General features: G+C 38.2%; 9 protein-coding genes and 1 non-coding gene across 12 annotated transcripts; 5 read left to right on the top strand and 5 right to left on the bottom strand.

Moving 5' to 3' along the window:
- Positions 1–9,074: 9,074 nt before the first annotated feature.
- On the bottom strand, positions 9,075–11,534 carry LOC145788280 (thyroxine 5'-deiodinase-like; the record flags this gene model as incomplete). The annotated part of the gene is made up of 2 exons (XM_082600062.1): positions 9,075–10,393; positions 11,413–11,534. Coding segments are annotated over 2 exons (390 nt in total), but the record flags the coding sequence as incomplete, so codon positions are not given.
- LOC145788279 (thyroxine 5'-deiodinase-like) lies at positions 11,442–20,285 on the bottom strand. Its single transcript, XM_082600061.1, has 4 exons — positions 20,156–20,285; positions 18,828–18,906; positions 13,587–13,712; positions 11,442–11,601 (listed from the first exon to the last, which is right to left on the bottom strand). Exons 1-4 carry the CDS (start codon positions 20,283–20,285, stop codon positions 11,541–11,543), a joined length of 396 nt encoding a protein of 131 aa, XP_082456187.1. The 3' UTR covers positions 11,442–11,540.
- A 27,393-nt stretch (positions 20,286–47,678) lies between these two features.
- LOC145788278 (uncharacterized) lies at positions 47,679–48,333 on the top strand. Its single transcript, XM_082600060.1, has 2 exons — positions 47,679–47,885; positions 48,025–48,333. The coding sequence occupies exons 1-2, from the start codon at positions 47,679–47,681 to the stop codon at positions 48,331–48,333; spliced, it is 516 nt and encodes a 171-aa protein (XP_082456186.1).
- Positions 48,334–52,777: 4,444 nt separating this feature from the next.
- On the top strand, positions 52,778–56,346 carry LOC145765511 (uncharacterized). Of its 3 annotated transcripts, none has more exons than XM_082577345.1 (5): positions 52,778–53,646; positions 53,882–54,099; positions 54,283–54,463; positions 54,876–54,976; positions 55,804–56,346. In XM_082577345.1, the coding sequence occupies exons 1-3, from the start codon at positions 53,477–53,479 to the stop codon at positions 54,312–54,314; spliced, it is 420 nt and encodes a 139-aa protein (XP_082433471.1). In that variant the 5' UTR covers positions 52,778–53,476; the 3' UTR covers positions 54,315–54,463; positions 54,876–54,976; positions 55,804–56,346. The 3 variants fall into 3 exon arrangements, with proteins under 3 accessions (XP_082433471.1, XP_082433470.1, XP_082433469.1); XM_082577344.1 differs by having other exon boundaries at positions 54,873–54,976; XM_082577343.1 differs by having other exon boundaries at positions 54,824–54,976.
- A 9,099-nt stretch (positions 56,347–65,445) lies between these two features.
- On the top strand, positions 65,446–76,676 carry LOC145764982 (uncharacterized). Its single transcript, XM_082576700.1, has 9 exons — positions 65,446–65,618; positions 65,886–65,987; positions 67,742–67,825; positions 71,426–71,505; positions 71,778–71,956; positions 72,603–72,695; positions 73,424–73,549; positions 73,677–74,115; positions 74,745–76,676. Exons 1-9 carry the CDS (start codon positions 65,481–65,483, stop codon positions 75,175–75,177), a joined length of 1,674 nt encoding a protein of 557 aa, XP_082432826.1. The 5' UTR covers positions 65,446–65,480; the 3' UTR covers positions 75,178–76,676.
- An 11,766-nt stretch (positions 76,677–88,442) lies between these two features.
- On the top strand, positions 88,443–98,780 carry LOC145764959 (uncharacterized). The gene is made up of 10 exons (XM_082576676.1): positions 88,443–88,665; positions 89,292–89,430; positions 89,589–89,776; positions 90,910–90,983; positions 91,984–92,080; positions 92,172–92,307; positions 92,960–93,074; positions 93,412–93,511; positions 96,037–96,248; positions 96,521–98,780. The coding sequence occupies exons 1-10, from the start codon at positions 88,443–88,445 to the stop codon at positions 97,379–97,381; spliced, it is 2,145 nt and encodes a 714-aa protein (XP_082432802.1). The 3' UTR covers positions 97,382–98,780.
- Positions 98,781–99,615: 835 nt separating this feature from the next.
- On the bottom strand, positions 99,616–102,682 carry LOC145764606 (neo-calmodulin-like). The gene is made up of 3 exons (XM_082576236.1): positions 102,422–102,682; positions 101,436–101,548; positions 99,616–100,332 (listed from the first exon to the last, which is right to left on the bottom strand). The coding sequence occupies exons 1-3, from the start codon at positions 102,584–102,586 to the stop codon at positions 100,155–100,157; spliced, it is 456 nt and encodes a 151-aa protein (XP_082432362.1). The 5' UTR covers positions 102,587–102,682; the 3' UTR covers positions 99,616–100,154.
- An 8,872-nt stretch (positions 102,683–111,554) lies between these two features.
- LOC145764532 (NEDD8-conjugating enzyme Ubc12-like) lies at positions 111,555–115,546 on the top strand. The gene is made up of 4 exons (XM_082576149.1): positions 111,555–111,869; positions 112,669–112,802; positions 113,655–113,822; positions 114,087–115,546. Exons 1-4 carry the CDS (start codon positions 111,761–111,763, stop codon positions 114,225–114,227), a joined length of 552 nt encoding a protein of 183 aa, XP_082432275.1. The 5' UTR covers positions 111,555–111,760; the 3' UTR covers positions 114,228–115,546.
- A 1,602-nt stretch (positions 115,547–117,148) lies between these two features.
- LOC145765299 (lysosomal proton-coupled steroid conjugate and bile acid symporter SLC46A3-like) lies at positions 117,149–129,153 on the bottom strand. The gene is made up of 11 exons (XM_082577101.1): positions 128,976–129,153; positions 128,268–128,368; positions 127,764–127,925; positions 127,390–127,515; positions 126,406–126,770; positions 125,113–125,247; positions 124,422–124,594; positions 123,668–123,830; positions 123,060–123,143; positions 122,417–122,573; positions 117,149–117,373 (listed from the first exon to the last, which is right to left on the bottom strand). Exons 1-11 carry the CDS (start codon positions 129,081–129,083, stop codon positions 117,304–117,306), a joined length of 1,644 nt encoding a protein of 547 aa, XP_082433227.1. The 5' UTR covers positions 129,084–129,153; the 3' UTR covers positions 117,149–117,303.
- A 9,299-nt stretch (positions 129,154–138,452) lies between these two features.
- Positions 138,453–138,524, bottom strand: Trnad-guc (transfer RNA aspartic acid (anticodon GUC)). The gene has a single exon. It is a non-coding gene; the product is annotated as a tRNA-Asp (tRNA).
- Between the last annotated feature and the right edge of the window lie 5,655 nt (positions 138,525–144,179).

Here is a 144,179-nt window from a genome sequence, read left to right as displayed (position 1 = left end):
ACATGCACAGCCTGATCACGATCCTCAAACACGTTAAAATCAGGAGACACGATACGCCTCTCACAACCACCTAAATTACGTGTAGCTGGGCGATCAGCAACTAGCGGCGCAGAAAACTTTGAAGGGGGCAAAGCATTACTGCTAATGGCGGCCCCGTGACCTGTACGCTCTGGGGGAGGAGTTCGGTTGTAATTGGCAGACCTTGGCTCTACAGCCTTCGGAAGACCCTTAGCCGCGGCCCCAAGACCTCCTGAAACAGCTGGAAAACATGTGGATTGTACAGGTCCACTTACAGATTGAACAGGCGTCTGGAAAAGGTTAGGTAAATTAAACTGCGATTGATGTTCACTTCTGGAATGCCTAGAAGAGCCCTTCCTAGAGCTACGCCGGGAGCCCAACTCAGAACGATATTCAGCTAAAGCTACCTCCTTACGTTGTTCAGCCCTCAACTGTGCGTCTTTGAGTGCGAACTCAGCAGCTCTCGCTTCGGCTTTCGCGGCAGCCTCAGCTCGTACGGCCTCAGCTCTCGCGGCGGCCTCAGCAGCTCTCGCTTCGGCCTCAACTCGTATGGTCTCAGCTCTCGCGGCGGCCTCAGCAGCTCTCGCTTCGGCCTCAGCAGCTCTTGCTTCGGCCTCGGCTTGGATCTGGAGCTCCTCTCGTCTTAGCTGTAGGTTAATTTGTGCAACTATCCGTGACGAGCTCTCAGACATCCTAGTGCTTACATTTGAGGCGCTATCCTCAGGATGTATGTCAGCATCTAACCTATCTGAGAAATCACTTTCTTTTTGTTCGAAGTTATTTTTTAACGAGTTAAATTCGGGATCTACCCTATCACGAAGTTCTGCCAAGATTGCAGAGTTAACAATTTTACTCAAAAGAGCATGGAAATGCCTTAATTCCTCTTCTAAAGTAGATAAGTTAGATCTAAAAATTAACAGTTCCTGTTTATCACTCAAAGAACCTAGGGCCACAGAAAGTTTCCCAATTTGAGTCAAAATATCCCGTCTAAGATGCCGGGCCTCTCGAACTGACTTAGCCTCATCGTTAATGGGTCCCTCCCCAGAATGGCCTGCCCGACCGCAAAGAACATCATCAGGCTTAAACTCAGTCGAGTCGACGGCGGTCGAGTCCCTGTCACCACCGAGTGTAGACATATTAAATGTTAGGGCTAAATTAAACAATTAAAAAAATTAAGTTACACAAACGCACAAAATTATTAGGCTACAGTAGTTATAAAAAACTTAACTGCCAAGACCGTAAAAAATACAAAAAAGAATTTAAATGCACGATACCGTAGCTGTACGAGTATGTGAAGTCCAAACGTCCACAAAACTTGCTTGGATTCTTCCACTTGAATCTTCAAGCACAGATGGATTGCCTTTAATCTTCTTTCTTGCCAATGAATGCCAAAGTTATTTTTCTTCTGTACCAAACTGAGAAGAAATGTCTTTACTTTTTAGCTTAAAGTTCTTCAGTTGCCTACCGAGAAGAAATGTCTTTAATTTTCTTTGCTTCTTTAGACTACCCACCAATAAGATCTTCTTTTATTATTTCTTTGCTTCTAAGTGCTTCTTAGCCTACCAACTACAAACTTCGTCTTTTATTTTTTTTATGCCTTCAAGTGCTTCTTGGCCTACCAGCTAACAAAATCGTCTTTTATTTTTTATGGTCACAGCGGTAAACCATAATCTCTTCTTGGGAAAATTTTAACATAAAGTTCCCTAATCCGTTCGTCTGTATATAATGACCGAAGAAACACACACTTGAACTTCTTTTCAAACAGTGTATTCCTGTAAAATTAGCCCGAGGCTACCGAAAACGAGGGGGTGCAACGCCTACACCACTTAAACTGTCACTACACAACAGATTACTTGGATAAAAGACGGAACCTTTGTCCAGCTAGCAAGCACTAAGCCAACAGTTAAATGTGCGGCCAACTTTCAAACAACCATTTTACGAATGACCAGAATAGATATCAATATCTCAAATTCACGTAGAAAGTAACTGTGACGCAATAAATGAAAGACAATTATGAAGTCATTCCAACAGGTGTTCAAGCTGATGTAATATTTCCTGTTTAAACAGGCCCAAACAAGTCCAAACAGGTCTTATGAACGATGGTGCAATTTTGGCACATGCTTTAGGAATTTCCATGACGTAATATTCAGTAGACTTGAACGGTTTTATATGACGTTTGATTTGTACAGAGATTGGCCGTAACAGGTACCGGTAGTATTCTTTTGTTTTTTTCACTGTGTTTGCTATTTTATTTACAACAAATAGTGAAAAAGCACTGCTTTGCTTGCAACACCATTATTATTATGGATGTCAAATCCATGGCCCAAAATTAGAATACCCATTACAGAAATACAGACTACGGAGGATTTTGGAGGATGGCTCTATACAGTGTTGCCAGACAACCGCAAAAACATTCCGAAAAGCCGCAACATAAATTTTAAAATCCAATTTCATTTCGTTATTGTTTTCTCACTGTGAGACCAATTTAAACTTGTTTTTGCCATGTTCAAGATGATTACTATAAATTTAAAAATAAACAATTTGCCCTGAGGAACTCTATTTTACAAGGCTTTCAGTTTGTAGGTTTAGTTCAGGCCTTCTTTTTTCAGAAGCCATAAAGTTAAAATTGTTTTTCCAATCTTTGAAATTTATCAAATTGAAGAGAAAATTCTTATTTTGGCAGCACCAGGGCCATGTGTATCAGAGGTTCCACTGTATTTTTAAAAATTATCAATTCAATTTAATTTATTTTTCAAGCCAGTAAAAGAAAAAACTGAAATTGAGAACTTGATTAAAGTTGTCTTGAGTAAGATCACAGGTTAATTAGAAAACTTAGTGAAAACTGTAATGACTTTCAGTTAAAAATTTAAAATAGAGGAAACGAACATGGTCACGCGCCCAACTTATAACTGAAAATAAAACAGTTTTTGTATGAAATATCATCATTCTTCAAGCCTAAAGTGAGATTAAATTAAACCTGTTTAATGAAAATATAAGTAGCCTAACACGGCTCATGTTTATCACAACATATTTTTATGTTAACATAAGTGCGTTGACTCTTTTAATTATCACGCAATTGGACAAAACGAAAATTACCAAAAAAAAAACATTAAAGTTGTTCCTTTTGTCATTCAGGAAAGGTTTCAAAAACTTTCAAAGCTGCACAGTGCACAGATCATGTTAGGGTTGTAGCTTCTTGGATTATTTTGCATTGTATCACGTCGCTTTCTTTCCTTGTGGACTGCTATGTTACTCTTGTTAAAATGATCGAAATGCAAACCTAAGGATGGTAGAACTAGGTAGGCTATTCCATTGTCCATATGCAAACCGAGCAATCAGTCACATTCTGCTTGTTGAAGGGCTGTTTTTTTATTCTATCCACCACGTAGCGCAAAATCAAGATGAGCACAATACACTACAGAGCAGTGAATCTGATATGAATCAAGTACAGAGTCTGTGCTCAAGCGCGCACACCAAGAGCCAAATTGGCACAGATTAAAGTTAAGTCAGCCTTCAGTCAGTAATTCAGTTCAGTTGTTTTTTATTTCTGACCATCATATCAAAAACAATACACGTCAACACAGCAAAGGTCGAGAAAAAGGTAGCAGCGACAAAACGCGAACGTTAAAACGTGCTTGTGACCGAAGTATGTTATTGAGTTGAGAAATATGGCACGGTCGCAACACCTTCAGAAAATTTTAGGATAAAGGGAAAATAAAAAAAAGAAACTGTTAAAAAAATTAAAAAAAACAACATAGGCTATATTTAGGCTATAGTTTGATTAGCCCAAATAGCTTTAGCTGATATATTTAAGATTTATATGGACAGTTGCTATGAAGAAGATCGGCCATGGTGCGTTATCAAGAATGCTGATGGTCGTGAGGGGAACACGTCTTGATGAGTTTAACTCATAGTCCTAAAGAAGAGCAAGGCAGGCAAAGAAAACCCCACTAAGAAATCCTACTATGGGTAAAGCCATTTCAAGCGCAACGCACCAGGCCTTGCACGACTCACAAAATAGATACAACTTGGCGATACGAATCAATGACGAAAACAAATAAAACAAACTAGCAAAAACAACATCATCATCTTGCTGAAATTCAATTATACCCAGGGAAGTTATGTCTTGAAGATATCAAGCGTGCTTTGATATAAAGTTGCGTTGATAAAGCGATAATTTTATACCCCAGTCAGCTAAACTCGTCACCTCCACACCGATCTAACGTTGGCAAACGTTGAATTAATGCAAAAATGACAAGCATCGCTAGCTGGGATGTAGTAGTGGCATGTCACAGTAACATGAGAAATTTGGGTTACCATAATTATATTTTACACGTTAAACCATAATAGAAGGAAAAAAAAAATTCGACATATTACGTTAGAAAAAATAGATAAACAAACAGACAGTAGCATGACGATCCAGTCCAACATATTTGATATAAAACAACTGGTTGGAGCAAGCCCGTAACTAGCTTGGAGCACCAGGGGGGGGGGGGGCAAAAAGTATTCCAGAGGGGGCCCAACTTTTACCTTACGTAGGGGAAGGTGGGGCAAGATGATCATCGTAAGGTTAAAATCTCCATAAAATTCAAAGTTTAACAGATATTTACAAATTCTCAGCATTACAAAAGTATGTAGCCTATTCATCAGCGCATCTAATGGTAGCATGCTTTTCATTATAAGCCAACAGCATGAGAATCTATAGCCATTTGAAAAAATGTGGACGAAATGATCATCTTGCCCCAGTACCGGGGCAAGATTATCACACATATGGAGCAAGGTGATCATACATTTTTTGCATTCTGTGAGGTGGGGTTTATTATCAAACAAAGAATCAACTTGGTGTAGCCTCAAATTGAAGAGGCAAGCGACTGACATTATCAAAAACAGCGATTGGTATGCAATACGTGAACTGCAAAAGAATCTTTCAAACGAACAGCAAAAAAACATTCAAACACACGGCACATTGCTCAACAGCAGGGCCATAGGTACTATAAAAGGGTAAATCATGGGGTACAATTGAACAAAACCCAATTCTTTAGTATAGCATGCATAAATATCAAAACATTACTAATTTAGGAATGTTAATCGTCTGATTTCATGATATTCCCTATACAAAAACGTTGATTTTTATTCTGCACCCCAAACATAAATGTGCTTCCCTTATAGTTGGGCCCTGATTGGAGAATCTTAGACAAAGTTTTTACAAATTAAATGCATACAGGTTGGCATTAAAATATAGTTGGTGTGATTTTCTCTCGCTTCCACTCCTTAAGTGAGGTGACGGCAATTTGTGAACAATATCACTTTTTGTGAATGAAGCACTATCATCTTCATCAATTGCAAAAAGAAGCTTTTCAAAATTTCCTGGTAAGCACTGCATTTTCTTCAAAAATACTCCCTCGAATTCGCCATCTTCAAAAGAGTCGATTCTCGCGATATATGGAACTACTCACGATTTTTCGGTAATCTTTACTATAATGAAGTCTCCTTCTACAATTTCTGTATTACTTAAATCGCAGTCACTGGAGCTATCGGCAAAAGGAATTGGCATTGTATTGAAGTTCCAAAGAAGCTTTCCGATGATGAGTTCTTCGTTTATATACCCGTAGCCTACCATAGCCTAATTCTTAAGAAAAAGTAAATATGTTATGAAGTAGGCTATGGTAGGCCTTTGAAATCAAAAGATCTGCAATAAAATTACAGTAATTCATGAAGATGTCATTTTATGGAATTTCACGAGGTTAGCCAGGAATAGTGCAAGCAATTTTAACTATAAATCCACTCATTTAAATTAGTCTCAAACTAGCAGAATTATATTGTCCAAAATTATTTCAAGTGGGGCAAGGTGATCACCCTGATCAATTTGCCCCACGTGCAAGTGATCATCTTGCCCCATGCCAAACATTTTACTTTCAACTGCACTCTGTTGAAACTTAAAAATACTAACGAGCTATAAGAAGCAAGGCTAAATTATGAATTGACTCCCTACCCGATGCGCATACTTTCGCTTTTCTGACATTCTTAAAAAACAACGTTATCACCTGCTTTTTGTGATTTCGCAACTTTACTTTTAGCTACCAAAATCACGTTTTTCAGCACTAGTCCTAAACGACTAGTCTAAAATGGCTGAAAGTTACGTGTAAAATGGCGCTTTGGTAGAGCTGCCACTACTTGGCAGCATTGCGTTAAAGCTTCATTTTAAAAGAAAATAAATGGGGGTGATCATCTTGCCCCCGTGATCATCTTACCCCAGCTTGCCCTATCATGTACGAAAACGACGTTTGTACACAATGTGGTATATCTACGCAAAAACATTAATCGTATTACAGCGTTTACATTAGCATAGATTATCATAGAAACAGCAGTGTAAACTGGCATTATAGAGTCAATTAGCCTACATACTGTAGCTTAAGCAGTTATAATGACGACAGCATAGAAATTGAGAAACAAAATCATTTTTAAAACATCCGATCCGGATCCGACCACCAACTAGCGATAAAATGGTTAAAAATAGGCATAGAAACTGCAGTGAAATAAAAATTTATGATTTTGTAGTTGACTCTTTTGTTAGTTAATCCTTTCATGAACTTCGAGTTCGTTTTAGTTTTTTGCATTTTCCTCTAATGCGCTGTATAAATCACACAAAATAGGCTATACATAGAAAATAGGCGTTCAACTATGATCAAATGGGGCTGCAGCCGCTGCACCTGTCATTCATCGTTTTGTAAATAATTGTAGGCTACAATGTGTAACCTACATTGCACCTCTTTTTCTCTAGTGCAGAATCAACAATCATCTCTTCAGGATCAATCTTTTAAGGATAATATTGAGAATGTATTTCACACCATCAGTGAAATATATCCTCGCCATAGACAGGTTAGGTTCTACCTTAACAGAAGACGTTGGTGGACTTCACTGGGTCTATTAACAAAAACGTCCAGGTCTATTTTCTCGGTCATTTTCTTTTGAAACCCCAACAGGACCAAGTTCGCCTGTCTCGTCTGGATCATAGACCTGCGTGTAGGCTTGTCGATCTGAAATAAGACCGAGAAGCCACTCTCACAAACCGCACTACTGGACCCGAATGCTGCCATAGTAGCAGCAAGTTTATACTGTAGGCTATACATTCGGGAATGCCAGTTGTTGATTGTAGGCCTACAGTTCTTTCAGTAGGCTAATATATTGGAATTTTGCAACTTCCACACGGCCATGTAGGAACTGTTTTGCGACTTGCAATTCCGCCTTTGATTGATGGAATTTGATGGAATATCTATTTTCAGTTGCGTATTTATTATAGGCCTAATGGAATGAGAAATTCACGGTCCAAGAAGTTTTCATTTTTTCTTGAAAGGGCACAAACAGATGTGTAAAACCATAAATTATCAGCAAATCTGAGTTTCATCTCCAAAACAATGTCGTCTATCACAGCATACATCAGTAACTTTCTCAGATCCCTTTCCTCTTCCATTCCTACAGCAACTAGTAGGCTAGGCTAGGCTAACTCTTCCATCACCAGGAAATCACAAATCAGTAAGGCGTGTATTTGGCAGTCAACTTTCTGCACAGTATTCTGGAGGACTGATCGGCTATCACACTGCTTTGCTCAGTTGGAAACTGGTGCACTTTGGATCTAACCAACATTAAATCTCGAGGCTGTTTAACACAACATTCGACCACCACACCATTAAACACACAATGTTTACAATTAAACAACACAAGAAAATCGGGTATAAAACTGAAAAGTCAGCAAACAGAGCTAATTAACATCATTTTTTTCCAGGGCGTGCCAACATTTTTGTAGGGGGGGCTTCGCCCCCCTCCTAGTTACGGGCCTGGGTTGGAGCACACGGCCACCGCTTTACCGAAAGATGGCGATTGGTCAAAGAGGATGGAAAAACTTCTGCAGACTCTGTAGAACTTCTGTGGACAAAAAACACAAGAACCAGAAAGCCAGTAGGAGTATTTACAACCTTACTATTTTGCTAATAAATCTACACACATTGGTCTATCATTGCTGGGCAAAGAAAATATATATATATTAGTATGTTTGGTGCTCTGTGGTTTGGTGTATGTAATACTTAGATAGGATTATTTCAAGGAAGATTTAGCTTGTTCATTTTTGATTTAAAGCCTTTTACAGTTTTACATTCATTTCTTATAGTAGTTGGAAGCTTGTTCCAAACTGTTGGCCCCATGTACCGTATTGATTGTTTGCAAGTGGTAATTCTGCAATATATAGGAATATAAGGAGAGTTATTTCTTGTTGTTGTTTACCCCAGACACCAAATTAACCGTTTTTCACATTGATTCAAGGGCTGCAGACGTTGAATCAATGTGAAAAACGGTTGATTTACAGTCTGGGACCTTAGCTGAACGTTTTGTTGCCTCTGTAGTCTGTTTTCGTACAATGCCAAGTTGATGACTGTGGAGTTATTAGACCAGGGGTCGGGAACCCATGGCTCGGTCATAGGCTATAGTAGCCTATATGGCTCTTCGTGACGGCGTCATGTTCAGACAACTTTATCTTAACTTTCCATTACAATTTAAAGCTAAAAATACGCTTAAAATGTACCAAGTTAAAGAAATTTCGGTGGGAGCTGGTCTCCCATACCCCCGGTCTTTTTGTCATCTTCAGTAAACACATGGCCCCACTTTTACAACTCATCACTTACCACTAGGCTACATGTCAGTTGTATTGAGTGTTAAAGCATTATAGGCTATGGCATCCACGGAAATACATTTCCAAGCTTTCATGGCTCTCTTACCTAAAAAGGTTTTCGACCCATTCAATTCAATTTAATTTTCAAACAGACCCCTGTAGTAGACTACACACCACCTCAGAAGTTGTAAGCAATGTTGCGTTTTTGAAAGTACAGTATATAGCCTATTTGCAAAGAAAAAATTTGGGAAAATTTTGTTCGCCTCCCTAAAATGTTTTATTCTCCTACGGCTATGTTCATACATTTCAGTTAGGGTATGACCTTTAACTCAATAGGCTAGTCTAGCCTAGGTTTTGAGACCACAGACTGATAAAACGCGAGTAGGCTATCACATAATATACTTCACAACCGCACAAAAGTTTATTCAAAAGTCTTGCATAACAGCATTAGGCCTATAGATTCAATCGTTTCGAATAACAATATCATTGAAATAGCAAAATATTATCAAAATTGTAGTGAGCATTTAACCACAATTCACCATAAATGCTATATCATGCAGGATATGTCATTGGAAAAGTCATTGAGTCTTTTCAAGATATTCAAAATTGTTTAAACCCCCAAAGGCAAAGCCTAAGTAGCCTATTAAGTCACAAAATGTTCCTAGTGTAGCTTATCAAGAACTCTGTTCTGGCTTCTCGATGTTAGGTAAGGTATGAATTGTGGGATATGCAGCCAAACGAATAAAAACAATCAGGATTAGTAACGAGTAAAATGTAACAATAGAGCTTTCGCAGTCGTAAAAGCGGTTCCGTAAGTATTTTTATTCAGATAGAATCATTTTGATTCCTTTTAGAGTGGTGGCAAAGCCGTGTTTGCGTGTGCGTGTTTACAAGTCTCTACAAGCACGCAAAACTGCCAAGAATTATACGTAACCAATCAGAAACTTAGCCAACGTGTAAACGTTTAGACTCCATTTTTATTAAATTCTTATTTTGAGTAGGGCATCAGTAGGCTTAGGCCTAAATAGGTTTCCATTCAGATAAATAAGATGACATATTCAATTCAATTATTATATGTGTCCATATATAATATGTGTCCACTATTCACAGATATCCAGTTCAACTACAATTGACACCTTAAAATTATAAATCTCGATGATCGGGAATAACAGTAGGCCTAGTTCGCAGTTCAAAGTATCCAAAACACCCAATAGTAGCCTAAGTATGAGAGTTGGACATGTCCGTCAGTGAACAAAAATTTATACTATCAATAAACAGTCAAAACTCAACGATAATTGTCAATTTCTTGATAGAACAACTATACAGTAGGCTATGCTGTGCAATACAAATGCGGTGCAATAATAATACATTATTTGATTATAATGATTTAATGTGCCTACGTGATTGTAGGCTACATAACTTACGGTAAGCCTACGTGGCTTAGTTTAATCTTGTTTCGCATTGGTAGACAACGTTTTTATCAGGTAACTTTTCATTTCGTTTACATCAAAGAAATAAGGACCAATTCCAGATACGTAGGTGACCTGTGAGTTTAGAACAATCACCATTCGCTCAGGCAGGCCGCCAAAAGCAAAATTTGCCTCATTGCTCATTTCGTCTACCACCAGTGGGATCTCTACCTTCATCAAGCTGTTCAATGTTGATGCAGCTTCAAAGCGTTCGAGTAGTGTTCGATGTTGTTTGACTGCGTACCTAATCAAGTAAATTAATTAATTTGTAGCAATTAAATGATGCTGTTGCACATAGGCAGCGGCTAAAACGTACACTGATAATTTCAAAAACAATTTAAACTTTTATGTAGCTTATGAGCAGTGATTGACTTGTTAACTGAGCTACCGGGGAAGACAGCAGGCTATATAAGCCTTTACCCAGAGGTTCTTCAAAAATTCTTGATAATGTTTTAAACCTATTTAGACTAAAAACTGAAAGCACTTTCAAAAATAAATGTAACTTCATTCTGAATAAAAAAACAAAACACAAAAACTTTAATTTGAAATTATTCTGGCATTTAGGGAGCACAAAAATTCACAATAGGGCTATGCATGGCCACCTGGAGATGCGGCCTGATTTGTCACATTTTGCAGATTTTGATTACAGCTACTGCTCGTGCTTGACTGACATTTTTTGAGATGTTTTTACTTTTTGCGGTTTCCTAATGACATAAAACTTTTTTGTTGCCTTGGGGAAGCAGTAGCAAATGAGGAAAAGTAAGTTGAAAATCGCAAAATCAGACTGTTATTGAAAATTAACAGTCTGACTAAAATCTTCGAAATCAAATTTTCTTTGTTTTTCAACATGTGAGGATGTTAAAACCTATTGTGTCATCTGGGAAAAAGAATAAAGAAAGCGTAAAAATCTAATTTTTAGAAAAATTTATTTAAACGTTCGCCCAAAGTTAGAAAAACCTGGAAATTTCTGCAAAATGTGACAAATCAGGCCTTATCTTTAGGTGGCCATGGGCTATGCTTATGAAAATGTTCATTCTACGAGTCTCCTACAAGTCAGAGTTTTGAACTGAGCAAGCGACAACTGAGCAAGTGGCAACTGAGCTAGCAACATTTTAGCAAGTGGCTGAAGTTGGTAAAAAATAAAAATGAGAAAGTTTGAAGTTTCTACATTTTCTTCAAAAACATGATGTGCTTTATATGAACATTAACTTAAATTTTCCACCAAAGTATAGACATAACTTCAGAAAAACTACTCGTCCTAACTTGTTCTTTTCAAAGCTCCATTCGTCTGTTGCGTGGATTTCTTCGATGTAAATGAATAAAAAGTCGACTTTTTCATGAAACTCCCTATATGCATCAAATACATCTCCAAGGGAGTTTACAAACGGAGGTCAGGAGCACGAACCGAATATCAACAGCAAAGGGCGTCCATGAGTCGTGTAATGGGAAAGCCTGTAAAAATGATAGGTTACCTTACTTTTGTTATCGTAGCCTAGCTTTAATAACAGGCAGAAACTTGACCAGAGGTATAGCCCCGATAGGTCCGCTCCAATATGTCCGCCCCGATAGCTCAGTTGGTTAGCGCGTGACTTCGTGAACTTCTTCTTCTTCTTCTCTCATTTGACTTGTAGTAGCTTAGATTGGCAATGCCTCATCGTGCAGCCATGATACGGTAGTTGGGTCCAGTTGTCGAATACCGATGATTCCACTTGGGGGCCGTAAGATGGGACATTCGTGGAGTATGTGTTGCATTGTTTGTTCTACCGCTCCGCAGACACATATCGGCGTATTGTGCAACCCCCACCTAAACAGATTAGCTCCAGTGCAGCCAACGTCACATCTGATCCTGTTCAATGTGACCCATGCCTTTCTTGAGAGGTCTGCTCCAGGAGGGATGGAGCGTGCTGATATAACTGAAAACTGGGGAGGGATATGTGGCAGCTCGTTCCATTCCTGGGTCCATGTCTCCATGCAGCTGAAGTTCTTATCCATAAGCTCTGTAGCATATCGATGGAATGGGCGCCTTGATGACAGACGTTGAGGTCTGACTGGTCCATATCTTTGGGAGTGACTGTGGAAAAGGTGTTGAGGATCGAGTCTTGCATGCAAAGCCAGTTTGTGAGAGGCTTCTTCCCTACGGACATGAGCAGGAGCAATGCCAGCCAAAGTTGGTAGATAAGCAGTAGGTGTGGGGCGGAGACAGCCAGTGATGATGCGCAAGGTGTCGTTAATGCATACATCCATCTTTTTTGTGTGTCTGCTACGGTTCCACACAGCTGTGACATATTCGTCTGAGCTGTAGACCAAGGCTAGTGCACTTGTACGCAAGGTTGATGCTCGGGCTCCCCATCCTGTTCCTGCCAGGCTTCTCAAGAGGTTATTTCTCGAGGTAACCTTGGCACGGAGTGACTCGATGTGGGGTCTGTAGGTCAACTGCCGGTCAAGTTTTACTCCAAGGTAAGTTGGGTTTGCAGTATATGGTAAAGGATTTCCTTTTAGCGAGACAGACATTTGACGCTGGGATTCCCGATTATTTAGATGGAAAGCGGAGATTGTTGTTTTCGACGCATTCAGTTTGAGCCTCCACTTGTCCAGATAGTCAGCCACCAGTTTCAGGTCAGTTTCAAGTTTTCTTTCCACCTCATGCCAGTTCCTGTGGGCGTATAGAAGAGCTAGATCATCCGCATAGCCATACTGTTGCGATGTAGTGCATGGTAGGTCACGCATATAGATATTAAATAGAAGTGGCGATAGTGTTGACCCTTGAGGGACGCCATTTTTCAGGCGGCGTGGTCTGCTGGGTTTTCCCTCGTTGGTACGCAGTATGAAGGTGCGGTTCGAGAACTTCGTGAACGAAGAAGCTTCAAGATCAAGCGGCGCTGGTTCGACTCTCGGGGTGTGCGCTTGAGCAACGCATTTTGAGGACTACTCTCCATTCAACGGCACCTAATAGATGGAATAATTCCCCAGCAACAACACTTCAACAATCGGAATCTTCACTCTGTCAATCTCGGTAACCGGCCCTGCGTCAAGAGCCTTCACAAGTACCTATGCGAAACTACCAGGAATAACCTTTGTCAGTCCGAGGATAAAGATTCAAAACCAAACCAGGTAGGTATCTGCAAAAGAGTGTTGTGTATTTGGTGGCATAAAATAATTGCAAAAAGACAGATTAATGGTTTTTCAATCAAAACCGGTATAGTTGCATCACGTCTGTTAAATATTTACAATAAAACGTGTTTACGGGATTTATGCAGATAATAAACCAAACAGTCTTGATTATTGAAATAAAGCTAACGAACAAAGGCTGATGCAAGTTTGTTATAATCACACCCGAAATTGTTTGGTCAGCAGACAGCATGTATTCGTCTTTGTTTTGAAGCTAAATACTTTTAAAACAAATTTTGAGTATTTTAAAGAGAGTGAAAATATCTTGCCTGCGCTTTAGTTTTGTCTTGTACTCTATCACTTCTGGATTAGGAGACGTTTCTCCTATTATTGCATTTCGTTTCATATCCACAACCATCATCTTATGAAAGAAAACTTTGAAGGCTGAAAATGAGCTAAAAGAAAAAAAATCAATCAAAATTAATTAAATAGAACACGGTTGCTTAGTTGTTGCAATCAATATAATGTTTAACAACAGTTGATTTAGTTGCATTTATTGCCGGAGATTTTGTCTTACAAGTCAGGTTCTGTATTGTATAAAATGTAATAAAAGAAAATATAACTGGATGGTTAGTTACTCACCTACTTGGCTAAGAAACACATTTGTTTAATTAGAAATGAAGAGACGTGTAAGTGTAAACGTGTAGGCTACTCATTGGCTTAGAAAGCAACGCGCCAGGATAAAAAAATTAATAAAGACTTTCATCATTTTCGCTTGTTGCTTCTTTCACATGATATGTATCCACGTACTCACACATTCCAATTACGCATCACACGCACCAGAAAATGAATTGATGTTTAGTACATGAATAGGTTTTTAGCTGGTTTGTTTACTTCAATTCGATAAACAATTAGAGATTTAAACAGCCTCGTTCGCTGCTAAGCCCAGGGCCGTTGATAGGATTTCTCGGGCCCGGTACCAATTTATTTTCGGGCCCCCTTCGGCCTTCATCGACTATGTTATGAAAATAAAGGTTGTTTACAAACTTTTATTGATGTCGTTTAAGCATGGTCATTTAACAAATCTTGCGCAATCTTAAAATTTCTTGAACCGCAAAACTTACTATCTCTATCTAGCGGCTGCTTTTTTGAACTTTTATTTGTCACATGGCGCTAGAGTATTCTAGGCTCACCAGAAGAGAATTTACAGCAAAGGTAGTGCAGACAGTCAGAAAGTTTTCAATTTGATTTGGGAAAGGTGTTTGGGCCTCGATCAAACATTTGCTGATTGCTGCAATCTGAAAAGCGGTTTTGTGCAGTTTTTAGTGCAGTGCTATGCAATTTTTAGTGCAGAAACAGGGATAGCAATCTTCTTACCTGTGCCATTTCAGTTTGAGTTTAAGCAAATATTAACCTGTTTATGTTGAAATTCGTGTTTCGGGTAATATTCATGGTTAGGGAAATCACTATACTAGACTAAACTAAATTCTTACTTTACTGTTTGGTGGCTGAAGTGGCTATTTGACCACCAGAAAGCTGAAGTAAAGTGCTGTGTTAAGCCCTTTGTGGGCCCCCGGGGCCAAAATAATTTTGATCCCCTTATTGGCAAGCAGACTTATGATAATGTAGTGTGTATGTTAACTGCACTGATATGGAAAGGTGGTTCACTTCACTAGACTTTCTCACCAGTTGAGAAAACAATACAAATGTAAATAAGAGCAAACACGGGTCTATCAAGTCATAGCTACACCTTTGCTTGCAATGAAAGCCAAAAGTGTTAACGATTTCTAAACATACTGGCAACGGTCATGAAGCGTATGGGTCATTCAACCCAGATCTTATATCACACAGTAGAAGCTGGTATCAAAATTTGACATGCTTATCACATTGAGTTCATACAATTTTTTAAATCGGACAAGACTTGACAAAATTATGAGAATTTTAAATTGGTTACCTACATTTAGAAGCAATTTTTTCCAAAAATTACAATTGGCATTTGAAATTTCACTAACCTATTATTTTTAAATGTATAGCCATAACATAGCAAAACAGTTTAGAAGTGCAAAAAAAAGTGAATTCACAAATGCTTTAACAAACAACATTTTAACACTTTCACCAAGTGGTAATTATGTTTTGCCTTATAGGATCGCCGAGGTGGAGGCTGACTTGGTGACCTCATAAGGTTTTTCGCTTCTTTCCTATCTCACTTTTATGTAATGTACCAGTGCATTTGATGTGATATTTTGTGAAAAAAAATAAACCAGTGATTGATTGATTAAACCACTCACCTATACAATACTTTCAAAAAGCTAACAAGTACCCAATCAAAATGCTAACATGAAAACTCAAGTGTACTCAAATGTGCATAATCAGGAACTTAAGTACGATAAAAACAATAGTTTACCAATCTAGTGATATACTTTCAATTCACAACAGAACAGTGTTAATCCATAACAGCACAGAATGGCGTACATGGTTTATTAACTTGGCCTACTCACACAAGATACATTATTATTAGAAACCTGTTGTTAATCATGCTATATTTCACTAAAACATTTTTTTTATTAATTGCTTTATTTTTGGAACATTGTGGTTGTTGAATTTAAGAAGCACAATTATTATGAGCAGCAGTTGCTGTAATCTAACTGTTGAATTAACTTTTCTACATGTAATTATTTTTTCATATGCAAACACCATTGGTGATGCTAAAAACAGTTGTTATTGAAATGGTGCATAAGTGCTGACTTATGTAGATGAAGTTTAATAACTTCATCACATGTTGCAACTACTTCACAGGAATCACAGCATACATAAGAAAATTACTATGATCTTTAACAAAACGGAGCAATATTTACAGTGTAACACTAGTTAATAGGTTTCTAGGTAAGGTCTAACAGCTTCATCACTCACTGACAACTTTGCAGTACTCAGAAAGCCTTCATAGGTTACTGGTGCTTAATGAAATGTTATAATGCTTACTGCACAATACCGGCTAACTACTACCTAGTTAAACTTTTATAACTTCATAAACAATCATCAACCCAGCAGTGTACAGAACACAGCAGAAATATAACTAATAGTAAACACAGGTCTATCAAGTTATAGCTTCATCTTTGCTTGGAATGAAAGAAATGAAACATAAAGCAGCAACGATTTGAAATCACAAACAAAATACTGGCAACTGTCATAAAATACTTATTATACTGGTATCTAAATGTAATATGCTGGTTACACTTGCTGATAGCTACCTCTGTAAAGTCAGGGATATTTATAATTGCGGGATTGTAAATGCTAAAAATGAAATGCTAATTAATCTATGAGAAATGCTATTTTGTTTACTGTTCACAATTTTTTAGCAATAAACAAAATATGACTGCACAAATGGAATAGGCTACAAATAAGACAAACATTTTTATGGCCTACAGTTATAGGCAGGTTAATTGATTATATACCTATTACACTACTCAATGTTCGCTTATTACTTGCTGACCTTTGACTTTGAGGTCAGTTTTTGAATTGTTTGTCTTACTTTTGGTGGTCGTTCTTAAGCTTGTGGCCTGCTGATCACTTTATCTGGTTCTTACCACAGCAATTAAAGACATGGGTAAAGATGGCATTAAATGCTTCATGGTTTCTGGTACATTCAAGGTTTAACATTTGGCTCAACATAACTTTTGAAAAAAAAAAACTATGCAAAGACCTTGGAGAAAAACATTCCCTTGTTTGGAACATCTGCAAAACTTTTACAGCACGTCTGCACCATTGCTAATCATAGTAAACGAATGTATTCCAATTGCAATAACGGCAAAGCAAAGTTTGCTAGGTTCTGACAAACCTCCATGTTCAGCCATTTCAAAGAATTCCTCTTTGAGAGTTTTGTTTATCTGAAATGTTCAAAGCAAGAATGTCGGTAGTTCAAACAAGACATCTTCTTTATGAAATGCTGAATGAAATCTTGGTACATAGCAAGGTTACACCATTCTAGAACTAGATTACCGGTTGTAAACCAGTAACATTCACTTTGAAGTAAAGCTTAAGAAAACAAAACACCCTGTAAAACCAAAACGTTAGTTAAGCTAAAAGTGCAACAGCCTTAATGAAGCTTCTGACACTTCAAAAAATACTTTTACCTTGCAAGTTATACCGGTAGATGTAGAAAAAATATTTTATTGTTAAATGGGATATCAATAGACCAACCATACTTTAAGCTAGTCCAGTATTACAAAAAGTATTTCATGTGTCTTGTTTACTTATTGGCAGACTTCAAAATCAATCGTACCTGACTCTTAAAGTTTGTGCTAACGAGAAGCTAACCTACAAAACATGAACGCTTTCACCTTATGCTAAAGAAAGGTTTCAATCTATGCTTTTGCAAAATTTGGACAAGGCATTGCAATTAAGTTATGCAAATGTCTTATATAATTTGCCCATTTATGACAATCATTTTAAAATGAGCTGTCTACTTTGTGGTTTAACCTATAACAGTAGTACACAAAGTATGGTGACCCTACCACTACCAGTGTATAAAGCGGTTTCAGTTCAACAGTTGCCAATTCCAAAGTTTTACCACAAAATACGAAAAAATAAACAACCAAAATAATTAAAACACATTTATCTTAAACACACCTTTGTAGGAATTGGGCCTGTCTTGATTTCAAGTATTCAATTGCAACCAACCTGTTTTATTTCAAATGCAGGTAATTTTACTAATGTTGTCACATTTTAACTTAAGATAATGTGGTTTTTAGAGATGTTTTGGTATAAGGGCCCAGCATCTCATTGGTACCGGTACCGGGCCTAAATGATCTTGTCAATGAACAAGTAGGCTACACGCAGTAAACTTTAACAACTAAAAAACAGATTGTTACTGAAACGCAAAAGTCAATTACCTGTGGGCCCCCTGAAATTCTATCACAAAATAACGACCAAGATAATGTGGTGATTTTAGAGATATTTTGATATAAGGGCCCAGGCCCAGCATCTCATTGGTACCGGACCTAAATTATCTTCTCAATGGAAGTACACACAGTAAACTTTAGCAGCTAAAAAACATGTTGTCACTGACACGCAAAAGTCTATTACTAGTAGGCCCCCTGAGATGGTGGGCCCAGTACCCAGAAGGGGGCCCGGTACTTTACCATCTGACGGCTAAAATAGCAGTTTTAACCTCTGATGGCAATTCCTTCAGATCTGATTATATTAAGATCTTGATTATGTTTGAAGTCGCGGGGAATTTTTAAAATCCGGGCCCCTCAAATATTCCGGGCCCGGGTCCAAAAGTACCACCTAGACCCCCCTGTCAACGCCCCTGGCTAAGCCTCTGCTTATCACGCAACAAGTTTGGATTCAAGTCAAGTTTCGCTTCTCAAATGTAAACAGTTACCAAAGATGGTAAAGTGCCGAATTACTAAAACCGGCTTAAAGAAGTGTGTGGTTAAGCACAGAACAACAAGTCTAAGGTATTGATGGATTTCTTTCTCTCATTTTCAAAAAGTTTCACTTTCAAAAGTTTTCACCTTTTTGAAGTTAAACAATTGTACCAAAGAATACAAAATGTAGGCTATTGTTACTTTATAATCCTTTGGCTGCTGAAATCGACATTTGTTTTTCTTTGAATGTTGATTGTTCTGTCCTTCAACGTCTTTTTCACTGCCAGAGAATTATCTTATTAGCATAGGAGATGGATGATAATCTTGAAAGAAATCTCCAGTCAACCATAATTGGAAAGCGTTTAGGCCTATAGCCGATAGTAATAATAGCCTATAATGTTATTTCTTAGCATTATCATATTGTTTCTTATTTATAATGTTATCAAAATTGTTGCTTTTTACATAGATTCAACGTCTGCGGACGATTGATCTTAAAACATTCAGCATAATTCTTGTGAAGTTTCCCAGTTCCCACTACTATCCCTACTAAGCTGCAAGCATGTCTACAGAGTACTCCACCAAGTTAATTAAAAAGGCTGTAGGCTTTCAAAAGTTACAATCGAACAAAATTACTTGCAAATGGTTTCGCCGTTATTTTCTTCTATGAATCAAGACATAGCCTACTTTAAAGTACCAACTCGCAATCTGGTGGTGAGGGCTATTTTGATCGAGTGTTCTCGCAACCTGCAGGCGCGGATTTATGGGGGGGGCCCAAGGGGCCCGGGCCCCCCCCGAAATTTTGTGAGAAATTGTTGAATGGTTTGATATGCTTCTAAACAGCTGATATTAGTCCCACAGCAGACTTACAACCCCCCCTTTGGCACGCGTGTGACGTCACGATATTGAAAATGATGCTTTCAGTCTCTATGTCTCTAAAACAAAGTTTGCCTAATTTTAAGCGAAACTGCATTGAAAGAGCAAGTTTTGCCAATACCAAACATCTCAGCCAGGAATTAGCAACAAGAAAACATAGAGACTTAGCTTTATTACCGAAAAAATGCCGAAGCAAACATGATCTTATCCTTTTGCTATGCCACCGGACAGCACCATTTTACAGGAATATTTATACCCATATTTTTGTTGAAAATGCTCTCAGAATGCACCAAATTCAAAGTAATTTTTCAAAATTTTCTGGGGGAGGCCCCCCAGACCCCCCGCCGCTGGGTGTCGCCTTTGGCGAACACGCCGTCGGGCTTCGCCCGCCGGCCGTCAAAACCCCCCAAATTCCTGGCTACGCCACTGATTGTTCATATCTGTTTTATCTTTATTACTTTTTAATTCATTTTCAAATTTTCTGGCCCCCCCCAAAAAAAACTCCTAGATCCGCGCCTGGCAACCTGGTAATAACCTTTTCGTGACCCGGTACTGGGTCGCCACTCGCTGTTTTCCCCTGATCTAGCCTATTTTAAATCAGGTAATCTATTTAAAACGTAAAATTAGTAGGCCTAAACAACAACAAACAACTGTACCATTAAACTTGTTTTGATACCAGTGTATGGAATCTTCGAAAATTTCTATGACAATAAATTTGCATAAAATCCAAAAATTGTAGTAAAACCGGAAAAACTTTCTGTCTCTCCATCCAGTGGGCTGCACCATTTTAGCTTGATCCGTTACACAACTTATTAAGCCTCGGCTGAAAGTTTGCAAGAAATTTTGCATAAGACAACATTAAAAGCAATTACTGCTTAATAGTGTAAGCTGAATAGTTTTGTAATGCGATAATAGCCGGTAAGCCTATTTGCGTTGGCACAACTGTTGCAGTGTATCCGGTGCAGAAGCATAAACATTTCATGCTTTAATTAGAAAATCTGTCACCAAGCATTTTTGTGTAGCCTATCTGTTGCCGTGCGATGCCACGTCAGTAAATTGTCGTTGTAGTTCACTATTCGTTACACAACACAACTACGCCATACCGCAGCATTGGCAGGGGGAGAAACAGGAGTATTTTTGAACCCGGGCCGAGAATATTTTAGAGGCTCATATAACCATTGCAAGGTTCCCGGAAATTTGACAAAATATCGCGTATTTTTTGGATATAATGCCCTTTTCTAAGAAGTGTCTTGGTTTGGGGCTAGGGAATGTCATTCGTACACGGCCTAAATTGTCCTCTTTCCGGCTCCTAAAGCTATGACGTAGGCCAGGGCCGGATTTAGCTGATGGGGGGCCCGGGGCACTTTTAGATCGGGGGCCCCCGTGCAAAAACTACCTCTACGTCTACAGTAGCATTAATCCAGCACTGCACAGCATTTTGCAGAAACTTCAAAGGCTGAAAAAAAAATAACACAAAATCACATTTTTTCCACGTAGGAAGCCCTTCAAAAGTCCGTAGCCCGGGGCACCCTCTGCCCCCCCCCTAAATCCGGTCCTGACGTAGGCTATGTTTAATAAAAGGTTAAAACTAAATTGAAATGCTGTTGCTATAGGAACTGTTGTTTAGTATGATACTGTAGGCTAGTATAGGCTATACCAGTGATTCTCAACATGGTCCAGGTGGACCACTGGTGGTCCACCAGGAATTTCTGTTGGTCCACAGAGAGTTCTATAAATCCTTTATAAAACATTCTTCAAAATTGTATCATTTACTACTGTAAATTATGTAAGGACTGCATACAGGACAGGTGTAAGAAATTATGTAACATGTATGATTGTATGTCAGCGTGACATGATAATCATGTTTACTTCGTGATTTTTGATCGATTTTTCTGGAAGTGTTAGATTAACATAAGCTCAACAGTTTTTGAACTTATTTTACGAGTAGGCTATGGAACTGTTTAAGGCATAAGTGAAGTGCTGGCAGGCCTAATCAATAAATCATATGTTTCTGTACAGTGGCGCGGGAACTATTTTTCTCTAGGGGGGGCTGAAGCTGTCGTAGTGTTGTGAGCTTCTGGGGGGCTTCGCCCCCCAGACCCCCCTTACATGGGGGGACATTTACAACTGGGCATTCGGTCTCCTCCTGTGCAAAAAAAACGACGCTAAAACTCACATTGCAAATTGTAACAAATGAAGAACGGCAAACAGCAAAGCAGCTGTTCAGGAAATTAAAATGAAAACGAACAAATTAGAAAGTTATATGAAAACGACAGTTTGTAGAAATGAGCTCTCACGCGCTTCCAAAGATTGATTTTCGCTCAGGTGTTTTCTCTATAAACTGTGTCATAAGTCTTTGACATCAACAGTGTCCAAAATGTTTTCGTGGACAAGCATCAACGCAAGATGAGTAGACCTACCGTAAGTCGTTTTTGTGTCATTGAGCTTCTCAACCACGTTTTCAGGCGTCTTAGAGCAGAAAAAGAACGTTGTGATGATGCAACCGAAACCGAGAGGCAAAAGCAGAGCTCCACGAATTTTCGCGTTTCTTTGAAAAGATTTAGTGTTTGGGGGTTTAGTTGCAATAGTATCTCAGCAACCTTTTGAACGGAGTTTGCGGTTTTTCCACTTACAACATCGCTGAGCAAAGTAGGCTAAGTACGTTTTTAGGCTATCTTTTCTAATGGCATTGGGTAAGCTGATCTCAGTATCAGATCTTTTCTCACCGTTTGCATAGATCAAAAGGACCTTCTCTCTGTTGGCTGCTGTAAGCAGATCCGCCTGGTCGAATCTTCGATCAAGCTCAGCTTGAACCAAATCAAGGGCTTCGATGTGTTGCCGTTTCTATGCTCCTTCTCCCGCAGACGACAAAGCATCCGATTCCTCTGTGTTTCGAAATCTTGCTGGAGTTTTTCTCACTCGGGGATCCTTTGGCGTCTTTAGGTTATTGACAGACGCAAATACGTTCGCTGCTTCCATAAGCTTGGAAACGGATTCATCTTTTCTGAGATTTTTGATCCGTTCGCGGAGAGTGGTGATTGATTCCAAAGCTGAAGAAGCAAAGATCTTTGGAGCTGTCTTGCGACGGCTTCTGCTGGCTGAAAAACTTCCCCGCTGCAGGTAATCGCAAAATAAAGCCGCGTCGTACGTGCTTGTTTTATCAAGCCGAATATGTTTGCACGAGCGTTTCCTCTCATTGCACTACGCAACGTTTCTTAATCGGGGGTGCTTGCACCCCTTGGGGGTGCTGGAATAGACTGTAGGGGGTGCTAAATGCATGCAGTATAATATCAAAAAATGACATTTTAATTTTCTGCATTTTTTTGTTATTCTGCCAGTATCAACAGTTGTCATATCAATGATTGCTGTTTCGAAGTAGCCTACATGATTTTCTGTCATTGTAGTCATCTCCCAGTCAAATACTCAAATTGATCCTGAGTAGATTGTGCGAACTTATCTGGTGGGTGTTTTGTTGTAATATTGTTGCTCACCTCTCGCTTCTAGAAACCACCATGGCAAAGTATCCAGAGTGGATACAGCAGCCTTCTTGGCAGACATGAGTGATTATAGGCTAATAGACTAAAGGAGGAGCTATGATTGACATGCAGGTGAATCAGAGTTGTAGGACAAACTTTCGTCCTTCCGCTTGCTGATTTCTGGTGTGACCAGTTGACAGCACATCCTGCATTGGCACGAGCAGCAATGGAATTGATCGTCCCATTTCCGACTAACTACCTGTGAAAAGGCGTTCTCCACCATGCTCCAAATCAAAACAATTGGCCGGAGCCGCCTTCAACATGGGTTGCTCCACGATATGAGAGTGGCTTTGACAAACACGAAGCCTCGAATAGAGAAATTGGTCACACATAAGCAACAACAGAAATCACATTGATACATGTGTAACTAGATACCCAGCTGGGTAACTTAAATATGCTTAAGTTTGTCCATGTTCTTTTACTATTCTCGGGTTTTCCTATTTCTTTTATCACCAATGACGACAGTAGTTTTGAAGAATAAACAAAATGATCAATTTGTACTTCGCTTTCCTTTCAATAGTGCAGGCCAAAGTTTAATGGCGGCGTCGAAATTTTGACATGCTATTTGATCACTGGCGGTATATTTTGTATATTTTTGTCGCCTAACAAACTGTGCTTTTGTTTTCAAGAGAGTTGATTCACTTACATATGGTTATAATTGAATTTCTGTTGGTGAATGAAAGCCAAATACCAAATCCTGAATCAACTTCGTTAAAACAACTGCTCAGTTTGTTAAACAACAAGAGGCTTCATTACAAAATATATCTCCAGCGATCTGAAGACATGTTAAAATTTCGTCCTGTACTAAACTTTTGGTCGGTACTGTAGTAGTCTTATGTCAATGATAGTTAGGGTTAGGGGGTGCTAGACTGGTCAGGCCTGTTTACAGGGGTGCTAAAGTCAGAAAAGGTTAAGAAACGCTGCACTACGGTATCTTCTGTCATGTCGGTCAGACTTGACAAAGCAATATCATGTATTATTGTAATGTTCAGAAGTAGCCTACGCATGAAATGTAAATATTGCAGAATGATGTCCAATAAACGATGTACCGCCGTGTTAGTAGGGAAGGTGGCTAGCACCGCCACTGAGAGGTATAGCTCCCTGTGATTGACGACTCTTTATTGCAGATGATGAGCGCGACACGTAACAGGAACTCGATTCATCGTAGCAATTAGTGTTCGAAAAAATTTCTGAAATTATGTTATGTAGGCCTACCTTAAATTGTCAGAATTTTCTAGGGGGGGCTGAAGTAATTAATAAAAATTCCAGGGGGGGCTGAATTTTCTCTAGGGGGGGCTGCAGCCCCTTGAGCACCCCTACTTCCCGCGCCCTTGTTTCTGTAATTGTTGTGGTGTTGTCGGTGCACGAAGATTGCGCTTTTTCATGGTACAAAGTTTCTATAGGGAGAGTAGAGCTATTCGCTGTTTCACTGAATGTTAATTAAATTATTTTATGAATGTCACATGTTATACGTTTTCAGACGCTAAATTAAGTACTGTATTCTGCAGTGCTTTCAAATTAACAAAATGTCAGAAACTCATTTTGCTATGAAGGCTAAACTGACAACTGAGGTAGCCTACTGTACATTACCAGACATTACCATTTTATTGAAACAATATGTGCAATTGTGCATGACGTTTTGTTAGAACAAAATTTGAAATTATAGTTACGGTACGCTTAAGTGTGCAAATTAAGATTGTTTGCTTAATTAGTTTATTAAATGTTATTTTATTAAGGACTAAGATTGAACACGCCCTTGAGTTTTCTGGCCTATGTGCAATACAGTTTCGACTAGTGGCGTTCATGAGGCGTCAACATAGCAAAGTGGTCCATCGGAAATTTTTTTTTTTAAATATGGTCCATGAGCCAAAAAAGGTATACTAACAAAATGACAAATATTTACACCTTGAGTTTTCAGACCTTGAGAAATTTTTTGAAAAGCCATAAAGATTGTGTTATGAAAAGATATGGACGTTGAGCATTCAGCTTAATCTCTCACATTAAAATTCTTGTGTTTTAATCTCTGTTTGGAATCGCTCATATTGGTCGATTTTGCGTAGATTATAGCGCTTGTTTTAGACGAGTCTTTGTCTGATACTTAAAACAAATATTCAAATTAAAAAGATTTGCAATGCATGCTTTTTTGCTAGTAAATTTAATCAATTTTTGAACAATTATTTTCAACGTTACAAAAAAACTGCTTATAAGCTTTTTTCGGAAACTATCAAAGAATACAAGTGGTCGTAAAAAACAGCATAGCCTAAGCCCTACGCCAATCGATGGGTTCCCTGCTCTAACGTAGTTCAGTTCAAATACGGTGAAACTAAGCATAAAGTTATTTTGATTTTGTTTAGTTCTTACTTTCTTACAGTGTAAGAGATATCATGTGCGGCTTTCAAAGTTCTATTCTTTTAGCGGAATGAGCAGTGGCTGTGAATGGAGATTGAAACGGATTAGGCTACAATTGTTAAGTTGACCAGGGCCGGATTTAGCTGATGGGGGGGGGGGGGGGCGGGGCACTTTTAGATCGGGGGGCCCTCGTGCAAAAATTTTTTTCAAGCCTACGGCGCGAACAACCACCTCTACGTCTACAGTAGCATTAATCCAGCACTGAACAGCATTTTGAAGAAACTTCAAAAGCTGAAAAAAAAACAACACAAAATCACATTTTTTCCACGTAGGAGGCCCTTCAAAAGTCCGTAACCCGGGGCACCCTCTGCCCCCCCCCCCTAAATCCGGGCCTGAAGTTGACTTAGGGTTGAAAATTGAAAATAAAAAATACAATATCAGATCACCACATAGCGACTTTATCAATTTTGAGTTTGATAAACAGCAGCGCTGCGCGTCATTGTAGCCTATCTTGCATCTCAACAAGATTACAAAAAGTGATTTGCGGACAATAATTATTATTATGGATACAAATCGCCAAGAAATGGCACCAGTTGTGTGTGACATGGCTCCAACAAAGGCCTTTGCAAAACACAGTTTATCCATGCTCAACATGCAAAAACATATATTCAATAAAGAAACTGTATAGGCTATTGCAGATTTGTAATTCCTGATGAGGACCCAAGTACGTACTGAAAACGTTAGAGTTTATATTATGTTACTGTATATGTTTTTTTGTGTAATACATTCTGTTAAACCCGTTAAAGCTATTTTGTTTTGTTTGTCTACCGCTCAACAAAGCAAACTCTCTACCAAAGCTTTATGAAAACAGTAGGCTATTCAATCAGAAAACTTTGTGCATCTTCAATACAAAACGGTGCTGGTTAGACTCGTTATGTTTGTTTAAGCAAAGTATATACAGTATTTCAAAGACTGCTCTTCATTCAGCAGCATCTAGTGGAGTGGATGGAATAATTTTCAGACAACAACACTTTGGAAACTTCATTCTGCCAATCTCAGCGACTGAGCCTGTGTCAGTAATTTAAAGCCTTTACAAGTATGCAAACCTTCCAGAATTAAACTCTCAACAAAGCTTTCTCAGTTCGAAGATGATAACTCCCAAAATCAATCACAGACAAACCAGAAGTGAAATATATGACTTCTGAGATAGCCTACAAAGTGCAAAGAAAGAATGCCATTTAAAATACTTCAACATTTTACATTAATGAGATATTTTTCAAAGTTAACCGTGCCTTCACGTTCTGACAGTTCTTATTATTGTTGTTATAAGTTACAGTTCTTTATTATAGGCTCAATAACGTCAAAAATCAACTTCACGTTACAGCCACAACAATTTTCAATACAGTCAAATACCGGGATAAACGGAAAGAACTATGCATGAACGCCTAAGCCTGGAACAGGTATGGTACACAAAGAAGAAGAAGAATTCTAGAAGAAGAAACAAGAAGAATTATAGGATACTGATAATATTGGATTCTTCGCACTAAAATAGTGCTGCAGCCATGGTCAAACTGGTTTTTAAATGCGTATAAAATAAAATTCTTCAGTCGGTCTATTTGCATATAGCCGACATTCAAAGCTTATAGCCAACGTAGGTCTATCTTAGCAGCTTTTAAACCAGTCAACTGTGCAACAACGCGTGACAAATAGCAGTGGTTTAAGTTTGTGCCAATGCCAAAAACGACCTTCTTTGGCTATGGCCAAAGGCAAACGTGGCTATATACGGAGTTCACGCACTAGTGGATCGAGAAAAAAATTGTTGACATCGGAATTTCAGCGACTCAAAAATTACAAGAGAAATGAACAATGTAAATATTGAGATCGTAAACAAAAGTGAAAAGCTGGCAGAGAAGGCACAGAATCTGGGAAGCTTGCCCTTCCAATCCAAAACATTTCGGCAATTTTTACCTTGTTTTGCTTGCTTTTATGCTGCAATATTCTGTTTTTTTCTCGTGTGTACTAGACTAAATTTATTCAGCCCAGCCTATATTTGCAAATCTTTTTCATGGCTCCCACAAAATAAAGCCTTTTCTAAAACTTGTGTATAAAAATGTTTGCGCAAAAAATATAAAAATCTTTTGAGTAAATTGACTCCATCCATTGCGGTTTGAGCATTGAGTTGAACAATTAAACATTTTCCCTTTATACATTGTGACAAGCTGAGCTCTGCAAACGAGCTTCTGTCGGCCTACCATGCCATATTTAAAACTGATTGTCCTCCTTTGGTATTATGCAGTTATGCACGTTATAACGTCCGCGTTTTGTCGCTTTTACCTTATTCTAGAGAAGACCTTTGCTATGGTTGGCACATAGGCCTATATAGTTTTTCGTTGTGATGGTCAGAAATAGTCTAAACAACAAACTGAACTGAACTTCCAGAAACTACAGCGATAGGCAATGTAGAATAATGGGCAATGGTATTAGAGACTGACCAAAATGTACGTGGCTAGACCGCTAGAAAAAAAAATTATACATAAGATTTTAATCTAAAGGTTAAACTTTTGTTGAGAGAAAATTTATTGAAGATTTCTGACCAGTTTTAAAAATATTTTGCTGCATAGCTTTTCTATATTAGGCCTAGCCTACTAATTATACTCAGTTGACTAACTAGGCTACTTTTGGTCTTAGCCTACATATATGCTGCCTGTAGGCCTAAAGCAGTGTTTCTCAACCTTTTTTGGCCCAACGCCCCCTTTATAAACTGGAAAAATTTTACCGCCCCCCAACAAAAACGATTAATTACGAAAAACGAAAAAAATACTATTAATACTACAAAAAGTGCTCAATGCCAAGCAAAAAGCGAAGCAGAGTGAATTACATCAAATATAGGTTAGTTACCAGTCTCTAAAACCCTTACAGCCTGTTTTACCCTAAAAGAGGGATCATCAGAAGGTCTTTATTCAAATTGAATTCTATTTCTATTACAATAAGGACCTTTTGATGATCCCCATTTTAGTGTGAAACAGGCTGTAAGGGTTTTATAGACTAGTAACTATATTTGATGAAAAGCAAATATATATTTGCGAGCATGAAAACAGTATAGGCTTACTGGTACCGGTATTCAATGTGGACCTTGGCATAGCCGTACGAGACCAAACCATTTTGGGGGGGCAGAACGTAAATTTGCCCAAATCTGCACGCTTTTATAAAAATTGCCCAAATATAATGTATGCGGTGTACAGTGTTGTACGCGTCAATAAAATAAATTGACATCGTCAGCGTCAGCGCGAATTGCCTAAAAACTTTACTGCGTAAAGTACTGCGTAAGCTCGTAAAGAAATTGACGGCGTCAGCGTCAGCGCTAATTTCTAGCGCTATTTTAGCCAGTGTCTCACAAAACGGAAGTATTTCAACCAAGTTTAGGCTAACAATAGCTATAAATAAAGAGCAGGTTTTATGTTTTGAGACTGTATTGTAACTAACTGCTTTAGCTTATTAGATATTTCCTTGTAGAAACACAAGCATTTCAAAACGTTTGTCTGACAATCTGCTGCGTTTGAGACGCATAATGTCATTTCCAAGTGAAAACATGCGTTCCACAGCAGCGCTGAATGTGGTATTGGTGTGTTGTATTTCAAAAACAAGTCTTAAAAACGTTTACTTAAAAAGGTATCACTGTTCCAAGCGTGCTGTGATGGCTTAGCATATACTCGTATATATCTTCGAGGTCCACTGCACCAACATCGCTCTTTTCAATGGCAAAGAGCTCTTGAAATAAAGTACCTTCAACCACCACGATGACATTCATTGATTTTTCGCTTTCTCTCTCTGATCCCTCGTTCTCGATACTGATCATACACGATATGAGTGATCACCATTTGGCAAACTTCTTCCGCTTCTATTCCAGGTAGCTATTCCAACCAACGCGAAATCGGGTAATTCGGATGAGTCACGCTGGCCAGAATAGGCTACATTGTGAAACTCTTATTGTGAAACGAGATTTTTCATGAAAATAAAAAATGACGCATAGCGCTTGACGCTTAAAATCTGCAAAATAATTGACGGCGCTATCACTTCCGTCAACTAAAAAATAAACTGACGGCGCTAGCCTCAGCGTCAACAAAAAGTTGACGCCGTCAAATGACGCCGTCAAAATGACGGCATCAACGTACAACACTGGCGGTGCATGATAACAGTGAAAAACTAACATAACAAGATCACTAGCTAGCTAGAATTTCTTACCCAAGTAATGGTTGAAAAAGTACTGTAATCTCTCCACCCGAATTGTTTTATAAAAGTTTTCACCAGATTTATATAAATTCATATTTTGTACGGTAGTTGCTCAAATCAAGATGGTGCATTTATGGATATAATGAAGAAAATTAAAGACTTTGTAAATTTTGATGCTGAGGCAACTGCCTCACGCTAATTTGGGCAGTTGCATAAACAAACTAATCAGTTTTATCAGATAATGTCATGTTTTCAGCTGCCCAAATCAACACGATGCATTTGTAAAAATTAATAAAATTAGCTATATAGCAAATTTTGTGTTTTGATTTGGGCAGTTTCACAAAGTATTAGAGACATATTTTGGTGGCTGCCCAAATTGGCATGATGCAGTTGGTTAAATGCATTTCGTACTACAGTTTGATCACCATACAATACATCAATACGGGTGTGCCAAATGAAAATTTTGCGACACATTTCTTGTTCAAATAAGAGGTTGTACCGTACTTAGTTTGATAGGTAAAAGATATTAATTTGTAGTTTTTCTTAATTCATGCAATTTTGAAGCTTTTCATATAGCAATTTTTGCCCTAATAATTGCAAGATTTTGCCCGAATTTGCGATGTTTTGAAACAACAGGGGGGGCAGCTGCCCCCCCCCCTGCCCCCCTGGCTCGTACGGCTATGGACCTTGGGCTTGGTGAAAAAGTGACAGTTTCTTCACAACCGGTGTAAAGCCAGTGAGAAACATTCGAAGATCACCTCTTATGGATATGTCAAGTGGGTTTTGCTCTTTGGTATGTAGCAGAACAACACAGATAAATCCCTTTTCCACCAGGTATGAGGTAGGGAATGCTACCACGAAGATACGAGCTCTGACGAAACCGTTACGCTGGGCGGTAGATGGTTTAAACCAGAATGCCTCAGTAATAATTAAAACGCCCCCCTTAAGCCGAGGTAATCATACCGCCCCCCCTGCAAAATCAAAACGCCCCCCCTTGAGAACCACTGGCCTAAAGCAACAACGGTATTTCACTTGGGGTTCAATCTGGATTTAAAAACTAAGGTTAATGTAGCCTACAATGCAAAACATTAACGCACAATCTATAAGCCTGGGGCTAAACATGCAAATTGCAGAGCAAAGTTAATCTTACTCTTGCATACCCGGTAGGCTGCTAAAACTTCTCAACATCATGTGACGTCTTCAAATATAACGTTGGCATTTTTTACTACACTTTTAATCAGAGATACAAGTAGCCTACAACTTTTCTGAGTGATTTTTTGCTCTGATTGTGAATCTGTAGGCTACTCGTTTTTTCGCCAGCCCATCAGGTTTTCACAATGTCTTCTTTTGAATGCTTTACGACGTAGACCTGTTTAGCGATAATCATGAGTTACAGTAAGCTAAAATACTTTAACATATTACAATAATTGTGCCGCCTACTGCAGCAATGTTCTGAAATGAACAACTAACGGCGACATCCACTTTGCGTGTCTTTTATAGATCAAGCCTTAAAAACAAAAAAGGCAAATAGGTTATCTTGAAAGCAGGTAAATAGGCTTACATTTTAAAGTCGTTGTACATTTTAAATAGGTTTAAGGGCACATAAAGCCATCTCTGATTAAATTTTGCTGTTGACGAGAATATTTACTGCTTTATATTTTCGTGCTGTTGCTTCAAAATGATTGTCAGGGAAAGTTTTGATTGGCCTAAAAGCTCAAAAAATTAAAGCTTGTATGAAGATTTTTTTTAATTGTGACCAAAAAGAAAAACTTCATTCGCATAACCCGTATAGTATAGGCTAACAATTTAAATTGTGACATAAGGCAGTTTGCTCTGCAAAACTAGGAAAAATTGCATACAAAAAAAAAGTTTAGTAGACTTACCAGTACCCAGGAGAGCAAATAAACGTTTTGTCTGAGACATTAAATTTGGAAAAAATAATTTGACTGTCTTAAAAATACCAAAGTTAAGTTTGATTTTTATTGGTCCCAATTAAAAACTTGAAACCTATTCTACCTATAACCACGAATCTCTCACAAACCGCGCCCAGCTAGCTTAGTGTGGGGGCACCTTGACTTAGATAACCGCATGGTTTTTTCGGTGCTTCCATGGTGTATTTTCCATATCAAAAAAGCGATTTAATTGTTATATCTACTGATGTGTAGGCTACATTGAAAATGAATGTGGAGCTATACCGAAATAAACTTGATTGATTGATTAGTGACAAATTGTTACAGATTTCTCTTGCCAGTGTTGGCTTACTTAAATTCTTTGCATGCCTCAACAGCGGTCCCGTAAATGCACAAAAAAATTTTAGTCGATTTATTTAAGCTTAGATAAAACATTTGCAGCCATGTGCTCTGAAGCAAGAACAACTCCAAAGCGCTTAGACCAGGGCAACTTTTTTGTGCATTCACGGGACCGCTGTTGAGGCATGCAAAGAATTTAAATAAGCCAACACTGGCAAGAGAAATCTGTAACAATTTTCTGGGGGTGCGAGAATCCACCGAGGAAGAGCTATACCGTATATAGAGATGGATTTTGTTTAACGAGAGAGGTGGCGATTATCTTTCAGAGCATTCTATGTTGGTCTATACAGCACAACAAGAAAATACCACCCGACACGACAAGTTGCTGATAACAGAAAGGCTGTGGTCCGAACGTCACGTGATTGGTGGGTGATAATGCGATAATGTTGTGTCAGCAATTTGCTCATTGTTGACAATTGTTTGCTCATTGTTGGCAATTGTTTGCTCATTGTTGGCAATTTCTTTTTTGAGCGCAGAATGGAAATTGAACAATTTGCGCGAGAACAAAAAAGTGTTCTTGTGCATACTTTCGAATCTTCTAACTTTGCTCCTATATTGGCATACCTGGTGAATGTTTTCCAACATCTAAATCAGGGCTTCTCAAACTTTTTTGTTCTGCGACCCCATTTTGAAAAATATATTTCTATGCGACCCCATTTGTGTATTTATTTATTTACATCAGACTCAACATGGTCCATTTTACATTCAAACATAAAATGTAGAAACAAAGCAGATACTCAACTCCGAAGAGCTGAGTTGCATTGTACCACATACAAAGATTGATAGTAACAGTCTGTTGGCATTATTTCATAAATTTATTGATTGGAAAACAAGTTACATCGTGTTACAAACTGGTATAATTTTTTACGAATAAGAGCTTGAAAAGTTGTGGTATTGTTATCAACGAATGCAGAGGTGATGCTGCGTCGTCTCTGCAGATTAAACAACATTCTGCAACAATTATTGTATCCAACACGTAAGCGATTATTACTGGATGAAAGATAGTTGCACCATAGTTGACAGGCATAAAAAGGCATACAATAGGAACGAAACAACACATTTTTAACAGCAATCGAACATTTGGAAAACCTTGCTTTTAACATGTTTCCAGCACAATACAACGACCGTAATTGCCGTTTCGTGTCTTCATCATCGGATAGCAAGTCGTTAATTATTACTCCTAAATATTTCACTAGGTCTCAAAGCAGATACGTTTTTCATTTAAATATATGATCGGATTAAAGTCAAGTTTCAACATCTTGGATTTAAATAAAACACCAACAGTTTTGTTGCAATTAAAGTTTTGTTGCATTATGGGGACATCCACGTTAATGACATTAAAACGGATCATTTTGATCATTATATTTTCTTTTTCTTTCTGACTTATCAATTGTTTTCTTTGTGCTTGCAATTGTTACCGCATGAATCTATGGAACCTAACTACTGATCCATAGTCAATTAATCTTGTAACTGCTTTAAACTTTAGTCTACATTCCTTCAGAAACTAGTTGATAAGCTACTCTGAAATCATAATGCGAGCGGTAAGGTTACTTTTGGTCAGCACATTACAGCAATGATAGCGTAACAATGCATCAATTGTTGCGATTGATTATATTTTATCGTTCGACAGTTCGCACCGACGGTTGCGGTCAATTGACATCATGGCAAGACTACAACCCACCGGCACTAGAATTTCATTACGACCCCAAAATTTCATTACGCGACCCCATTTGGGGTCGCGACCCATAGTTTGAGAAGCCCTGAATTCTAAATGACCTAAATTGTTCGATACAGGGAAAAAATGTGAATATTATCACTTGTGGCTTGTTGAGTGCTTTCATACAGAAACTGCCGTTGTTTAGTAGGCGTATCCTGTAGCAGAATTTCGCTAATTTTTTCCTTGCTAGAGAAAGTCATCTTGGAACACAGCAACTTGGACTTGGAAGAAAGTGTCAGGGCAGAAATCAGTCAGCACTTGGAATGCCTGAGAGAGTCATTTGACGGATAGGCTATTTCTCCCCAGTAGATCTGGAAGAACCGGAAACTTGGATCATCAACCCTTTTGCCATCAAATTAGAGAAGATGGGAGATGAGGATGAAGATAAGGAACATCTGGTAGATATGCAAGTATGCCAATCGATAAAGCTGCTTTATGAGTCCAGCTCACTCGAAACTTTCTGGTGCAGCATTCAAACTGGGTATCCAACTCTGGCTAAGAAAGCATTGCAAGTTTTGGTTCCAACTTGGCTGTGTGAATCGGGATTTTGATCTCTACTTTACATGAAGAATAAATAGCCTACCGCAACGTAAAAAAGAAGAAAAAAAAACCGCAACGCCCTGGACCCCGAAAATGATCTGGGCATTGCATTGTCCCACAAGGTTCCACGTTTCGAACATAATTGCAAAGAAGAGGCAGGAGAAAAGTCAAAGATCTTGATTAACGCCATTATGTTTTCAGTTTGTGCTATTTCTTTGTTTATTCGCTATGATTGAGCTATGGAGCAATGCATTGACAGGAGGGACCAGAAAGAACATCTGGCATTCGTACCCGGTTGATTTAGGGGCCCTAACCCTTCAATAGCGTTGACAGGGAAATTCAGGAGATACCTTTTGGACCCGAGCCCTGGATGATTTCAGGTTCCCGTAGTGTTTCCAAGGGACTCGGGAACTTAAAAAATCTATCGCTTGCGTACTTTTTGGATATTGTACGCTTTAATTAGAAGTGTCTTGATTTGTGGGCCGAGGGTCTCATTGGTACTGGGCTCAAATCATCTTATTAACGTCCCTGTTACCAAGGGTCCGGTACCTTACAGTAAGAAAAATGTGTCTTTTTTTGACAGCCACTATACGTTTGTATCTAATTTACTTTTGAAAACAATATCTGTCTTTTTCAAAGAAAGCTATTGCTTCTGATTTTGAGATTTTTGTACATGTATGTTTTGTTACTAACAAAACGCATTTACTTTGAACGCCGAAACGTAATAAAACGAAAGTCTCTTTTTCTGAGAATTTGGTCTGAAACAAAACAACTTAATATGGAAACTTTTTGATCGACTCAAAACTTTATTTTGTTTCGAAGAGGCTGCCTGTGAGCAGGCTCGGATTTAGGGGGGGTGCAGGTGCCCCGGGCCCCCCTTTTGAGGAGCCCTCCAACGTGGAAAAAATGTGATTTTGTGTTATTATTTTTTTTCTTTCAGCCTTTGAAGTTTCTGCAAAATGCTGTGCAGTGATGGATTATATTGCTACTGAAGACGTAAAGGCGGTTTTTCGCGCCGCAGGTTGGAAAAAAAATTTGCACGGGGGCCCCCCCCATCAGCTAAATCCGGCCCTGCCTGTGAGCTATTTCTGTTTGTTAAGTTGGCCAATTCAGTAAACTTTTGACATCGAGGTTGTTAAGTAGCACAAAGTTGACGGTGGTCCAGATTAAACAGCGTATCAGTTAGGGTTAAGCTAATGTTTAGTCGTTTAAAATGTCGTTGAGCACTAAAATTGGAGGTAATATCGACGGCTTTTTCAGTTAAATGTAACAGCGAAATCCTGTCTTTTCTGTTTGTACTGTAGCCTATTTTTTGACAACTTGACAACCTCCAAGACAGCATTAGCGTTTTTAGACTTTTTGGCATTTTTGATTTTATCGTGCATTGTATGAGTCCACGGACTTACATTTCTTATCGCTTTCCTTGCACCTGCTGGTTGTGCGGTTATATTTTTTCAACTCACGAAAGTGAAATTCTCGTACGAAAGTGTAAACGTTACCATGTGAAGAATATTGAATAAACCATAATTCAGATGCGGGCATGCGGCAAAGTTTCATATCAATATCAAAACAGTGGAACTCTGTTTCTAGATTTTGGTTAGCTCGTGGTAGGCAGGTGCATTATCATTCCACTTATCAGCTACACCTTTGAACGTGACTTTTAAAACACAAAAAGTGTATTCACTTATCTAGGTCACCGCCATGGTCTCGGTTAATCTGAAAATTAGTGAGAATTCAAACCATTTTTAGAAATGCGGTCAAATGCAATGTTTTAGCAACGTATTTGTAGCTGTTCTTGTAGCGTCATAAACACTCCACTGCCAAGCACAAACACTTCTACACAAACACAAACAAACGTCGGCTATTCATCAAATAAGAATTTTAGGCACAAGAATACCTTTTTCACAACAACTCTTTACTTTCTTACATAATAGTCTACACAGCCTACACACACCAGTAGCCAGCATAATTCTTAAGCCAGTGCAGTAAGAGTGTTTTCTTGTATTGCTTTAACTATATTTGTGACCCAAGTCGCTAAGTCATAAATATTACTCACACATTTACAGTATTCCACCAGGGATATCTAAAGAAGGGGATACGAAGGCTTTTATTACGTATGACAATAGAAGGGCTTTGGTTTATTGTAAATATTCTGTGTTTATCGTAAAATGACAATTGGCACCGATAGTAGTTTAATAAATCTTGTTATGATAACTTGCATTGCGCTATTAGCATCAGGCCTGGATATTCATAACATGCTCATGGTTGCTTGTTAATTCAACTACCCATATACTTGCTTTATATCTAGCCTACTGCAAAGGCTTTGTTAAAAAAAACAGCTTACTGGTAACTTTTCAACTGTCTTTGTAAACAAGTATTCTTTAAATATGCTCTACGTAACATTTGCTAACTGTCTTCTGTAGCTCATTGTACCAGCTGCGCTACAAAACTTTCTAAAATTTAAAAAAGAACCACATGTTTAACGCGCTGCAAACTACCGCCCTGGTAGTGTCATGAGAATAAGGCAATCGCTGCGAGCCTTCATATCCCCTTCTCTAGATATCCCTGTATTCCACGCATCATCAGCTTCTATCTATTGATGACGATTTGTTTCCTGTTGATGATTGAGAAAATGCTACTTTTTGTTCCAGTCATTTTTAGTTTTGAATATCTTTACTGGTCTCTCTCTTTGAAATCTGTTAACCCGAAAGAGTAGATTTACTGACAGACAGGGCCGTTGAGTGGTTAATTTGGACCCGATACCAATGAGCTCCCAATGAGCGCCTCAAATCAAGACACCTGTACTAAAAACGCCCTATATCCTACGCGTTGTTTTCTTCCAAATCTCGGGCCCCTTAGAAAGTTTAAACGGAAATCATGCCAGGGCCGTGACCAACAGTATTCCCTGGGCTCCTCTGCCAACGCTACTAATCTATAGATAATTTGACAAACAACGCAATGCCCTTCCTGCCTCTGGAGAGTTTCAACGTTTTAACCACCTTACACAAGACCTGCGTATAACTGGTCACAGCGGTAAACCATAATCTCTTCGTGGGAAAATTGTAACATAAAGTTCCCGAATCCGTTTGTCTGCATGTAGTGACCGAAAAAGAAACACTCCTTGAAACGTCTATTCAATAAGTGTATTCCTGTAAAATTAGCCCGCGGCTATCGAAATCGAGATGCAACGCCTTACACCTCTAAAAACTGTCACTACGATACAGATTACTTGGATAAAAGACGGAGAATTTGTCCAGCTAGCAAGCACCAAATAAACCAGTTAAATGTGCGACCGACTTCCAACAAACAGCTTCAAGAATGAATCAGAAAAATTTGTGATAACTCAAAGGCACGTCAGCAGTAGAGTGACGCAATATTTCATGTTTAAACAGGTTTCAAACCGAAACAGGTTTCAACAGGTTTGACACAAGTCTTACGAACGATGGTGCAATTTTGGCTCATGTTTTAGGAATTTCCATGACGTAATATTCAGTAGACTTGAACGGTTTTTTATGACGTTTGATTAGGTGAACAATTGTCTGGAACATAGCGGCCCCTAGTTATGACAGTCTGACATGGCATAACTAAAAAAGAATTGACGACAATTGTGAGCCAATGAATAAAAACACATGATACACAAATTGTTTGAATCACTCACGTTTAAGTTAATACGCAAATACAAAGGGCATGCAAAGAGTGAACAGCAATAAGAATAAACACGACGATACATGAAATTGGTACCATAGGTAGTAGGTACACGCAAAAAATGACGCTATATACAATGGTTGCGATAATAACCGACTGTTCTGGGCTCAGACAAGTGTCGGCCACCGCAGACAAAACCAGGCTCAAACCCTAACACTTAGGTGTTCTTTACGGGGGCGAGGCACGAAATATCCCTCAACACATAGTCTACTTTCACTTTCCCCGTACTCTCATCATAGTTGCAGACGGTAACTTTAGCTCTACGAACCACAGGCTTCCCTTTCCTAATTTGTGGAACTACCTCATGCACCCTCCCAAGTTGATACTTCCCACGTTTACCAATGTCCTGGAGAGAACCTACCACTACAAGTTGACCAGGCTCCAAATTCTCGGCCATTTTTAGCCATTTTTTCCGGCCCTGAAGACCTGGCAAGTAAAAATCGATCCATTTACTCCAAAACTGCTGAGAAAGTGACAAATTGAACCGATAATCCCTTCTTAATTGGTCACGATCATGTGGTTGCCCAACAGCACAGTATGGGTCTAAGTATGGGGTCAAAAGTGAGGCAGGGGTGATGACAGTAAAATCCCTAGGGTCGTCACTCAAAAGTACTAAAGGGCGTTCGTTCACGATCCAAACGGCACTGCCTGTGTACGTAAGCAGTTCAATAAAATTGGGCTGACGAATTGAAGAGTCCAAAATGTGAAAAAATGCAATTTTAAATTGTTTAACCATTGCCTCCCAGGCGCCACCTTGCGCCGGAGCATACGGAGGTATAAATTCCCAGTTTATCTCTCTCTGTCTCAGGGCGTTGTGAAATTCAACTGATTCTATCAACTCGGGTAACTTTATTTGAAAGAAGCATTTAGTCACATCAGCCATGAGACCAAATCTACCAAGCCGAAATCTAGCCAAGACATCTACCAGAGGGTTTAACAAGTCAGTACCCGAAAACATTACATCATTAACACAAGTTCCTCGAAATTCAGACTTGCCATCGTAAACAATGCGCTTTTTTAATTGTGACGTAACAAAGTATGATAAATACCATTCAAATCCCTTGACATTTCCTGCTTCACCAGTACGCTCAATATAGCCATTTGATTTAAGATCTTTCATGGTGTCAGTAAGGAAATCACGAAGTTCAGGTTGTTTTAAAGCCTTCTTCCTTAAAGCAGCAACTCTATCTGACGCCAACACAAAATTGTTAGGTAGATCAATATCTTCCTTCAACGGAACAGGTATCTCAAATCGACCATCTTTCAACTCAATATTCGGTTTAACAAGTTCTCTAGCCAAAATGTCATTGCGAGACAATTCACAGGTTTCATTTTGCAACGTCAAATCCTGAATGACTTTATTCAGGTCTGCTATTTCCATATCGCGAGACTCAATTTTACGCTGAAAGCCCGAGATGACATCCGACTCTGAAGACGTCTGCACTCTGCACACGTTAGCAACGCTTTCATCTAAGGGTGACTTACCACCACAAGCCAACCAGCCGAGAGGAGTGAGTAAAGCATGCGGTTCACTACGATTTTCACCAACACGCTCTTCTTTTGCACACATCAAATAAGCGTTGTCGTTGCCAATCAGTACATCTACAGTACTACAATCATTCAAATGAAACATATTCACGTCATGAAAATGACGGAAACCATTTAAATCTTGTTTATGCGGTAAAGTTTTAACATCGTCAGCCCAAGCTGGGTTAACCACCGAAGTTATATCACAAAACAGTTCATCTGTCTCTAACGACTGGATGTTGAGTTTGACAAGGTCAGCACAAGTAGCTTTCTGACCAGCCAGGGTATCCATTTTAAACGACGCTTTATCGTACGGTTTAAGATCAAGTTCACACACCAAATCACTCGAAACAAACGTCAACTGCGAACCAGGATCATGCTGACAATACACCAACTTCGATTTGCCAGTCATTGGATTCAAAACACGAGCAGCAGTCACGCGGTTAAAAGCTGCTTTAACATTTCCAATCTTAACATTACGCACAGGAACTCTGGCACGAGCATCATCTTTCCCAACAGAATCCAGAGAATCACGTGACGTCACATAAAAATCATGCAGAAGAAAATAGTGTTTCCTATCGTTGTTAGGCCCAGACTTACGACAATTATTTGCATGAACGCAATCCCTAACCATATGCTGGCGCAAACAATTCAAGCATTTGCCAGCTTTCACAATGACATCTCTCCGATCTTTAGGTGTCAAGCGCAAAAATTCTTTACAATTAGACAAAAAATGATATTCAACTTGACCACGTGACGAACAATAAAAACATGCCGGTATGTCACTACGTTTGGCCACACCACTGCGCGGTGCGCCAACAGCAGTCGAGTACTGCGAACTCCCTGAAATCACATCATCATGGGGTTTTACGGACGTCTGCCTAACCGGACATGAAGGCAATTTTCCTTTACCAAACTTTTTAAATTGCTGCGACTCACCAGAATCGCCCATTAGCATAATGCTAAAATCAGTCGACTTACGCGTTTCCTTCCGTACTACAAATTAAAACAAACTCTGAAAGGTAGGCTCATCAGTGCCACCATACTGATCACCTAAAAAGTCAAGATAACGCTGCTTAGCGTCAAACGGGAGTCGCTTAGCCAAATCCAAAACAAAACGTCCTTCTAATTTATCACGCTGACCATAAGCTTGCGCGTAAAGCAAACACTGCGACAATTCATCTTTAAACTCTTTCAAATCACTGGAAGAGATAGAAGTCAATTTGCTACCATAGCGATACTTTCTAATTTCTGGTTCTGCAAAAAGACCTCCACGAACCCCAAAACGCTGGGACAAGCGAGCTAACGACATTTCTATCCTGTCTTCCTCTGACAAGCCAGGGGTGTCAGAAACCAAATTAGCAATCGTTTGCGCAGCTGTTCTAACACAAGCTGCTTGTAACAAAGTCAAACAAGTCCCCTTAAAGGGCGAAGCTGCCATTAAGGCCGTAACACGATTTTTAAAGAAGATAAATGGCATATTATTACCATCGTAACCAATCAAGGCCGCCTTATCGAAAAACGTCCTACTATTTTGGTATTCAAAAAAGCAATCCTGCTGTTGAGAACTCGATTTAGCGGGAGAAGACAAGCTATATCCCTTAAGGGGCTGAGTGGGCTCAGTCACATGCACAGCCCGATCAGACGCGATACGCCTCTCACAACCACCCAAATTACGTGTAGCTGGGCGATCAAAACCTAGCGGCGCAGAGAACTGTGAAGGGGGCAAAGCATTACTACTAATGGCGGCCCCGTGACCTGTACGCTCTGGGGGAGGAGTTCGGTTGTAATTCGCAGACCTTGGCTCTACAGCATTCGGAAGACCCTTAGCCGCAACCCCGAGACCTCCTGAAACAGCTGGAAAACGTGTGGATTGCCCTGGTCCACTCACAGGTTCTTCTTCGTCGTATGAGCTGTTCTTCTGGACTATATGTTTGGGCATGATGTCATCAGCCACTCGACAGTCTCGTCATCCAGGGCCTTCAGTCCAGGCGCTCCATATGGTGGTTGATGGATTGGGCAGTCATGGACGACATGATCTACTGTCTGGTCTGTGGCGCCACACTCGCATCCCGGTGAGGAAGCCAGGCCCCATTTGCACATGTCTGAACGAAAGCGACCGACGCCGGTTCGTAGGCGGTTAAGCCGGACCCACGCAAGTCTTGCGAGGGACATTCCCGGAGGGTGGGGATCGACGTCGGGTAGGAAATCACGGAGTCGGGAGGTGTTGTTTTGCCACTCCATGTTCCATGTGTAGTTCGTCCAGTGTGCCGCACTTATTCCAAGATCTTCAACGTTGTTCAGAAGCTGTTGTGCGGCGGGTACAAATGGGCGTCTTGATTTCAGTCGCTGCTGTCCTCCAGGTAGGCGCTGAAATGTACTGTGGAGGAGGTGGTCGGGGTCCAGTGCGCGACGAGCAAGGGAAATCATGGCTCCTTTACGGCGAAGCTCAGCAGGTTGGATGCCTGCAAGGATGGGAAGGCAGTCCGTTGGAGTGGGACGCAGGCATCCAGTCACAGTGCGTAGTGCGTCATTGATGGCGGTGTCAATGTGGCGGGTGTGAGAGCTGCGGCACCACACTGGTGCGCAGTACTCAGCAGTAGAATGGACAAGGGCCAAGGTAGCTGTGCGAAGGGTTTTCGCATCAGCTCCCCAACCGGAACCCGCCAGCCGCCTCAAAAGTGCAACGCGCGCAGATAGTTTTTTGCGCAGTGACTCCAGGTGTCGTCGGTACGTGAGTGACCTGTCCAGGGTTACGCCGAGGTAGGTGGGTTCGGCGCAGTAGGGGAGGTGTTCGTCATCGGTGGTAATGTTGATCTCACGTTTTGCTTCCTTGTTAAGGAACTCACAGGTTGAATGGGCGTTTGGAAAAGGTTATGTAAATTAAACTGCGATTGATGTTCATTTCTGGAATGCCTAGAAGAGCCCTTCTTAGAGCTACGCCGAGAGCCCACCTCTGATCGATATTCAGCTAAAACTACCTCTTTACGTTGTTCAGCCCTCAACTGAGCGTCTTTGAGTGCGAACTCAGCAGCTCTCGCGGTGGCCTCAGCTGCTCTCGCTTCGGCCTCAGCTCTCGCGGCAGCCTCAGCAGCTCTCGCTTCGGCCTCAGCTCTCGCGGCAGCCTCAGTTCGTATGGCCTCAGCTCTCGCGGCAGCCTCAGCAGCTCTCGCTTCGGCCTCAGCTCTCGCGGCAGCCTCAGCTCGAATGGCCTCAGCTCTCGCAGCAGCCTCAGCAGCTCTCGCTTCGGCCTCAGCTTGTATCTGGAGCTCCTCTCGTCTTAGCTGCAGGTTAATTTGTGCCACTATCCGAGACGAAGTCCTAGACATCCTAGTGCTTACATTTGAGGCGCTATCCTCAGGATGTATGTCAGCATCCAACATATCTGAGAACTCACTTTCTTTTTGTTCAAAGTTATTTTTTAACGAGTTAAGTTCGGGATCTACCCTATCACGAAGTTCTGCCAAGATTGCAGAGTTAAAGATTTTAGTCAAAAGAGCATGGAAATGCCGTAATTCCTCTTCTAAAGTAGATAACTTAGATCTAAAAATTAACAGTTCCTGCTTATCACTCAAAGAACCTAGGGCTACAGAAAGTTCCCCAATTTCAGTCAAAATATCCCTTCTAAGATGCCGGGCCTCTCGAACTGACTTAGCATCATCGTTACTGGGTCCCTCCCCAGAATGGCCTGCCCGACCGCAAAGAACATCATCAGGCTTAAACTCAGTCGAGTCTACGGCGGTCGAGTCCCTGTCGCCATCGAGTGTAGACATATTAAATGTTGGGGCTAAATTTAACAATTAAAAAAATGAAGTTACACAAACACACAAAATTATTAGGCTACAGTAGTTATAAAAAACTTAACTGCAAAGACCGTAAAAATACAAAAAAGAATTTAAATGCACGATACCGTAGCTGTACGGGTATGAAGTCCTAAAGTCCACAAACTTGCTTGGATTCTTCCACTTGAATCTACAAGCACAGATGGATTGTCTTTAATCTTCTTTCTTGCCAATGAATGTCAAAGTTATTTTTCTTCAGTACCAAACTGAGAAGAAATGTCTTTACTTTTCTTTGCTTCTGTAAGAGTGTAGACTACCAACCAACAAATCTTCTTTTATTATTTCTTGTACTTCTAAGTAGTTCTTCTGCACTAGCTGACAACAAACACGTCGTTTATTTTTATGCCTTCAAGTGCTTCTTGGCCTACCAGCTAACAAAAATCGTCTTTTATTTTTTATGGTCACAGCGGTAAACCATAATCTCTTCGTGGGAAAATTGTAACATTAAGTTCCCGGATCCGTTTGTCTGCATGTAGTGACCGAAAAAGAAATACTCCTTGAAACGTCTATTCAATAAGTGTATTCCTGTAAAATTAGCCCGCGGCTATCGAAATCGAGATGCAACGCCTTACACCTCTAAAAACTGTCACTACGATACAGATTACTTGGATAAAAGACGGAGAATTTGTCCAGCTAGCAAGCACCAAATAAACCAGTTAAATGTGCGACCGACTTCCAACAAACAGCTTCAAGAATGAATCAGAAAAATTTGTGATAACTCAAAGGCACGTCAGCAGTAGAGTGACGCAATATTTCATGTTTAAACAGGTTTCAAACCGAAACAGGTTTCAACAGGTTTGACACAAGTCTTACGAACGATGGTGCAATTTTGGCTCATGTTTTAGGAATTTCCATGACGTAATATTCAGTAGACTTGAACGGTTTTTTATGACGTTTGATTAGGTGAACAATTGTCTGGAACAATAACATCACAATAAAAATTTACAAAGTATTAACAACAAGAGAGAATATAAAGAATGAACAGTTGGTGAAAAAATCTAACAGCCTACATGCACGCTGACCACCGTGAACGTTTTAGGAATCAGGCTGTAACATAATTGCAAAGTAAAGCTACCGAAATAATAATGTAGGTTCCCAGGGCTTCCCAAACTTTTTTGTCCGCGACCCCTTTTAATCTTTAAAAATTTTCAGCGACCCCTCACTATTAAAATGATAAACAGTACGAAATATACATTTGTGATATTTATTGAAAAGCCTAATTCGAACGAAAACTCAAAACAAGTTAGGCTACTGGAGCTACTAAACCTAAGCCTACTACCAGAGGTGGGCAGTAACTAGTTACAAAAGTAACTAAACTACTAAAGTTACAAAAGTAACTAGTTACTGTAACTAGTTACTTTTTGAGTAACTGTAACGGTAACTTCGTTACTATTTTCCAAAAGTAACGAAACGCGGTAACTAGTTCCTATTTTAGCACTTTTTCAGCAGTTGCAGTTACAAGTTACTTTTGTATTGAAATTTCTGTTTCTAATTGCCGTCCATTTCTCTGCACATGTTTGTGTCATGCTTTATGCGTGTTTGCTGCGCGTTGCGCAATAATGCATTCTTCTGCTGTATCGGAGCAGCACTGCTTATACGCGGCGCTCTTGTTTTGTGATCTTATGGAGCAGGATTGCCATATTGGCGAATTCATCGCCAAAATCCAGAAATCTGGCGATTTTTTAAGACGTTTGGCTTCATATTTATGGTTTGGCGATTTGGCTCTTTTTTGGCGATTTTTGAGAACCGATTTGGCTAAATTAATTGCTTTTGGTGATTGATCAATATGTGACTTTCTATGAAATGTTTAGCAAAAGTGTTTGGCAACACTTGATAGCTCAGTTCATGCTTGTCGTATAGCTGCCAGAGGTGTACAGGAGCCGTAGTTTTGGAGTATTTAGGACCCGGAGTCTCGGTGTTACGTTCACTGTTCGCAACCTTATTACATCATTGCTTTCTCTATTCAAAATCGGAAGTCTATGTCTACGTAACTTCGAGTCATAGCAGGGAAAACAAATATTTCCTTTGTTTCGAGCATTTAAAGAGAATATAGTTTCGGGAGAGAGTTTGCTTTTTTGTACCAAAGACAGGCAAAACACAACAATACCACAGGGTTGAGCATTACAACAAAATATTTTACATATTTACAAGTAGTTTAACAGTCAAACGTTTTCGGCTTAACTTAAGCCCTCATCAGGAATCTGAAAATATGTATAAATTGCAATAAATTTAAACTTTTTGAAAGTAACTAACTAACTGACTATAAGCATCAAGAAACACGCAACGATTATAAGCAATAGTGTGGAAAACAGACAAACGGAAAACAAATTACATTAGGAAAAGGCAACTGCGTAACTAGAAAAGAATTTGCACCACAGTGTGCGTGATACATCTAATAAATGTTGAGGAGAATGGATGCGCCTCCCGCAAATAATTGTTTGTTTAAATTTGGATTACAGCGTTTATGTCGAGATTTATGAGTAACTGAAAGCAAGCCCGCAATCAGGGGGGCATTGGGGGCATTTGCCCCCCCCCCCCCGAAATGGGGGCATTTGCCCACATTAGCCTACAGATGTTGTATTTTATTTGTAATCGACTGAACACATTACTGTATTATCGTAATTTTCTTCCTTGGTTAGTCATAGCTAAATGAGAAAAGGTTACAAAGGCTAGTTTCCTTTAATGCTCTACTAAACAAAAATGTGATTGACATAAGTTATGACCACTGAACCGTAACATGGTAGTGCCACACACTCTTGTCCCTTATCAATGGGCGTGGACATTAACATAAAAATGTCACATGGCATCATTTTAATGTTTGTTCTTTGATAAAAATTAAATGCCCTCCCCCCGAAAATATTTGCTGGTTGCGGGCCTGACTGAAAGTAACTAGTAACTGTAACTAGTAACTGTAACTAGTAACTGTAACTAGTTACATTTTTGAAATCGGTAACTGTAACGGTAACTCAGTTACTATTTTGGCCAAGTAACTGTAACTGTAACTCAGTTACTTTTGAAAGTAACTTTGCCCACCTCTGCCTACTACTTTACACATAAGCCTACCGGAAACCAAACGAAAAAGTAAACATTATATTCAGTGTGAGGGGTTCGATTGCTTGCTGCTACAAAGCAAGTCCAGCCGTGGCTCGATGTTTGTCAATGCTGGTCGGTCTCAAGTCGGTTTCAATGGTGCTTAGGCTGGTATGGTATTTTGTTTTGATTGCTGTCAATGTTGAAAACGCTGTGCGGTTACTTCTGAGTGAGATAATGATGGATCCCTCTAGCCCAGTGGTTCCCAACCTTTTTGTCTTGGTGACCCCCTTTAAAAAATTTCGTAGATACCGCGACCCTCACTTATATTTTTTTCCTAAATGCAAGTATACTATTAACATAATACAACAAAAGGCAGCACTAAAAATGTTTTTCTTGCATTGACAAATCAATGCGATGGTTGACCTTGTAGGTCTGCAGCTAACCGTGAAATTCGAGGTTGCGTGCTAGACAGAGCCAATCTTATGTCGTCTTCCACATCCATTCTATTTCTTTCCTACAGCTAGTAGCCTATAGGTTTTACAATAAGCAACATGATAGCAGGGGCGGATCTACCGGGTGGGCCTGATTGGTACAGGCCCACCCAGATTGACAGTGGGCCCACCCAAAATCAGATTCAAGAAAAAAAACATACTGTATTAATGTTTAACACTAGAACAACCAAGTGGCACTGAATTGTCTGTGGCATCACTATTGTCTGTGACTTAGCGAAACGTGAGCTGGTTGCAGTGTGTGTGCAATTCCTTCACGGAGGTGTCAATGGTGTCATCAAAGAGCGGGCAGTGGGCTTTGTTGCGACCGCAGACTTGTCCGCAAAATGAATATCAGAGAAAATTCTGGAGGTGCTTCAACCACTAGAATTGGATCCTGCTTAGGGAACGTTCAAATATAACGTAACTCCTTCAAGAGGGAGGGGGGGGGGGGGTATGCAAAGCGTTATGTTAGCGTCACATCGGGGGGGAGGGGGTTCAAGCAAAACGTTACGTAACGCTTTCGAGTACGGAATGGTAGTTTTTTGTGCTGAATTCGTAGTGAAAAAGCGTTACATGGGGGGGGGGGGGTTGAAAAAAACGTTACGTTGGCGTTGCATGGGGGAGGGGGAATCAAAAATTCGGAAAAAAAAAGCGTTACATAATATTTGAACGTTCCCTTAGTGTGTCGGGTTCTGTTTCGATGGAGCATCAGTCATGTCGGGGCACACGGGAGGGGTTCAGGTTATTTTGAAAGAAACATTTCCAAAAGCCATCTATGTACATTGCAACTCGCGTCGGCTTAACTTAGTGCTTTGCACCGATGCTAAAGCGTCTGGACATGTGAGCACATTTTTTACCGGGGCCCACCGACACTCTCGCTTGATGGAGATACAAAAGGAAATGCATCCCAACCGACAGACTATGGAGTTGGAGCGCTCATGTGACACCAGATGGAGTTCAAAATCAGGGTCAGTGCATAAGATATTGCAGTTGCTTGATGTATTGCTGGAGGCTCTGGCTGGCTTTTCCGAAACCAGTGGACAAACGAAAATAGAAGCAGAGCAGCTCCTGCAGGAGATGCAAACGAAAAAGTTCGTCTTCATGCTTGTGACTTTTTGCAAACTGTTTGAAAACAGCGATTTTGCCTCCAAGGGCCTGCAGAGCTCAACACTTTGTGTGACAGACTGTATATCACTGATTGAAACACTGAAAGCTACATAATTCAACTTTCCGCGGGGATTCGAAGGGTGACTTTGCTGACGTGCTCAAACTGACAGAAGAACTGATGGTAAAACATGAGATAACTAACTGGGACGTGGTTGCTTCTCGTGAACGCAAGCTGCCTTCGAAGTTTCACAAGTCTGTTGTCACCACAACGCTGGGAAAAACGTCGGCTGTCAAGAGCAATAAGGATTTAAGGGCGCTGTGGAACTCTATTCTTGACAGGCAGATAACGGAGTTAAACTGCCGCTTTATGGACGACACGTATGGATTAATGAGAGCAGCGGCCTCTCACTCACCTGGATCTTCCACTTTTAGCGAAAAAAAATTCTAAATGGTCCGTGTGCACTGTGCAGTGTGCACTGTATGGCATTGAGATGGCAGATGCTGAACATGCTGTATTCATTCAACACATCAGATGAAAAATGGATCGGGAAAACTTTCCTACATTAATGAAAGTACTGGACAGCTGCCCTGCTGACATTTTCCCGAACATGAACAGTTTTAAGGATCATCATAACACTGCCTTCCACGTCCTGCAGCGTTGAGAGACTTTTCTCCGCAACAAACAGGATCCAAACGCGTTTGAGATCATCCATGCTAACTGGACGCCTTACAACTTGACACTTTTGTCTTTTGAAAGACAACTCATTGACAGTTCGGATTATGTTGACATAATCAGCTTTTTTAACTCGAAACCTAGGAGACTCCGCCTTGGGTAGAAGCTCCGGTAACACTAGGCTATGTTTTTGTATGCTGGCCCGCCGTGGCATTATTGGTGAAGGCCCACCAAGATATTTCCTAGGCCCACCCATAAATGACGTTCTGAATCCGCCACTGCATGATAGCAAATATAACATATCTTTCAACCACTGACTTAGAAGGATTGGTTGTATTGCTGGTTCGCAATTGCTAATTGCTCACTTAAATTAAACAACAATCATTCCAGTCCCAGTTCAAAATATCTACCATTATGATTCCAAAAACACAAAGCTATTGCACTGATGTAATGTTCAAGTTATCTTTTCCTACTACATTACAAATAAATACTTAAACAGCCCACACACTACTAGCAGAAGGGCTAATCTCGTTGCTAGGATCTCATTGCGGTGTGTTTACATCACCAGCAACCGCTTCATTTCGGTTTCATTTCTGTTGAAACTACCGACATGAAATCCAGACCGCCACGAATCTCATTTCGGTCATCGCATGCAAACAGACTACGAGTCTGGCAGACTAACCGAAACGAAAAATTTTCATTTCGAACGCAATGAAACGTCATGTAAACGTAGCCTAAGGCACATACTACCAGCCTACCGGTATCTCGTCCTACTTACATTCACTTTTGTTGTTGCATGAGCAAAAGCTTTGCGACCCCCTATAAAATGCTCTGCGACCCCCTTGGGGGTCGCGCCCCCCAGGTTGGGAACCACTGCTCTAGCCAAAAACTGTAAAGCTTGTTTCCAGAAAATACAAGCCGTAATTCAGAGTCAAAACATAGATCAGCAAGTTTTTCTGAGATTTAAGAGAGTGGTGCTCAGTAACTTACTTTGTTTTTGCATTGCAAATGGGTTTTGGAACCAATCTAATTTAGTATTATCCAATTCTGAAATAAAATACTTCTGAAACTGTTTCAATAGGTTTGACAAATGGTCGACACCCAAAGGCTTAATAACACTTGATTCCACATCATTTTTAGCCAAAACCATTTAATAAATGAGAACATTTCAAATAATTCATTCTCACCCTTTTGTTACCAGATATGTATATTTTTTTTTATAAACGATCAGCTTTAGATTTCAACATAAAAACAATCATGTTTTCTCCTTGGAAGGATAAGTTAACTTTGTTAGTATAATTTCAAAAACCAGATGTTATTGCGAAAATGGACCAGATCTCAATGTTATTCTGTTAGAAAAATTACGACTTCATTTTTCAACATTTACAGCCTTTTTAAAGCTTTGGCTTCCAGAGTCACCTTATTTCACAATGCAGTAAAAGGATTTTAAACTTCGCATCTATTTTACCACATAAATAGCTTGCGGGTAGGCTATAGGCTATTAAGTGCACGACTCTTATAAATAGACTTTCACAGGTCAGAAGTGTTAATATGCAGTATAGGCTACTTTGTGCACAATTGGTATACTTTCTGCGACTCTTGAAGTTCGTAACGTGGCCCCTTGCGGAGTCGCGACCCCCAGTTTGGGAAGCCCTGATGTAGGCCGATGTCCGGTCGTCGTCTGATCATTATAATTGTCTACAATGTATAATTGTGGTAAATATGCGGGTTATCACATTTTTGGATAAAGTTTTTGTCTTGATTCACGACAGTCGTAAACAACATCGTCTATACTCTGTATAGCCTACTGTTGGGTGCAATAGGCTACATCACAGATATGTCACTGAAACGTTTTAACTAACTTTTTAAACAGATTGTTTTGCTTAAAAAAAATCTTTTTAACAAAATCATGTAGGCTAATCTGTTTTTAAAATCTACGAAACGAAACTAAACTACGAAAGCTTTGGCGAAAACAGTCGATCTTATCACGAATCACCTTATAATGTTGCGTCGGCTCTTTTGCTTTTGGCGTTTTCTGTTTATTGCGCTTATAATTTTTTAATTGATTAATTCATTACAGACGATAAATTATTTTTTTATAATCGCTTTCTTCGATATAGCCTGATATCACAAAGATAGACCTTTCCAACAATGTTCTGGTGTAAAAATCTATAGGCTTATGCTGCTATCGTAAATTCTTGTTGTTTATAAAATTCGAACTCTGATTGCCTACATGTAGGCCTAGCTTAGATGCGTGATTGAGCTACTTCTTTCCTCAAATCCATAATTTCGATTACAATAATGACAGATAGGCCTACTAGTTTCGACTGAAAGGCCAGCATAAAATAGGCTACCGCACGCTGTTATTCTCAAAGAACTGCGCTTCTCAAATGTCCACAAATGAATTCGAATCTTTCTCCTTTCATTTTTTAGTCCCTGTTTACAGAGCATGGAGTTCCGAACTATCCCACCAGTGGTGGGAAACTCAAAAAAAGTCACGAAGAGTATTGAAACCTAAACTTTACACCCTTGTAGTCTTATTATTTCTAGAAAATCATTGTAAAGCGTAGAAGTCTAGTTGTTCGTTAGGCTATATCGTATTTATGTGCAAAAGGCTAACGCAACCGTCACAGTTGCAGAAATAGATTAGGCGCAGTGGCCTACCGGAAGTGTTTTAGACTTATTCTCCGAGTACTACTGAGAAAGCTTCTATAGAAGCTGATCCGGATAATTTTGTAAACTTGCATCTACAGTACTGTAGATCTGCTAAATACAGTACACTGTGCACTAAAAAGTAGCAACAATTTTCTATTTCAAGTTCGTTGCGACAACATGAGCTACAGGCTACATTAGTTTTCGCAACATCGTTAACACGACTAAGTTATATAACATTAGCTACACTTTCCATCGTCACGAAAGCAGTGCAATTACGTGTTCAAGACAACAAACGACCAGAAGCGGTAAAAGAAGCTAAGACTGCGAACTGCGAAGGTTATAATCATCCACGCTGTTTCTCGCGTTTTGACAGAAAAGCCTACAGTCTGCCACTCCAAGACACCAGTGGCGTATATTCAGGGTGTTCAAGGTGTGCACTGAACACCCCAAGAAATCCAGAAAAAAAGAAAACTTCGATCGGTTGTCGATGTTCTTTACTTTCATGATATTCTAACATCTTGCTGCATGCTGATTGCTTTCTTTTCAATTGCAAAGCTCGTCCCCTTCTAATTTTAATACTCCAACGTTTGAGGTCATTGCCTTTAATTTTTTTCGGTCATTACCTTTAAGCTGGGTGTGCACTGACAGCTTGGCGAGTGCTATTTAAAATAAACAATTAAGAAAAATGACGTCACAAGGCAGCGAAAACAGCAATGGTTTTAGGTCAGCCAGGCTGTGCAGTGTGCACTCGCTGATCTGCACACCTTGGCGCGTCATTGGGGGAATCCCAGGCAATAGCAAGCTTTAGCTTGTTGGATTAGAGTTTGAGGTGATCAGAGTTGGAAACAAGATAAGATAAAATGTTTTTTATGCACCAAGTGCCAGTAAATTAGGACTAGCTTGTCTGAATCTGCAACAAAGCTTATGGCAACAGCCAATATCATTGATGCACCATTCTAAAACAACACATCTAATCGTTTTGTAATTAGAGTGTTTGTATGTTACTGGTATTGTACCTTATTGCTGAAACACCTTAATTATGTAGCAGGTGCCAGCTGACTCAAAGTCGCTTTCTGTGTCTCCTGGTTTGTCTCACATTAATTATTGCCTATGTTTGTTTCGTCTTGGGTGTACCACCGGTACGGTATATAATATATTATATATATTACAATGTGAAGCCAATGAACAAAATGATACCGGTACTGATAATAAAAAAATTGGCTAGTGACTAAAGCTGCGTTTAGACTACATCCGTTTTTACTACATGTTTGTTTTTAATTCGCTTGTACATTTCTCAAGGTGTTGCGACCGTGCCTAATCCTCGCATGAAGTAAATCATTTCCATCTCGAGCACGCTTTAAAGGGGCAGACAACCCCATTTTCAAATGCAAATTGAGAGTTGAAATACATAAAGGGGATATTCAAAAACACGTTGCACTTGTTTTTATGAAAAAATACTCATTTGTTCTCACGCAATCTTAAAACAAAGTTTTGGTTTTGTAATTCGAACACACACTGCACGAACTGTTGTCGAAATAAAATTTTTTCTCGGGTGACGTCATAAGAGTACTGCTGGACAAATATTTTGCTTGTTTGAGGTGTGGCATGCGTTTGCAGCAGTCGATAAGATTATTCCAAGTTACAATTGAAGTTCAGATTTAGTTTATTGTAGCCTTGGTGCTAGCTTACATCATTTTACAGACTACACTAAACTTTTTATTGGACGTTTAACCTAAACATTTTGGGCTAGACCTTGCAGTGTTTGCGTAGTTTTGATGGTATTTAACAGCAAGAGGTTCAGACAGTCAAAGGTTGCAGAGATTTGCATTTATTTTTTACTTCATGATTAGTCAGTGCTGCATCCTGTGCTGTATGCACGATGGGCCTACCTACCAGTCTTAGTATTTACTCATGTATTTCAATTTGTGATTGTGTATTGGCTAGACATGTAGGCCTATACTGGTGTCTCAATATGCATTCTTCCCCAGTGCTGTGTGAGTAAACTAAGCTAAACCTGTTACAATTTGGTACTCATCATGCCAAATCGGTGTGTTGTACCGTATATAATTGTTTATCTGACAGTTCTAGGCTACTGATAAAATTTCTTTGTTCCATTTTCCATAAAATCGTACCATAAAAAAGAAATGGAACAAGTCTGTAAACACCACAAGAGTGTGGCCAGGATCAACAGAGTCCAGCACAATATGGCGACTCCATTTCAAGGAAACAGATTTTTAAAATCTTTTTCAATTTGACATGGGTCATGCCACACGTCTCAATTGAAACTTTAATGCATGCCCTTCAATTTTTCCAAACAAAAACATTTCAACAACTTTGCAACCGTTGGATTCAAAGTCCAGTAGAGAGACAACTCCACAACAAAATTCCATTTTATCCATGCGACCGGCTGCTAGGAAGCGGCAAGTTCTTAAGGTAATTTTAAGCTAACAATTATATTACTACATATTTGTTATAAAGTACCGCACATAAGTAGCGAAGTAGCATCCTTGAGAAATTGTTTTCCATAAGTTTACAATATGTATGCTGCCTGCTGGTATAGTGATTCCCAGCTACATGCACTTTTAGAACGTCCCATGTATAATTCACCAAGTTCATTAACAAAAAATGTTCCTTCATATATTATATACATTGTTGTTTTCTTTTTCAGTTACTGGCTAGAAATGCACCCAAATTCGTACCCTGAACAATTCCTACCCCCAATTCGTACACTGAAAAGATCGAGAGAAATTTTTAAAAAAAAGCCGAAGTCATGCCAAACAGAAATGGTTACTTGTGATGCTGTAACACAATATGACGTATTAGATTTTCGTGCTTGTTCATCAAAAGGATGCCAAGCTGCCTTGAAGCCAATGAGTGCGGCGAAAGGTAAGAAACTTTGACTCTATAATATAACATATTATGAAATAACAGTAGTGTACATTTTAATAGCTTTGGAAAGAGAAGTGATGCCAAATAATACTGTAAAAGTTGCTTTGCTTGATTTGGAATATGTTTATTGCAGCAGTGCAGCAACTCAGGCTAATGCCCTGGTATTAACACAATCTGTAGATGTGACCTGCAACTTGCAAGAAAGAAAATGAATTCCACCAGATTACCTTACTTCCACTTCCAAAAAAGCAGGAATGGCTTTGCAAGACATATCTTTTGAAGATAATGAAATGCACTATCCAAATTTCTCAATAAATACATTTTCGGAGGTGTCTACCAATGAACGCAGTGAAAAGCCGGGGTAAGTTTGTAAAATTCCAAAACAAAACTTCGTTCCTAAACTTTTCATCAAATTTTCCTATAATTTAAGTGATGATCCACTGGGATGCACGGTGTGACAAAACATTTTAAATAAAGTAAACAATATCACACCAAATCAAAAGAATCGGTTTATTTAAATACAGAGCTTTTGCCACACAAGTGTGGCTTCATCAGTATAAACTTATTCAAATAGAAGTTTGTAAACAATGATATATCTGTTATAGATATTTTATGAATGCTTCCTGATGTATGGAAACACACACATACTGTAAACGGAAGTGCTCAATCTTTTCTTTAAAATAGTGTCATTGATAAGAATTTTTAATATGTCATTGAGCAGAACATTGTACTTCAACAATTGGAAGGTGATGGTATTGACCTCATGTTAGCAGGAGATGGAAGGGTAGATTCTCCTGGACATTGTGGGAAGCACGGCACATACACGATCATTGACACAAGATTGAATAAAATAGTGGATTTGCAACTTCTTCAGGTATGGACTTCAGCCAGTACATTTTATACTTTAGCTAGCAAATCCAGCTTCTTTTACATGACTCATTGAAAAGCCAGTGTGTCTTATAACAAATTTACGTTTATTTTACGTATGTTTGTACGTTATAGTTTCTCTGCTCGGCGCGCTTTCCATTGATTGTTTTCTCTGCAAGCCCATTTTCATAAGAGCTTTTCTTGCTGTGTTCAGTAAAAGGGACTTTTGTTACTTTAAGTTCTGATCGTGTGAGACTGATTTAATTGGTTCGTTTTATATTGTTGGCTTGTGTTTTGCAGATGTACTTCGTCTCTTTACTCTCTTACTTCATTTAAACCTAATAAATGGTCGTTTCAGTGTGAACATACCCAGATAACAAATCAGTCGCTTTTTACATTGATGCAACGTCTGCAGACGTTGAACCAATGTAAAAAAGCGACTGATTTGCTATTATGTGTACTTTTCTCAAAACTGCTCGTAAACAGGCCAACTTCGCCCAGAAAGCAACAATGTAATGATGATTTATTGATGCTAAGCTATTTCACTGAAAACAATTTCACTGAAACAATACAAGTTGTATTTGGCTGTACAGTGTACAAGCTTCCCATTGCCAAGTCAAGAAAAATTTACGGCCATGGCCGTCTCCCATCAAATCGGCACATAGGCTACAACACTCGCGGCCATTTAAAAAGTATAGCTTTGGTAGAGAGGTACTTTTTAAAAACCATAGACAGACAAAAGTTGTTTTAAAAGTTTGTTTGTTTAAAAAGTTGTTTTGAATTTGAAGGAGTTACCGTAACAAGAGTAAATGTAACCAAAAGTTGTTTTTACAGACGTTATAGGCACATTGCCTATAGACAGTTTGTTCGCTGGATCTGGGGTTACCTTGGACGTTCAATCCGTGTGCCTCTGCCGTCATGCGTCGTTTCTGCAATTAGGTCGAAATTTTCAAATCAAGATAGCGGCGAATATGTTGGATTTAAATATCCTGATTTGAAATAAAAAGTCAGAATTCAAAATCTGCTTTGAAAAAAGCTTTTCCGTGTACACAGAGAGAGTGAATTTTGTACATGTACTTGTACAAACAGTACAGTAAGCTATACTAGAATCTAGTTCTTTACAAACTAATATGGTACTTGTCGAAAGGTAGTTACTTTCAGTGTTCATTTTATCAACTACTAAGCCGCTTACAATCGACATAAATACATGTAGTTCATTGTATTTGTTGGAAACGACACTACGAACACTTGCTTACAATGCATCTTGCGCGAACATAAGATCGGCTAGTACTCTTATGACGTCACACGTGATTATCGCACGGTTCAGTGAGCACGCGTCGCTCTGAAACTAAGGGCTAACTAAAACGGCCCTACAAAGGAAACGCAATGAAATTAAGGGAAAATTTCAACGACAACCACTTATTATACATGTCTAGAGCACTTACAAACAAAAAAATCGAAAAGTATGGTTTGGGGTTTACTGCCCCTTTAACTTTCGCGTTTTTTCAGACTGCTGCTGTGTTATGGCAAGTAATATTGTTCGTTTTGATGGTCGGAAATAAAAACTGAACTGAAGTATGTGACTTTAGAAATGCAACTTAATGTTTGATATTATTGAGTCTTTCATTCAATAGGTGCTGTCAAATAAATATCCATTTTGTATTCTTCTCCATTCCGACAACATTATTTTTGTCAGTTCTGTTCATGTTCAGAATTTGTGCTGAAAATGCTCTCAGAACGCACCAAATTCAGTGTTAATTTTAAAAATTTTCTGGCGGAGGCCCCCCAGGCCCCCCGCTGATGCTTTGCCGTCACTGAACACCCTGTCAAAGTGGTCACGGTACGCCACTGCAAGACACATCGGCATGCTCTGGAGCGGTGTACAATCGAGACGACAAGCCTGTCATTCATTCAGCACCCAACCATTCACAATACGCAGTCACATAACAAAGCTCTGTGATGTTTTCTCAATGAAACACTAACAGGATTAACTCAGGAGATTTATGTTTTTTATTGAAAAGTTAGTTTACAAAAGCACTTTTCAAACAAAGTTTACTGCAAAACGGTACAGGCTAGGTCTGTGACAGAAAGTTTATAACTTTTTATCAAAGAAACTTGCACTTTTGTGTTGTTTGAAGCACAGTTATTGCTGTGTGGTGATTTGGAAATCGATGTAATGCCTTTTGCAATAGGTTAAGTTCATGTGAAATGGATGTTTAACAAATTTGTAAAAGATATTAAATTATTTTCGTATTGAACGTTATTATCATCGTGTAAAACTTATTGAACACAACAAAAAATAGCTTTCATTGTTTTAACAATTTAATTTATTTTACTTTGTTGGAAAACTACAATAATGATAAAGTCACAAATAGTGGAATACTAAAGTAATTTGAAGGCCTAAGGGAACAAAACCAACAAAAGGAAAAGGTGGCAAAACCACAGAAGTTTAAACGTGCATGCGATGCAGATTTAAAGGTTACGTAGTTGAAAGTAAATCAAGCACTGCCAACAAACCAAACAGTTTAAATAGATGGACCAGTTAAAAGAACTATAGTTGGCTCCACATACCTAAAGCAACTGGAGGTGTGCCAGTTGATGAAGCCATGCGGGGATGATTGAACCTTATACAACCCAACAGTAGCGTAGCCAGGAATTTGGAAAGGGGGAGGTTTTGACAACCCAGCGGCGGGGGGTCTGGGGGGCCTCCACCAGAAAATTTTGAAAAATTACTTTGAATTTGGTGCATTCTGAGAGCATTTTCAACAAAAATGTGGGTATGAATATTCCTGTAAAATGGTGCTGTCCGGTAGCATACCAAAAGGATAAGATCATGTTTTCTTCGGCATTTTTCGGAAATAAAGCTAGGTCTCTATGTTTTCTTGTTGCTAATTCCTGGCTGAGATGTTTGAATGTTTGGTATCGGCAAAACTCGCTCTTTTAATGCAATTTTGTATAAAATTAGGCAATTTTTTTTAGACTGAAACCATCATTCTCAATATCGTGACGTCACACGCGTGCCAAAGGGGGGGGGTTGTAACCCCCAAAACTCCCTCCTTGGCTACGCCACTGCAACCCAATGAACCCATACAAAAAACAAAAAAAAATTTAAAAACTCGAGCAATTTAGAATGGGGCGCAAAAATGGATTGACTGATATGATTTGAAAGATAATCTGAAAATTTGGTAGCCTACTTAGGCTATATTAGGAATTTATCTACTAGATTTGATACTATTGAAGAAAAATATCTATTGAAGTGAGGCTAGATTAACCTTATCGTTATTCTGTATAAGTAGGCTACTTCATCACCTTTAACAAGATGGGACTGTTTCACTGCATTTTATTTTACCTAATAATTCATTTAAAATGTTCCAGATTTTTTTAGGTTATTTTTGTGCTTTCTGTAGCCTAGTAGAGAGAATAAAAATTAGAACGCATACAATTTGGATGACTGCTAAAATGTGATAATTCGTAACCTCTTATTGTTTCCTTATTTTGTAATGATTAAATTCATTTTGTTATTGACCTAACTTACAATATTACGCGAACACCTTCTGATAACTAAAAATAATATTTCGAGTATTAATTGTGTGGAAATAGTTTAATGGAGTTAGATAGTCAGACTAGTTAGAATGTTCATCAGGCAGACAGATTTTCATAAGACATCCAATTAACATTTAATATCTCAATAAAACCACCACTAAAATCCTCATAAAATAATTATTACCACAATTTTACTTGTAAATTTTAAGTTAAACGAATATCGTTTGTAGCACTAGTTGCAACGTTCATCTGATGAAAGTAAAAGCAACAACAAACGGGTTGATTTATTGCTTAACTGACGTTTCGCGCATCATGACAGTGCTCATCCGCAGAGCGAATAACATATAGCCTACCGGTACTTATAAGATAAAATTTATAAAGTTATATATATACTGCAATGCGGTTGAAGGCAAGAAAAAAAAGAAACACACATTATTTTAAAATAATGTGTTTCCAGTATCTTAAAAAGAAAAGAAAAAATAAGAAAAGGTATAGATTTGCAATTAAAACTGAGTCTTTTAGCCTGTCTTGTTATATCGAACCAGTTAAGCCTATAGATGTCATATGGAAGTGAAAGATAGACCAATAGTAATGAAATTCACAAACAAGCATTAATGCCTTTCAAATCTGGTGCTACAGAGGAATATTGAAATTATCATATAAAAAACACACAAACGAAGCAATTAGACAGAAAAATTGTATGCAATGTGCAAACGATTTAGCAAAAGAAAAGATGATATTCCAGAACATATTTTAAGTGGATTAGCAGGAAAACTACATTAATTGGTCATTGAAGGTGTAGTGGGAGGAAAGAGATGCAGGAGAAGAAGGAGACGAACTTGGCGAGATGATGTAAAACAGTGGGCTGACTGTCAAGCATCGGAGAAGCATAACAGCGTAGCGTAAAAACGTAACACGAGGAAACAATTAATAACCTTCGGCTCGGAGACGAGCTGCGCGCGTGTGTGGATGCAATGATTGCAATAAAGCATGCTTTAATTAAAATAAAAATGGGTTCCACTCTCGTGGTGTGAGCTTGAGCAACACGTTTTAGGACTGTTCTCCATTCAGGGGCATTTAATAGATAAACAAAATTCTCCAGCAACAACACTGCAACAATTGGAAAACTTTACTCTGTCAATCTCGGTAACCGGTCGACCGGCCCTGCGTCAAACGTCTCTATAAGTAATGCGAAACTACCAGGAATAACCTATCAAGGCTTTGCCAGTCCGAGGATAAAGATTCAAAACGAAACCGGATTCTCCCTTCCTATTTGAGTTTTATTTCCATTTTTCCGCTTTTGCAAAATTTCTCACAAACTCTGCTGCATTTGTGCATTTTTTTACTTCCTTGCCAGCCCTAGCTACAGCAGACCACCGTCATTCTGGCAGAATAATTTTGCGCGATCCGCCTAAAAAAATGATCCGTAAACAATTGCGCGGTTAACAATGCGATGAAAGCAGCAACATTCGGAAGCTGATAAAATCACTTCTCCTTACCACATCAAAGCAAATGTTATATTTTTTCCATAGCCAAATGAACAGTGAACACAGAAATTTAAATAAAAAACTCAACTTGTCAAAAATAAAGCAACTGCAATTGCGAAAAGTTAGACATAAAATCGTATCTACTAAGACTGCGATACGTGATATGGCAAGAAAAGTAAGCATCACAAAAACGACTATAAAAATATTTTTCCGAAATATTTTTCGGAATTTTATTTTTGAATCGTGTTCAGAATTAAATTTCCTTTCCAGGGATGGCAAGCTCGTGGTGGGGCAGACGAAGGAAACGCAAGCAGAATGGTTTAAAAATGGGGGAAATGTCTTACAAACTTAAAAATAAATAGAGTTTTTAACGTATATACACGCCTTCAATTAAGCGTCTATAAAAATATTTTCCCGAAATATTTTTCGGAATTTTATTTTTGAATCGTGTTCAGAATTAAATTTCCTTTCCAGGGATGGCAAGCTCGTGGTGGGACAGACGAAGGAAACGCGAGCAGAATGGTTTAAAAATGGGGGAAATGTCTTACAAATTTAAAAATAAATAGAGATTTTAACGTTTATAGACGCCTTCAATTAGGCGCCTATAAAAATATTTTCCCGAAATATTTTTCGGAATTTTATTTTTGAATCGTGTTCAGAATTAAATTTCCTTTCCAGGGGTGGCAAGCTCGTGGTGGGGCAGACGAAGGAAACGCGAGCAGAATGGTTTAAAAATGGGGTAAATGTCTTACGTATTTAAAAATAAATAGAGATTTTAACGTTTATAGACGCCTTCAATCAAGCGCCTATAAAAATATTTTCCCGAAATATTTTTCGGAATTTTATTTTTGAATCGTGTTCAGAATTAAATTTGCTTTCCAGGGATGGCAAGCTCGTGGTGGGGCAGACGAAGGAAACGCGAGCAGAATGGTTTAAAAATGGGGGAAATGTCTTACGTATTTAAAAATAAATAGAGATTTTAACGTTTATAGACGCCTTCAATTAGGCGCCTATAAAAATATTTTCCCGAAATATTTTTCGGAATTTTATTTTTGAATCGTGTTCAGAATTAAATTTCCTTTCCAGGGGTGGCAAGCTCGTGGTGGGGCAGACGAAGGAAACGCGAGCAGAATGGTTTAAAAATGGGGGAAATGTCTTATGTATTTAAAAATAAATAGAGATTTTAACGTTTATAGACGCCTTCAATCAAGCGCCTATAAAAATAATTTCCCGAAATATTTTTCGGAATTTTATGTTTGAATCGTGTTCAGAATTAAATTTGCTTTCCAGGGATGGCAAGCTCGTGGTGGGGCAGACGAAGGAAACGCGAGCAGAATGGTTTAAAAATGGGGGAAATGTCTTACGTAATTAAAAATAAATAGAGTTTTTAACGTATATACACGCCTTCAATTAAGCGTATATAAAAATATTTTCCCGAAATATTTTTCGGAATTTTATTTTTGAATCGTGTTCAGAATTAAATTTCCTTTCCAGGGATGGCAAGCTCGTGGTGGGGCAGACGAAGGAAACGCGAGCAGAATGGTTTAAAAATGGGGTAAATGTCTTACAAATTTAAAAATAAATAGAGATTTTAACGTTTATACACGCCTTCAATTAGGCGTCTATAAAAATATTTTCCCGAAATATTTTTCGGAATTTTATTTTTGAATTGTGTTCAAAATTAAATTTCCTTTCCAGGGGTGGCAAGCTCGTGGTGGGGCAGACAAAGGAAACGCGAGCAGAATGGTTTAAAAATGGGGTAAATGTCTTACGTATTTAAAAATAAATAGAGTTTTTAACGTATATACACGCCTTCAATTAAGCGTCTATAAAAATATTTTTCCGAAATATTTTTTGAAATTTCATTGTTGAATCGTTCTCAGAATTAAATTTCCTTTCCAGGGATGGCAAGCTCGTGGTGGGGCAGACGAAGGAAACGCGAGCAGAATGGTTTAAAAATGGGGTAAATGTCTTACGTATTTAAAAATAAATAGAGTTTTTAACGTTTATAGACGCCTTCAATTAGGCGCCTATAAAAATATTTTCCCGAAATATTTTTCGGAATTTTATTTTTGAATCGTGTTCAGAATTAAATTTCCTTTCCAGGGGTGGCAAGCTCGTGGTGGGGCAGACGAAGGAAACGCGAGCAGAATGGTTTAAAAATGGGGGAAATGTCTTATGTATTTAAAAATAAATAGAGATTTTAACGTTTATAGACGCCTTCAATCAAGCGCCTATAAAAATAATTTCCCGAAATATTTTTCGGAATTTTATGTTTGAATCGTGTTCAGAATTAAATTTGCTTTCGTACCGGAAGCAGACATCACAGCACCAGAACAGGCACCACTCAACCCTGTACCAGACCTCACAACAACAGGACCGGCACTACTCGTCCTTTTAGGAGACCTCACAACAACAGGACCGGCACCACTCGTACATGTGTCAGATTTCATAATACCAGAACAGGCACCACTTGTCCCTGTACCAGACCTCACAACAACAGGACCGGCACTACTTGTCCTTTTAGCAGACCTCACAACAACAGGACCAGCACCACTCGTACATGTGTCAGATTTCATACCACCAGAACAGGCACCACTTGTCCCTGTACCAGACCTCACAACAACAGAACCGGCACTACTCGTCTCTACGTTACGTACTCTACGTTAAAATCTCTATTTATTTTTAAATACGTAAGACATTTACCCCATTTTTAAACCATTCTGCTCGCGTTTCCTTCGTCTGCCCCACCACGAGCTTGCCATCCCTGGAAAGCAAATTTAATTCTGAACACGATTCAAAAATAAAATTCCGAAAAATATTTCGGGAAAATATTTTTATAGGCGCCTAATTGAAGGCGTCTATAAACGTTAAAATCTCTATTTATTTTTAAATACGTAAGACATTTCCCCCATTTTTAAACCATTCTGCTCGCGTTTCCTTCGTCTGCCCCACCACGAGCTTGCCATCCCTGGAAAGGAAATTTAATTCTGAACACGATTCAAAAATAAAATTCCGAAAAATATTTCGGGAAAATATTTTTATAGGCGCCTAATTGAAGGCGTCTATAAACGTTAAAAACTCTATTTATTTTTAAATACGTAAGACATTTACCCCATTTTTAAACCATTCTGCTCGCGTTTCCTTCGTCTGCCCCACCACGAGCTTGCCATCCCTGGAAAGGAAATTTAATTCTGAACACGATTCAAAAATAAAATTCCGAAAAATATTTCGGGAAAATATTTTTATATACGCTTAATTGAAGGCGTCTATAAACGTTAAAAACTCTATTTATTTTTAAATACGTAAGACATTTCCCCCATTTTTAAACCATTCTGCTCGCGTTTCCTTCGTCTGCCCCACCACGAGCTTGCCATCCCTGGAAAGGAAATTTAATTCTGAACACGATTCAAAAATAAAATTCCGAAAAATATTTTAATAAACGCCTAATTGAAGGCTTCTTTTAACGTTAAAATCTGTATTTATTTTTAAATACGTAAGAAATTTACCCCATTTTTAAACCATTCTGCTTGCGTTTTCTTCGTCTGCCCCACCACGAGCTTGCCATCCCTGGAAAGCAAATTTAATTCTGAACACGATTCAAAAATAAAATTCCGAAAAATATTTCGGGAAAATATTTTTATATACGCTTAATTGAAGACGTCTATAAACGTTAAAATCTCTATTTATTTTTAAATACGTAAGACATTTACCCCATTTTTAAACCATTCTGCTTGCGTTTCCTTCGTCTGCCCCACCACGAGCTTGCCACCCCTGGAAAGGAAATTTAATTCTGAACACGATTCAAAAATAAAATTCCGAAAAATATTTCGGGAAAATATTTTTATAGACGCTTAATTGAAGGCGTGTATAAACGTTAAAAACTCTATTTATTTTTAAATACGTAAGACATTTCCCCATTTTTAAACCATTCTGCTCGCGTTTCCTTCGTCTGCCCCACCACGAGCTTGCCATCCCTGGAAAGCAAATTTAATTCTGAACACGATTCAAAAATAAAATTCCGAAAAATATTTCGGGAAAATATTTTTATAGGCGCCTAATTGAAGGCGTCTATAAACGTTAAACTCTCTATTTATTTTTAAATACGTAAGACATTTACCCCATTTTTAAGCCATTCTGCTTGCGTTTCCTTTGTCTGCCCCACCACGAGCTTGCCATCCCTGGAAAGCAAATTTAATTTTGAACACGATTCAAAAATAAAATTCCGAAAAATATTTCGGGAAAATATTTTTATAGGCGCCTAATTGAAGGCGTCTATAAACGTTAAAATCTCTATTTATTTTTAAATTTGTAAGACATTTCCCCCATTTTTAAACCATTCTGCTCGCGTTTCCTTCGTCTGCCCCACCACGAAATTGACACCCCTGGATAGCAAATTTAATTCTGAACACGATTCAAAAATAAAATTCCGAAAAATATTTCGGGAAAATATTTTTATAGACGCTTGATTGAAGGCGTCTATAAACGTTGAAATCTCTATTTATTTTTAAATACGTAAGGTATTTACCCCATTTTTAAACCATTCTGCTCGCGTTTTCTTCGTCTGCCGCACCACGAGAGTAACACCCCTGGAAAGGAAATTTAATTCTGAACACGATTCAAAAATAAAATTCCGAAAAATATTTCGGAAAAATATTTTTATAGTCGTTTTTGTGATGCTTATTTTTCTTGCCATATCACATAACGCAATCTTAGTAGATACGATTTTATGTCTAACTTTTCGCAATTGCAGTTGCTTTATCTTTGACAAGTTGAGTTTTTTATTTAAATTTCTGTGTTCACTGTTCATTTGGCTATGGAAAAAATATAACATTTGCTTTGAAGTGGTAAGGAGAAGTGATTTTATCAGCTTCCGAGTGTTGCTACTGTCATCGCATTCTTTATCGCGCAAATTTTTACGGATTATTTTTTTAGGCGGATCGCGCAGAATTATTCTGCCAGAATGACGGTGGTCTACAGCAGGGCTAAATCTCGATTGATTTTGCAAGATTTGTCAGATTTTGGTTGCTTACAGCTTAGGGGCAGCAAGCTGGTAACTTAGTTTTTGTTCTTTGTACTTTTTTATTTAGTTAACAAGCTGCTTGAAGCAATGAAACAGCGGAGCTGGTATACAAGTCCCTCCCCCCCTTAGTAATTCAGGACAAAGAGGAATTGACAAAAACATGTGGATTGAAGTGTGTGCACAGTAAAGCAAAGGTAAAGTAGTTTCACCCTATAGCGGTATGTTTGGTTGAGTCCAGTCTTTGTCATGAGTTACCAAGGGGGAGGGGGGGGGACTTGTATACCAGCTCCCATATCTTTAGTGATATGATTATCTATGGTAATGTATACTATATGATACTGCAAATGCATTTTGTTGTAACTCGGTCATGGTTTTACCCTATTGCTCACTTTTGATTGACAAATGTTTCAGAGTTATGCGTCATTTGTGTACGTATCTGAAAGCTTTATTAGTACAATATGTCAATGCTAGAAGACAGAAACCCATCTCCTCCTCCAGAGTTTGAGAATGAAAGTGAAATTTATAGAGCTGACAGTGTTCGGGGCACTGCAATAAGCAAACAATGGGTGCTTACAACACTAATGAAGATTATTCAAGTAAGCTTCTCTAATAAAAACTTATGATAACATAATTTATTTGCTGTAGTAACACGTATCGTAATAAAACAGAACACCGAAAAACAACACAACAATAAAAAAAATTTTTCAAAAAGTATCTAGCCTATCCAATGAAGTACATTAGCCTACATTAAAAAATTAGTTAAACAAACTTTAAGGCTATATTATAAAAGCTTTATAAAATCAATCAAAAAATGTAACACTAGACATCTTGTTTTTCCTTCGTAAAACCAATTACCTTAACAGGAAGTGGAAAAGCATATGGAAAGCAAGGATGACGCTCCCATTGAAGTAGCTGATGAATTGCAAGATGCTGCCTGTAAGCTTTGGGATATTTGTGCAGATAAGGTAAAAATCCATTTATGCCGGTAATCTTATCATGGGGTTGTGTTGCACAATTTATCAAGCCTCATTGTTAATCAGTTTGTATGTGATGGAAGTTAAAAAAGTAAAATTTCCAAAATACACGCTTGTAAAAAAATACAAATATTTTACTGGGCAACACTAAAAGGCGGAAACGCGGAAGTAAGCCGGGTGTGAAATGGCGTATTGTCCGCAGAAGTAGCGATTTAATGCCGATGTAGAAAATGTGGAAATATGATCTTGGCGTCCATATTGTTTAACGTAGCGATAACTTCATCATGAAAGAATGAAATGTTGCAACATGGAAAAAGCGATGGGATGCGCATGCGCAGATACTACACAAGTGAAGTTATCAACGACGTCATCATTCGTCTATAGTGACACTTCGCTTATAGTGACACTTTTTCCGCGGTCCCTTCAGGTGTCACTATAGGCGAATTCTACTGTACTACTTTTTTTCCAAGTTCAGTGCAATCCTCCATCTCAGTACCTTCTACTCACAACACCCACTAACTAACCTACACAGGGTGTTCTCAGACAGAAAACACAATAGGGAAGCAGTCAGGTTTAAAAGAGCAGCCATTTTGAACCTCAACTAACAGGCTGATTGTTAAGAAATAGTAACCATTATGATGTCATTGGTGTGCCTATTATTACATGACACAAGAGCAACAATGTAAGGCTTGGAAATGGACAAATTCTGTGAAAACCATACTTTACTTTAAAATTAAATTTAAAAAAAAATAACAAAAAACACCTCTAATTTTTTTCTTTTTTGTAATAAAAGACATCTTTGATTATCTTCCAAAAAAAAAAATTTCACTCTACGTGGATTCCCACAAGGCTTTTTGGGCGCCTTTTTGCGACCACCTAAAAGCAATAGAAGTTGCTATAACTTTTTTTGTGATAGTTATACACAGAAAACACTTGCATTTTTGGAATCCTCACCCTTAAAAATAGTGAAATCGAATGTTTGATCACCTCTCTATCATCAGGGGGCGCAACAAATGACATTTTATGTTTGAGAACTCATTAGCGCCACCAAGTGATCAACAAATTTCAAAATGGCATATCTAGTGAACCGGTTGATCAATTTTTATAATTTTTTTTTTGTTGCATTCAGAATTTCATGCACATCAACATATCTAAAAACAAAAAACTTCCAAGAGGGGCGGGTTGACTTTTTGAAGAAAATCTGTTGAATTATAATGGAATGACTCGGCTCACCGAACCTACTTTTATGTTGAAATATCATTGAAAGATATTGTTTAGAAGCAATTGTGAAATGTGAGGTCATTATACTTTGACTGTTATTGGAGTAAATTTCAAAATTTAATGGAATTTATTCAAATAGGAAAAAGGCGGAAATGCGATTTTTAGCCACAACTCAATACCAAACATTTTCTTATGTTGAAATATCATTAAAAGATATTATTTAGAAGCAATTGTGAGATCATTAAATACTATGACTGTTTTAATTCCAAAGTTATTTCGGCTTATTTCCGCATTTCCGCCTTTTAGTGTTGCCCTATTTTACTTTCACATTTCAGTGTTATTTTTCTTTTCTATCAAAATGTAAGGATACAAGTTGTTTGGTCATCAAAACGTTTAAAGACTTGTTTTAATAAATAATTGTTTAATATGTACCCGGTATGTATATATATAGGTTTATTCTTTATAAGTTTATAATTTCTATGCTTTGTCGCAGTCCTACAAATTAAACTTTTGCGTTGTTGCAGGATGTTGCTGTTTATCTATTAGATTTTGACATTGTTGAATTATTGTATGGAGTTATATGGAAGAGTAAGTCACCGAGACTCACGGTGAGAGGATTGGATGTTTAGTTGAGGAATTATTTGGTACTACACAATTATGAATACTAGTCATGTATTTCAGTGTATTCCACAAGTGCTGCCGGGGCTCTGATGTAAAACTTTCATAATGTTATTTTTTATATAATGTTGTTCAAATTCTATATTAGAGATCTAATCATACGTGCCGACTTCCGGGGGGCGGCGCCCCCCCGTAAATTTATGGTTGAGGGGCAACAAAAATGGTTATTACAAGTGGTGTTTCAAAGATAAAACACTTTGCGAAAGAGATTTAGATCATTTAAACCAGTGGTTCCCAACCTGTTGGTTGTCACGGACCCCTTTAGACAAATTATTAATTCTGCAAACCCCTACCTAAATTTTGCCTCAACTACTGTACTGTGTCATATTGTATTGCCGCTATGACTCCTGCGGCAAATATCAGGTTATACAGTTGCTCAAATAAGAAAATGAGTTGTTCCAGAAATGTCAGCAGTATTTGAATATTAAGGTGACCCAAAGTGCCATGCCGAAACTTTTTCAACGTAAGCAAATTTAATGAGACGGCTGTTGTTGCCTTTCCTGAACTAAACGACTAAACTGTGGTTGAGTTTTTGACAATGCAACACGCATGTCATCTTCAACGTCCAGGCGATTTCGATGTTTAGTTTTTATTGTAACAAGAGCTGAGAATCCTCCCTCGCAAAGGTTAAGTGGTTATGAATGGTAACAAAACAATAGTCGCTTGCTTTGCCAAGAATGGGTAGGTTTGCAGTTGTGAGCATCAAAATTCTTCGACAGTTTTTGAATGAAATTCAATGCGTAATAACTCTTTTAATCTCAAATCAATTAGGTCATCTTTACTGAGATCGTCATCGCTGATGTTGTTCAAGTCAAAAAGAAAAGGATTTCGAATCCATGTTTCAACTTCGTTCGGCAGGTGTTCTAAATTAAAATAACGTCGAAATGAGATTTGCAGGGTTTCCAAGTGTGCGCAAAATTTTTTTCTCATAGAGATCAAAAGAGTACATTCTCTTTGAGTTTCATCCATCAAAATAAGATCTTCTAACATTGGAAAGTTAGTGTAATTACCTGCTTCCAATCTGCGTTTTCAAACCGGCAACTTGGCTAAAAACGCCTTCAGTTTTTCAGGTGCCTCAATTATTGTCACACCTGGTCCTTGATTATGCCATGCAATGCCATGATTAACATTTTTAATATGACCCAAAATATCGGCTAAGTTGGCCATGCCGTATAGAAAACTTTTACTCTCAAATAATTTTGAGAGTGGACTTCCATTCGCTTTCAAAAGAGTTGATACCTCATTTTTTAGCTGCTGCAGTCGTTTTAAAACTTCTTCTGTAGATAACAAACGCACCTTAAAATGATATAAAAGTACTTTGTAATCTGACCCTACTTCTTGACAGAGCGCTTTAAATGTACGGTGTACTTGACACATTTGCATTTAAACAGAAAAATGAAAGTAAAAAGATCGCTTTTCTTTTTTTTTCCAAAATTCATCAAGGTAATCACGGACCGCCAAATGCTTTCTCACGGACCCCAAGGGGTCCGCGAACCCCAGGTTGGAAACCACTGATTTAAACGGACTTAAAGATTGCCGAAAGCGAAAAACAGCCTACGTTGCTCTTGCTCGCAAAACAGCAACTGATCGCATGGCTTTCTCATACGGTATGGAAATTTCAAAGTAGATGGTAGAGTAACTTACGCTGCTGGAATAGTCACGTAACTATTCACTGCAATATTAAGTAAACCAGCTAAATTAGACGCGCTATTTTTAACGAGGTCTTCCCGCTGTAAGATTAATTATGATTCAACAGAACGCATTGTTTTCTTCGCAATGTGTGAGAATTAAATCGAAAACCGATAAAAGAAATGGTGTTTAATGGTCTTGGTCGCAGATATTGCCTGCATTAACGACGTCTATTACCGCTATTATCACCAAGCTAACCTGACATCATTGTTTTATGCGGCCGCTAAGGTTTGACATCGACTTCAACGATCATGGAATGTTACGTAATAAGAACGATTATAATATTCTACACACAAAAATAAAAAAATTGATTTCTTAAAACCAGGGAGTCGAACCGTTTGATTTTTCCGGTACGGGTCCGGTTCTGGTTCAAAGATTGTTTCAAAATTTGGTTCAGTTCCGGTTTGGGTTCGATAAAACTTAAGAGTTCCGGTTTAGCTCCGGTTCAACAACAATGATTTGTGGTTCGGGTACGGTTCGGTTTCGACTAAAATAGTCTCAACACCGGTTTCATAAGTTCCGGTTCGGGTCCGATAAAATTAGGCCTAGGCCTACTATTGAAATCCAACACTGGTCAAAAAATTCCTCTCCAAAGCATCGATGATAGTGGATCGTGTGTTACGGAATAGGCTATAATTCATCCGTACAATGTGGCCTCCAAGATAACAAAATGCTACGTACAACTTCACTTACCACAATGCGAACAATGACGTAATGCTGGAGTGAACCGCTTTTTTCAACTGGTTCGGGTTCGGTTAGGGTTTAAGCTAACTCAAATTTTCGGTTCAGTTCCGGTTAAGGTTCAGACAAAATCGCACCAAAACCGGTTTACAAAAATCCGGTTCGGGTTCGGTTCGACTCCCTGCTTAAAACAGCTCTTTCTGCTATTTTGTCTCGTGAGCTTTGCATATTGCTCAACAAGTGCATCAAGTTTAGAATTGACAAAATCATTAAATTTGAAAATTAAACTTGAATCACTGCAAATAAACGTAGGTATTCAAAACTTTTACTTCGGTCGACGCCATTTCACACTTCGTCATCTACGTCGGCAATGATTCTGCTGCAGCAAAACTGCGTTCATTTTGAAAACGACCGATCTGAAGACAACAGCTTGTCCCGTGTATAAGTTGTTGAACCTGTCTTTTGGAGGTGAAAATCACTTGCGAACATCTCGACCTGGTACCGTACCGTATATACTTGAGTATATACGGTACCGTATCCGATATAACACTACGAAGACTTTCGATAAAAAACAGAAGAGAAAACACTTCGCCGTTGTTACCGCTTTGAAGGTAGGTAATTAGCAAAACGAGCGAAACGAGGCTAATAAAACTGATGGCGGGTTTTCACTCTGCTTGAGATCATGATTTTTTGCGTTTTATTTCGATAACTTCACTGTCTTGATCGTTGATATTCACTCGCACGAAAAAGAAATGAAGCGGTTTGTTTTCCAGTTGTTCCAATTATGAGCTAACAATATCAAAATTTTTACGACTAGGCGTACTGCATGTGTAAAACTAATCGTTTCAAGCAGCGGTTCTAATAAATTCGGTTTGCGACCTAGGTGTCAATATAAACAAGACACTAAGCTTAATCAAAGACTATTTTAATTGAGCAAAATAGCGTTATGGTTATGACGTCATCACCTTTCTCGCCCCCCAAGGTTTTTTGAAAAGTCGGCGCCTATGGATCTAATAGCCTAATGAATGTTTCATGATGGTTATACAATTTTTCCTGCAACTTTAATAATGATCTACATGGCTCACACCTCTTATGTTACAGTTGAGAGATAAACTCTCAAGTGATTTTAAGTTGTTATTTTTAACGTGTCATGTTCTCAGGAAATTTCTGTTGGAATATTAGCAAACATGGCCTGCAGTGGTGAGGCTTGTGAAGCGATCAGCACAAGGAAACATCTAAGGTTTGTGTGGGACAAGTTGTTTAGTTTGCTCTATGATGATCAACATAGAATTGTGTGATACGGTTTGTTGGTGTAATAGACATGTTACCTAGTAAAGATGGCGACATACCAAATAAGATGTTTCAATGTTTTTGTTTACTGTATATATTATATATTATGCTTTCCTGAATATGTACCACCAGAGCCATTGAAGTACAGTAACTGTGTTTAAGACCAGACTTGACTTCAAAGCCTTGCATTGAATTAAATCGCCAGTTCATTTGTTTCTGTAGGTCAGTTGTTCTTGCATTGCTCGCTTCACCAGATACTCCAACTTTGCTGGAAACTGTTCGACTCATAAAGATTTGTTGCTCAAACCAAGATTGTTTCAGTGATTGGGTTGGTTCAATTACCGAAGACGTCGTGGACTTCATAAAAAATTGTGTGTTCATTCTTGGCAGCTCCACACATGGTTCGTTTTTTTTACAGTTGGTTAAATTTTCCGTCTTCTGCTTTGCCTTTTCTCTTGAAATAAACCTTGTTACATAGGTTTTACGTTGTTTTAGCATTGAACATTTAAAATGAGGCGCTTCAAGGCTACAATTTTAACAAGTAGGCCTACTACTTGGCCTTTGACTGTTTTTATAGAATTGCCTTTTATAAACTAGTGGTTCCCAACCATGGATGAATTTAATAGAGAAAATTAAAAGTCAAAAAAAAAGATCTTGATTGTAAAGCTAAGTAATGCTACATAACTTTTTTTCTTTCAAGTTTACGTTGACTTTATTTTATTCAATCAATTGAACCACTTTTCATGTTGTGCTTTGTAGACTGCACACTGGTTGCCACAGCACGATATTACATTATTATTTATAGAAACGTACAGCGGTATCATGACCAATTGACAATGCAACAACATTTAATATTTGTTAGATGTTGGCCCTTGTTGATAAAGCTGAGTTCACATTGATATCTCTGTAGGCAGCCTTTTTTCAGTGAAACTACTTGTTGCAGTGGCTTTAATTGCTGATTTTATGTTCATTGCATTCATCCCATGACATGGGTTTATTTGACCACACATCTGTGCAATGTTATCTTATATTTATGTACTTGTAAAGGAAAACTTCTTGGAGGAATTTCTGAGATTTTGGACATGACATTCGAATATTCACCATCAGTGCTGGCTTCAGCATGTACTGAGGATGTTGTTGGTATGACAGTTTTTCTAGTTGAAGTTGGGTTGTAGTTATGCTTTATTTGTGCTTTATCTCTGATATGCTGCCAAACCTTCACATTCAATTGGACACCTTTTGAAAGCATGTGATGTTGGGTTGTCACAAAAGTTTGGCCTCTTTGCCTCACAATGCTCTCATTCCAAATTCAACCACTAAAATTGAATACTGCAATGGAAACAAATTTTTACAAGGTTTGTTCAGATTTACAGCAAGCGGCGTTTTGCGAATCATTTAACTTGGCGAAAAGCTTAGTAATTGTTTATTCGGAGAGCTTGTATTAAAAGTTACATAGCCTACTTTTTTATTGCCTTTTTTATTGATTGAAACTACACATAAACGATGTTGTTGGTTTGATGCACTGTTGTGCTTGTTATTTGCAGCCAAGCAACATTCGTATGAAGTCGAAGGCTTTGTTGTCCGCGTCTGGCAACAATGCTAACATGTCCAGTTGCCAGCCAATTTCAAACGGGGTTTTGAATGTACAATTTTTAACAGATCAAAATCGTCCCTTCTCTAAAATCCACACTATTCGCTGCTCTTTTTTGAATAGAGAGATCACTTGTGAGATGTCCCTGCGACAGGTCTGCCGCAGTTTATTGTCTCGTATCAAGTATGCCGCCGCAGACTTTCCCGATCTCCATTCAAGACATCTGGCTGCAAGCCTGCTGTTGATATCCCTTCGGTCATTGCTCATATCTTTTCAGGGGCTCTGCTGGAAGCAACAGACCAGCAACATTCGGCTGATCCGTCAAACAGTTTGCACTCCCTTTGCCATTCCCTGCACTCCCTCCACACTATAAGTGAAAGTGAATCGGGCAGAAAATTAATAGGTAACTAAACTACATAATGCCGATGGCGTCTTGCTTGTGGCAGCTTAATATCGTCATATCATTGGCTTGAGCTTCGTTTGTCGTTTGAGGTGTCACATCACTATGAGTCCTTATTGTTTTGTCACAGAGTCGCTTCAGAGAAGTGTTGCCGCTGTCATATCGTCACTATGCTACCAATGGATTACCAGCCACCCTAAGATTGATTACAGCAACGAGGACAGGATGTCAGCCAGTGAGGTCTCGGTCTCTTGCTGCCTCTCTCTGATACACGTCATACTGACGTGTGAACAAAAAAAGAAGATTCTAGAAAGAAAAGAAGAAGATAAAAACGTGGGAGAAACTCTTCACTTCGAAGATAATAAAGAGGAAAAAACTGTTCTTCAAGAAAATGAAAAAAATAAAGAAACTCTTCACAAAGAAGATGATAAGAACGAAACTATTTCAAGAGATAACAAATCCAATAGCTCTGATGTAACTGCGGGTAAAATTAAAACGGAAAATGGCGCGGAAGAGGAAACGGAAAGGATAGAAGACATCGATGATGAGGACAGAGAATTAATGATAAAGTATGTTTCTAATATCATTTTAATACACGGTAATGTTCGATATTGACAAATTCTCATGCACAGCATAATACATCAACAGCAACTCTGTTGGTCTGTGCTGTGGTCTCTCCCTGGAGCAGTGGTTTTTAATCGTTCGCCTTGTTGGCACCACCTTAAAACCATCAACCAGTTTTCGCACCTTTTAGATCTAGAATAGCTGAACAATAATAGTCACCTACGATTCAGAATGTTTGATGAAGCCCGATAAACAAGCTTAGCTTTTTACGCAATTTTAATAACTAATCTTAATGATTCAACATCCCCGCATCCCCTGAAAACAAGTCCCACATCACTTAGTGGTGCGTGCATCCCTGGCTGAGAACTTCTTCTTTGTTAACTCCTGCCTTTTAGGAACAATAGCTGTTTGTTGCATTGCTCCTTTCAAAATTATGAAATTGGAAATAGATTCAAAATTGCTTAACAATATCCGTAGTAGTAATGTCTGTAATTTGACAATTTTATTTTTGGAAGACAATTGCCATATCCAAGCTATCAAGACCTTTTCTTTTTTACATTGATCCCACGTGTGCGAATATTTCTAGTTGGTATCTCGTAACGAACTAAGTTGATGTGTTTTTTCCTGTTTTCAGATTTGCCCGGTCAGTCGTCTCCGCTCGTGGCGTCATTTCAGCTCTTGCTGTGATGTCATCCCTAGCTTCTCAAGAAAGTTCAAACGAGTTTAAAACCCCCTTGCATTTGTTTAAGAACTCCCCCCGTTCCACAACTCCCGTGTCCAGTGGTATGTTGAATCAAAATTTCGGAAAAAACGCTTTGGCGGTCCCTCAAGTCCGAACACCTATCGGCAGCCCCGTACTGCATTCTGGCAGTCCTGGAGAAACGACTCCCACTCGGGACGGTTCTGGTGAGTTTACACCAACCGCTAGAGAGCGCGCTGGGCTTGGTGCTGAAGAAAATATCCCTCCTCCTTCGGTGCTGTGCGACCTGGCTCATCGAGTTCTCAAAACTGCAAGTGACCAGGGCTGGATCACTAGCGGGGAATCACCTCGAAAGGCTGCCACTTGATGCCTCACCATCATAGGATTGTCAGACAGAAGATCGCTCGAGCACTTTTCGGCGTGTAGAGGTGCAATAAGCTTGTCTCTGGACAGATGGCACAGCTTTGAAGAGTAGAAAAACGAAGCTGTTATGTGTATTGCACATTAGTATTATAAACTCACAACGGCTGCCATCTATTTGCAAAAGCACTTAGAAGCTCGACTTCTCCAACTTCTCGACAAGGTAGAGTCGAAATTATCCGAAACAATGAGCGGAGTCTCTATCATGCGAGGTACAACGAGTTTCTCCGGACATCTTGCCAATAAAGCAGGATGTGCAAAGTTCCAAGTCTAATTAAGAAAAATATCTTTTACCGGAACCTTCAAATGTGCGCTGTTAGGCTCATGCTTTATCTTATGCACCAGGTCGCAATATTTTAACCAGAATGACACTGGACAGACACCGGTTCGACACCGCTCAAGAACATGTTGTGTTTTTAGCAGGACACTTAATGACATGTCTGAATGTACACAAGACGATTGGCTTTCTTATCTTAATCACTATAATATACTATTATACATATTCAAAATCACCAACGCAGAACTAATCTTTCTAGACCATGTCGTCTCTGGTGAAGATTGTTATCGATAACCTGGCTGGCTTGGGTTAACCTATGGATTACATAGTAGGTCGTTTGGAAATTCTTTCGAATTTTTAAGTAATTGACACTTGTTAACTGGATTTTAAAGTGAAAATACTGCTTTTACAAACTAATTTTGTTTCGCTATTGATTATAAACTGCATGCTTCCCTATTGAAAGAAAAGGATTGAGTTTACGCATGGATAGAAACAGTGCAGAAGAAATATCACGATATAAGTATTGAACCAACATAGTTATTGCACGGGCTAACCTGCGCGGCAAGTACATTTGTTAGGTATGTTGGACGTTGGTGTCAAACTTTTTGCCGTTTCATGTGTGTGAAGGTATTCCGATGTATAGACAGTGGTAGCCTAGTCAGTACAGAATACCATTGTGTTGTTTCCTCGTGCAATTAGAACAGGGGTCGGCAACCTTTTTATAACAGATGGCCAAAGCCAAACTTTAAATCGTCTTGGCGTGGCGGGCTTATTAATAGGCTACCAGTTTTCATAAATCCGGACTCATAATCAAGGCGCTGACGTAATGCCTTCAGAACAGTCTATCGCTTCCTGCAGTAATACCCTTGACAGAAATTAGCTGAACAATTTCTTCAACATCAAAATTTTTGTTTACTCCACGCACAAATAATGGCGCCTTATGTTGAATTTCTTAACAGAAACGCTGCAAACCAAAGACGTGAAACTACTAAAATGAAAAAAGTAATTGTTCTCCCATTCCATTGTAGGCTAATATACCACTGACCGAGCCATATAATACTAACTTATAATTTGTAAATGGGCTGCGGCCGCACTATTTTTCTTGGCTGGCCGTAGGTTGCCGACCCCTGAATTAAAGTCATAGGCTACAACTTTACTCTTGCAGCTATGCTGCTTTACTATTGTAAACTGCAATATAAAGTGCGCTGATTGAGCTGCCATTAAAGAAAATGGTTAACAGGCAGCAATATGTCTGAGCATGCTCACCATTCAGCGGCACCTATTAAATGGAATAATTCCCCGGTAACAATCGGAAAACTTCACTCTGTCAGTCTTGGTAACCGGCCCTGCGTCAAGAGCTTCTACGAGTATGCAAAACTACAGTAGAATTCGCCTATAGGGACACCTGAAGGGACCACGGAAAAAGTGTCACTATAAGCGAAGTGTCATTATAGACGAATGATGACGTCGTTGATAACGTCACTTGTGCAGTATATGCGCATCCCATGTTGGTTTAATTCAAACCCAGTCAGCAAATCAATCCTTTATGGTTCAACCTCTGCATACGTTAAATCAATGTAAAAAGATGGATTTGCTGGCTGGGAACTGGCGAATGCTGATAAGGACAAAATATGATTCCAACTTAAACTGGAAATACACCGTAAAGTGTCCTTATACGGAAATTTTTAAGCCCAAGGGACAGAAATGTGGTGTCACTGTAAGCAAAGTGTTCTTATACTCGAAGTCACTATAGGCGAAGTCATTTCTATGCAAAACATATGGTTTGCAAACGGGACTTTGCAACAGGTGTCACTATAGCCAAAGTCACTATAGGCGAATTCTACTGTACCAGAAATAGCATATCAAAGGCTTTGTCAGTCCGAGGATAAAGGTTCCACACGAAAATGTTTAACTTTCCACGTTGGTTTTAAGGACGTCTTCTGGTTCACGCTTTGTCGTTTTTTTAGAATTCTGCCATGTTGGCAGTGCCGGGTTTAGCCTATCACTAGACTGGACAGGTTGAAGTCTAGGGCCTCAAAATTTAAGATGTTCCACGTAGGCTACATTTAAAAACTTTTAAACATACATTACATTTGTAGATATTTTCTGAAACGCAACAATTTCTAAAAAAGTAGGCAGCCTACCGTTTTCACTTTCCATAAACAGGCCGTAGTGCAAATTTGTGATGTTTTTCTTATTTACGGAAAGAAAATACGTAACACAACTGAAGGGTTATTTTTTGCTTGGAAATGGCTTAGGTCTAGGCCTACTGCAACTTTTGGTAGTTATTACAGAAATTATCTGTACATTTTCAATAATCTTGTTTTTACAAACCTCTTATCCTAGTCCTACTAGTTGTGAACTAATTTGCGCGTTTTGATAGCCTAAGTCAAAACTCTAGGCTCCCAAACAGCTGGTGTTGGGCTATCTTAGTATAATATTCTACCATAGTGTGATACTAGAACTCAACCTAACACTATCTTGCAGAAAAAGGAAGCTGAATTTGTGTTTATGTTATATTTTTGGAAGCGTGTGTTGCGCCATGTTCATCGTGTCTGCAAAGCTACCCGAAAATTGCAGCTATTATTAAATAAGCGTGCATGTGTTCAAACTTATTGTTTACTTCAATAATTTTTAAGCAACATTAGAGTCGATTTGATGAACTTGAGCAAAAAGGCAAAATCATTTTGTCAGGTGTCGTGTTAACTACCAAACAGTCATAAGAAGACAAAGTTTAAGATAAAGACAAGACAATAATAACAGTGTAGCTTACCTGGTTCTGATGCCATGGATCTATCAAGAAGAGATAAATTCAGAATAAAATCTTTAATTCCCATAACTGATGCAAGTAACTCACGTCGACCTAGATATTACAGTTGCACAAAGGTTTTCCTTTCTTGCTTAGCAGGCAACATCCAAGCAAGAAATTTAGCAAAGTGTTGAACTACACTGATGTAGCCTAAACAAGCCCAGAAGATGTTGACATAAAACTTACTGACGAAATTTTGCATTTTCACACATAGCCTATCAGTGAAACAAAACCATATGCCTGCAGAAGAGCACGTTTGAGTTTTGACTCACACGGATCTTTATCAAATTACTTTAGGCCCACAAGTAAAGTAATCAGATGGCCTTCCGGCATATATAATAATAACCAATTGGCTACCCAGCCAGCAAGCCCATATGGGCCCCATATACTATTTTAATGGGCTTGTGGGCATGTGGGTTTTTTTGTTTTTGCCATATGCGTCCAATATGGGCTTTCTTGCAGAATGTGTTACTAAATGACAAGGTGGAATATAAAACTTCCAATCTTCAAATGCGTGATCATATAAATGCATTTTAAGAAATTTAGCCACATAAAATTATTGATCATGGGCTAAGCATGAAATATTGATGGGCTTCCCACTTTGTTTATGGGCAGACCATGGGCTGCCCACTTTGTTTATGGGCAGACCATGGGCTGCCCACATTTTTTATGGGCAGAACATGGGCAGCCCACATTTTTTATGGGCAGATCATGGGCTACCCACATTTTTCATGGGCAGGCCATGGGCTGCCCACATTTTTTATGGGCAGACCATGGGCTGCCCACATTTTTTATGGGCAGACCATGGGCTACCCACATTTTTCATGGGCAGGCCATGGGCTGCCCACATTTTTTATGCGCAGACCATGGACTGCCCACATTTTTTATGGGCAGACCATGGGCTACCCACACAGTGATTCAAAGGTTTGTGGGCAACCCATACTAATATGATATAGGCTACACCTCGATCAGCATTTGTCTAGACTTTGAGATTTTTTAGTTGTCTCAAACGACTTTTGTTGATCTTTTAAACAAACACAAAATGAAATTGAACAAGCAAAATTACTGGAGGCACCTTGCTATGCATTGCGCAAAACTCACTGCTTGCAGTTGGAGCACTTTGGCAAGGTTAGCAGTAGTACTATTTTTTGTGCTTACGTACCACAAATAGGAAAATGTCACATGGAGCTATATACCTACTCGTGCGTTGTTGATCAAAATAAACATCGTGTGCTACTGTGCACTGTCTGCCAGTTGACGCTCTTGGCTTACGCCGATTGAGCACTTTACTGGGGGCACCTTGCTATGCATTGCGCAAAGTTCACTGATTGCAGTTTGGCATCTGTCTGCAGTTATATACCTTATATACATATGGGCAGCCTGTATTAGATTTATGGGTTACATATGGGCAGCCCATATTAGATTTGTGGGTTGAGTGTGAGCAACCCATAAATGAATATGGGCAGCCTATATGGGGGCAATGTGATGCCCGCGGACACAATGTGTATGGGCCCCATATGGGCATCTCACATGGGGCCCGTACATCAGCCCATATGGGTCCCCATGTGGGGCCCATATAGGCTTGCTGGCTGGGTATATCAGGGGTGTGCAACGTGCGGCCTGCGGGCCAAATGCGGTTCGCGAAGAAAAATTGTGCGGCCCGCAAAGATGTGCCAATTTTGAATTGTGTGCGGCCCGCGAAACGTGTTTATAATTTAGTTTAGTCTGGTACATGTGAACAATTCATTGTGGAGTGAATTATTGTAATTTCGCACCTTCTGTTAACCATTTTAGAAATTTTCCACCGGCCACCGCTAATCCATTGTATTTAATTATTTGGAACGTCAGCAGATCAGAGGAGGAGCCCTGCTCCCGTCTCTGGCTTTATCGCCTTTTTGTATGATCTCTTGCTTAAGACCTTTTGTAGAGCCGGCTTGCGTCAAATTTAGCAGTTGCCTAATGTAGGCCTAGCCTACAAGCAGTTGGATCAGAACAACTTCAGCCTAGTGGCCCATTCCTTGCAAAATTTGTTGAACCAGTCAAAATAGCAAATTTGTTAAAATAAGAAGTAAAGAAGTAGAGGAATGGGAAGAAAAAAAAAAAACAATTGAAAAAAGGTAAAAAAAATAATTAAATGAACTCAATACAAGACTGCAGCAAAAAAACAGTATGCGAATGAAATGTATGGTCACATAAAAGACTTTATGAACAAATTACGACTTTGGAAAGCCACATAGCCTACAGACAGGAAATCGTTTCCCTTTTCCAACTTTGAGTGACTATGGAATGCATCCTGAGAAGAAAACTGAATTTGCAGACCAACTTGAAAAATTGTTGTATGAATTTTTGGCTCGTTTCAAGGACTTTAAATATCATGAACATTTGTTTGGTATATTCTCTTCGCCATTCAACACAGAAATTGACAAAGCACCAGGTGATATCCAACTTGAACTGATTGACCTTCAAGAGAAAACGGATTTGAAAGCAAAGTATTTAGAAATGAATCTTGGCGATTTTTACCGAAAACATCTCAACCAAGATGACTTTCCACATACGTCTGTTGTTCATAATTTATTAGCAGATAAAAATTATTAGCAGATAAATTTATATAAATTTATAAATAAATTTATTAGATAAATTTAGCAGATAAATTGATTAGCAGATAAACAGCTATTAACTTATAAAGGTAGCTATTACACACAAACGGGCAAAAACTACGGCTAAAATTAGAGAACACAAAAAACTCAGCTACACAAAAAACCCAAATTCTGAAAACCTTCTGAAATTCTGAAAACCCAGATTCTGAAATTGCTTCCACAGATTAGTTAAAAAAAACGTAAATCGCGTAAACTTTGCGCGATTTACGATTTGCAAAATTTCTGGGTGTCTTTCTGTGTGTCTAAAACAAGTCCTGGGAAGTGTCAATAGCCAGATGTCTTAGAAAACGATATAAATTTATACAAATTATATTATATTTTCAACAAAGGGTTCAACTTCGGAATTCAACCTTTGAAAATTTTGGGGGGGGCATGGCCCCTTTTGCCCCCCCCCCTGACTACGCCTATGAGTTAAGCTACGCTTATAGCTTTATAGTTAAGTTTATTCTATTTGAAGAAGCTTAACTGAAAATGATCTCCAGCTGCTAGCTGATCGAAATCGACTTTTAGCTGTTTATGATTGAACTGACTCGTGTGAAAATAAATTCGTTTGGAATGGGTCCTTTATACGGTAGCCTAAATCTACGTGCAGTTGAATGATATTCATACGAAATTCAGCAGAAAAAAATGGTTTGGTTTAGTTTTGAATTTTATCCTCGAACCGACAAAGTTTTGATAGATTATTCCTGGCAGTTTTGCTTAGGCCTACTTGTAGAGGCTTTGAACCACTAACGCAGGGCCGCTACCGAGATTGACAGAGTGCAGTTTGTAACATTGAAGTGTTGTTGTAGCCTATGTGAATTATAATGGTACTGTAATCATCCCTGCTGTAGCCTAATATACAAAATTTAGACATGCAAAGCAAGTGAATGACCCGTTTACAGAGCGTGATATTTTCCTTTGACATGGTTGCGTAATGCGTATAGTTATGCATAAGCAAACGATGTGCCCATGGGCAATCAAGCGTATCAACATCATAATTAGTTTGGGAATTGAACTTAGACTCTTTCGATCTTCAGCCACACGCAAGCGACAGGAACAATAAGTTAGATACTTTTCTTTTTCACTTTAGATTATTTCGCGGTCCAAATGCGCAACCGATAAAACATTACGAACAAACTTATAAAGCGTTGTGATTTGTACATGAGGCTTGTAAACTAATTCCATCAATTTTATAAATACACGAATACAAAACTATTTCATTTCCTTTAATCTTTTTGGCTCGGTGTGTCCTGATAGCATAGGCCAGTGCGTTATATTTGGATACGAAAGGCACGAAATTGTGATCAATCAGCGAAGCCTTATTGACATTAAAAACTTTATCATATTTGCTAAGTGGGCAAGGCTTATGCCTTGCTATAAGAAAGAAGTAGTCCACAAGGAAAGTTGTTCGAGAGGTTAGGCAAATTTTAAAACAATGTGAGAAATAGTTTGTTAAATTTGAAATATCAAATGATGAGGTAACGCCAACATATTCTGAAGCATGGTAGTTGACTGGTTGTCAAGTCTGAATTAGTGTAAAGTTAATAAGCAGATTAGCCTACAGACTGAAATGCCAGCATTTCACTTGTTGAAGAAAAGTAATAAACGCAATTTAGTGTAGGCCTACAACGACTTGTCATAGGTTTATTAAGGTAAACCACTGTAACCTAGCTATCAACAAATTAACCTACTGTGGATATAGTCTGAAATTACAGTTGCTGATTTACAAAAATTAGATAGTCAAAAAATATATTCTTTTTTTCAACACCTAGTCAATGCGGATATTGTGTACTTTCACCCATATTCTGCAATGTCATAAATTAAGCAAGGCCGGTCCTTTAGTTCTCCAGAAGTTTGTCGCTTTTTGTATTCTTGGTTTTACCTCATTGACGCCCAATAAATAAGAGGAGTTTATTACCACCAGGGCCGTTGAGAGGATAACTTGGGCCCGGTACTAATGAGATTTTTGGGCCCCAAGTTCAGACACTTACAAGAAAAACCCATCATATGGGAAAGGAGGTGAATATGGGCCACATAAGCAAAAATTATGATACCTTACATATTAACTTTTTTTTACGATACCCAGCTTGTTGATGACTCTAGTATCAAAGCAGAAAACCAAGACCGAAAACCCAATCACCACGCTGGTGCATTCTTACAAACAAAATTTCCATCAAACTTTGCGTTTCTTTTTGTTGTTGTCAAGTTTTCTTTTAAGTTATTCAGTAACCGTTCAAGTTGTTCAAGAACAGTGACCACAAGCCCTTTTCAAATACGCCAAACAAGGGGAAACCATATTATCAACCGGCCCATACTACCCTAGTTTTCCTTATCCAACGGATATGAGGTGGTTTCTTCAAGTAGCCTATCTGTGCTCTTCAGAATGATTATGGGCCTTAAAAATCAACCTGGGCCAGGGATCAAAAGTACCCTCCAGACTCCCCTGTCAACGTTGCTGGTTACAACCCCTCTTCTCAATTGATATTTCATTATAGTCGTGAATAGCGTGTCAGCTTGTGTGACCTTACAAAGCTGACGTTATTACAAGGGAAAAGTTCGTGCTTGCGTCAAATGTGGGCAAACATTGTTTGTAAGCGCTTTAACGTTTGATGACTCAAAATGTTCTACGTCTTTGCATTGCGTTCACGCCAGTTAAATTGCATAACTTTGGAAGTATCGCTGCTATTCTTGGCTTTGCAATCAATTAACGATTCCAAAGAAAAGAGATCTTTGTGATAGCTGCAAGATATGTTTTTGTTACTATCTTTCATAGTTATGCCCACCACTAATTAAACTTGAAATAGGCCACTAACCGCTTTAGGTTTATCAAATTTAATGAAAAAGCCGTAGTTTAATCGATTCGAATTGCAATTAGGCTACCTCAGGCAAAGGTTTCAGACGTCCCTAAATTATAAACCCGACACAAGTCCAAATCTTTGTAAGCTTAAAGCAGGCTCGAACCTTAAATTTCATAATTTCTCTAAACAAAATCAGCTGCTTTTTATTATCTCTACTTTTGTTTACGCTATCCAAGTCAAATTGTTACTTCAAACAGAAATTTACAACACTGAGCAACATGCTAAAGTTTATATCTAAAAACCCGTGATAATTTTTAAAAAGTTGGACTTGTTCAGCTTTTTGGTCAGTTTCATGACTTTTGTGGAGATACTTCCTTATTTATGATCAAATTGATCATATGGTCAAATTTAAAGCACTCAACCGTAACCTACACTATATGAGGTCGTTCTAGGTCAGTGGTTTCGCAACAAAACCTCATGTTTGTATGATATCGAACATCCTGTTATTTTTGTTAACTTGTACAATTTGTTTTGTTTGTTTCTGAAAGTAGCCTAACTCATGTGCAAGAATCTAAAGATCCATTGATAGTAGTTCAGTAACGCAGGATTTCGACAGCTGTAGTTTTGTATGGTTTCAGACAGAAAAAAAACAAGTATCTGTGTTTGTCCATTGTCCAACTGCTACATGTGAAGTTTCAATTACGACCAGCCTAGTCGGCCATAAAAATCTTATTTCAAACCTTTCACAATAAAATTTTGCTTTGTTCAAGTGCACAAACTTTGCTGTCTTGATTGAATCGAGTTTCATTTCTGAATCAGGTTGTTGGTAAACCACTTTGTTTAATCTGAAACCGCCGTTTATAGAGTGAATCTTTTGATTCGAATTTTTACCTTCGTTTCGAGATGACATCGTTTCAGTTCGAGGTGTTGGAGTTAAATGGAAAATGCAGAACAGAGTGAAACCTATGTGAAGAGAACGCAAATTACTGCAAAACCTGCTGTCAAAAAAAACGTGGTCAGAATTGACGGGGTAGTCTACTGATGAGGTCCAACACCTGAAACAGGGTTAACTACGGTGTCTATCTCTTTATTATTAGCCTACATGGTCGTTTGTCAACATATGCACCGTATGACCATAAGGCGCCCGACGCGACGCTCATCAGAGCCCACGAAAGGTGTCGGTCGATCCGCAACAGCTGTAAAGCATTAGGATGCGAATGAAGAAAATATTGAAATAGCCGGCCATACAGAGTTGTCTAGGTAAGGCTAGATTTCAAGACAGCAAATCAACCCTCTCTTATATTAATTCAATGTCTGCAGACCAAGTTATTTCTAATAAGTTTTACTTTCAAATCAGTAAATTAGTGCAATTTTACTTTAATGCAACGTCTACTGGAGTAAAAGTAATGGAACATTTGTTTAGATTACTGGCTGAGTCGATTCATGTTGGAGTCGTACGAAAACTTTCAATTTTATGATCTAACCTTTCGTTGTAGAAATCATCCGTTTGGTCCACTGCACACATGATTGTTCCAAAACTTTTACGCTCATGCACTTAATGTAAGCTACTATTCACCGGTAATCAAAATAAACTAAAATAAATGTTTAGCCTATTAGTCACTGAGTGACCTTCAAAAAGTTCTAAATTTAAAAAACAAGTCTTGTAGATAGAAGTGGAGTTTGATTTACTTTTGCCGAGCATCGAGATTAAACCCCAGAGCTTTTCGAGTTCTTGGATAATTAGTTGTGATTTTGTTGCAAACAGATCTTTGTTCCTGACCTTTATACTGTATTTTAGCACACGGAGGCAGCCTGGCGAAAGCATAATGAAATCTATAAAACTTTATTATATATCTTGAAAACAGCTGCTAACTTTTCTATTTTCCTTTGAGCACTTCCATTTTTTGAGAATGAAACAATCGTAAATTCACAAGTGTAAATAGTTTCATGAGCACATTTCTCGTCTTACCGATACCCTGCTTAGTCAAATATTTGCTTCATTTATTGCATCTCTTGAAATCTTTTACTCTGCTTGTTTCCCATTATTGCTTCAAGAACATACTTTGTATTCACGTCCCACACATATAAGGTGACAAGTGAATAGAATGCAAATTTGGAAGTAGGTCCATCAAACGAGGTATCGGCATAGTGTTAACCCAGATGTAAAGGATGTCGGTTCGAATACCGGCTTGTCACTGTTTTATTTTTTAATAGGCTACAAAGCATACAACTTTATTATGCACAACATGCAATCAGTAGTTAGAAAAATTTAAAGTCAAATTTCCATGTTGAGCTTATGTTTTTTTTTTTCAATTTTTTTTCTATTGCTCTCATCACTCGATCAAGCAGTCGAGATTTCAAACAAGTTGTTTTGGTGATGAATATCGTTTTATTGGTCATGCCCAAACAACTTTTTTTTAAACTTTGATAGTGATAGGCTGAGTTTCAGGAAATACATTTGCATTTTATTCAAGGCACAAACAGGACTCTAAGCTGCCATGGGAAGTTTGGGTAACTTTTCATATGCTCTGAGTCTGACGTTGTGAGATTACTTATAAAAGCAAGGCAACTCACAAAACCAATTACCTTGTTCTCCTATCGCAAAAAGTTCTTTTAATCAAAAGTTTTTAACGGTTTGTCAACCAATGCTAAGCTTACATTCTTCGTCCGGTCAATCACAACAGACACTTTCTCTATTTCGTGGTGATAACACTCAATTGAAAATAACAATAAAAAAGCGATGGATCAAATGTTTAAACGACATAGCCCTGTGTGCAAAGGAAACGCCTATTCTCCAAACATTTTCATACTTTACTGTGCTCAAAGTGTAGTAGGGTCAAAAATCAGCAACTAAATTACAATTTAATAAAAGATTAAAAACTTTGGCTGCTAAAGTAAATCCATATTCAAAAGTTTTTGATGAATCGTATTTTTCTTTGTTTTTTAAGGAAAAATTGATTTTGTAATGTTTGTCCACCGAATATAATCCAATCTCAACTCAAAATTAGAAATCTTTGTGAAGGTATAAGCTATACCAGGGGTGAATTCAGCAAGTAGCCTTGAGGTTGGCAACAAAACACGATGATTAGTCTGGCCTTGCAAATGCACTGTGAGCAAAGTTAATTTTTCGTTTAGAGGAGGCTGATCTACATAATAATGCGTAATACGTATAATCACGTTGACGTTTGGTAGTTAGTTTTGCAACTGTTTAAAAGCTCCAAAAAAAAATTAAAAAACTATTTTGATGTTTGCAGGCTATGTCATGTAGTCTACTTCGAAACAAATAAGCCTATCAATCATACCTCAGACAACTTTAAATCGTTCAAACAGAATGAGCATAGAAAGCTGTCATATCTGGAACAAAATTACACTTATTTCCATTGTTACTTAGCTTGTTTAACTGTAAGTTGTTTACAAAATGACAAAGAAGAGTTATGTATATTCGTAGCAACAAAGTTAGTTGACAACAATGTCACTTTATTTTATTTTCGTTTATCCTGTCTGTTTCTGATGTCATAATTTAACAAATATTTCCAAGAATATTCCAGGTTGGGCAGCGTCAGCTATTTGTTTTTACCAAGAAAAGATTGTGAGCCAACTGAATATTATAACAACGCGTTAGTTAGTTCAGGGTGTTCAAGTGTTTACAAAGGGCTGTGTGTAGTATGTAAAAATAGGTGCTCTTTCACTGAGCTATCTTTCTACGAGTAGAAATTCTTTCTTAGGTTTGTCTATCGTAAAAGTAAACACTGCAGACATACCTTTAACAGCAGTCAACAAGCTAATCAAGCAGTTCCATTACTTGCTTCATTTTTATCAATTTTCAAACAAAATTTAAAGAGTCTTCGTTTTAAAGTATTTTGTTTCATATGGATTGTGAGCTTTTTAATGTTCTACCAACTCGTACGTACACAGATGTATACATTGAATTTATAGTTTTATAGTTGCGTTCATAACAGTAACTAAACACAAAAGCAAGAGTAAGCATTTAATTTATCATCGCCTGCTTATGGCAATGTCATGTGGACAAAGGTCATTCTAAAGTGTTGAATAGACGGTAATATACATTCAATTAATCAACCAAAATACTGATTTTTTGAATAATGACAAGCGGAAATGTCAATGCTTTACGAATATAGCGATGCTTTGAAAGATAACTGTGATATTGCAGTTAGTGTTAGGCCAGAAAATGAGACATTACCATAGGTTGAATTATTTTCCAAAGCTTATCAACATGTACAGTTGTTGTGCGGAAAAGAAAAGACTCACCTAAGTATTGGCACAAGTATATATATAACCGAAGACATACGTTGGAGCTGATGTAGCAAATTAGCTTTGCTATAATAATAAATTAGTGAAACATAATATTGCAACAAAACAACTACGCAGTAAGTCAATGTACCGTGATAGATTCCGAAATTCTTTTGTATCCTACAGTACAAAAAAGTTTGAAATCACTGACAGTACCTAAATAGGCCAACTGCAAAGTAATCTTTGTCTTGGGTGCACAATAATGCATTAATCCGTACTAAAATTACCGTTTGCAAAGCTTTTTTTCATTTTTTGTTTATGAAAAAACATGTTATAGTTTTTCATGGTGTAATATAAATAGTAATATTAAGACATCATTCTTTATGCTTTTAGGCGTTAGGGACGTTTAAGTTTTTTGTAAAATATTAAAACAGAGAAATGGGAAACTCTGTATCTCAAGAAGAGCGCGATCGATTTCTCAGCCTGGCAGCCGAGAAGGGAGAAGTGCAGAAAGTAGATCAGTGGCTTAAAAAGGGAGCAGATCCGAACACGCTTTTGGAGGATGAAGAGAAAAGGAGCAGGACGTCGCTCCATAGAGCAGCGTCCACGAAGAACAACGTCGATGTACTGACAAAGCTTCTTAGCTACATTAAAGATGTTGGTGAGTGATGTGCTGTACTTCAGCGACGTTGTCTTCGATTGACAATATTTTGTTTTTGCATATTTTATCGTTAAAATGTCTCATGTGAGATAATCTAGCATAGTTATCTAGCATAAATACATTCTATGCACAATACTAGCATGCTGTGTGAAGCAATAAGCTTGCATTATAAAATAATTTTTTAGTGTCCAGAGATAACCAGATAAAGATGTTGATTAACAAAATAAATATCTGCAAAAGTGTTCATACCTTATTGAAATCGTTTGAAAATAGAAAGTAACGTGTTCGGCATTCGTTGGTGAAGCTTTCGGCTTTCTCTAAGCACATTTGTAGACCTACTATACTGAATCATTTTGTAGAAATAAAACTTAGAGTAGGATACGAAAGATAACTTACTGGACTTTCCTTTGATCGGAGCCAAACCTTTAGTCACCTGCGGCATTTGTTTGAATATGAAGAATCTTGATGCGAAAGGAATGGATGTTTTTTGTTTTCTTTTATTATATGATCAGTTTGTGTATAAAGCTTTTTGTGTACGATAGAATCTGATAGGCAAATGAAGTTATTTCTCTCTATTACTTTATCACTCTCTCTTCCACTGTTCTAAAGGTTATTTTGTGTGTTAGACATGACAGATGACGATGGCAACACAGCCCTCCACCTAGCGGCAGGATATTACAACAATGCGGCGGTGGTGCAGACTCTTCTACACGCGAAACCCAACTGCAAAATTCAAAACAGCAAAGGAAAAACGGCTTTGCACAGGTAAAAAGTTCAGTTTTGATAGAAATGAAACGTCTTCTATAAACCCATCAACCTATTGATTAAATGGGTAGAGCATTAAACGTTGAGTTGTCAATAGGGACTTGAGACGGGTAACTTGACTGACTTTGTGCTGTTTCAAATTATGCGCAACTTTTCAGTGCCATCGAAAATGGAAGCGATTGGAAAATTGTTGAATTGCTTTTGCGAGCTGATTCGGATCCCAACATTTCTGATTTTATGGGAAATACCCCTTTACATGTTTGCGCAAAGAAACAGAGCTGTGACGACATAGTTGCTGGAATGTTACTGAGATTTGGTGCCAATCCAAATTTGAAGAACTTGGAAGGTATACTGTAAAAACAATGAAAACTATTAATACTACAAAAAGTGCTCAATGCTAAGCAAAAAGGCAAAGCAGAGCGAATAAAATCAAATGTAGTTATTACTATCTGAAGCCTTTACAAATTGTTTCACCTAACGGATCATCAGAAGGTCTGAAAAACATGAAAAAAAGTAATGAATCGATAATTCCTGAAAAGATATTAAATATTACAATTGTAATTCAACCTGCAAAAAAAAAACTTTAAACCTGTAGCCTACTTCCTGAAAAAGATATTAAATATTATAACCGTAATCCAAACTGCAGAAAAAAACCTCAGAATTACTAAAGTTTATCTCCATACATTACTACAAAGTTTCAATTAATTTGTCCAACTGGAAACCAAGCAACTTGATGGCAACATCTATGTTGCAACATAGATGTTGCCATCAAGTTGCTTGGTTTCCAGTTGGACAAATTAATTGAAACTTTGTAGTAATGTATGCAGATAGACTTTAGTGATTCTGAGGTTTTTTTCTGCAGATTGGATTACGGTTATAATATTTAATATCTTTTCAGGAAGTACAGGTTTAAAGGTTTTTTTTGCAGATTAAATTACAGTTGTAATATTTAATATCTTTTCAGGAATTATCGATTCATTACTTTTTTTTCATGTTTTTCAGACCTTCTGATGATCCGTTAGGTGAAACAATTTGTAAAGGCTAAAGGTATACTGTATGTGCTTCACTCAGTGACGTAGCTAAAATGAACATTTTAGGGGTGTAACAACTTGTTGAGAGGGGGCAAACATCATGCAACATGAATTAAAATGGTATTAAAACGTTGAAATAGCATTAAAACATTTTTTGGGGGCAAGATAAAATGTGGCGAGTGATTTTCCTCCAAGTCGCCCGGTCGCTACGTCCCTGGCTGCACTCAAATAAAATATTTAAACGATTATGCTTCCAAAGTGTCATGGCATTGTTAGAAGTGAAATAAAGTAAAGTCGTTTCCTCGCTGCTTCTACAGTAATAACCTAAAGCAGTTGTTTATGAAATAATGCAAAGAAGCGTACTGTAGCCTACTGTACAGTGAACATTGTTCATATGATATGAAAAACACCATGCTGCAAGATTAAAAACTGTTCATTTATCTTTCAGGTCAAACTCCATTGCATGTAGCGGCTAAGGCTGGTAATAAAGTTGTCTTACTTCTGCTCAAGTTTCACGCTAAGGTAATTGATTGTATTTGTTTCACATCAATTTTATCGGTAGACACTTTAACATGAAGATATCCAATTCAACCACAAACCAATCAGTTGTTACGTTGTCCGTAATGTGTGAATCAGAACATGTTTTACTTTTTGGTGGCTACCGTTCAATTGAGACCATTCCAGCATTTAGGCAGAGAGTTGATTATTACTTTGAACTTTATTGATAATTACAAAAGAAAAAAAAAGCAATAGCAGTGGTGGGAATCAAAACCACGTCAGTAAAATGACCATCACCGCCCTAACCCGGCAGCCGATAGCAAACCGATGACTTAATTTAGCTACCATTTTCAATTTTCATTGTTCTTTTTAGAAACGCAACCTTGGTGACGTAATGATTAGCGTAGCTTCGTAGTTGAATTGGATATCTGCATGTTAAAGTGCCTTACCAATTTTATCGCTATGCCAGAATTCACAACATATGTTCATACTTTGTTGAGACGCTATGAAAATCTACTTATGCGAGGCTTGGTTTGCTTCCTTTGATACGTGTTAATGCAAACAATGTTCTATAAAGGTTGTAGGTTTGATTTTTTTAGAGAATAGGCTGCTGAACTTAGCCCATTAGTGGTTGGCAGGTCATTGATATAATTAAAAAAATTTACAAATTGTTTTTGGTTGAATATGAATATTAAAAAGCATAGCCTATCACCTTTCACAAGAAGATGTCTTGTGAAAGGTGACAATGCTACTTTTCACAATGGTACGTCCTTATTTCCATGAACACATTCTGGTACTAATTGATTGTTAAAGTTGATATAGCGTAACCATAATTCGTACAACCTGCAGCAGTATAGTAGCCTAGGCTTAAAATTCTTGCAAAAGTCACAAGATACGAAAAATAGCTCAAAAACAATACAAAATTATTTTATAACCATAATTAGAATTAAATAAATAATATTAAACAAATACATTCAGGCTAGTAGCCGTATTTATGTATTATGTGGTTGCGTCCATCTAACAGGTACGTTTGAGAGATAAGTCTGGGAGGAAAGCATCTGATCTTGCAGATACTGAAGAGATGAAGAAGATTTTAGAATTTGAAGAAGATTGTTTAGAAGGTACAATTTTAAACGTATGTGAACATAAAAAGCATGAAAACAAGTGAGATTGTGGCTGTTGTTCAAATTAATTGATTTCCTTTTTTTTTAGAGAGAACAGTGCGGGTATTCTCAACTCCTCCGTATATGATGTCACCAAACGGAAGATATTCCTACAAGAATTCCACAAGTAGTTATTACAATGGCAACAGTGCTGTAACGCCAAATGGGAAACGATTGCATTTTTGGTGAGAAACGTTTCAGAGAATATTGGCTACACTTTTCCTCGTCTGGAAATGGGGATGTCTTTAATCATTTTAAAGTTTGTTCACACGATTATAAACACATTTGGTTGAAAAGAAATCGTTAAGAAAAAGTTGTTGAGTTTGCTATGGACTTTATTTCTTCTTTGGGTTTACGTTATAGCTGGATACGCAGTAACGTTGATAGGCGGGTCCAGGGGGAACTTTTGGACCCGGACCCGGGGATAATTTTAGAGGCCCGAAGCTTTTCTAAGGGGCCTGGAATTTAAAGAACCCAACGCCTATTGTTGGGATATGGTGCGTTTTTCTTAGAAGTGTCTCGATTTGGGACCCGAGGATCTGATTGGTACCGGGCCAGAAATATTCTCTCAACGACCCTGGCTGGATAATGTTCATATTAGTCTTGTTAGTATTTACTAGCAAGCTTCTCCCGATGTATCCTAAGTTACAACTTACGAACCAGTTACAAGTTACAAAGCAACAAAAATTTCAAGATGACCTACATATAGGCTATGCTATTTCTATTTGAATAAGAAGCTTTTGATGATCCCAATAAGGGTGAAACAGCCTGTTAAGGTTTTTTGGTGTACAGTGACCTAACTGCAATTGATATGGGCTACTATTGTCATTTATACAGGGCTGGAGATACCAATGAATGGAAGGGGTATGGGGGTGACGGAATAATTCACCTCCCAGATAAGTCCGATATAGTTGTCCCTCCTCAGGCCATCCCCCATGGAACTGATTTTAAAGTAAGTTGATTGAATAAGAAAAGCATTAAGATAAATTACATTAAGCTAGCAAAAAATTAAACGGCAAAGCAGGGGAGAAGTTTCATACTTATGCATTCTGTTTTTCAAGTCATTGTGTAGGCCTAAATCAGTTATTTATTTTCAATGTACCGGTAGATGTAAAATCAGTTATTTTTCGTTACTTGAAAAGGGCTAACATGTGTATAGCCGAAAACGTTCGTAGCTTATATTTTATGTTCAGTTTAATGTATTGTGTTAAATGCCGTGTGGTTACTTGGTTTTATCTGTCTATGGTTGAAGAAAGTCACCTCTTTATCAAAATTGTCTTTACTTTCAGATCAACATCAAGCCATCGAAATTGGATGGTAATGAAGATCTTCCTGACATTGATTTTGATCGATATGACTTCGAGGTTGATATCAAGTTAGATGTACCAGGTGACGTAATGGTCTGAAGTTTGGCTCAAGGTTTTGTAATGCAATTGGTTATTTTGAAGATCTCATTGATGACATTTGGCGGAGAAAACCCAAATTAAGTAAATAAGAAGTATCTAAAGAGCCTATCTGACAGCTTTATCGCAATAGCACGATGTTGTGTGAATATAAAGCGATCCCAGGGGCGGATCCAGAGGGGGGCGATTGGGGCGATCGCCCCCCCTAAAACCCAAGAAAGTAGCTTTATTCTTCATTTATATGTATACGATTTGGAAAGCAACATATCGAAAGCAATGCTGAATAAGTCTTTCGCCATGTTCAAAGATTAGGTTAGGCTAGGCTATAATAATAACATAGTAGGCCTATAAGGCTATTATTTCGTCGCAGAGTCCAATTACCGAACGAAATTACTAAAATTTAAAAAGTTTCTAAACTTTTTGCCGGCACTGTAGAGCATAGCGATAAATCCCTTAGCCTAGATAAGTTGGTTGGACAGAGCAGGTTATTGGCAACTTTGACGGTCAGTCGTGGAACTAAAACCATTGAAATTCTACTTTGAAATTGCATCTAGAAACAGCAAAGCTCAATTTTTTTCAATGAGACTTTAGCATCTTGACACCTAACATCATTGCTACCACGAAATTGCTCAAGTACCGACCCGATAGCATTGACAAAAGTCATTTGCAATGCCTACAACGGCTTGTTACGTCATGTATATAGTGTGGAATCTGCTCTAGGTTCAGAGATCCAACTATGGAAGGAGAAGTGGGAAAATAAAACTGTTCCGGCGACTGCTGCAGTCTTACTGATGACGACTGCTGCAGTCTTACCGAAGAAGCTTTACAACCGTGTGATGAAGATGTGTACACAATCGTAGACTCTCTTCTAAAAATACTATTAACCTTGCCAGTCAGCGTAGCATCAGCCGAAAGAAGCTTTTCATCTCTTCGGTTGTTGAAAACCTGGCTGAGAAACAGCATCGGCGAGGAAAGACTGAATGGATTGGCCTTACGATACCAGCATCGGGACATTTTAATTGACCACAGACTCCGTGATAAATCGATTTGCCAACAGTAGAAACCGTAAACTTAACTTTAGTGTTGTAGTTAAAGGTACGACACCTGTTAATATTACCCGTACCGGCAAAGTAGCTTTTTATTTTCGTTTTATTTGTGAAGTCCACAGAAATAGTTGTTTCTGTTATTGTTAGTTTCTTTTTTTGTCTGGTGCAGCGACAGTGCATGACACGTTTTAAGGAGGACTATATCTTTTGGTCGTCATTTAACTATGTTTAACTGCCATTCTATTGCACAAATTGTAGTGTTTCGCTCGTCCAAAATAAAAATTTACAATCTATACTTAGCCTATAGTGGCGATTTTACGGGGGGTGGAGCATAACCCAGTGTTTTGACCTGGCTCCCACTTTTGTTGCTCATTATGTTGAATGTATGCATAACCTTTCCTCATTGCTCTTTGTAACAATTCAAAACTTGTCAGAGGAATAAAACCTCGAAGTTATACAGTAAGTCTATAACCTCAATGTTTGCATCAATATTGGGAAGACAAAATTACCTGTTATTATCTTTCCGAGGTCAATTTTTAAATTGCCGTGAAACAATCAAGAGTGAAACCTTCAGTCTCAACTATAAATGCGGCTAGGTTGCTCAGGCTTCAACTTGACATGGCAAGGGCATATCAGCTCTTCATCTCTCCCTTTGTTAAACAACAGCATTGTTGAAGGTTTTTTAAGTTATAGAATGTCAATTTCTCATTATTTGTGTTCGAAATGCTCTCAACGCATCAAACTCGATCTAAATTTTCTAGGGGAAACCCCCGTCGTTATTTGTGCCTGGCTGATCACTTGCCTGAAAGTCAATGACATCGCCCCCCCCCTAACGTGAATACCTGGATCCGCCCCTGAGCGATCCTAATACTTTATGAATGTTTCAAGGAATGCATCAAATGCAGTTAGTTTCTATTTGCTCTTTTGCTCGTCATTAAACACTTTTTGTAATTTTAATAGTAGGCTATTTATTGTTTCAAGAAATATATAGGCTTAACAAATTAACTTCGAAGAACACTGTTTTTATGTTTCTTTAGTTACATCACCCGTTACATTACATGTTACATCACCCGATGAATCTTGCTAAAAAAGTACAAACAACCTGTTTAAAAACTCCTCTAAACAATAAATACTATTAATACTTTACTACAAAAAAGTGCTCAATAGCCTACCAAACAAAAAGTCAAGCAGAACGAACTATATCAAATACAGATACATAAGTTACTGTTACTAATATTTTACGGTTGCAAATAAGTTATAGTTTTTAGTGAATAGTAATTGCATCAATTGCTTGTGAGAGGTTTTCTCATTTATACACTGTTTGTATAACGTAGTAGGCTGCGTGTAATGAAGTGTAATATTACACGATTAGTGCTTATAGAGTGCATACTGTGCTCAACAAAGCTAAGTGCACAAACTCACAATTTTCTCTGCGGTTCTTTGTGTAAATATTCTTACTTTTCAGGAACGTTGCTGATAGCGCCATGGATGGCTGAATCTAATCCTTCTATCGAAAAACTTGCTTCGAATCTAACCTCCCAGCCAGCCTTTACTGGGTTTTGTACGGAAGGCAACAATCGGTGGAAATCTTCTCGAGAGGTGGCTTGCAAGCACGACGGAGTTGTTGGGCTTCATTTTAACTTGACAAGAGAGAAAGGCGAAAGAAGAAGCTATAAAGTAAGTACAAAATGAAAAGTTAGTTATAAAGTCTAAAATTATAAAATAAACATATCAATAATTTACTATTTCCTCTTCTTACAAATAGCCTAAACTAATTTCTTTCCTGTTGACTTTTACTCAGGTTTCACAATTCTCATAACGCTCACAGGCAACAAGTATTTAATATTAAGTGTAATTTATTATAACAAAAGTGGTCTTGTTAGACTATTGTAATGAAGTGTGTGAAAATCACAATTAACCAACTGTTTAAAGAAGATGGTTATTAACAGATTCCACAACCGAATAGACGATCTTTCACAGAGGTATTGCTGCAACGCCCACTTACCTCCAAGTGCAAGCTAGAAAACGGTTTAGAGGAAGAAAGTAGATCTTCATCATCCTTATCTGTGTTTTCAAATGAAGACAGCGACAAAGAAGAAGAAGTCGTAGATAAAAACGTTGATCAAGGACCTCTTAATATAAACGACTCTGCCAACGTTACAGTGTCTCCTGATTTCTTAAATCAAAATAAGGGACGAGAAAATATCAGTTCTTCTTCATCAGAATCTGAAAGCGATGACAAAAATAATAGAAAGACGCCGATGTCTGTTTCTTTAAGTGAACTTAAGAATGACACAACAAATAATCTGTTTAATCAAGATCATGATAGCTCCTCTTCATCAGATGCTGGCAGTATTGATGAAGATCCTAAGAAGCCAGCTTTGTCTGTCATTTCAACTGACCACCAAAATGGCGCGACCAATTTTCCAGAAGACTGCATTCACACTAAACAGGAAATTCTAGAAAAGCTAAGTGATGTCTTAACAGAAAAAAGCAGCAGTTCCAGTGAAGACGAATATGAACAAGCTCCTTCGGAGTTGGATCATAAAAAAGATAATCCTAACAATAATGACAATAGCCCACATGCTTATTCTCTGGCTCCTGTAGACGACAAGATGTCATATGACGACATAATGGAAAAGCTACAAGACATGAATTATACCGACACAGACGCAAGTGAAGATATGATGAACTTTGACGAAGAGCCAAGATATCAACATCCTATTGATCCTGCTCTTGCAACAATAGTAGAAGACTCTGAAGAACAAAACGTTTCTTCAGCACGCTCTATTGAGGTAGATTTATTGTGACTGCATATTATGATTTATTGTGACTGCATATTATGATTTATTGTGACTGCATATTATGATTTATTGTGACTGCATATTATGATTTATTGTGACTGCATATTATGATTTATTGTGACTGCATATTATGATTTATTGTGACTGCATATTATGATTTATTGTGACTGCATATTACATAACTGAATGATCTTTGAAAAAAAAAAAAAATCGAAATTTATATTTGTTTTCACTTTTTAAGTATTGGTTTGAAGTTTTTCATGTGCAAACTTCCTGTGTTCTGGTTGCAAGAAACAGTTGAAGATCTCATTGTCCACGTCTACAGTACAGCGTTCTATCCAATTCTTGGTTTTAGCAGTGTACAAACTTATAAAATTATACATAGTCTATGGTAACCATCTAATATTATCTTATCAGAAGAAATGTTGACTGAATTTCCATGCAATAAGGCAAAATGTGGTAGAATTGTCAATCATTTGCGCAACGAATTGAAGCATCACTTGAAAGCAATGCAAAAGATATCTGAAGCTGTAAACCGGTACTTATAAACACTGTTTGTTAAAACCTTTTCTGAAACTATCTGTAGTTACTGTGGTATAAAATATTAGGGGAAAGTTGGGTGCTATGGGACGCTTAAGCTCGAAGGAGAATTGGTTTGTTTTGAGGCATCAATTATTTTTCCTTGTGATGTCACACGTTATCTAAAGTACAATGTACAGGAAAAATACAAATATTGGCTCGACTACTTTGGTTGTAATAGTATATTTCTGTCCCATATCACCATACTGTGTCCCATATACACTGACCTATGTTCATCGGCTATTGCTTGAGCGCTAATGAGTGCAAGGAGCTTATCCTATGTCAGCACTTGTCAAATATTACAAATAGATGACTATTGACTACACTCTCGCTGCATAAAGTAGACTACGCGTAATTTCTTTTTTCTGAAATTTTCTCCGATTCTTAACGCTAAGGAAGAACAAGAAAAGTGGTCATGCTTAATTACAACGCTGTATCATACTAAACTATAGGCTACTGTTGACTATTGTTGTATATGTATTTATATAAAGCTGATTTTAAATATTTTTGTGCTATCACGCTTTCAAAAATTTGTGTTTTTACTGCAATATTATTTGTACTGTATAGATTACTGTTTGTGTGTGCATTTCGTCCATTTATAGTAAAGCACTAAAACGTCTATACATTTTTTCTATCATTGTTTAAATAGTTGGCTACATTATTTTAAGTTTCCACTGCTTCAGCTGCAAACTGAATTATCTTTTTTAAATTGTTTTAACGTTGCAAAACGTTAAAGAGACATAAAAACGACAGATTTTATTTGTTGAGTTATGTAAAGTTTCTGATATAATGTATTTGTAAAAACATGCAATAAATTAAGTAAACTGGCTGCTATAATGGTTTGGTTTTGAATCTTTATCTTCGAACAGACTAAACCTTTGATGGGTTATAGAAGTTTCCAATTTTTGTTTTGATTGTTGGAGTATTGTCGTCTGTCAACTATTCCATCCACTAAGTTGCCGCTGAATAGAGAACAGTTTTGAAATGCGTTGCTCAAGCCAACACCCCGAGAGTCGAACCAGTGCCGTTTGATCATGAGAATGTTGTCAGCAAGTAGCTTCCTATTAACAGATTTCAGAGATCCATCGGAGTTCCCACCACTGCTCAAGGGTGGTAAAAGGCAGAGCTCCTCGACCCTTAAAGTGGAGTAGAATATAAAGGTGCATACGTAGAGGATCTTTGCTACTTTCGGGCAAGATCTTTCTAATTGGAATGATACAGCGATCGTTGATTAGGCTGCTTAAACGATGCAGAAATATGGTGTATCAAGAAATCAAAACTTTCATTAGGTGGAATAGCGTAGCAGATAAGGCACTCTCTTTCCAATCAATCAATCAATCATACGCTCTTGGTTCGATTCCCAGCCTATCTTGTTGTTCAAAAACACCTTACAAGGCATCAAGGTCTCGAAAGAAGCACATTTGCAAACAAGTGATTTTAAGTTGAGTTAATTTTCAATGCGTCAAAATTGAATGTGTTTCTATAAGCATATTTGCTATCTATGAGCCATTTTGGCCAGGCAGCCAGCACTATAAATTACTTTTACTCACAAATACAAACCAGACCTCTTGATCACTTTGAATCTTGACAGCTGACCTAAAACTTTCTGAACTGTAATGCAATGAGAACAAAATTTTTCGATGATAAAAATGTTTGCTGTCAATGTAATATGGAGATCAATACTATCACCACACAAAGTCCGTAAAAGTGCAATTAGAAGAAGTCCATAAAAAATGTCCATGAAACAGTTTCTGATAAACGCGTTAGTGAAATAATATTTACACAATAAGAGCATATAAGCACTTTTCCATAAAGTATAATGCAGTATAAAATTATAAATTCTGAAAAGTTTTATGTAGGCCTATTCCTCTGAGTAAAACTTAGGCAAGCTACTCCAAAAAAGAGCTGTTCCTAAAATACATAAAGAATTTTATTTTAAAAAGGCATAAGCCTTATGACATAGGCATAACTACAAGCTGATAAGTCAAATAAGTTTTGCTGCAACAAAAAGAAATAAGCATGTTAGTAACTCTAAAAACCAGGCCCTTGAAGTAAACACTGAACAGCTTAGAGTAAAAATACTCATTTTTGAGAAATAAAATTGACCAGTTGGACAATTCCATTGTTGAACATGAAACCTCTATGAAAAATATGTCGCACAAACATTGCATAAAAATGTATTCGTATTTCACGTTCTAAATTAATCATTTAAGATAGTGAAGCTAAACTCCGTATAGTTAATTTTTCCGTCTCCGTTTGTATCCGCATCTTTAATCATTTCTTCAACTTCCTCATCTGTCAGCTTTTCTCCCAAAGTCGTCATGTACTTCCTGAGATCCGCCGCAGTTATGTATCCGTTGAATGTCTTGTCAAATACTCTGAATGAAATAATTGGCAACATTGCTCAATGTGAAAACAGTCTAAAACTCTTGTAAACCATTTTTTTCCCTTTGAACCATCAAAATAGTATAAAACCCTGTCGAATCAATGGTTCACCTGAACATTGAGAATTACTGAATTATTCCATCTACCAAATGCCGCTAAATAGAAATCTCTTGCAGTAAAAAGGTTTTGCTCGAACGCACATCTCCAGACTCCAGAGTCAAACAAAACCAGTGCCGCTTGATTGGACTCATTTTTGTTTATGAAGTCGTAAGTTTAAATAAACAACCTAACGGATGATTATTCTACCGGTTATTATAATTAGAGCTCATTTAAACTTTTGAAAATTGCATAAACGGGACCATAACTAAGGATATTTTTGTTGTCTACGGTTTCATATTCAACAAATGGCAACCCTGAAAAAATGACACCGGGCAATGATGGGGCAATGATACAGAAATGACCTTTTAAAAATCAAGATCCCCAGTCGTAGAGTTTTCGTACAATTCCACACCCAAAGTGACGAGACCTATAATAGCCTATCTATACAATTGCAGTATAGCCTACTGAGATTTCAGCCTACTAGCAACTTTTAACAACAACAAGAACTTTAGACCCTTAGGGATTAATACTTTAATTCAGGGGTCACCAAACTTTTACTCTGAGGGCCGGATTATTGCGAGTTTAACAGCTGCGGGCCGGATGCAAATTCCGAAAAGATATACAACTAATTAGAATCTCCATTGACTTGAATTGAGCACAATAAATAACAAAGTCAGCCGTGGAATAGCAAAGTTGTGATGAAAATCGAAAGGTTGCTGGAAAAGTTATCCCCTGCTGTGATACACTACAGGGCACCGTGCTCTTGAAAAAACATTACATCTTTCCAAATTTGGCCTAGGCTGTCCCCATTTGTGGTGGCCTAATGATAAACAGCAACGTCAGTCCTTTACAAAAAGTTTGGTAACTTTTTTCCTTAACAGTTGTAGTGCAGCTGCCAGCTGTTATTTCCGTGCACGTGGCGGGCCGGATGAAATCAGTTCGCGGGCCGGTTCCGGCCCGCGGGCCGTAGTTTGGTGAACCCTGCTTAATTGATTACTTGAATGCGTTGGTCAATTCGTCATCCATCTCTAAAGTAGACTTCATTATTCGAGCAAATAGTTGAAAAATATTATTGAACTCCACTTCTCCCGTGTCTTTTGGATCGAGTTCCTGCCAAAGTTTAAAAGTTCAGAAGCCTCAATTGAAGCAGTGGGTTCACAATTAAGATCTTTTTTGTTTCGAAATATTTAAAACTATTTCTACCCAGAAAAAAATCCGTCATTTTCACATTGATTCAACGCTTGTAGACGTTAAATTATTGTCGATATGACGGATATTCTTTTGCAGTTGACTTACAGTAAGTAGCGTATAGCCTAGCCTACTATACAACCCGGTCTAGTGCAAATTAACGATAAACTAGCAGTCTAATAAAAAGATTGCACGAGCACCGGATAAGCATAATATTCTGTAATCTTGTCATCATTCTTAAATCTTTCTAAACATGGTGGGCTATTAGGCTACATTTTAATTGTTGGATTTTCTGCGTTTTAAGATTCTCACAAAGCATACGCTGTACCGTACGTGTTTTGAATGGGCATCAAAATAGAATTCTTCAATGTGAAACTATCTCGAAACAGAATTATACCCAAGTAATGAATGTTGCTTCAAAACCAAATATATCTAATTTTGAAACAGTTTTGTTCGAAACAAATCCTCAAGTAGCAGAAAAACGGAAAAAATTCAAACAATCGTTGAATATAATAATATTCAATTAATGTGACTATTAATCAGGCAGATGAATTTATTTAGTTAGACATTTGCACAGGGGCACATCCAGCATGTAGCCTTTGGGGAAGGGAAATTTAAACAAAACACAATGATGTTAAGGTCTACTTTAATCCGTCTTTGTAAATACACTGTAGCCTAAATAAAGTTAATTTTCTGTGCTTTAGGGTAGTGATTGCCCTTCTCTCTGGATCCGCTTGCATCTGTGGCTTAATTAAAAATAATAAAAACAATCAGTGTATAGCCTATTCCACAAACTTTTTTATAATCTTCAAGTTCCGATTCTGTTGGTGCTTGCCCAGCTGCTCTCAGCACACCGGCAACATCGTCGGTGGAAATGCAATCTGTTTCTTCGGCATCAAACTTTTTGAATGCTTCTTTGAACATAACTTTATCCTCTTCCATTAATTTGTCTTCTGCCATATTTACGATTTATGAAAATAACGTACTTGAAATAAACTATTCTAGTAGACTATTAATGTTAAGATAACCATACAAAAGCAGGCTAATTTCTGTGAAGCCAACTTCTTACAACTAAGCAACCACAATGAGACTCGAGCTTTCTTCAGATTTATTGTGGACGTTTGTTTTATAAAAAGTATTCAGTTACAGCTACTTACATTCTCTATTGTATAAAAAGGCTGGTTACAAATTGCTTTGGCTCAACGTCAATGAATGTAAAAACTTCAAAGAACAGCTTATATCTTTTAGGCCAACTTGCACTGGATACCCATTATCCAATCTAAATTAGGCCACATTAGTTAGATTTTAATAGGCCGCTTGGACTGTGGCTACAGACTTTTATGTTTTTATTCTGGAAATACAATATATATTTTATTGGTCTAATAGGCTAGCTAGGGTAACTAAAATAATTTTCAAGACATAGTAGTGACTAATTGTTTTGTAAGGATATTTTCTATGAAGCAATATTAGTTGTTAGGCAACTAATTCAATAAGATTTAAACTTCCTGAACGTGAGATTTCATGTGATTGACAAGAAGATCAAGTGAAATTGATTTACCGCTAATGTAAGTGTGCTATACTGTTCATACGCGCTGCACAAGACCTTCTGGCTGCGTAGCCGAGTGGTGAGAACGTCTGTGCGACGTTCGAAAGGACGTGGGTTCGACACCGCTCCAGAGCACGCGGCTGTGTCTCAGCAAAAACACTTAATGGCAAGCCAAACTTAGGGGGGCAGCTGACTCGAAGACTATATGTCACTTCGCTGCTTTCTGTCGTCTGTTGTATCGCATCTGTGATCGCAGTGTATCGTACTGTATGTTATCGCAATGGGCGCAAATAAAAACACGTTTATTATTATTATTCTGGCAGCCTCTGCTGGAAGCCCTAGCAAACAATGGTGTCACGCAGCGTGGTGTGAACAATGGTCAAGCAGCACATCCCCACTTCGCTAAGTATTCAGATCCCCGCCCGAGAACCAGCTGGGCCATGGTCTCTCTAGACTTGCCTCATCAAGGCGTAATCGTTTGCTCACTGGTGTTGGACGCTATGGTGCAGACATGATGGGCTGGGGCTTGGCAGAGAGTGCTGCTTGCGAGTGTGGTAAAATGCAGACGGCAGCCCAAATTATCAAAGATTGTCGGCTATACACTACAGACCACCTCATGGTATGGAAGGCCTAGTTTCTATCGATGACGACACCAGGCAGTGGTTAACCAACGGATGCCTTGACAAATAACGACAACACGAGAGAAGAAGATTTTTCATACCATATTTACATTCTTATCTCAAATGATTTTTTTCCGTCTATGTTTTACAAAGGCTTGTGCTGGCCGTCAGATAGATTGCTCCTTTTTACGTAGTCTACCTACCGGTGTTCGGTAGCATAACCTTTTGGCGCTTGCTGGTTTGGTTGTTTTTCCACAATGGGTTGAGGTTGAGAGTCTTGAGTCGTAGTCTAGCACTCGTTTCTCTGTCTGTTCCTTCAAGGCCCTTCAAGGATAACTTTAATTTTCGAATGCGACGTTATCGATCAGAAATTCATCCATCAGTTCATTCTGATTCAGGCAGAAAATCTTCCCAGCCTCTGGCCCGCATCCTTAGGCTAGGTCTACTTGACTATGGCTTACTTACGCTCATTCTATATTTAGCCCTAGGTTTATCATATAGTGCTGTTCACGAAATTATGGCCAAGTTATCTGTCTCCGTATTGTGACAGATTGTCGCGCAATCGTGACGTCATCATTGCGATGCACTGTCACGCTTGAGCGACAATCTCTCGTCATTCTTTCTCTATTTTTCTAACTTGTGTTTTCCAAACGTGTTGCGTCTTTCTTTTACGATGTGTGAATCTAACGGACGAACGTAATAAGAGTGTGAAGTGACTATTCCACATCACAATTGAACCCGTCTCATTTTGACAATATACCATCTTAACTCAACACATGTGGAACTTGAGTCAAAAGTTAGAAAGAAGACAGGTTGGGTAACAGTTAAAGCATAGCTGTTACCAGAAAGAAAGAACATCTTCAATTGTGATGTGGAATAGTCACTTCACACTCTTATTACGTTCGTCCGTTAGATTCACACATCGTAAAAGAACTGCTGCTCAAGACATAAGCTTGGTGATCAGTAGCACCCCAGGTTACAACGAAGCAATGCGTGCTAATATGGCATTGGAGCGTTTGTCTTTAAGATTTTCTGTTCGCGGCGGTTTTAATTCTGAGGCTTGTGTTAAAAGTATCCGATTTGGGCCGCGTGTGTCGGGGGCTGACATTACTGGTTGGCGCAAGTTTCGGGCAGAATTACTAGATTGCCAAATATATGCGGCAGCATATAAGCGGTTGGACTACCTTGAAGGGAAATTTGTCTATGACCTAGCTAAACGTTTGCCCGTGTATGCGCGTCAACGCTTCATTGATTTCTTAGGTGATAAATTTGGTGGTACAGCGGACCCTTCCTTTGATAGTTTGTTGCAATTTGTCATTGCGGAAGAAAATGCGAAATCAACCGACTTTGGCGTTTGGTTAATGAGTGAGGACCATAAGTCGAGCAATAACCATTCTGTTGGTAAGTCGGAGAGTAAAAGGGACGCGAGTGCATTTCAAGTGAAACATACGGTGGCCAAGGTTGACGGCTATGGTAATATAAATTCTGCAACGTCAAAAACGAGTGTCTCGTTGTGTGAGTGTTGCCTTTCGTTTGGTGTGAATGTGGATCATGGTTTGGAGGTATGTCATCGTTTGCAAGGTATGACTGTGGCAAAGCGTGAAGAGTTTTTCTACAAACATTGGCTCTGTTATAATTGTGGAGGAAAGCATCGGGCTAGAGATTGTCGCTGTGCCATGAACTGTGATCAGTGTCAGGATGCTAACTATAAAACGCCGAAGCATTTCGCTATGTTGCATGAATGGGTCGTTAATGATAGGCCAGCAAACAAACCAGTTCCAAAGAAGGTACGCGAGTCCGCTGTGGACAAAGTTGACAAGTCTGCGGTTAATAAAACTGGAGTTCAAGGTAGAGAAAAATCAGTCTCTTTGAGAAATGTGAAAGTGACACCTTGTAAAGTTTTAAACCGAACAGTTGCTGTGAAGGTCAGAAACCCGGCAACTGGCTTAGAAAAGTTGGTGTACTGTCAGCTTGATTATGGATCCCAGATAACGCTGGTATCAAAATCTTTGTGTGCAGAGTTGGGGTTACAGCCCTATGAAAACATTTCCTTTACCATGAAAACCTTGAACGGTGATGCGAAAGTTGATACTGGTTTGGTCAAATTTATGGTAAAATCGTTGTCGACTGGTGAGAGTTTTAACATAGATAATGTTGTTTGTTCGACGCCATGGAGCGATGACATTGAAACCTTGCCCCATAAGCAAGAATTGAGTGGTTACAGACATTTTGATGACATTAGTGTGTTTGAATTAGAAAATCGTCAGACTGTGGACATTTTGATAGGCGATGACTGTCCGTTCTTGTTAACTGTGCTTGAAGAGCGAGTTGGTAAAACGTTGTATGAGCCGCACGCGATCAATACACCGTTGGGATGGCTAGCCGGTGGAGGGCGGTCTCCTCTCTGTTCGGACAGTCGTGTCACAGTCAGGAAAGTGCAGGTTCGCGATGATCTTGAGAACGTGAACTGGTTAAAACGTGAAAATTTGACGCGCGACTGCATTGCGGATGAATTAAGGCAGGAGTTAAAAGAGGCCACGCTGGCAGATTCGCGGCGTAGCATGTCACTCGCTGATAAGTTTTGGGGTCACTGGACAGATTTCTGCCTACCTAAGTTGCGGGGTCGAAGAAAATGGAGAAACATCTGTCGCAATTTAGACCCCGGAGACTTGGTCCTGGTATGGGATATGAATGATCGGTCTAAACGAGGGGACTACCGAGTCGGCAGAGTGGTTGAAATTTTACCGCAGCATCGAAAGGGTAAAGAGTTTGTAAGAAGGGTGAGGGTGGCTGTGGTAGCATGGGACACTAACACAAAGAAGTCGCACGTTGAAACCGTGCTTCGTGATATTTCTTGCGTTGCTCCGGTAGAGGGCGCGCGGGCACGCACTGCTGTGCTCGCTCCAGTTGGTTCGGGCCCCCCAGATGGACGTTAAGGGACGTCACTCATAGAAAATGTGTTCACTTTTTTATTAATGTTTAATTGTTTATGACTTGTGTGATGTATGATGCTTATGCTCGCTATTTACAAATTAAATAGATACAATCTGGCTGGAACCGTATGTATTTATCAAGTAGGCTACATATTGTCACTTTGAGTTACGCCAATATCGCTTACAGCAAATTTGCTTGTGATACCTGTGACTAAGCTGAGCATCTTATTCATTCTTTCACATTTAATTTAGTATCTTCATATGACAACTTTGTTTTTGTATAACCGTGTGTAGCCTGTAGTGTGTAAATAATGTCATGTAAACATGGTCCATTTTAAATACCTTCAGACAGCAGTGCGGGACTACAGGTTCATCTACAATCTACATGACTATGTCGTATGTATGTTATTTATACGACAGTATTATGCGACATTGCAATTATGTTTAATGTGTGGTAGGTATGGCCAATGATTAGTAATTTCGTTTAGGTAAAAATAATCTTCTGGAAGATGGATATTGTAATATTCATCTTGGAGGCTGCTATGTTCACGAAATTATGGCCAAGTTATCTGTCTCCGTATTGTGACAGATTGTCGCGCAATCGTGACGTCTTCATTGCGATGCACTGTCACGCTTGAGCGACAATCTCTCGTCATTCTTTCTCTATTTTTCTAACTTGTGTTTTCCAAACGTGTTGCGTCTTTCTTTTACGATGTGTGAATCTAACGGACGAACGTAATAAGAGTGTGAAGTGACTATTCCACATCACAATTGAACCCGTCTCATTTTGACAATATACCATCTTAACTCAACACATGTGGAACTTGAGTCAAAAGTTAGAAAGAAGACAGGTTGGGTAACAGTTAATGCATAGCTGTTACCAGAAAGAAAGAACAAGTGCAAAACCTAAATTTTCTTGACTAAGCCCTGAACAACAAATAGCCTACCCACTGGATCACTGGTTCTTGTCCTTATTATTTGCTAACCTACTGTTACAAAAACTTAGTTGCCTGTTACAAAAACTTTTTAGGGTATCTTTTTGTGGGGTTTTCTTTGCCTACATTACTTTTTATAAAAGGAACTAAACCTAACGCAGAAAGAGCTGTGTCTCGATCCCTCATTGACCATCAGTAGGCCTACTCTTGATAACCAACCACGGCCGACCAACAACATAGTAATCGTCTATCAAGTTTTTTTATGTTTTTGTTATTGTTTTGTTATTTTTATAGGCTAGGAACAGTGGATATAGGCTAGGCTATATTTTTCTCTCAGCCACCAAATTTTAAGTGTTTTTTCAGATTTGGTTAAATTTTTAATTCGTCAAAGTGTTGCAATCTTGCCAAAATTATTGTATTTAGTAAATCATTTCTCTCTGGAACACGTTTTTACTTTCGTGTTTTGTTGTTCTACCATTTTCCAGACCCCGGTTATGTCAAAGGCAAGTTAATGGTTCTTTTGCTTTTATGATCAAAAATAAAACAGGAAAATGAAAACTGAACTGAATTAAACCAATCAGTGATAGGCTACAATGCACAGGGGCACCGGAACGATTTTTGACTGGGGGGGGGGGGCAAGATTACGAAAAAAGGGCACTTTTGTTTAGTAAAAGGTCAATTTTTTTCAAGTTGTAAGATAAGATGTAGCGACAATGCTAATCTATCAGCTCACTATGTATTGTGTAATGATAGCCTACAAGTGTCCGGTATACAAAGAAGGGCATCATGCTATGTTATAATGACGTCACCTACTGTCAAGCCTTAAAGCAGCCTGCGGCCATGGCCGCTAAGTAGTGCTTGAATGACCGCCGGTGCTACCTCCTCAATCGGCCAAGTTTGGCCGCCGGTCTCTTCTAGCCAATTCTTTAATTTCGCAATAGAATGATCGTGGATTTGTCGAAAATATGTAGTATTGTATCAAAGAGTGACGCAAAATTAGGTCAGCGCGTCATAATCGCCACTGTTGCATTGTGCAAGAATATTTGTTATTGATGGAATATATCCATCTGCGATCACCAGCGCTGTAAGTCTTGTTTGTAATTCCCGACGTTTATTTTAACAAAGTCTTAATCCGAAGTGCTAATTTACATCGGCTGGCAATATTGTCGTTTTTATGTCGATTCGATGTTGTCGGACATTAAAAAGGAGAACTAGGTTAGTTAGAAAGGAGAACTAGGTTAGTTGACATCCGAGAGGAAAACATTTTTTGATCATATTTTGCAAAAATTATGCTTCTTTTAGTAATGTCCTTCACATCATTGAAATACATATTTTATTACCTTGCCGTCATCGTCAACACATGTCGAACGTTATTTTTCGTTGCTAAAGAGAATTCTAGGGGAGTGGCGAACTTCTTTAAAATCAGCCACATTGGAGACACTCATGCGAGTGTCGTTAGATGGTTCCGCTGTATTGGATTACAATCCCGATAAAGCAGTTATTGCGTGGTGCAACGATTCTATTGTAGGACGTCGCCCAGGCCCAGACTTCAACAACGCTAAGTGATCATTACTTTGCATTGTTTCAAGTTTAATTCTATTTACTTGTCCTATCGTTATGTATCTTCGCCTCCAAGCACGCAGATTTGGCCGCCGAGAAGGAGCTCTCGGTAGGCCACGATGGCTGCCGAAAAAAAACGAGTTTTAAGGCCTGTACTGTGTTGCAAAATTTTGTGCCGTATATATTATTTTGAGACAAAAATGAATGAACATAATTAGGCTAAAAGCGAATAGCAGAAATTGTTATATTGCAAAATGTGCAGTAGCTTACATGAATTTAAAAGGGCACCTTTGCCCCCCTGCCCTTCCATCTGCAAAAAATTGGGGGCAGGGGGGGGGGGGCGGCCGCCCCCCCTGCCCCCCGCTTCCGGCGCCCCTGACAATGCATTTCAATTTCAGCGTTTGTTGCAGTTGTGAAACAAATTTTGCTGAAGTAAATAAAAGGTCATTCGCGAACAGCTGTAAAATCAAAAGATGTTACCGTATTTCCAAGGCCTAATAGGCGATTCATTTGTGTAGCTTAAAGAAGAAAAAACTAGCCTATAGTCTACCATGATGATCTTCATAATTATAGGTCCTGTCTGAATAAGGCGGTTGTTAGGCTACTTTGTTTTTTCATAACAATCGATCGTAGCCAGAGATGTAGGCTACGTAGGCTATAGCCTACGCCGCAAATTCTACGCCGTAGACTTGCTGTTTACGCTAACGCTTACGGCCACATTTTTTGGATAGTTGTCGCTTGAGGTTATTACGCCGTAAAGTTTTCTCGGTTTTTTAGCGCATAGCGTCAACGCATACTTTTTAATGTCTTTTTTTCGCTACAACACGCCAATACCTTCCAGCGCTGCACTTGAAAGAATGTTTTCAATGGACAAATATACATATTGAAACCAAAACGCAGCAAAATGTCAGATGAACACTTTCAGATGCTTGTGTTTCTTCGTGGATATTCAAAATCAAACTTGTTTCTTTCGAGTGTTTTATACCGTGTGAATGTTTGGCACCTAGCAAACAAAATGAGTTTACGCTAGTGTATGCGCTGATGCTGACGCCGCCAACTTTTTTTACAAGTTACGTTGATGCATACGGCGTATGGTTTTTCGAACGTTTGCGTCTACGCTGACAGCGTCAATATTTTTTGTATGCGCGTAGCCTACATCACTGATCGTACCGTAGCCTACATTGTTCTTATCAAAGTCCCCATCAAAGAAGTCCTTATCACAGAAGTCTTTATTTTTCCATGTTAAAAGATTTTTAAAAATTTTTAGACGTGGTCGCCTGATGCCTCTGACTAGGAAGTCGCCCCATCATTACCGATTGTTCAATTCCACGCTTACGATAAACATGTTCGATAAATGTCATCTGCTTTTTGATAACAGTTTTTATGGGGACGCCAAAACCGGGGTAGCCTACTGCCAGAGCGTCTCCACATTTCTTCATTAAGGTAAATCATTCATTACATTATGCACACAAGTAGGTCCTTTGCTACATTAGCCTATATGATAAATTTTGAAAAGCTTTCAATTTGTTCAATTACAAGGTTATTTCCATTTGCTACAAATTTGGCTACTTTGAATTTAATTAGATTATATTCCGATCCGCCGCAGCTAGAAAAAATTTTAGTGCAGCAATGAAAAATAGCTCTTTTATCTTACATTAAAGAAAATCGAAAGGCTGTTTGGAAAAAAATTTCAAATGACTAAATTTCAAAAAAAGAATGAAAACTGAAATTCTGACGGAAACTTTGTTGGTAAAGCAGAAACGTACCTTTTTGGGGCCATGAAGAAAGCTGTGAAAGAAAAACTTTAAATCTAAGTGAGAATAGTTTTAAAATATCATCTTGAAGTTAGCAGAAGTTTACTATAGTTAAGTTTTGGTAGAAAATTATTGGTGACATCATTTTGCATGTTAGGAAATTTCTCATGTGAGATATTTATTTTATAAGATCTGGCAACACTTAAAGTAGGATGTTTCTGTTTCCGTAAATGGTACCAAAAGTAATGTTGTTTTTTTCGGTTTGGTTCCTTTCTTTGTTACAATTTATAAATAGATTGTGCATTAACCAAGTGCTTAAATACCATACTCATCAAGTGTATTTTAAAACCACATGCTGTTTATCTGATCTATTTCCACTTTAACGTCTTTAAATAATAACGAGCATTTAATTTTCTTGTGAATTACTGTACACTGGTTTTCAATCAATCAATAGGCTATGATGTAAATTTGACTAACTCACTACTCAGGCCAAATATCCTAGTAGGCTATGATGTAAATTTGACTAACTCACTACTCAGGCCAAATATCCTACATCTAGCAGTTTGTAAACTAAATTGCTTTGCTGTTCATGTTCTTAAGTAGCTAGACTAGTTTATAAATAAGGAAAATTTTACCACAACATTATGTCAACAAACCACTATCACAGATTTTGCTAGCTTATGCTGCTTTTACACAGTACATATAAGTTGCGATTTGGACAGGCTAAGCTTGACTAGTTTAAAAATACAGTTGTTTCAAGAAAGAAAGCATCTTGAAATTTTCGGTATGATTAAGTTATTTTCGCTAAAGCAACAAAAGAAGGAAGAAGTGGCATCTGGTACAGTTTCTTCAGGAAAAAGAAAAGCTACTGCTGCTCAATTACGGCTCACCAAAGGTCTGAGTGTTTACATATATAATTTTATTTTAGAAAAGCTATCATATTTCAGCATAGACTAGTTCAGGGGTCACCAAACTTTTTTCTCTGAGGGCCGGATTGCTACGAGATTAACAGCTGCCGGCCGGATGCAAATTGCGAAAAGATATACAACTATTTAGAATCTCCATTGACTTTAATTGAGCACAATAAATAACAAAGTCAGCCGTGGAATAGCAAAGTTGTGATGAAAATCGAAAGGTTGCTGGAAAAGTTACCCCCTGCTGTAATACAATACAGGGTATCGTGCTCTTGAAAAAACATTACACTGATGAAACATTGATGTTTTTAACAACAAAGTTTGTGATGTCATAAGAAGAAACAATATGGAAAAATCATTAGCAGGTTGCGTGTAGCTCAACAGCAACGTCAGTCCTTTACAAAAAGTTTGGTAACTTTTTTCCTTAACAGTTGTAGTGCAGCTGTTATTTCCGCAGCACGTGGCGGCCGGATGAAGTCAGTTTGCGGGTCGTAGTTTGGTGACCCCTGGACTAGTTGACTAATTGATAGATACCGGTACTATTTTTGTATATATGAATGTTTCTTTTAAAAATTTGTGGCGATGACATGTGTTGTTCAACTTGTAGCCTACATTATTATCTCATTCATATGCATTTGCAGTTTGCACTGAGGGATTACATGACTATGTGTAAGAAGTCATTTTAGTTATGCTTTGTAGATAATGTTTTAACTATGACTAGAAAATCTATTCATACTGTTTTGTAAGATGTTGAAGTCAAAGTTTGTTTATATGTTCCAGATTTAAACGAACTACAGTTACCCAAGACGTGCATTACACAATTTCCTGATCCTAACGATCTTCTCAATTTTAAGCTAATCATCACACCAGATGAAGGATATTACAGAGGTGGAAAGTTTACATTTTCATTTAAGGTATAAACAAATTATGTTAAACTCTACTAGAGAAACCACATTCAATCGTCGTTGACCTGTGACCCTCTGGGGCCAAGTGTCTATCTTTTTACCACCCACATTCAAGATGTTGTCAGAGTTGCTGTTGCCATGTTGTTACTGCTACATTTACAACTTTACATAAAAAGATCATCCAGCTGTAATTTCGCTTGTTTGAAAGTGTTATCTCTTTTGACAACTATTCAAGCCAGAAATACTTTCATGGAATGTTTGGCACATACTAGGCTTGTTTTAACATGCTCTGTAGTATATGTTTCCTTATTCAATTTTTAGAGGATATAACAAGCAATTTTTATACATGTGTGTTTAATGTCCTTATTGTGTACCTTATTGTTCAACACCCTGAAATAATTTGTTTAGTAAAATCTTTCAGTGCCGTACCAAAGATATTGTACGGTATAATACACTAATACAGCCACATATCAAGGAATATGGTTTGATATGGTTCAACTTTTTGCATTAAATATTTAAAGAAGCGAATATTTGTCTATGAGTGTATTTGCTCGTTTCCTATTTTTGCATACTTTGCCTGATTCATCAACTGAGAACATAAATTTTATCCAGTTTTTCGTAAGGATAAAATCAATGAAATTGAGGATTTTAGTTTCAGACACTCTTCAGTTTATTTATTTTGTTGTGCAGTAAGAATTGGCTTAGCTCAGCAAAACTTGTAATCTGACGTCTACTATATTGTGTCTGCTGTTGATTGCCAACATCATATTTATTGAGTTTTCTAACTCCGTTAAATCCGCAACTACTCATCTATTTGGCTTTAAAATTGTATTTGTAATGAAGCAAATTATTGATTGACAGGTGGGACATGGTTACCCTCACGAGGCTCCGAAAGTGAAATGCGAAACGATGGTATACCATCCCAACATTGACCTTGAAGGAAATGTGTGTTTGAATATTCTAAGAGAAGATTGGAAGCCTGTGCTCACAATCAATGCTGTTATTTATGGAATTCAATATTTATTTTTGGTAAGGATTTTCATCTCTACGGAATGCACATTGCACATGTGCTGTCTTCTATGGAGTAACACATACAGTAACAAAATAAAAGTATTACCTGAAAAATAAATCTAGATAAATATATAACTTTGTGATATATTTATAGTGGATTAGTGGTATTATACTTTTAAACAACTTACATTTTTTTCAAATTGTTATATTAATAAGTTTTAAAATATGGTACAATAGTTTGTGTTTTGATTTATTCTAACGGTCTGCGATATAAATTTACAGGAACCAAACCCAGAAGATCCTCTGAATAAAGAAGCCGCAGAAGTACTGAGCTCAAACAAAAGGCAATTTGAACATAATGTTAACCGCTCCATGAAAGGTGGTTACGTTGGCAGTGTTTACTTTGAGCGCTGCCTGAAGTGATTTCTCATTGACCTTAAAATTTTAGTTGTTTCACTAACTAGGTATGTGGCGCATCAGATTCATTAACAAACTCTGCAATGAGACTAATTTAACTCCAAACACACTGCATTATATGCATGTATTCTATACAGTATTTTCAAATAGTTCATTTCAAAACGATCTGGCACATATTCTATCCTTCAGATCGTTTTATTGCTTTAGCAATTGTTGTTAGATAAGTTGTGACAGACTATGCCTTGAGAGTGCAACTAACCAGACAGCAAAATCCGTAATTTTTGCATTGATTCAACGTAAAAATGACGTATTTTGTTGTCTGGGAAGCAAGGCGACTCCATTTATAAAAAGTTTATTTGAAGCGTGATATACATTTAACTTATCGCTCAGTTCTCCAGCCGCAATTTCGCTTGTTTAAAAGTGTTATCACTTTTGACAACTTTTCAAGCCAGGAAATACTTTCATGGAATGTTTGGCACATAACATGCTGTGTAATGTGCAAATGGTTGATGCTGTTGTACGAAAAGTTATGTTGGTTCTGGAACATTGCATTTTAAACCTTTTTACTTTCTTGTGTACGCTTAAAATTACTTGATGGCTAACATCCCTCTTGCAATTGTGTACCACTTAGTCTTGTAAAGCTGACTACTCTTCTTATTATACTGTTCAATTCACGTTTTCTTTAAAACGGTGGACTTGCAAGTCTTTAATCCACCATCGTAGTTTTAATTTTTTCGGCTTTATCAAATTTGTCTTCAGTACAAGTCAAATTTTACCTCCATAAACTTACTCATGGAATCTCTACCCACTAGAGGGCAGAGTCACCATGACTGAAAATAGAAAAACTGAATTTCAATTCAGTTCGATTAAACTTAAATGCCGTACTGGGCCAAACATGTCAATATTTGCAAACACACCTATGTCGCAAACCATATACTGTATTGTAATTCCATTTAACTTCATTGACTCAATTTTATACCAAATCATTCGAAAAAAGTCTCAATAAATGACAATGCCCAGTATATCTCCTCCGTGAATATTTAGATTGGTCATCTGTATTTCATGGTCAAGGAAGAATATCACAGTAACCAGCTCAGTCTCAGAAACGTCACAGCTCAATCGGCCTTTCACCGAGGCCATTGACTGTTTGGGGTATTTTTTAACTCGGCATGCCTGTAATGACGACGTGGGTTCGGATTCCTTTCAGTACGCGTGAATCTTTCGCGTTTAGAATTTTTGTTTAATTGTTATCGGATGTGTGCACGTTAGGAGCTGTTCCGACATTGTGTATCGCCGTTATTTTTATGTCATACATCGCCAAACAGCTTATGGTTTTCGCCTCATTTTTTGACTCAGTATAACAGCTCTAATTCGTTCCGCTGAGAAAGTCGCATGATATTTCAACAGCTCCTCATAGTTTAAGAGCCATGCGATAACTTGGCGCCCAAAGTTGAAGACTTTTTTAGACGTTTCGGTTGAAGTAATAAGAGAGATGATTATAAGTTCTACAAACGTATTTGAGACGAGTGAGATATTTTAAGGGCATTTGCATGTGTAATATATTTGATTCTATCTGTTTTCCTGTCGTTAGTTAACACTTGTCCAAGAAGAAAAGTCCTGTTCAAAATCGCTGACCTTAAAGCTCTGGCGTTGATTCAAATAATTTTGAATTTAAGGATAAACTGCGCGCGTTGGCTATTCCTTTTTTTTCGTTATTTCAGTAACTTTGTATCTACTTTGTATGTATGGGTATTCGACTTATGTACGTAAGCCTACTTTGTTGCATCCAGGCTAATGTCCGCAGTTGAAGATTTAGCTTAACTAAGTCAGAAGGCAAGGAGGTCAATCTTCGTGTCCACCTTCAGACATGTATTTTAAGTGTCAGCCAAAGACACAACCGCATACTCTTGAATGGTGTCGAACCAGCATCCTTTCGAGCCAAGACTCTCACTACTCGGCTACGCAGCCGACATTAAGTGTTTGCTCAACATTCAATATTTTCTAGCTTCTTTGAGTGAGTTCCGTTTGTTTGTCACTCGCGTATTTCTAACAAAGAAAAACTTTCACGGAGAAGGAATGCTATGGATTCGTAAAGGTGCCACATTACTGTTGCTGGAATGGACCTTTGGAATCGGCTTGGAAAGTATAGCACCGGTAGCTTATTTTTAATCTGTCGGTCGCTACAGCAAATGAGGTTCTTAGCCAATCAGAAGGTAAAATTTAAATCAGCAGTTGATTGAACGTATTACTAGCGTAACCTGGAGGGCAGGGAATAATCATTTCGATAGCGTGGGTTAGATTCAAACCCCGCCATTACTCTTTTTTCTTTTGTAATTACTTAATTGAGTTCAAAGCAAGAGTCAGCTCTCTGGCTGAGTGCTGAAAGGGTCATAATGCTGAAGTCAGCTGATTCATGGAGAAAATTGTCCAGTGTGTACCGTTCAAAACAACTCATCTGTTGCAGAGACCTACAGAATACAAATACGCCTACCAGTGCAAGGGTAGCAAACATTTGTCGTTTTTACAGTATTTTAACGTTAGCCTTAATTGAAGTAAATTTAACTTTAAATCAATGCGAAAACAACTATGTTTTCTTGTTGGTTGAAAACTTGCAACTTGAGTGTGTGCAATCATCTGAGCAAGTGAAGCAATAACTAAACGACCGATTAGCCTGGAGTCTGCTTGTCTAAACAGGTGCTGATGTTATGTAGGCTTACAATTGTACATCCTTATTCAGCTTTCAGATACCGTGTTTTATGCACCAATACAATGACTGAATAGCGCTTAGTGTTGGCACCAGTGCTGCCACTGGATGTTAGTCTGCTGCTTGTTCAAAAAATTTCAGATGAGACTTTTCTCTTTCCGATAAAATCATTGCCACCACAGTTTAGGTTTATGATCCTGCTTAGCAATTGCAATGGTCTACAATCCAAAAGAAAACCGCAATACGGCATTTGTGTAAGTGCAGGCATAATCGCTGAATCAAGGTACAAATAATTTTTTTCGGCTGAAAATTATCGTTTGCTGCTGAAATACGCGTTTGTTAACCTTGTACGTGTATTGCGACAGCGGGTTCAGCATTTTATGTTGTAACTGGAGCTTGACTTCCACCTGGCGGTTGATCCAACTTGCGATTTTTCATCATAATTATTCTGCAAATAAAATATCCGTAGCCTAATTGCAATCATCTCTTAACAAGGGGATTTCAAGCCATGGCCGTACGAGACCAAACCATTTTGGGAGGGCAGAACGTAAATTTGCCCAATATCTGCACGCTTTTTTAGAAATTGCCCAAATATAATGTAGGCTATGCGGTGCATTATAATGGTGAAAAACTAACAGTTTTATGAATAGACTATGATCAGATAATTTCATATTTTTTTGTTGCCCAAATCTAAGCGATACAGTTATGTAGGCTAAATGGAAAAAATTAATGAATTTGTGGATTTTGGGGAAACTGCCTCACGCTAATTTTGACAGTTGCACAAACAGACAAATCAGTTTCATCAGATAATTTCATGTTTTCAGCTGCCCATAAATCAACACGATGCATTTGTGAAAATTAATAAAATTAGCTTTATAGCAAATTTTGCGTTTTGATTTGAGCAGTTTCACAAAAGTATTAGAGACATATTTTGGTGGCTGCCCAAATTGGCATCATGCAGTTGGTTAAATGCATTTCGCACTACAGTTTGATCACCGTGCAATACAATTCATCAATACAGGTGTGTCAAATGAAAATTTTGCTGCACATTTCTTGTGCAAATAAGGTAAAAGATATTAATTTATAGTTTTTTTTAATTTGTACAAGTTTGTAGCTTTTCATATAGCAATTTTTGCCCTAATAATTGCAAAATTTTTCCCGAATACGCGACGTTTTGAAACAACAGGGGGGGCAGCTGCCCCCCTGGCTCGTACAGCTATGTTTCAAGCACAAACGTTTGGTAAAATTTATCGATAGTTTTGGTTGATTAATTTGTTACAGTAGCTATTACACATATTTGAGAGCAATATCCTAGCTTGGAGAATGCCCAAACCACCTAAATTTGCACATAAGAATGGACTATCACCAGAAGCATAGCCTTAATTTTAGACACCACATTACTGTATTGAAGCGTCCGTTTCCAGACACCGAAATTCGTCCTTTTTACATAGATTCAATATCTACATTGAATCAATGTAGCCTACAACGGGCGAGGTTTGCTGTATAAGTTAGAATACAATTTGGGTAGAGAGGTAACTTTTTTAACCCTTTGTCCTGTGGGGGGGGGGGTCGGGTAAGACTTGGCGCTTTTCAAAGCAATATCACTAAAGAACTACGCAATCCACACCTTTGAAATTTTTTGACTTTTCCTAAAAATTATTCAAGTATTTATTCCGCTTGAAATGGCATTGCTATTGTCTATAGTTTTAGAGATATGACATGATTTTCATAACATACTCGGATATTTTAGCCTGTTACTAGCTAGTCCTTTTGTTTTCTAATTATACGGATTAATAGGATTACTGAGCGCCGTCGTGCGTGGAACTGCGACGCAGATATCTCGTGAGTTGGCTTTGTTGTAAAGCATTCGACCGTAATGATTCCGCCTTTTGTTTGCAAACTCGAGTTTTGAGTTGCTTTGATTAATCTTTTAATTACATCTGGGTTTCTTTGAAGTTATATCAGAGAGTAAGTATACGATAAGCCATGCTGAAAAAGATGTAATTTTACATAGTTTTCTATGGCCAATACATTTTGTTTCTAACTTATAACAAGAAGCCGTACGAAAATTTCTTGACAAAACTCAGTCTATCTCACAAAACAAACAAACTGATGTGGGAAGTTTTTTGTTGATTTCTTGTCGGAAAGCAACAAGGAGTGAGTTTTTGACCCGCCAATAAACTTCTGCATGTACCTGTACACTTATATTCACATAAATATTTATGGATGTTGTTAAAACGTTTTTATAAAAACGAGAGATTGAAGGATACTGAAAAGAACTTGACATCGTCTATCTAAACTGCTCTGCTTTTGTGGAAAAACACGCGCAGCGAAATTGTTGTGCTTTGACAAACATTGCACATACTGTATTGTCAGCAATGAATCTTTACCTAAATGGTAATTTTGCAGTTGCTTGAGAGATTACAAAATTATTTTTTCTCTACGAGGATTGAAAAGTTTTGATATATCTCAGCAGAAACACTATTAGGACCAACTCAATAATTTCAAACTTTGTTTTCAAATGTTGATCTTCAAAAGCTTATTTTCACAAAAGCTTACCTCAAAAAGGTGTAGGCATATATCATTTTCCCAATAAATTTGGATGTTTATGTCATTTGGAGCAAAGTTGTTTGCTTGGTTGAAAGAATCTGAAATCAATGCCTTGTTTTTGTAACGTATCGCAACGTAACCTATCAGTCAGCCGCTTTTGAGCCTTTTTGTTTTCGAATACATTTCCGTGACAAAAGATTGGCTTTTGTAATAACGCCATCAACCGCGAAGTTGCATTCTCTAACTGCATCTAAAACGCGATATCATACTCAGCAATTTTTCTAAAAAATTGTTGCACGAAATACATATCTGACAAAATAAGGGAAATATGTTGAATTGAATTATTTTTTATACGGATTGTTTTCCTTGTCTCCTAAAAGTAACTAAAAAAAAATAAAAACGATTTTTATCGTTTGGCATAAAAATATGATATTGAGGTTCACCTTGGTTTGCATGATGAAAAATGAAAATCATAACAAACAATTGCTCGAAGTGATTTTCACAGCTATTTGATCCTTCGCGATGATATCAATTGTAGTTTCTATTACATGAAACCTGTTCAAACTAATTTTTTTTAAAACTGTGGTTGATTCAAGAATATAATACTTTGTAAATATAACTTACTTCATTTTTGTGTTTTTACTTCGACTTTTTCACAAGCAAGACTTTACACAAAACAACTTCAGTGTGAGCCTACCCAATAATTTCGATAAGTTATTTGCAACGTGAGTCGATTGACCAGAGTAGCCTCAGTGGACCAGAAAGCTGTGGCCAAAACTTGATTACTTTTATCAAAAGGTTTGCACATAGGGAACAGCAATCACTTTGTTTCAAATCAGCAAATCACTTTTTGTCACTGGTTCAACGTCTGAACTAATATACAACAAAATTGGTTTTCTGGGTCTTTGGTTCGGAAAAACATCATTATGATGTATTGTTACGTGGTCTATCAGCCAGCAGTAGTTGATGCGCCTTTTGTTTTTGGTTATGTATCAATTACAAAAGATGGCTTTTGCAGTAATGCCGTCAACCGTAAACTGCATCTAAAAAGTTATTTCAAAATTTGAAGAGAAAGAAATCTTCTAATGCGTAAGAAATAGCTTGACACAAAATGCATGTCCAACAAATTAGAAAAACATGTAGAAAACCTTATCTTGCAAATATAGTTGACAACATAAAAAAGCCGTTTCAATCGCTTAGACATAAACGTGCATTTTCAAAATATCAAAAACCTTCAATTTTGCCGAAGAAAAAAGTCAAAATTTTAGTGATTTTTTTGTATGATAATAACAATCAGCCTAAAAAAGATTTTTTTTTCAAGATTACGTCCTATCGTTATGCCACGACTTTGAGTTTGTCACGCAGAACGGGAGTTCCCTTTGGCAATGTACAAACGACCTTTTCTATAGCCTACCAATACGATTTGACTAAACGATTATTATCACTTCACTTTATCAAAATTGTTGCAAAATTATTTCATTCAAAGTGATCATTGTTGGTAGGTATGGAAACAAATCAGTTTTGTAATGCATCGTGACATAGTTTATCAGTCAGGAGTTCTAGACACTTTTTGTTTTTGAAGTGCATGAAGGTCCAAGTTGGAACGAGCTCCTATCGAAGCAAGTAACTACCTTTGGATAGGTTGTGGTTCAAACACCATGTGACACCAATAGGCTACCTTTCTTTTCTGTATCAACCGCTAGCTAGAAAGCAAATCAGATACTTTTACATCAATTCAACGTCTCTAGACGTTGAAACAATGTTAAAAACAAATAAATAGCTCCCTGGGATGTGCTGTAAACTGCAAAGTGTTTCTTGATCATGTATAACCAAATTGGACAGTATGAGTGTGAAAAGAAAACTGAACTGAACACAATTGTTACAAATAAAATGTTTACTAAAGCTCATTGCTTGATTTAGTTTTAAACCAAGCGATGACAGTACATTTGAAAATGTGTAGACTATAACATATGGCTCAAAAATGACTTGAAACAGTTTATTTTGCCGTGATTTTGTCTCATTCTCTGCAAATATTGAGACAAAGCGAAAGATTTTTGCAATGCCTCGGGCAAAACAACAAGCAAACGCAAGTCAGACGCCAATTACGATTTCATTGAAGCGTGGACGACGTCCACGCGTAAGAGATTAAAATCCAACACAATAGAATTAACCCGTCACACTCAATTATAAAGTAATTAAGAAACGATTTCTCAAGTCAAATAAAAAAATATGACCAACCATCAAATTATTTGATTTTTCAAGTTACGCTGTTGAACAAATTGCAAAAGATTTTCGATGCTATGTTGTCAGATAAATTATCTGCATCATGTGAAAATTTGATTGATCTATTTTGCGTAGTTTTTGAGTTACACGAGCTGAAAGTGATAGTGTCGCACCGACCCCCCCTCCGCAAGTCAACTGGCCAAAATACGTCACAGGAAATAGGGTTAAACCATAAACAAACATAACTCAGCAACAAAACCACATTTAACATTATAAAAACAATAACCAAACATTTTCGGCTAGTCATACAGCCCTACTCAAGCCGATAAGAGAAATATTATTTTAAAGAAATACTACAACGGGCCAAGTATTTGAGAGGTAAAATTAATTAAATCCTCAGAAAAGGACTCAAGCAGATTACGTAAAATAGACAGAAGCACAACACAACACGAGTTATCATTTTGTGTGAGCCAGTTAAGCAGTTTCTCAAATGTTTAGATTTGACCATGTTTTTGCTGTGATACTGTATGATTCTTCAGTATTTCTGTTAAAAATTGTTTTTTTTTCTTATAGGCTTGAAAAGGGCTGTATGACTAGTCGAAAACGTTTGCTTATTATTGTTTTGTTTTTATAATGTAGTGTTTTTGCTGAGTTATGTATGTTGATGGTTTAAAAGAGTTAGAATACGGTATACATATCAATGTACAACGTTACTCACATTACAATTCCGACAGGTATGCATGTAACCCCAGCGGCAAACAACCAAACGAAACCGTTATACATCTCCATGGTGTCCGGGTAGATCACAAAGAAGACTGCTGAAGCTAGCATGTAAATCATTGTCTCAGAGAACAACAAAAGGGAAAACGCCAAACCTAAAAAATACCGTTCAACATGACAACGTATTCTTACCAGCAAATTTGTAGGATGCATCGTAGCCTACTAATTTTGGTAGTAGGCCAGTAAGTTACAAATCATAAACATTCTTAGCCTACAATTCACATGTAGGTTGTGTTATTTCCTCAGACCAGAGTATATTATGCCGAACATATTGGCTAGTCCACCCCGATAGCTCAGTTGGTTAAGCCCCAGACTTTGCGCAAGAAAAGCCTTAAAGATCACAGCTCTCGAAGTGTGCGTTTCAACAACTTATTTTAAGGACTCTTTTCCATCAAGCGGCATTTTTTCATCTTCCAATTGGTAGATGGAATAAAAAGACAATAACACTTTGAAAATCGCAACTTCACTCTGTCAATCTCTAAGGTTCTGCAAGTATGCAAAATTCCCTGGAGAAATATTTCAGAAGTTTTCGATTCAAACCAACCAGATTGGCAGCAAATATAAAAAAAAATTGATTTTACTTTGCTCGTCTTCAGATACCAGTTTAGACACTTGGGTTTGGACGAAAGGTCTTACGGGGTTGCTAATTCCAGTGAAAGCAGTAGCTGAAACATTAAATGGCGTTACCACAGCTATGACAAGACATCATTATTGTGTAGGTAGGCTACAGCCGTTTTTCATTTTCTAACTTTAATCCCAAGGTGTGAGATTACAAATGAGGATTTTAAACTTTTATAGAGATTTATTTTGTGCATCCGTTTTATAATCTTACACCTTTGATATGCCACTTTCTGATCATTCTCCTCAGCAGCTTACGGCTACAAAGCTTTACTTAGCCCAACCTTTTTGTTGCCGTATTCTTAAAATTATAGTGTGACTTCTGGAGTGATGGACAATCGAAAATCCAACTTGTTTTAATTACAGCTAATTCACCGAGTTCATAACTTTTTCCGATCCAAAATACAAATAAAGTTATTGTTTGTTGATTGAAGATTTTTTGAACAATTAAACCATTTGTGGCAGCCTAATTGGCGAACCAGTGAAAAATTTTCTCCACAAAAAACAAAAGCAAGCATGGCTAGTAAAAAACTTTATCACGCAAAGCAAAACTTAGGAAAACAAAACTTACCAATAAATACAATAAACGACTTAACAGCGAAAGCCATGATGGTGTTGCTTGCTACGTAAGCCAACAACGCTATCAGTATGATGGTGTTGTTTGAAATATGAAGAACTTGCTGATATAACATAACAAGCAATGGAGCGACTAATTCCAAAGCATACCAAAAACCCTGCAGTAAAACAATTTTTATTAACCATTTTTGTGTGTGGCTTTAAAGTTTCACAGTTGTAAGTTTGATTTAGTAAATAATAATAATAATAATTTATTTGCATCAGACAAAGCTGTCCATATCCAAAACAAAACAACAAAATAATACACAAACTGCAAATGCACAAATAACGAACAACAACAACGAAATAACATCAAAAATAAATAAAAGGCAAGAAGGTCAGTGTCTGTGTCAGGCCATCGAGAGGCTACATTAGGACCAGTAGCCTACCAATGATATTCCCAGGCACCTAAAACAAGACATCGCTAAACTTATGCACAGATTATTCAATATAAGCTTGCAAGTGTAATATGAAGAACCTTCTGTAGCCTATAATCTAGCCTAGGCACAGGGCAGTAGCCAGACCGCAGAGCAAGGGGGGTCAACCTTTTTTTACAGGGGGGCGAAAAAATTCAATCATTATAGGCTAATTGTAGCTGTTGCTCGAGAATATTAGGATTTTGCCAGGGGGGAGAAATTTTTTTCAGGGGAGCGAGGCTCCCCTGGCCCCCGGATGGCTACAGGCCTGTCTAGGCACATGACTGGACTCACCAACTGAATACCAATAAGAACGGGGGTAAAGCAAAGTGGTGGGGAGAGAAAGTAAAACGATTGAATATTCCAGGTCCCACAAGAAACAAACATGTAGATATTGTCAATGACAAGATAGCACCATAACTTCCAGATGCGACCCGGGTATGCCCCACCCCCATGAGGGCAGATATCTATTAAATTAAATTAGCTTATTGGAGAAAAATTTTTAAATCTTCAATTGGTATATAAATATAGGCTACCGTACTACGCGTTCAGTGTGGAAAATTGCCTTAACAGATTTATAGTAGGCTACCGGTAGCTGTTGATCAGTTAAAGTTTGAAAAATGAAAAGCCTGAAAAGGTCTTTTTTAACGTTTGGTGCTCAGTTCCTAATATTAAGCTGACGCCATTCCGGTGCTGGCGTACTAAATAAACAAATAAATGGCAAAATAGACATCAAATAAATTTATTTGTTTCGACAACGCCATATAACAAATAAACAAAGTAAATAAAATTGTCAAAACAATACCTACCACCTAGAGTAGCAAGTGAGACCTTTCACTGTAGCTTACAAGCCTCCTAGGTCTGTTCCAAAGATTATGGCGACTTGTGGATTGTTAACAAAATTTAAAGGACTCAAGAAGAAGTTTTCTTGGAAAAGCTACCTCATGTTTTCCTTGCATAAAACACATCCCGAGTATATACGTACCTTCAGGGTAGTTTGTGTTTTGATTTCTATCACCATGGCATCTCTCACAGTGACTATATTCGGTGGTGTAAACATTCCATATGGCACGTAGCGTGTCTCGTAAGCAACGTTGTGTGACTTGAGTTTCATTATTGTCTGAAAATAATTAAGTTTGGTAAAGGACAATGAAAACCTTCAAACCGTGCTTATGTAATAATCTTTATCGGGCAATTCTTTCTATGTTCCGAATTGTTTAGATTTAAAAACCAGCTCACGTGGTAGCGTATCCAAAAGGGGAATCCCCTGTACACACGTGAACGTTATTAGATCAACAGCAATGTTAGTAAGCTATTATGGTTTAGTTTTTGAATCTTTATCCTCAGACTGACAAAGCCTTGATTGGTTATTCCTGGTAGTTTCGCATACTTGTAGAGACTCTTGACACAGGGCCGGTTACCGAGATTTGACAGAGTGAATTTTTCCGATTGTTTAAAGTGTACTATTAGGCTATTATTTTTTCTCAATTAGCATGACATCACACAAGTTTCAAAAGAGGAATAGAATTTCTAACCTCCTTTGGCTACATTAGGCCTACTGACCTATGATTTTGTTGAATTATGTCTTGGTTGGTTCATGGCCACCTGGAGATGCGGCCTGATTTGTCACATTTTGCAGATTTTGATTATAGCTACTGCTAGTGCTTGACTGACATTTTTTGAGATGTTTTTACTTTTTGCGGTTTCCTAATGACATAAAACTTTTTTGTTGCCTTGGGGAAGCAGTAGTAAATCAGAAAAAGTAAGTTGAAAAATGCAAAATCAGACTGTTATTGAAAATTAACAGTCTGACTAAAATCTTCGAAATCAAATTTTCTTTGTTTTTCAACATGTGAGGATGTTAAAACCTATTGTGTCATCTGGGGAAAAGAATAAAGAAAGCGCAAAAATATTATTTTTAGAAAAATTTATTTAAACGTTCGCCCAAAGTTAGAAAAACCTGGAAATTTCTGCAAAATGTGACAAATCAGGCCGTATCTTTAGGTGGCCATGGTTGGTTACAATTAAGTTAATCTCGGTTGATAACCTACTTCATAAAACCAACGCAAGCACTGTAATTTTACTGTATAGGCCATTCTCATGCTTTTGGGCATTGCTTCAATCAACAATATTTCAAACAAAGCAAAATAATTTGTCTATACAACACAAACTTGCTTAATAGCCGTATAATTTTTTAATCACAAACATTGTTTCCCTCAAATAAATTTGTTCTAAACCTCCCACTCTTAGGCTATAGCACAGCAATGTCGTCAGTCACCTTTTGGACTTGAATTACTGCAAGAACCATAAGTGGATAATGTCGTTTGCCTTGTTTTCAACAAGGTAGTGCTTTCTTTAATTTGTACATCATCGTGATCGATGCTGTTATGACATAAATCTTCAAAAATTTCCGGAGGAGCATCGTGTTTCGTTGCGTCGCATTGCATCGTTTCTATGCTTTTTGGTTTATTTCCTTTTATTTTAGAAGATTCTGGAAGAAAAAAGATAAGTAGAAAAGATAAACCCCCAAGAACAAATGAAAAAGCGATGGGTTGAAAAAAGCCTTTGGAGCTCAGCCAATATCCACTAGCGATCCCCCCGACACCTCCACCAATCCCGAAGCAGGTCTCGATGATGACAAGCCTGGATCAAACAAGAAAGACCTAAGTGTTTGTGCGGACTAAATTCTCAAAAAGTGTGGAAAAAGTGTGCATTTTTTTAGTTTCAAATGTAATATACAACGCTTATACAAGTATAAAAAGCAAACAACTAGATTAGGATGAAGTTGCATAACAAATTAAACTCGTCATGCCTCACAGTCAGAAAAATATCGTCACTTACTGATTGACAAAACATTTTGTAATAATAGCCTAACAAGAAAACAAATATAACCTACCCTAACAAGTTGGATTTTAAAACATGGTACTTTTTATTCAATATTAACTTTAGAAAATATTAGGCTACTGGGTTATTATAACATACAGTATGTAGTGTAGCGGACGTAGCACGTTGCAAATTGAGACGCCCGTTCGTGCACAGCCGTCGTCACGACGACAACACCCCTGAGGACGATGGTGGCTAGGGGTGACCAGGCACAGCAGTCTTTATTGCTACATGTACTGATTTGAACGAAGCAAGAGTGTGTGACGTCAGAGAAAGCTCGAAGGAGCTACAGTAGCTTTGGTGCAAACCGCTAACTACGGCTCTAGTTACATAACACTGCTACTAGCACAAACGAAGCTCAGTTTTGATGTTTCTTTACTTTAATCCCCGTTTTTCTGGCTCTGTGACGTCGCTGACGTAAGCCACAGCTTGCATGAATAGAGTGGTGTAGTAGCCAGTGCAACCTGCCAGAACAGAAGTCACAAACAAAGATCGCAGCGGCCAACTGCAGAAATAGAAAGTAGTTATAGAAAGAAATTTTAATGTGTCGCGCTAAAATTACCAAGAAAAACATTAAAAATTGTGGTAGTGTCTTACATTATTTTAGTGTCTAAGAATCATAAAGTGATGTAGGCCCACCAAGTTGCCAGTTTTCTAGCTGGGCGTATGTAATCTAGCTCTTTCCAACGAAAATCTATCATTATCTTACAATAAATTGTTTTTTTATCAACCCACATTGTTTAATTAACTTACTCAAATACTGTAATCAGTGCAAAAGACAGGTTCTCTAGGATCATCCCCGATAAGGTCAGCGCCATTGTTACCTTCCTTCCTACCCTGTCACCCCAAGTCGTGATTACAACCCCTGATAAACCAGCAGGGATGAAAAGAGCGATACTGAGATATAAGCCCCATCTGCATATAACAAGTATTTTTAACATAAAAATGCGCATGAGCAATCTATAATGTCATTATTACAATTATTTGTTTATTTTTTAATAGTGAAAGTGAAGTTTTAAATCTATATAATTTTTTCTTAAAATTCTTCCAATAAAACTTATAAACATGTTGTAGGCTGCAAGATGCTGAACTAAACCGCTTGTGCAGGCTCAATCCCTGTGCAGGCTCTAAAGAGAACAGATAGTTTATGCAACAACCTGCCAATAAAAATGGCAGAAAACACTTTATAGTTGCCCAAAAGCACAAAAAATATCTAAAAATCCTTTACGTAGAGAAAAAAGTGACCACGTTCAATACCGTGATGCTTCTTGTGACACAAGCATTTCCAAATCAGTGGAGTTTCCATCACACGATGTCGCTCCTGAGCGATCAGTTGCATTAAGTGATTTTGCCACTTTCTGAAAGGTGAGAAAAAAATTAATCTACACTATGACAAACATGTTCGGGCCACACTAGTTAGTTAAATAAAAGGTTAAGCTAAAGCTAAACGATAGCAGTGTTAAGCCATGGAAGTGGGATGGCTCAGCGGATAAGACGCTCTCTTTTCAATCATGCAATCCTGTTTCGACCCTCGGCTTTAGCTGGTTGTTGAAAAACACCGCTCACCTCTACCCAGGGTGTAATAAATTGGGTGGGTGTAGTTGCTGAAGGAAAAGCGGCCGAGAGAAAGGAACTGACCACCCTACTCTCGTTAGTGCCGAAGGCTTAGTACAATGAGAACCTTATCTTCTTATTCCCTTTTATCCTTCTTATGGATCAAATATGGGACTCACCTTTATCTTTATAGCAGTGTAATGTACGGTAACTTAGTACAGTATTTCATATCTGCGCTTAAATTAGTAGCAGTTAGGCTACTTAAATAATGTCGGATGGCGCATTGGATGAGGCGTTGGCTTTTTAACAATACAAACATGATTCGACACCCGGCCAGTGTTGAGTGTTTTTTTGCTTACTTTTTTTACTATTATTTTTTACTTGCACAATGAACTTGTAGTATATACGAACCAAATAGACGTATTGGTTGATTAAAGGGTCCACAGAGAAAACAGAAAAAGAAGTTGTAAATATAATAAGATACAATAATCCCATTCCTTGGTTGGAGCACAGTTCCATTTGAATTGTTATTCACTTTGCTGTTTAAGCATTTAAAACATATTATTTGAAACAGCAATAAAAATAGCAGTTGTTGTATTTCACTTACGTAACCTACAGTTCGTACAGCAACGTTTAAAGGTTTTATATTGTTTCCACTTCTAGTTTAACCAATTGTTTCCCGCCTTTCCTTATTTAAGAAAAACAACTTCTCGCTAATTTTTCTCTCCCAAAACACAATACACATGTGTTCGTATTGAACAAAATGGTTTGTTTTCAGTTTTCTGCAAAACTCTTGCTGAACATCTCAAACAAAAAGATATAATTTCCATGATTCCATCGTGAACCAACTGAACAAACAATATCGCTCACAGAATGGCGGCGGATCCAGCAAGTAGCCTCAGAGTGGGTTGAGCGTTTTCAACAAAATACAATAGGCTAATGTGTAGATCTAAAATAATCCAACCTTGCAAACACACCATAAATACAATTACTTTTCTGTTCTATTTTTTTTTTGTTTGGGTTGTGGGGGGTGCGATCGCCCCAATAGACCCCCTACTGGATCTGCCACAAAAGAAAAAAAATCCACCCAGCAAAGTGATGCTGATTGCTGAACTATAAATCAAATAAATACCAGTAAAACGTAAAAACAAGTCAGTGCAGCGGCTACGAAAGTGATAGTCATTGAACTATAATTATCTTGATCTGTCAAACACTAGGTTGTGGTCTTAGATTTACACTTACCACACTTTCTTGTGCGAGTAAGCTACAGTCGACCGTTTGATTGGCACAATAGTTAACTTTTACAACTAATTTCCATATTTATTAAACGTTATCCGCTCCTGGATCAGCCACTGCCTTGCATAAGCTATATTACAATAAATTCAAGATTATTGAAAAGATGCTAAAGTCATAGAAAGGATCAAGCACTAAGGCACTTCCTCTATGGACGATCACAAATCTAAACTTCAACGAATCAATAATCGAGCAAAAACTTCGAGCAAAAACTTTAGAGTTTATGTCAAACTTAAGATTAAGATTGTTTACTTAAGATTGTTTACTTTGTTTACTTAAGATTGTTTACTTTATTTTTTCTATGTCTGTAACTTCTCTTATAAAACGGTTATTTTCTTTTCAACTCCGAGCAATCATGATGAACAGCAATTAAGCTGTTGGACGTATTTCGTTCAACACTTTTTGCATTTATAGCAAAGCGTTTCATGCTTGTTTAGGTCTAAGAAAGCTGTGCCTACGTAAGCGTCATTATACATCACTCTCTACCCATGAAATGCTTTCATTTCTACATCGTTTCGATGTCTCTTGGCGTTCAATCAGTACAAAAAAGAAACTTGTGCGAAGTGACAACTAGAACTCTGCTTACAAAATTATGCCTGCAAATGTGTGTATAAACACATGCCATAAATCTGACCATCACGTCATGCCTGCTGATGCTTTCTCGAGTCGTTTGCAGCGTTTGTTCATAAAACCTACGCAGCAACTTGTTATAGTAACCCCATGCAGGATTGAGATTTTAGAACATCAGACGTGATATACGTCATAGCTCACACGCTAGGGTTCCTGCCGGTCAGGTCTGTTTACATGTTGTTTATAACTTTTGTTGATGTTAAAAATTATCTGTGATTAAGTAAATGCATTAAGCTGAACCTTCACAACAAACTATCAGCCCTTTCCTTGACATGCATTGCAGCCTACACTATAGCAGCTGTCAATTTTACAGATTGAGTTTTACTCATTACTGCCAACTTCTTCACTTTTTTTTAGCATTACCTTATTTTCTTCTAAGATGGATGTAACAAAACACTATTGTTCTAGGCTTCCATAGCCAGTCTTTGCGACAATACCAACAAAAATTACCACACTAAGCAGAAAGAACACAAACACCGTCAAATGAAAATAGGTCAGCATTTCTGACCTCATTCGACCCGAGAATTAGACTCAACCGAGGCAAGTTTGATGCATATAAACGTTATATCAATGTTTATCTTTTAACTATTTAACCATTGCTTCATTCCGGCTTTATTGCCTTTTTCTCTCTTAGCAAGCTTGTTCATGCCAAATCTTATGTAGTCTTATTTGAATTTCCTTTGTCTAGTTCAGGGGTGGGGAACCTTTTTAGTATTGCGGGCCACTAAAAATTTCAAAATGTTATTTACAGATAAAAAATGCAGCGAAGTAGTGACGTAGCCTACACATTGTTGTTACAAATGGCCTTCAATGATGGATTAACTAGTCATCGAAGGCCATTCGCAATATACGGTACCGAGAATGCAGAACCTACTCTTTTTGAGATGTTGTTTCAATATGTTTTGGGTAAAGAAATTTTGACGCGGGCCACATGGAACAGTCACGCGGGCCGCATTCGGCTCGTGGGCCGCAGGTTCTCCACCCTTGGTCTAGTTTGTTACCGCATTGGTCTCGATCTTTACCAACAGAAATCGGATTAATTAACAGGTTTGTTTATCAAACAATTTATTATACTCAATTCAGTTAAGTTGAAGTTGATTTGAATAAGCTGAAGATGCTATTACTATAGCGAAATCGATTCTTAACTTAATAAATTACACTAAGAGGTTACATTGTTGTGCAAATGCCAGCATTTGATGAATGCAAAATAGCAGTAGGCCTACCTTCAGTTAAGTTTGTAATTATTTCTGGCTATCATAGCGAAAACAATAGGCTACAATTCAGGGGTCGGCAACCTTTCTTCAGTCGCGGGCCAAAACAAAACTGCGCAGATGTCAACGGGCCGTACAAGTTTTCCATTTGCACTTCCGTTTTCTTTACTTTTCATAATATTGTTAAAATTGGCGTTCTTATCAGAGTATCTCCATATTTAGCTACTATAGGCTTATATAGATTAATATAAAGAAAATTAGTAACAATTGGTAACGAAAAACACCAAGTACTTTATTTATTGACAGCACAACATTAATGTGATATTTGATGTTGTTTCCTGCTAGAAAGTTTCTGAAGGTCAGGTGATAGGTTGGATGAGGCAAGAATCATAACATCTTGCAAGTGGTCATCAGTAAGTTGTGTTCTCAACTTGCCGTTAAATATACGGTTAATTGACTATTACTAACGCAACTCATGTAGCCTGCAACTAGCATGCATTAAATAGGCTAATATAACCGGACTTCAAGGTGAAACTGCCAAGTACCTTGATGCTACCTTCTGCAAGCTTAAGCTAAATTTTGCCCCAAACCTAGTTTACTATAACAAAGCGACCCGTGATCGATAGGTCGCGGGTACAAAGGCGCTTTGTGATAATTTCCTATGCTTGGTGGATTCTAACAAGCAGCAAATTCTTCAAAGACAAGAATCACTTGTTGAAAAAAACGGAAAAATGGAACTGGGAGTAAATTATAACTCTAAAAAATAAAGTAATTTAAAAGTCTGGACCGGCTGTCACTAAAAAGGCCAATTCCTGCTTCCTAAGCTACACATATTTCTAAATTATCAACCTTCAAACAAACTAATTCTTAAAACTTCAAATCTATCAAACTATCTGTCAGGCCTGCAACGTCGCTCTCTCTAAAATGCAGTTCGCAGAGAAAGAATATCAAGGAAATTCAAAATGGCGACAATGCCCTAACTAAGCATTGTTGCGGCATAAGTACACAGGCTACGTGATTACAAGTGAGCGTTACGGATAAATATGGAAAAGTAAAAATTGCGAAAGTTTTACATAACATTTAGTAATCTTAATTCTGTTATGTAAAACCAAATGGCAGCATAAAATAATGGGATGTTCGTTTTGGCCCGCCAACTACAATTTGCAAAAATGCTGCGGGCCGGATAATTTTGCTTGGCGGGCCGGATCCGGCCCGCGGGCCGTAGGTTGCCGACCCCTGGGCTACATCATCATGCCAATATAGCAGAGATCTAATGTATCTCGTGTATTCTTACCAGCGATTACAGCTAAATTTTAATTTGATTGTGTTTGAAGTAGCCTGCATAATTATGGATTATGAAGGTAGGCTATGCGTCATATGCGACATGCGTGATATAAAGAGTCGCGAGTCGGTCCATTGGTTTTGTAACTTACCTTTTCCGTAAATCGTCTACAGAATATACACAAGTCCACTATTGTAAGCGAGGAAAGCCGTACACAGATTGAGATGACGGCATAAAAAAGAATTGTTCGGTAGCAAAGAAACTGTGGTCTGATCTACTTTGTTTTTTTAATATCTTAGAAATGTGGGGGAAGTCATGGCCCATTGGAGTAGCCAGAGTAAAATTTTGAAGGGAGCAAAATCTTTGAATAAATATTTTGCTTATTTCAAAGAAAAATGCAGAATTGGTAAACTAATTTAGTCATTTAAAAGATAAGTAGCTAGCTTTTATCAATATAAAAGTCACTCTTTCAAATCTTTTTTAACTAAAAGATAATAAATATTTACAACATTATGAACGAATACCACCACGATTAAAAATCCATTTGTCTAACTAGGCGAGTGGCCTAATTTGATTTATCTTCTCCTAGTTGATTTTTCACGATGGCAATTAATGAAGCACATAGCCTCAGGGCCGGATTTAGCTGATGGGGGGCCCGGGGCACTTTTAGATCGGGGGGCCCCCGTGCAAAAAATTTTTCGCGTCTACGGCGAGAAACCACCTCTACGTCTACAGTAGCATTAATCCAGCACAGCACAGCATTTTTCAGAAACTTTAAAAGCTAAAATGAAAAAAATAACACAAAATTACATTTTTCTACGTAAGGGGGACCTTCAAAAGTCGGGGAGCCCGGGCCACCTGCACCCTCTGCCCCTCCCCTAAATCCGGGCCTGCATAGCCTACTGGTCTGAGAAGAGATCAGAAGGCGTCGCGAGGCGTGTCTTGCATTTAAAAGACCTCTCAGCCTCAACAGTTGTTGCGAGTAACGCCACGATGACATAGATTGGGAACGCGCAAGCTGCAATAGCTTATAGCCCTGTCCCACAAGTTTTTGGAAATTCACACTCATCCCAGAGAAATGGGCTAAAATACTTAATGAAATTGATTTTGATGAAACGAAATCTATTTCTACAAATCGTGTAAAGCTTTCATGCACTGCTGCTTTTCATGCACCTCAAAACAATGCTGAGTTGTCCTTTTCCCCAATTGTCTCACGACTCGCTACCCTGCTACAAACACAAACGATTTGTTAACTTCGATGACGATCTCTTGCACTCATATATTGCTGGCTACCCAGGGAATCTCATCTTGTTTCATTGGGTTAATGGGTTTAGCCTACAGTCCTACACCCTTCATACAAAGCCTTGCCACTATTCGAGCAAAATACTTTCTTCAATTACAATATTCATCTCTGGTGTCAATGCAAAATTGAACATGCTGAAAATTCCCTTTATTTCGAAATATCCGTCCAAAAATATGTGAGGCCCTACTTGAGGCAGAGAACAGCACATCTTCACAATGGAACTCATTATGTTCCCGTATTCTTTTGTTAGCATAACATATTTTGCCTCCAAGTTCACGCACACATTTTGACCAGTGTCCATGCTTTTGATGAAAATGTTGTTGTTTTGTGGTAACCAGCATCTTGTTGTCAACAGCTTTCCCGACCAATTCCTAGAAATCTTGAGATTTGTAGAAAAACAAACTATCCAATTTTGCTTGCTTAGGTGTTGCTTTCTCAGTGAACTGCGATATGTAAAACTAACATAAAACAAGCCTAAACGATCGAAATTTGAAATCGCAAAGTAGCCTACAAATCTCTACCAAGCTACCGTATAAGTTATAACCGACAGTAAATAAAACACAATGCTTTTTAAGTTGCAAAAGTCATAGTCGAGGAGACCTGCAGTGCTACAGTAGGCTACTTGAATAGTAATACCGTATTAGATGATCTGCGATTAAGCTACCGTTGCATGGAACAGGTGTAACAAAACTGGACTAAACGACCGACCGTCTGCTCATAAAATGCTAGAAATAGGCTGCAATTATTGACAGTTAAAATTTTAGAAATTTTAGGTGGCCAGGGCTCCTTTAGGCTTTAGCCACACCTTGCTATGCCTACGTCCAGTGGCGTACGCAGGATTTTCTTAAGGGGAGGTATTGACTGTAGCGTAGCCAGGAGTTTTGAAAGGGGGGGTTTAACAACCGGGGGGCGAAGCCCGACGGCGTTTTTGCCTAAGAGGACAGCCAGCGGCGGGGGGTCTGGGGAGTTTCCCCCAGAATTTTTTTAAAAATTACTTTGAATTTGGTGCATTCTGAGAGCATTTTCAACAAAAATGTGAGTATGAGTATTTCTGTAAAATGGTACTGTCAGGTGGCATAGCAAAACAAAAGAATAAGATCATGTTTTCTTCGGCATTTTTCGGAAATAAAGCCAAATCTCTATGTTTTCTCGTTGCTAATTCCTGGCTGAGATGTTTGAATGTTTGGTATTGGCAAAACTCGCTCTTTTAATGCAGTTTTGTTCAAAATTAGGCAAGTTTCTTTTAGACTGAAAGCATCATTCCCAAGCATGAAGAGACTGAAAGCATGATTCTCAATATCGTGACGTCACACGCGTGCCAAAGGAGGATTACCAACCAACACTGGCTTGCTTTTAAATTATAACGCTCTATGCCCTAGGAAATGGAAATCTGGTTTAATCTTGTGTCTGTTATCTCGTGCTCGTTTGGTGTGTTCTGATGATCAGTTGTTTCAGAAAGAAATCAAGAAATTAAAAAACATGTTTTATTTAAATGGATATCCTTATCACTTTTTCAATAGGCTAAAGTCTTAAACACCTTCAAGGCTGATGAACCAAAAGACACGCCTGAAGAAGTAGATTTTAGTTATTTCATTAATATACCCTACCTAGGAAAAGATTCAACAAGATTTGCGAAAAACCTAGCTAAACTTATAAAAAAGAAATTTTCATGTGACATTCATCCTGTGTATAAAACATTTAATGTGCACCAAGTCAAGTCAAGTCAAGTCAAGTCAATTTATTTTGTTTTAACAGCGCCATATATTAACAAATAATCAGAGTAAAATGTAATTGTCAAAACAATGCATTGTACAACTGTTGGTTAGATTATGGCGCAATCAGGATGGTAGCGAAAGACCATAAGCAGTCATCTAGTCAGCCACCACCCCATCACAGTAAATCTAACTACACATTCATACACACTAGTGTGCAGAGGCAGGCACACTACTTCATTGAATAAAAAGAGTTCGCCACTGAGATTGAAAAACAACTACTGTTGGTTTGAATCTGCATTCTCAGACTGAGTAAGCCGAGGATGAAGATTCAAACCAACGAGCAACGACCAAGAATTGACCAACCACCAATAATTAGTGATTGTGTGCTATAATAGGCTACAGCACTTGCGAAAGTTTTCCTGAAATAACGAGGAAAAACGTGGATACCACCACCGAATTGCACCACCAATATTTTCAATTGAAGTCGCCTACCCCCTTTGCTCTTTCTTCAAATGTTGTGTATAAATTTAGTCGTTTGCGTGACGCAAACCAGACATACATTGGTATGTCAACCAGACATTTGTTGACACGGGCCGGGGAGCACTTAAACCCAAACCTAACAACTAAAAGTGCAATTAAAGAGCACATCGCCTCTTGTGAAACGTGCACTGACAATGTCTCGATCGACCAATTTAAAATCATCTCTCGAGGCAGATCTGATTTTCAGACTAAGATCATGGAAGCCTTAAGAATCAAACGTAACAATCCATCTCTCAAACGGCAGTTATTCGCCTGTGGCTCATCATTCCTTTTGTGTGTGTTCTAATTGTTTTGTTCAATGCCTGTAGTCTACACCTCACGTGATCTGTTTCCCACTGCATAATTTATTCGCAATCATTCTCGTATCATTTGTTCAGTTTGTGCTACCAGCTCAGTGGCCGAGTGGTTTCGCCTTCGGCTCTGGTGCTGGTAGATCTGAGATCGATTCCAGGTCGGGTCAAACCGAAGACTTTAAAAACGGTACCGATTGTGTTCTATCCTGCATAACGCAGTGAGAATAAATCGGGTAATAATGTGATTACATCGTAAAACCTGATATACAATTAAACATGAGCCCTGTCGCTAAAAGACCTTAGCTGTTGTAGAGCGACAATAAATAAAACCATAACATTATTATTATTATTATTCAGTTTGTGCTTTCAGTCCAGAGTGTCGTTACAGTTACAGTGCATAGTCAAATTTATCTTACGATTTTTCATTTTATGTATTGCAGATTTAATTCCTGATGAGGACACTCATACGTGTCGAAAACGTTTGAGTTTATTTTATTTAATTATGTTATATTTTGTGTGAAATAAAGTATGCTAAACCCGCTAAAGTTACTATGTTTTATTTCTCTATGGTTCAACAAAGCAAACTCTCTACCAAAGCTTTATAAGCTAATAGGCTAAGTGGAAAAATTGGTCAGATAGGTTAATAACTTGTGTGCGCCATTTTAAGACAAGGATTGCTTTGATTTTGAACTACATTTGTTTTGATACAGTAGGCCTAGGACCAGTGGCGTACGCAGGGGGGGGGCATTGGGCCATGCCCCCCCCCCACACTTAAAAATGTTTTAGTAGTTAACGACGTAGATTAAGGCATTTAATATGTTTTGCATTGCTCTGTCAAAGCAATTACTGTAACAATGTTGTTTTATAGACTAAGCGAATACGAAATACATAGCCCAATCCACCTACCCCACCCCAGGTATGCCAATGTAGCATAGTGTTCTGTAAGCCTATTATAGTGATTAGTGAGAGAGAAATGGATAAAGTCTAAACTAGGGATATCAATGGCCAGTGGCATAGCCAAGGGGGGTTGGGCCTTGGGGGTTACAACCCCACTTTGGCACGCGTGTGACGTCACGATATTGAGAATGATGCTTTCAGTCTCTTTATGCTGTCTCTTTATGCTGTCTCTCTATGCTGTCTCTCAGTCTCTTTATATTGAGAATGATGCTTTCAGTCTCTTTTCTGGGGGAGGCACCCCAGACCCCCGCCGCTGGGTGTCGTCTTAAGAGAAAATGCCGTCGGGCTTCGCCCGCCGATCGTCGAAACCCCCCCCCTTTCAAAATTCTTGGCTACGCTACTCTCAATGGCCCCCCCCCCCCCCCTTGAGAAAATCCTGCGTACGCCACTGCCTAGGACTCTCGCGATGTGCGCTTGAGCAACACATTTCAGGACTATTCTCCATTCAGAGGCACCTGGTAGATGGAATAGCTGATAGACAACAAGAAGCGAACACTGCACTCTGCGTCAGTGGTTAAGGCCTCAGAAAGTACCGGTAGACTATGCAAAACTACCAAAACAACCTGCGATATGCGAGGTTTGGTCAGTAAACGAGAAAAGATTCAAAACCAAGTCCCTCGAATAAGCTATCTTCGAATAAGACGGCCTTAAAAGACAAAAGAACCTCCCCGTCGGGGAATCGAACCCCGGTCTCCCGCGTGACAGGCGGGGATACTCACCACTATACTAACGAGGACTACGCTTACACTCGTCAATTTTATGTGCTTTATCCCGTCAATAATGTATTGTAGATCAAGTTTCAAAGCAATGTTGCCAGATAAGCACTGTTACCACAGTTTAGTTTGTTTTTATTTCTGACCATCACAACGAAAAAAAAACAATATTTAAGTAACAGTAAGTTTGAAGCATGGGAGGCATTAATGTTGAACAATCGCTCTGCAATTTTTTTGTACGGGTGCCATTTTATCTGATCTTTGGTTTTACCCTGTTTAATTGTACTAATATTTGAGTTCACTTATTTCCAATGTAATTTTTTTGGTGAAATCTTTTTGAAGCCGTCATTCTAGAATCTAGAGTTTAGACTAGGGTTCCAAGATCTTAGATAAATTGAAGGTGTTGCGACCGTGCCAAATTTTTTTCAACTCAATAACTTACTTCGATCACAAGCACGTTGTAACGTTCGCGTTTTGTCGCTTCTACCTTTTTCTTGACCTTTGCTATGTTGACGTGTATTGTTTTGATATGATGGTCAGAAATAAAAAAAACAACTGAACTGAACAACAACTGATAAATTTATAATTTGTTAGCATTGGCAACTCTACTGCAAAGAGCACATCAAAAGTTCAAAACACTGAGCAAGAGCAGTGAGCACACAGGCTGGAGGCAATGGTAGATAGACATAGGAGACCATGGAAATACTGTATTTCAGTAATGTGACATAGAATTTGCAGCTTAGCATTATTAAGAGACAATTAAATTAGTGATGTAAGTTTAAAAATACATTTTGAAACAACAGACAAAAGTGTTTTTATCTCAATCATTTTCTTTTTCGTCATTAACGCGTCCGGGACGAAAAAGATACTAACAACAAAAATCAATATAGACCTACCAGCACGTTAACGAACGGGAAAAGGTAGAAAAACTTTGAAAGGTTTAAAACGTGCCTGAATGAAAAACTATGTAGTAGGCTATATATCAGTAGTTAGCACGGCCACAAAACCCAAAAAAACAAATAGCAAAAAATAAAACAAAAACAGAGAGAAGCACACATGTAGTAATGAATGACAGCCCAAAAGTGTTGTGGATTAAATTTGCCAGTTCTAATATTGATGTGGATGAGCAGTCATAATAATAATAGGATGGAGAAAGAAAACCGGACATAAAAGAAAGGCAGTGGCTATTTGACCGGCTCCGGTCTTTGAATTTGAAACACTATTTGACCGGTCATGACGTCACTATATCAGGGTTGAGAAAAACCCAGGTTTTTTTAAAAAAGCCCAACCCGCCCAGGTTTTAAAAAAACCCGGGTTTTTTTAGGTTTTATTGGTTTTTTTTAAAAAAAGATGCAAAAAAAGGTAGATTCATGCTTATTTCACCTCAAAACTACTTTTTACGAATGAAGTGTCTCACTCACAGTACATGCTTGCATAAATGCATAACTCAATAAAATAATGCACTAGGGCTGTTGTTGCTTGAATGTTGCATCATCCATTAATTTCAAGATCAAGTTGGATGTTGCAGGCCTCGAAATTTGTACTTTTTTCCGGCGGTCAAGCATGTCCTACCGGACTGGCCCTTTCAGCGGACATTTAATATCTCAACCGGACATTTTTTGCATACGTAGATTTTGCACAAAATTACACTACAGTATTGTGTAGTCGTGTTTGTAGAAGATTTTCTACAACAAAATAACTCTGCAATGGTTGATGGCTTAATTAACTGACCCTGAAGTATACTGGAGCAGATTGCTTGCAAATAAATCAGTGCGTTAATGACAGTCGTGTAATGACGCAGTAAACACAATTGAAAACAACAATCCAAATTTCCTCATTACAAAAGCAACTACGATCACTTATTCCGTGGTTTTTGCGTTATAGAATCGTTGTGCCAAGCGATTACTGCCGGCGCGGGGTTGTAAATCTCCAGCTCAGGACCGTCCAGACAAATGCGCATTAGTGACTCAATAGTGTTAGCCCTCAATAGTGTTAGTGTTAACTAATTAACACAATAGTGTTAGTCTAACACCCTCCCTTCTGTGCAGAAATTCTATTTCTATCAGTATCAGCGTGAATAAGGTCGCCACATTTGCCTGAGCACGTGCGGAACCCAGCTGAGACTTGCTTCTCTGTGACGTTTCTTTTTAACAAACGATCAATGTAACATAATAATCCTCATTGTCAAAATTAGAATACATATCCTGCCGAAAAGTTCAGACAACTTTATTTCAAGGCAACATTGCAAGGCGTTGAAATGATGTAAAAATGGCTACTTTTGCCATCAGCTCGTTAACCACGCCACTCTAATGTGATCTTTAAAGCAATTGCCTGTACTATTAATTGTTTCAGCTCCGTATTTGTTCGCGTTAAACAAACAATTGTAACAATTCAAATTTAAAATATATTTTTGATGCATTAGCTCTATTTTTGTCAAGAATTTTGCGGCGGTCATTTATGACCGACCAATGAGTCGGCTTCGGCAGACATTCGAGGTCATTCCGGAAGGTCATGTCCGCCATGACCGCCGGAATTTGGAGGCCTGATGTTGCATCATCCACTGATTTCTATACCAAGTTGATGCTATCGTGGTAAAAGTCACATTATTGCATCATTTGCTTTAGATTTGAAGGCAAGTATGGATGGATGGTCATTTTATTTTTGTTTGGATGCGAAACGCCGAAACATACATAAAACAAAAACTGACAGTGTGCATCCAATGAGAGAGTGCGAAAGACCGTAGCCCTGAAGGCGTAGGAGGTCGTCGAGTCTGCACTTTCTCATACAAATAGTTATACGAAAGTATTGCGTATTTAAAAATTGTAGCAAATTGACACAAAAAAGAAGAAGGAAGGAAGAACAGAAAAAAAACAAAAACAAATACAGATACTACAAAAAATGATAACAATTAACATAGTCAGGTAGTGGCATAGGCGTCATTTCAGGGGTGCGAAGGGTGCTTGAGCACCCCAAAATGAAAATCTGAGGTAACAACATAAATGCAAAAGCACCCCTGGGCCCTGGTTTGCATACAAAATACACCGATTCAAATGGAAATTTGCATTCCTAAATATCGTTTTTTTTTCTTTCTTGAAAGTCGTTTCACCAAAGCGCAATATTTTCAGTGTTTTACATTTGCGTGTGGCACGTAGCCTGGGTTTTTTTTTTTCGCTGAGACTTTTCGGTCATTTGTCCGAATTGACTTGAAAAAATTCGGTCAATTTTATTTATTTCGGTCATTTTTAGTCAGTTTTGGTCATAGTGAATTGACTATATATTTTTTTCGGACATTTTGCTAAAAAATCGGTCAATGACCGATAAATAAGCGAAAAAAAAAAAACAGCACGTAGCGCCACACATATCAAAGGCAGACATGATTGTACTATTGCGTAACAATTAAGCACAAACACGCGCACTGCGTCAAGAAGTGCCGTTCGAGAGAAAACAATTTGTCTGGCTCGAATAAAATTGCTGTTTTCTACTCAAACGTCTACAAAAACATTCGGCAAACGGCGTCAGATGCAATCGTTAGCCGTTTCCCTTCTTCATCATACCGAATGGCAGACTTGCTACGAGAGCTGCTTGAGCAGTGGTTCCCAACCTGGGGTTTGCGGACCCCTTGGGGGTCCGTGAGAAAGCATTTGGGGGTCCGTGATTACCTTGATGAATTTTGGGAAAAAAACTTTGTTCTATATGCACGGATGGAGCACCAGCTATGCTCAGGAACAAATTCGGATTTGTTGTTTAGTAAAAAACGAAGCTCCTCGCGTGGTTGTTACCCATTGCTTCTTGCACAGGTACGCCTTAGCAAAGCATCAAAAACTTTACTAGCAAGTCTCCAAGAAATTCTGACGAATTGCGTGAAAATCGTTAATTTCATCAAAAGCAGAGCTGTAGACCACCGTACTTTTAAAGCGCTCTGTCAAGAAGTAGGGTCAGATTACGGAGTACTTTTGTATCATTCTGAGGTACGTTGGTTATCTAGAGAAGTTTTAAAACGACTGCAGCTAAAAAATGAGGCATCAACTTTTTTAAAAGCAAAAGGAAGTTCCCTCTCAAAATTGTTCGAGAGTAAAAGTTTTCTATACGGCATGACCTACTTAGCCGATATTTTCGGTCATATTAACAATGTTAATCGTGGCATTCAAGGACCAGGTGTGACAATAATTGATGCAACTGAAAAAGTGTTTTTAGCCAAGTTGCCGGTTTGGAAACGCAGATTGGAAGCAGGTAATTAGCCTACGCTAACTTTCCAATGTTAGAAGATCTTATCTTGATGGATGAAACTCAAAGAGAATGCACTCTTTTGATCTCTATGAGAGAAAAATTTTGCGCACACTTGAAACCCTGCAAATCTCATTCCAACGTTATTTTAATTTGGAACACCTGCCGAACGAAGTTGAAACATGGATTCGAAATCCTTTTCTTTTTGACCTGAGCAACATTAGCGATGACGATCTCAGTAAAGATGACCTAATTGATTTGAGATCAAAAGAGTTAATACACATTGAGTTTCATTCAAAAACTGTGGAAGAATTTTGGTGCTCACAACTGCAAACCTACCCATTCTTGGCAAAGCAAGCGATTATTGTTTTGTTACCATTCAAAACCACTTAACATTTGCGAGGTAGGATTCTCAGCTCTTGTTACAATAAAAACTAAACATCGAAATCGACTGGACAGTGGACGTTCAAGATGACATGCGTGTTGCATTGTCAAAAACTCAACCGCAGTTCAGTTCTGGAAAGGCAACAACAGCCCTCTCATTAAATTTGCTTACGTTGAAAGTTTCGGCATGGCACTTTGGGTCACCTTAATATTCAAATAGCCTACTGCTGACATTTCTTGAACAATCCATTCATTTTCTTATTTGAGCAACTGTTTAACCTGATATTTGCTGCAGGAGTCACAGCGGCAATGCAATATGACACCGTCGCCTACAGTAGTTGAGTAGCATATTACAATAGTCAATAGTACTGTGATTGAACTGACACGCGTGAAAATAAATTTCTTTGCATTAGTCAATAGTATGTTAATTGAGTTTCAGGCAAAACTTAGGTAGGGGTCCGCAGAATTAATAATTTGTCTAAAGGGGTCCGTGACAACAAAAAGGTTGGGAACCACTGTGCTAGAGAATCCCACAATGAAAGAAGTCGATGTTACAAAAGTAAGCAAATTTTATGATGGTGACTGGGAACGCAAGGATTTGCTGCGTGAACGCAAACAATGGTTTGCTTGTTGCAAACGTGACGGTGATATTGTGACAGTGAATACGCTACGTCAGAAATTCATTGCACAGCCGTCAATGGTCGATATAATGCCAAATATATATGCAGCTTTGATAACTTACATTGTTATGCCGACTTCTTCCTGTGAAGCCGAACGTTCCTTTTCGTTATTACGACGCTTGAAGACCTACCTTCGCAGCACTTAAACGCAACAACGACTAAACAATTTGGCCGTTATAGGTAGTCATCACGAATTGGCGGAGAAATTAAACATGGAAGAACTTGTCACGGAGTTTGTTTCCAAGACAACAATCCGCAGAAACAAATTTGGATGTGATTAATTTATAGCAAGCCGCATTATAAAGCAGACGTGAACAAATTAAAGTCGAATATATTTCAATATTCAATGTAAGATCACTTTCGCCTCGCATGTAATACTTGTTTTCATTT

Source organism: Aplidium turbinatum, chromosome 2 (genome assembly GCF_918807975.1).
Source record: "Aplidium turbinatum chromosome 2, kaAplTurb1.1, whole genome shotgun sequence".
NCBI lineage: Eukaryota > Metazoa > Chordata > Ascidiacea > Aplousobranchia > Polyclinidae > Aplidium > Aplidium turbinatum.
This window is presented reverse-complemented; position numbering and strand designations above follow the sequence as displayed.

Bases quoted from the DNA above. Each gene is read 5' to 3' on its own strand.
- LOC145764982 (XM_082576700.1), top strand. From the start codon at position 65,481: ATGTCAATGCTAGAAGACAGAAACCCATCTCCTCCTCCAGAGTTTGAG. The intron at 73,550-73,676 runs GTAACTAAACTA...GTTTTGTCACAG, and splicing joins ATCGGGCAGAAAATTAATAG to AGTCGCTTCAGAGAAGTGTT. The intron at 74,116-74,744 runs GTATGTTTCTAA...TCCTGTTTTCAG, and splicing joins GACAGAGAATTAATGATAAA to ATTTGCCCGGTCAGTCGTCT.
- LOC145788278 (XM_082600060.1), top strand. From the start codon at position 47,679: ATGCATCCCAACCGACAGACTATGGAGTTGGAGCGCTCATGTGACACC. The intron at 47,886-48,024 runs GTGACTTTTTGC...GGGGATTCGAAG, and splicing joins AAAAGTTCGTCTTCATGCTT to GGTGACTTTGCTGACGTGCT.
- LOC145765299 (XM_082577101.1), bottom strand. From the start codon at position 129,083: ATGGAACTGTGCTCCAACCAAGGAATGGGATTATTGTATCTTATTATA. The intron at 128,369-128,975 runs GTTCGTATATAC...CTCACCTTTCAG, and splicing joins TCAACCAATACGTCTATTTG to AAAGTGGCAAAATCACTTAA. The intron at 124,595-125,112 runs GTACGTATATAC...TTAATTTAATAG, and splicing joins AAACACAAACTACCCTGAAG to ATATCTGCCCTCATGGGGGT.
- LOC145765511 (XM_082577345.1), top strand. From the start codon at position 53,477: ATGCCACACGTCTCAATTGAAACTTTAATGCATGCCCTTCAATTTTTC. The intron at 53,647-53,881 runs GTAATTTTAAGC...TTTCTTTTTCAG, and splicing joins GGAAGCGGCAAGTTCTTAAG to TTACTGGCTAGAAATGCACC. The intron at 54,100-54,282 runs GTAAGAAACTTT...CACAATCTGTAG, and splicing joins GCCAATGAGTGCGGCGAAAG to ATGTGACCTGCAACTTGCAA.
- LOC145764532 (XM_082576149.1), top strand. From the start codon at position 111,761: ATGATTAAGTTATTTTCGCTAAAGCAACAAAAGAAGGAAGAAGTGGCA. The intron at 111,870-112,668 runs GTCTGAGTGTTT...TATATGTTCCAG, and splicing joins TCAATTACGGCTCACCAAAG to ATTTAAACGAACTACAGTTA. The intron at 112,803-113,654 runs GTATAAACAAAT...ATTGATTGACAG, and splicing joins AGTTTACATTTTCATTTAAG to GTGGGACATGGTTACCCTCA.
- LOC145788279 (XM_082600061.1), bottom strand. From the start codon at position 20,285: ATGGTGCAGCCCACTGGATGGAGAGACAGAAAGTTTTTCCGGTTTTAC. The intron at 18,907-20,155 runs GTACAGTTGTTT...ATTCTCTGGCAG, and splicing joins GTATCAAAACAAGTTTAATG to TGAAAAAGACGTTGAAGGAC. The intron at 11,602-13,586 runs GCAAGATATTTT...TCATTTTTACAG, and splicing joins AAGACAAAACTAAAGCGCAG to GCTTTCCCATTACACGACTC.
- LOC145764959 (XM_082576676.1), top strand. From the start codon at position 88,443: ATGGGAAACTCTGTATCTCAAGAAGAGCGCGATCGATTTCTCAGCCTG. The intron at 89,431-89,588 runs GTAAAAAGTTCA...GCAACTTTTCAG, and splicing joins GGAAAAACGGCTTTGCACAG to TGCCATCGAAAATGGAAGCG. The intron at 92,308-92,959 runs GTGAGAAACGTT...TCATTTATACAG, and splicing joins GGGAAACGATTGCATTTTTG to GGCTGGAGATACCAATGAAT.
- LOC145764606 (XM_082576236.1), bottom strand. From the start codon at position 102,586: ATGGCAGAAGACAAATTAATGGAAGAGGATAAAGTTATGTTCAAAGAA. The intron at 101,549-102,421 runs GTTTGTGGAATA...AAACTTTGGCAG, and splicing joins AACTTGAAGATTATAAAAAA to GAACTCGATCCAAAAGACAC. The intron at 100,333-101,435 runs GTAATCAATTAA...TATTTCATTCAG, and splicing joins GAATTGACCAACGCATTCAA to AGTATTTGACAAGACATTCA.